This window comes from Cervus canadensis, chromosome 28 (genome assembly GCF_019320065.1).
Source record: "Cervus canadensis isolate Bull #8, Minnesota chromosome 28, ASM1932006v1, whole genome shotgun sequence".
Classification (NCBI taxonomy): Eukaryota; Metazoa; Chordata; class Mammalia; order Artiodactyla; family Cervidae; genus Cervus; species Cervus canadensis.
The window spans coordinates 21,818,714-21,960,997 of record NC_057413.1 but is presented as its reverse complement, the minus strand read 5'-3'; the positions used below and the strand labels follow the sequence as shown (position 1 = coordinate 21,960,997).

The window sequence follows — 142,284 nt, the reverse complement described above, 5'->3', positions numbered from 1 at the left end:
CGCAAATCAAAGTTTTCTCCCCACTAGTCCCCAAATGCGAAAACCCGTAAGCCAATCTGGAAGAATGAATAATAATGTCAAATAGAAACAAAAGGAAAACTGAAGATACAGCATGCTTACAGGCGTGGACGTGTATATATGGTTGGAATTGAAAGGAGAAAGGCAGAGAATTTAGCTTAACAAGATATAACCAGCATTTCTCATCCTTTCACCTTGCTAAGAGAACCTAAATTTTATTCGTAGAGTAAGAATTTGCATAAACCATGAATCATCTGAAATAATTATGTTTTTTTTCCATTTCCTTTTGCCAGGAATTGTTTTCATGATAGATCCATGACCCTCTGGTGGATAAGATGCACTGGGCAATCAGCCTGAATTTTTTGGAATTTTTTTCTTCAGGATAAAAAGAGAAACATGAGAGATGAACCACACATCTTAGTTTAGCATTGATATTTTATTTTCAAGAAAAGTTTTCTGTAACAGTCTGGAAGCTTGAGAAAAACAGATAAAAATTACTTTTTTTTTTTTTTTTTGGTAAATGATGATTATTCCTTTATGAGAAATGTAAAAAAAGGCTTTCTGGAAATATTAGTTTTCTATTGCTGAATAGCACTTCAAAATTCACAGCATTTAAAAAACTGATGCTTATTATCTCAGATTCTGTGGGTCAGAAACTCCAGTGTGGCTTGGCTGGGTAATTCTGGCCCCAGGAGTCTCCTGAAGTTGAACTCCAGGTATGAACAGTGCATGCAGGGCTCTGGAGCATGGACTGTGTCTGGGGGACCTGCTTCCAAGATGGCTGATTCACACGTGGGTAGAAAGCCTCAATTCCCCCTCATATATCTTGGTGACTGAGTCAAGTAGGAGAAGACTACACAAGGGTGTGATTACCAGGAGGTAAGGATCCTGGGGGGGAAGGACCGTCTTGAAGGTTAGCTAAGACTGTGTTATCCTTAATTGTGTATCAGTACTTATCACAATACCTGATGTAAGTAAATTTGTGAACTATTTTTTAAAAAGTAAATGTGTGGATGGATAGAGAGATAGATGCTTGTGTATCTGAAAGAATAAACAGGAGGACATTTTCAGTGGCTACTTAAGAGATTTAGAAGTGAGAAATCATGAAATTTGGCTTCAATCCTCTTACCTCCATTAGAAGAAATGGAAACTGTATAAAAATGTATAAATTGTCAAAACTAACATAAAAAAGTTATAGAAAATCTGATTTGATATACAGCCATTTAAAAAACTGAATTTAAACAAAATTTCCAATCAGAGACAAATTTACTGGAATGTTCTATGAAATCCTAAAGGAAACAATAACCTCTGTGTTATATAAAATATTTCCCCCCCAAAATGGGAAAACTATAAATTATTTTAGGTTAGCATAATATCTATATTAACACCCAGTGGAGAAAATATAAGAAGGGAAAATTATAGGACCATTTTACTACTAAGCACAGAAGCAAAAATGTATTAAAAAAAGAGCAAACAGTCTTCCACTTTCTGGTTCCATATATAAGGTGCTTGAAAGTCACCACTTCATTCTGTCAAGAAGGAAAATCTGAACAGAGTGAAAAATCAACATCTCTTCTAGAATTTATAAGAGAGGTGAGGACACAGGGCAACTGGCTGCCCCCAAGATTGGAGAGATATACAGGTGAATAAAGGGAGTCATGACTTACTGAGCAGTGACTAACAAGTGGAAACCACAGGAAGAACCAATGCCTGAACTGTAATTGATGATTTGTTGAGGACCCAAGTAGGCAACTCTGATCACTAAAAACTCCAGGGACACTGAGTCATGGCCTGGGCAGGGTGGGGGTGGGGTCTTGGAACAGTTTCTCACTTGAACCATCTAAAAAGCGGGGGGGGAGAGGGGGGGGTCGTAAATCCTTCATGCTTCCAGCAGAGGGGGAAGAAGAGGAGCCACATTGAAATATACCAGTGTGCTACTGTTCTTAACAAGGCCCGATTTCTAAAGAACCCATTTAACAAGACCTTAACCTACTAAGGTTTTGTCAGAGCCTAATTTACGTAGAAGGGAAATACTCAATTCCAACTGTCTCTAGACTTTTACATGAGAGAAGGAAAAACCCACTCCAGCATCCTGTAGCTATCCTGTCCCAACCAAGAGTGGGAGGAGACAACTGAGAAACAATTGTGACCTTCACCAGCCAGAGACAAAAGGTCAATAAAAGACTGAGACCTAATCACAGGTCTAGAGAAAGCTTCTCCCCCAACACCTCACCACCGCATTACTAAATTCCTATTATCCTTTTATAACAAGTACACCACGTTGGGCTATCCAGAAAAAATTACAAAGCATATCAGAAGGCAAATAGTAATTTGAAGAGACAGAGCAATAATAGAACCAGACATGGCAGGAATTTAAAACAACTATGATTAAAATGATAATGGATCTAATGAATAAAGTAGATAGTAAGCAAGAACAAATAGGCAATGTAAGCAGAAAGACGAAAATCCTAAAAAAAACCAAAACAAAAGAAATGCTCAAGATTAAAAAACATAGTAACAGAAAGGAAGAATGCCTTTGATGAGCTCATTAGTACAATAGACATAACTAAGGAAAGACTCTGAACTTGAAGTAGAAACCTCCAAAACTGAAAAACAAAACAAAGACTTGGGGCGGGGGGAGGCGAGGACAGAATATCCAAGGACTCTAGGACTTGTGCAAAAAAATATAACATGTGTAATGGGAATACCATAAGGAAAAGATAGAAAGAAATAGAATATTTGAAACAATGACTGAGAATTTCCCCCAAATTAATGCCAGACAGTAAACCACAGATCTGGGAAGTTCAGAGGGCACCAGAAAGAAATGAGAAAAGAAACAACAATAAAATCTACATATAAGCATATCATTCTCAAACTACAGAAGATCAAATATAAAGAAAATAATCCTGGAAGAGATTAGAGGGGAAAAAAAAAATCTAGACAATAGAGGAACCAAGTCTAGTGACTTACATGTGACTTCTATTAAGAAACTATGCAATGGAAGAAAAACAAACAAACAAAAAAAGAAACTATGCAAATAAGAATAGATTACAGTGAAATATTTAAAGAAGAAAGCTACAACCTAGAATTCTGTGCCCTGAAAATTTTGAAAAATGAAGGAGAAATAAAAACTTTCTCAAATAAAAATGGAGGGAATTTGTTCCCTGTAGATCTGTCTTGAAAGAAGTGTTAAAGTTCTTTAGAGACAAGAAAAATAATAGAAACTCAAATCTTCATAAGGAAAGGAAGAACATCAAAGAAGGAATAAAGGAAGGTAAATAAAAACTTTTATTTTTCTTAGTTTAATCGATCTCACAGGTAAGTTTGTTCAAAATTATAATAGCAACAATGTATTTGATTATGAGGTTTTGTCTATATTGTATACACACTTATGTATTTTTACATGTAACTGAAATAAATGATAGCAGTGATACAATGGCTAGGAGGGAGGAAATTTTGGATTTTTTCCTTATTACAAGGTAGTTACACTACCTGTGAAGAAGTATAATGTTATTGGAAGGTGAACTTGGATTCATTGTAAATGTATACTACAAACTCCAGAGCAACCTCTAAAAAAAGTTAAGGAATTAACTGATAAGCTAAGAAAGGAGAATTTTAAAAAAAAGCAAAATAACCATTTTTGTGATTCCTCAAAAATTTAAAATAAAAACTAAATGCTACATAATGCATCAATGTAACATCTGGGTATACATTATTAATGTTGTGATTTACAATAAGAAATATATATTTGGTCTCCATCCCTACTAACGGCAAAGAGTTCTTAAAATCGTTAGAATTTTCTAAGTGGTGAGAGGAGCAAAAGTGTTTCTGCTATCTTAATGAGCTAAGTTTTGGCCTGTGACTAGAATTGGGAGCTTGTTGTCAGAACAGAGAACAGTCGCTCTATTAAGGGTGCCTAACCAACTCTGCCTTCTATTTCCACAGACTATTCCTAACATTTACTACATTCCCAGACCTCCTGCACTGGACTGTGACTAGCTCTTCTCCACAGAAATCTTGAGTAAAGCCAATGATGCAGTGAGAAATGAAGAAATTTCTCTTATGGTCCTAGGGTGGACCCTTGAATAACGATGTACAACTACTACACCAATACTAAAACACATGCTACCTTCTCCTCTCCTTAAAAAAAAAAAAAAAAAATACTAAGAGATATTTTAATTATTTTCCAATGCAAAGTTGGAATGCATAGAACCTCCTTTAATTGAGATAAATAATTCTTCTAAATGCAGCTGTATTCCCTCTTTCTGGGTGCATTCAGAGGATGAACTTACTTCTGAATTGTCTCTCTGGCTTTGTACTGCTCACTGCCTGATAAAACATCCCAAGGAGGTTTCCAGGAAGCAGAGAAAATGGTGATGGTAGTTAACCAAAGGGAAGACCAATAAACACATACATGGAAAACTGCTATATTTAAAGGGCAGGACAATGGCCCCCAAATGAGAAAGAGCTAAAACATTTTTGTTTAACAATGCAAGGCCAAAGTCTGAATTAGACAGCAACAACAAAAATAGAACGGCCTGGAGATGCCGGGGATCGAACCCGGGGCCTCATACATGCGAAGCATGCGCTCTACCACTGAGCTACATCCCCTGATGAAAAGCTACTGCTGGGCAGGATTCCTGTGCTTTTAAAAGCTCAATGCGTTTTGTACAATTTGGGGTATCTTTTTATTTCCAAGCAGATAGTAGCCATCATTGAGGATGAATTACACTTACAGCCGCTTTCGGATTCTAGCCAAGTAATCCTCTTCGGAGATGCAGCGACAACATGCAACTCACATCGTTACTGAGAAGAGAGTCCAGTTTCATCCAGCAGCGTCAGCACAAGTGCTTTCTCTCGCGTTGGCCAAATTGAACCCCATGTGGAAATCACTGAGAGGTTTTTTCAGAACTCTGAAGAATGGTCTACAAGCCAAAGGCTCATAGAAAATGTAATCCCCCTACCCCGCCCTTTTTTTTTTTTTTTTAGAATGGTTGAATGGTCAAATGACTCTTTGGAGCTGCGTCTTTCTACTTGCTTTCGCTTGGAGGAAAAAAGACAAACGACAGCCAAACCACAAGCAAAAAATGTCCAGATTGTTGGAATTGTGAAAATCCTGCCCCAGTCTTTGTCGCCAGAGGCAACGGCTCTTTCCACAGACCTTCTAACCCCCCTGAAATCTGAGTGGTTATCTGTGAATTGTGGCTTCATGAAAAATCTTAGATTTAAGAAGCCCGAATTCCCTGTTTCCCTCTTTCCTTTATCCCCTGGCCAGCTTCTTGTTCCGCAGGCTACTCCGTGAAAGAATGAACATAGACAAGATTTTCTAAACCAGGATTCTGTTCAGTTCGGAGCGCTCATCTGCAACCTAAGAACCTAAGATGAATAGAAGAAAAAGATGTTTTTTCCCCTACTACTAAAAAAAGATGTTTTTCCCTACACTACTTTATCACCCTAAATCCCAGACTAAAAAAAATAACACATATATTTTTGAGTGAATGATTTGGGTAGAAGAAAATCCCTGTCATTCACACACACACACACACACACCCCCCCCATATATTAGTCTTTAGGCATAGGAAAGACAAAGGATGGTAGAGGGATATTAAATATTAGCACTTTATCAGAAAGAATTCAGGTAATCTTGCATAGTGGCAGTTTACCAGCATTTGCACATAGCCTCTCCCAGACTTTAGTCCTTAATAAATCCCCAAATAAAACTGAAACTTACAGTTCCCACATTGTGCATTTTTATTTCAGTCAACACCTGTCAATAGAAGGGGAAAAAAAAAACCACAATGTGAGAGTTTCGAGGTAAGTTTTATTGGGGGCAAAATGAAGACTATAGCCAGGGAGCGGTATCTCAGATAGCTCTGAGGAACTGCTCTGAACAGGTAGGGGGGAAGATCAGCATTATATATGATTTTAGTGAAAGGGGGTACATGCAATCAAGCACACTTTTTGGCAGAGGTTTGCTGCTAGTCAGGAGGAGCAGATGTCACCATTAATGATTTTAGTGCTTTTCTAGATATAAGAAAATGTAAGGACTTGGGGTCATAAGATCTCCTGAAAATATCTGTTTGAAGGCCTGTTCTGCCAGTTTTTCCTGGAGCACAGAGTCCCTCATTCCTGATCTCCAAGCTGAATTCCTTTCAGGGTGTGTTGAAGGTCAGCAGCTGCAGTGGCTAATGATTTAAATCCTTGGAGAGGCAGATGGCAAAGCGGCAATTTTTAGTTGGCATACTTCACAAATATGAGTGAAATTTTGTACATAGATTTTGAGTGTGAGTTACAGAACTGCTTTAATTTGTAAGAATTTTGTACATTTATATATTTTCTTCTGTTTATTCAAATACATTAGTTCTTATAACTCTGTTGTCCAATATGGTAGCCACTGGCACATGTGATTCTTGAGTACTTAAAATATGACCAGTCCAACTTATATGCTATAAGTTTAAGATACACACCAGATTTCAAAGACCTAGTATGGAAAAAAGAATGTAAAATACTTAGATAATATGTTTATGTGGATTATTTTTTTCTTTCATTCTTTTTTTTAATAGCTTTTTATTTTGTATTGGTATACAGCTGATCAACAATGTTGTGATAGTTTTAGGTTAACAGCAAGGGACTCAGCCATATATATATATACATCCTCCCACCCAGGTTGCCACATAACGTTGGGCATAGTTCCATGAGCTATACAGTACATCCTTGTTGGTTATATGTGAACTATTTATTGACATGATAAAGTCAGGTGTTGCCCTAACCATCCCAGAGTGAGCGATGAGAATGAAAACAGCCATGAAATCTGGTGAAATGGGTCAGGGGACCTGCAGCCTCTATTGGACTGAGGTGCAGCGTCCACTCTGAGTCCAGCTTTTATTCCTAATTGCAGACTACAAGACTTTTTTTGATCTTAACTTCCCCAAGACACTACGCTGACATAGTCCAGATCTCCTCATTTTTTACCCCAGGCTATTCCCTTCTGGGCTAGTCTCAGGAACAATCAGCAAGTGCGTAGGCAGCGTTCATGCCTGCCGCCAACCCAGTGTTCCAAGGTCCATGCTTTCACGAGCCCGGTCATCCTCCCTTCTGGGTCTGGCCGTGGGGTTTGTAACAAGATTATTCTTAAGAAAAACATGAAAGATAATCATTAACACAGTTTCTTAATATATGCTGTTTTTCTAGATGCTATATCTGTGGAATTTCTCAAGGCTATGAAAGTACATTATTAAGAATTCCCACTACAGTTAAGAACTGTAAAACCAGCTGCCTTGGCCAGGCCTGCTTGCTTGAGTTGTCTCAGGCAGCAGGAGTTCTAGATAAGGAACACGGTGCTGCCACAGAAAACTAACAGGGAGAATTCAGAAAGGGCCACAGGCTGGAGGAGATGACCAACCTTCCAGAGTCCTCCTCACTGGGATCTGTCTTGGTCGAGTAATGTGCATGCCACCAGGTAGGACCCTGAGATTATGGGCCAAGCAGGATGACTGTCTAGAGACAACACAGAAACTAACCCCATTACCATAAAACCTGAGACTACAGCCATATGGTAGATCAGTTCTCCTGGGTTTCCTTACCTTGCTACTCTCTACTTAGGCCCCTCTTCTGCAATAAAATCTCTTTGTCAGCACAATGTGCCTCCTCTGACATTTCCAAGTGTGAAGGAGAGCTCACTCTTGGACCCTGGAAGCAGGTCTCCCTTCCTGTAACAGCAGTATTTTAGATATATTGAATTAAATTAAATGCATTATGAATTTTGCTTGTTTCTTTTTACTTTTTTCAATGTAACTTCTAGAAAATTTAAAAATTATATATGTGGTTGGCATGCATTATTCACATTATATTAGGCAGCGCTTCCCAACTTACCACACTTTTGCTGATATCAGAAATATACAAGACCCCACTTGGCATTGTTTTCTTCTGTCACAATGTAGAGTAATGATTTACCAAGGACATTGGACATGGCCTTAGTTGTACTTTACACCAAGACACAGAGACAAATTAAAACCAGCCCCATTTCCCCATCCCATTTCTCTACTTCATTGAGACTGGTAACTTTTTTGTTTCCTATTTTACATTCTAGAGATCTGATGAATCTTTTGGACCAACTAAGAGACAAGCTCTTTCAGACAAATGGAGTCCTTCCAAGTTCAAAATCTACTTCATGGGATTTCTGTGAATAAGAACAAAACTCTCATACAGTCAGAGGCCAGCAAAAAGGAGAAAGCAATCACCTGGCCTGGATTTCTAAGCATTTCCTGGGATTTCTAAGGAAGTTCAAGGAACATAATACTATCTGGGGTCCATGATCACTCTGGTTTAAGACACACTTTCCCGAAATACCGTTAATGAGTTTCCAATCTTCAAATCACAATAAGCCCTTTTACATTTTCACTCTACACATTCTCTCTTCCATGATAAGAAAAACCTCCTTAATCACAGATTTCTGCAAAGTTGCCATCTTAGGGGTTTCACTGTGGCTACCAAATACCTTCACAAGACTGAATCTTAAATTTGCAGGCACCTTCTTGTTCAGTCGCTCAGTTGTGTCTGATTCTTTGCAACCCCGTGGACTGCAGCACGTCAGGCTTCCCTGTCCTCCACTATCTCCAGGAGTTTATTCACACTCATGTCCATTGAGCTTGTGATGCCATCCAACTATCTCATCCTCAGCTGCCCTTTCTCCTGCCCTCAATCTTACCCAGCATCAGGGTCTTTTCCAGTGAGTCGGTTCTTCGCATCAGGTGGCCAAAGTATTGGAGCTTCAGCTTCAGCATCAGTCCTTCCAATGAATATTCAGGACTGATCTCCTTTAGGATGGACTGGTTGGATCTTCTTGCAGTCCAAGAGATTCTCAAGAGTCTTCTCCAGCACAACAGTTCAAAAGCATCAACTTTTCCACGCTCAGCCTTCTCTATGGTCCAGTTCGGCACATCCCTACATGACTACTGGAAAAGCCATAGCTTTGACTGTACTATCTGTCGACACCTTAGTCATGTTCAAACCCAAGCTCCTCCTCTTTTCAGGCTCGATCTAACACCCACAAAGCAAAAACACAACAGACTACCCACAAGCAGAAAGGAATTCATTCTTCTCCATACCCATTCCACCATGGAGGAATCCTGTTTCTGGCTTATTTAAGCGAATATCTCAAAACCTTGTTTATTCGATCGCATACTCTCTAAGGGTTGATCACTTAGTCTTCAGGCAGCACCATGGCCCAGAGCAGAGAGTGTAAACATCTTTTGGACATAAGAAGGGAAAAAAAAAAAAAAAAATTTCTAGTATCGCCCGAACAGGGACTTGAACCCTGGACCCTCAGATTAAAAGTCTGATGCTCTGCCGACTGAGCTATCCGGGCTCACAAAGGCGGGGATTTTCTGACGGCCTAGTAAGGGTGAATTCATTAGATTATTTTCAATTATGATCCGTGTTAAAAATCAGTCTTGCACACGTACCTCATATACTCAAGCCAAGAGCAGCCGGCAGAAGCCACTTTCGCACTCACTAACCTGCTGCCACCACAACAGACAACAGGTTTGAAACAATTTGACTTCCCTCTGAAGAGCTCGCCTATGATGGAAAGGGCCCCAAGATGCTCTCAAAAGCCAACAGTTTGGGTACAAACGAGTGCGATCTTCTTACGGGACAGAAGTTTTCTGTTTACTACCCTAAAATACACGGGACTTCAACACTTTCTTGTAGGTATAGGATGCAAAGAAGAGAGGTGGAGCTTGGACAGGTCCTCCCCAACCATCTACCCAAATCCTACTCATATTTAAAGATCCACGTATACGCCCTCTTCTCCCTACTTAGCTGATTCCAACTCGCCTCCTTCCTTGTCCCGTTCAAGCGTCGCCTTTCCGCTCTTGTCCACTATACTGCTTCCCGGTGAGATCTTCCCAATAACTCGGTTCACTCCACCCAGGCTCCGGGTTTTTGACAACGCAGGTCAGGGTTTCCCAAACCTGCCAGAGTTTGAGTTTGCAGAGTTTCCTAATATTACTTTTCTAATATTTCCTAATACTCCTATAAATCACTGTCTGCTTTCGGACTTCATTCAAAATTCACATCCGGGTTACTTGTCACACAATATGGACGGAAAGTGTTTTTGCGCCTCAGTGCCTGAGGTGACAGATGCTATCTAGGCTACAAAACTCTAATTCCTTTCACACATGACGTTAAATGAGACTCCTTTCACATATGGAGTCCCAGCCCACACATTTCCCCTGCTCTCTCCTCATTTTGGAGAGAATTCTGTCTGAAAGAGGTTGGGTACTCTTTTTCCTCCTCCCTCCCCCTTTTGTCTTTCAAAACAGAGCCTCAGTAAGAAAAGCAGTTGCCAAGGGCCCGATCGCGTTGCTGCCTGAGGTTTGCTGGTCACGCACTGTCGCTCTGCATTTCTTGGCAGGTTGTGTGTGAATTCTTTCCGCTCTGTCATCTCTTTCCTTCCGGAAGGGCCTAAATCCCCCTCTATCCGCCGCATTTCGCAATACTTTTCTTCTTTGTCTTCTTCCGCGGTATTTTTGCGGTCTTTTAGGCCGTTTTGGAGGCAGAGGAGGTTGAAGTTAGGGGAAAGGAGGAATTTGAAAACTCGAGAAAAATGCCCCATTCCTGAGACGTTCCCTGGTGATGGAATGGAAATGCCTTCCTGAGAGCTGGTGATGGAGCAAACTTTGGAGCAAGCCGAAGACACCTGAAGCAGAAATAACAAACTGCAGGGTCCAAATTCAGTCTAAAGTCTAGAATGCATACCAATGATTCCTTATTCTCCAATACCAATGGGTCTTTTTCAGTCCTTGTGCTAGTCTCACCTCAGGGCCTTCTCTTCCACAACCAAATGAAAATCCAGGTCTCTGCTCAGATAACTAACTAAAGGAACAGGGATATTTCCATCACCACCACCCCATCCCACTCCCCTTTATTCTATCCTCTTTCTTTCTTCTTGTTTTCCTTTTGCCGATTCTCGGTCTTGGAAGATGGTAGGCTGGAGGGAGTAAATATGAGAAAGGTTGACAAAAATACAGATGGAGGTGCCAGGGATTGAACCAGGGACCTCGTACATGCGAAGCACGCGCTCTACCACTGAGCTACACCCCCCTGTATTCATGCGCTTCCGGCTGTTTCATAAAATATTCTTTTTTTTTTTTTTTTAAGCTATGAGTTGCCTAGTGAAAGTCTACCAAGTTAAATGTTACTATTTCTGAAGTTTTTAAATATACAGTCTAGTGGCTTCTTCCTGGCCTGCAGTTATTTAATGAACCAGGAACAGCTGAAAGAATAAAGCCTTCTGAGAGATACTTGGAAAAAAAAAAAAGTCTGTTCTTTTCCCTTCATGCTCCTCAGTAATACTGTCAGTGGAATTTAGTGCTCAAGCTGGATGATGTGACTGACTCTTCCAAGTTTGTTTTTTGGAGTTCAGGAAATCCTGAATGAGCCAGATCTTTCTTTTTTTGTTTCCTTCAGTCAAATGTTCCTTGAGAAGACAGACATACCAGTGAGGATAACCCTTAGAGTGGAAAGGGGTCAGGAGCAAATGGATGTAAAGTTAACTTTGATGTGAGGAAGAAAAACTGAGTAAGGGAATATGGAGAGGAAAGTGGGAAAAGTTTGTGCGAATATAGTTTAAGACAGTAAAAGAAAAGGGCAAGAGTAAAGGTGCTAAAAACTAAACCCAGTGCTTCATTTCATGAATTCTACTCTCACATAATCTAAGAAATTCAGAAAAAGACTCGTCCTCACTGATTTCCGTTATTTGCTACTGGTTCTCCACAAAGAAGTCTAGAAATGAAAAGTAAGGATTTATCTATTTTAGAGGATCTTGTAACTGCTGTCACTCCCAAGTGCATGATCAGAAGAGTTGAATCATTTTAGTAGTGTGAAGATCTAATGGGGTGCTGTCCAACTTGCTGGGTGAATAGAATGGGAAGAGACAGAGAATGCAAGAGACAGAAGTTTACTCACCTTAGGTTTTCAACTGGTTTTCTTAAACATAAAGGCAGGTTGACAAGAGAAAAGCAGTGCTTACCAATGTGTGCAACAGGCATTACTCAGGAGAAACATGAACAAAAAGTAACTCAAAGTGCAAGTTTAGCACCTCAGCTAATGAGGTATGTATATCTTGTTATATTTAAATTCTTTTAATCTGGTTGCTTTTTAACTGTACAGTTTGACATTATTAATTTTAAAAGCTATTAAAATTGTATTACTTATACTTAAAACTAACTTATTGAATTCTAAACTAGATATACTTCTTTTTCTCCTACCCAAAATGAGAAAGGAGCTCAAAACAACAGCAGAAGGACTCCCAGAGGTCAACACCAAAGGGAGTCCTGCAACTCCCCTGCAGCCCTTCACAAGGTGATGACAACCACAGGAGCCAACTATTCATTATTGGAGGTGCCGGGGATTGAACCCGGGGCCTCGTGCATGCTAAGCACGCGCTCTACCACTGAGCTACACCCCCTTATGAAGGAAGAAAACTTAATGGCATATCTATCTGCCTAGTGTTTCCAGACCTTGAAATTGTTACCACAAAGATTGTTTATGTACAGTTCCATTACTTCCTGAAACTCCTTTATTTCATTCTCTTTCTCAGCTACCCGAAGAGAAGGGCAACTTCATGTTAGGCAGAAAGGCATTATTCCTGGTATCTATTCACATTTGTCAACCTACAAAAGGTGAAAAGAAGAAAGAAAAGAAGAGCCTAGAATCAACGATACTTAAGGAACAACTAGGAGAACTAGGATATTAGAATATCCTAATTTCTTCATACAGATCCCCACTAGAAGGAACCAAAGCCACTGTAAAAATTTGCTGTCACCTAGAATATCAATGTGTCAGAATGTAAGAAAGTGCTCAATGATTATAGCAAGCTCAAAAGATTACAGTACCTTCTAGGCAATCTTGGAAACACTGAGCTTTAAAATGAATAATAAACAATACAGGAATACAAATTAATAGATAAAATAAGGCTACTGGGTCAGAGAGTTGACTGAAATACAAGGTCTGAATGAGGAGATGGCCAGCGTCAAAGGATCCCCAACTTTTGCTCTGAGGATGGTAATAAAGGCTCTGTTGTCCGTTTCAGACCTTGGAAACTTCAGTTTGAATTAAGAGGTTAGTGGCTCAATAGATTACTCAGACACTTGTTGAAATAAAGTTCTAAAATCTAAAAATTAAAGTTCTAAAATTTTGGCTGGAGTAAGATTTCATAAATTCATTGTAAGTTTATTCATAGAAAAATCTAGAGCCATTTTGTGATCGTCAATCCACTACAACATTTCTTTATGCACCCGAAGTAAACTCTCCCTTGGGGAATCGACTAAAAAGTTTAGAGTGCCGAAACCCGGGATTGAACCAGGGACCTTTAGATCTTCAGTCTAACGCTCTCCCAACTGAGCTATTTCGGCTACCTGAAAGCTTATTCTCCTGGCATTTCTTTTTTTTTCAACTTCAGTTTTTGGAAGGTTTCAGATTCTTTTAGTGTGGCTACCTAGTTGTCCAATGTATTTGCCTATTTGGAAAGACATGGAATCGATTGCCTTCCATGTATGCCAATTGGAGCCAATTCCTGGCAGCATGGGATAACACATAAAAGTAGGAAAATCTAAAGAGAGGTGACAATGAGGGATTCGATGGAAAGACTCCTCTGTGTCATGTCAGTTGACCCAGACGCAGCTCAGAAACTAAAGGAAACTAAGAAAAATGTTATTGGTAACTCTTAATTCTCTCTTTTTTTCATTCTTTCATCTCTCACAATCTCCAAAAATGGTGAGAAATAAAAGCCAATGATGCTGTGAATTTGCTAAAAGAATACCGCATACATAAACATTATCAGACTAAACACTCCAGCCAATATTCCCAACTGACAGGAAAGCAACTGTCACAAAGTTAGAAAATTTGAAATGACAAATCTCATCACAAAAGAATTTCTTCACAAAATTCTCTTCAAAAATAAAATTGAAACTATGAACAAATCGGTTTTTGATTGGCTCCTTTGTGATTCAGGCAAGGAAATCATTTAGCATTGTGAGGTAATGAATAATACACAGCATTATTTCATTTTCAAGTAGAAACAGAATATATGAAGCAAGGCTTATGAGTCATTTGCATGAGAAAGTAGCTCATATTCCCACGGCTCCTACACTTGGTACAATCCTCTATTCTTCAACCCACATCCAGAACTTCACAGGGAACTCCTGATAACTAAAGAAGAAAAAGAAAAACAAAAACCAGATCTGGTTCTAGATGATTCTGCTCATATACTGGGACCACACAAGTGTGAGCGGCTTCCATAGAACCTGTAGGCCAGTAGTGAAGGTAAACCCTCTCAGTAGGCATTACTTCAAGCAGGGCATGTGACTGTTCATTTCACTTGGAAGGACAGATGTAGGGTAGATATCTACACTAGGTAATGAGAGGTGGCTAACAGTTTGACAGGTGATTAGGGGCTTGGAGAGAAAATTATTGAGAGAAAACTGAAAAAGTGGTGACAGAGAGGTCTGGTAAATAGGCAGGTAGACAGAATCCCCCAAATGTGCAAAGTCTAAGGATATTTGTTTTCAAGTAAATGCTCTACAGAGAGCAACCTCTTTGGAGGCAGTTGAACACAATGACTCATTCTGTTGATATCTGGAAGCTTCGCCTTGGCTACCACTGTACTTGCCTAATGAGCTAATGAACAAAGTAACCATGATGACAAGAACAGAGGTCATATATAGGTTCAGCAACACAGACTACTTTGGAGGGGGGGTGTTCTACATGTGTATTTTAATTTTTTATTAATATTTATTTTAATTTTAAATTTTTAATTGGAGGATAGTTGCTTTACAATATTGTGTTAGTTTCTGCCATACATCAACATGAATCAGCCACAGGTATACACACATCCCCTCCTTCTTGAACCTCCCTCCCACTCCCCACCCCATCCCACCCCTCTAGGTTGTCACAAAGCATCAGTTTGAGCTCCCTGCATCCTACAGCAAACTCCCAATATGTAGTGGGAATTCCTAATAATGTCCTTTCACAGCCTTGAGAAATTCCACAGAAATAGCACCTGGAAAACAGCATATATTAAGAAACTGTGTTAATGATTATCTTCCATGTTTTTCTTAAGAATAATCTCCTTGTTACAAACTCCAAGGCCAGACCCAGAAGGAAGTATGATTGGGCTCATGAAAGAATGGACCTTGGAACACTGGACTGGCATCAGGCATGAATGCTGCCTATGCGCTTGCTGATTATTCCCAAGATTAGCCCCAGAGAGAATGGCCTGGGGTGAAAACAAGATTTGGACTATGTCAGCGTAGTGTCTTGGGAAAGATAAGATCAAAAAAGTCTTGTAGTCTGCAATTAGGAATAAAAGCTGGACTCAAAGTGGACTCTGCACCTCAGTCCAACAGAGGTTGCAGGTCCCCTGACCCGTTGCACCAGATTTCATGTTCCGTCTTCATTCTCAATGCTCTCTCCCAGACCATTTGGGCAACACCACTATCCATTTTACATACAGTAAAGTATACATTTCAATGCTACCCTCTTAATTTTCTCCTTTCCCAACTGTGTCCACAAGTCCCTATTGATGCCTTGCAAATAGATTCATCAGTACCATCCTTCTATATTCCACATATATGAGTTAATATATGATATTTGTTTTTCTCTTTCCAATTTACTTCACTCTGTTTGATGGACTGTAGGTTCATCCATCTCATGAGAACTGGGTCAAATGAGTTCCTTTTTATGGCTGAGTAATATTCCATTTTTTATTTTTTATTATTTTTTAAATTTTTTATTCCATTTTTTATATGTACTAAATCTTCTTCAGCCATTCATTTGTCAATGGCTATCTAGGTTTCTTTTATGTCTCAGCTATTGTAAATAGTGCTGCAATGAACATTGGGGTATGTGTGTCTTTTTCAATTTTGGTTTCCTCAGGGTTTATGCCCAGTAGTGGGATTGTTAGGTCATATGGAGGTTTTATTCCTGGTTTTTTAAGGAATCTCCATACTGTTTTCCATAGTGGCTGTATCAATTTACATTCCCACCAACAGTGCAAGGGGGGTCCCTTTTCTCCACACCCTCTCCAGCATTTATTGTTTGTACATTTTTTTGATGATAGCCATTCTGACTGGTATGAGGTGATGCCTCATTGTAGTTTTGACTTGCATTTCTCTAATAATGAATGAAGCAACACAGACTTCTGTGCACCAAAATAATGTAGTTTAAATTACTAGTAAGTGACTAAACTACCAACATCACAAACTTTAAACCCTCACTTGGGGGCTATTATTCCACTGGGGAACCAACTACATAACCTGGTGTCAGGTTCCTTACATTTGACCACTTCTGTATTAGGGGCACAATGTCTATCTAATCTCACTGGAATAGACATTTATTCTATACATAGATGTCCCTTCATGTCCCACAATGCTTCTGCCAAAACCACCAACCACGAATTACTGAATGTCTTATTCAACAGCACCTACAGCATTGTTTCTGAGACAAGAAGCCAGTTTATAGGGGGGAAAAATCGGCAATGGGCTAATATTCTGGAATTCACTGGCCTCACCATAAGGCCGCTAACCCTGAAGCAGTGAGCCTGATTGGATGGTGAAATGACCTTTTGAATACTTAGTTATGGTATGAGCTAAGAGACAATACTTAAAAAAAAAAAAAAAAAAAAGACAATACTTTTGGTGAGATAAGAATCAGTGGGAGAAGGGGATGTATTGAGTTATATCAAGGAAAGCTTGATACCATAAAGTCCTTAACTTCCCCAATGTGGCGTCAGCTAACTTGTGTAAATTACTGAGGGGGAAATGCCTGATCCTCTTTCAAAACTCCTGGAGGGATGTGTGAGGCTCTTTTGGGTAGACTGCAACAGTTGAAGATTCACAAGCCACCTGCTACCCTTCAGTACTTTTTTCACTAGTAGTGGTCCTCAATAAATAGAAACATCCAAGTGGAGGTGCTGGGGATTGAACCCAGGGCCTCGTGCATGCTAAGCACGCGCTCTACCACTGAGCTACACCCCCGATGTTACCAGACTATTTCATTCATGTTAGACATTACTGAAGATTTGGTGAGTGATGCAACATCACTAATTGTCCTGTGAATTAATTTATAAGAGCTCTAGGCAGCCCACTCCGCCCAAAGTAAAAACCTTAACATCAGTTTACTTGATCAGAAAGAATAATTATCCATTGCCTACTACTTCTGGTGACTGTACAATATAATAATGGTTGGTGGTAGAAGAATAGAGAAGCACAGAGAAGGGATCATCACTGGACAGGTTTGAGTCTTCTTGGTCCACAACTCTTTCATTAACCCGAACAGTTGAAAGAATAGAATGTCTTCTAAAAGATAATTGACTGAGAACGTCTTACTTTTGCTTTTCCTTTTCTTTCTGTTCGTTCCCCTTCGTGCTCCTCAGTGATGCTGCCAGTGTCAGTGGCTCCTCAAGCCTGATAATGTGAGTCTGTTGTGCCTGTTGCCTCAGGTTCGAGAGATCCTGCGTGAGCCAGATCTTCCTTTTTATTTTCCTTCAATCAAATGTTTCTTGGGAAGACCGACTTCAACAGTGATGATGACGCCCTTGGAGTGAAATGTGATGAATTTAACTCTGCTATTGAGCAGAAAAAGTAAGGGAAAGTGAGAAATTTTTGTGCAGCATGGTTTAGGGGAGTGAAATAGGGTAGTAATGGAGGTGCTAGAAATGAAACATTTCATCAAAGATGCTGGCTGGGAAATGTTGGATGAACATGTGGCAAAAATTAAGTTAAATGAAATAATTTAGCATCCTTATTAAGGAAATTGTTGATGTTAGAGAATACATGAGTAATTTGCATAAGAAAAGTGCATAGGCGTGCTAGGGGGTGTAGCTCAGTGGTAGAGCGCGTGCTTAGCATGCACGAGGCCCCGGGTTCAATCCCCGGCACCTCCACATGGGAGACTCCTTATTGGAGACCTCAGTAAGCCATCTAGGAGAGTTTTTGGCTTGTTTATTATTGTTGTCATTTTTGTCTTTGCTGCCTTTGGTCTTTTGAATGAGTCAATCAAAGTTTCCGGCCTTGTTCTTGTGCCGCAGTTTTCTTTGTCACTTTGGAATGCAATGATATAATTTGTGCGGGTGTACTCAAACCATTTGTCCATGATTTTATTAGCCTTCTTCTCTTTAGCCATTTTGAGCAATCACAGCTGTGTTTTGGGGTACACACAGTGTATAGAATGCCTGCCCCCACCTCTACTATTCTTAGGTAACAGTATTGCATGAGGACTTCGGAAATGGCCAAAGTGAAGCCAGATACTTCTGATCCTCATGTATCTTTGATGGAAATATCGTTTGTGCTTAAAACAAAGATCTAGAGGAGGACAGACTGTAATCGTTTGAATAGACTTTCTCTGTTCAAACTTGGCTCTTCAGAACTCCCACTGGGAGAAGTGTAGTATATAAGCAGCAGAGAACACTGAAAATGTCCCAAAAGATCTCTAGAAGAAAACTGGGTTTCAGGAGACTTCTGCGTAAGAGTAAGAAGCAAGAGTGGAAGAGCTAAAGAATCTTCGCTCACTTAAACGCTCGGCCCTCAGGTCAAAAGTCTGAGGCGCTATCCAAGGTGCTGACACCTGTATTCTTGGACATGTATTTAAAAGGGTTCGTTTGCTGTCCGGCTTACATTTCTTTCTCATTTGCCCCTCACATTCCAAATCTAGTGTGCTAAAAATCTGTTGCTGCTTCAGATACATAAGCCCAAAGCCACCGGCGGACCCTGCTTCTACGCTCAACATTGCTCTCACTGCAGTCACGCAGGAATCCAGACGTGGCTTTCCAGTTGCTCTTTATAAAGCTATCAATTCCTGCAGCGCGTGCGTGCATGCTCAGTCGCTCAGTCGTGTCCGACTCCTTTGCGACCCCATAAACTGTATCTCCCCAGGCTCCTCTGTCCATGGGATTTCCCAGGCAAGAATACTGGAGTGGGTTGCCAAAACTCCAGGGAATTTCCGGCAGTACTGCACCGCAAACAAAAATTCAGCTACACAAGGGCCCTCCAAAGTACTCAACCGGCTTATCCAGCGAGGAAAAGAGAGACTAGTATCTCAAACTACGATAACTGGAAGAAAACAAACCGGATTCTCGGAGGACAAACGTTTTCACCTTACTTCGCTTAGTATAAGGAAGACTCCTCTTGCGGCGAATCTGTCGGCTTGCAGAAGAGACAAAGACTTCGGATACATCCACATTTTCCCTTATCCGAATATCAGTGGTGTATAAAGCTAATTCCCAAACTTTCTTCTTGTGTCCTGGTTTTCGTGCTCCGACTTGGTTGCTTCTTCCTTCCCCGCAGCTGTCTTCCCCTCCCCACTCTCCCGCCAGGATGCTCTCGCCTCCCCAGCCCCTCTCTCCTCTCCGCCCCCCCTCAGCCCTCCAGTTCTCTGACATTAGTCTAGGAACAGCTGAACCTTGCTGGTTTTCATTTAGAGAAGTTTTAAAATTACATGATTTCCTGCCCTCTTCCACTTATGACAGGGTTTCCTTAAAACAAACTAAACAAAAACACAAAAAAAATATACGTGTTTGGGTTGACAATGATGCACATTTGAATAAAGGCAGGAAACATCAACTTAATTGTGCCCCAGGGACAGATAGATTTTGAGGACCTACCTCAGGTGTGGGGAGGTCTTATAAAGAACTTTTCTTTTTGGCTTCCTTCATGTTCACCTTCTTGTGGAAAAACATTGTGTCTGAAACAGGCACAATATTGACAGGAGCATCTTTTCTAATCCTCTTTCCTGTCTTCTGTCCTTAGGGGTCTCAGAGCTAGATTTGCAGTGTCCTGGACAGAATGCTGCTTCTGCATTTCCAGACAAAGATGCTAGGTGCAGTGATTTAGTTATGACTGACTTGGCTCTTCATTTCATATCCATATGAGTTACACTTCACTCTTAACCTCCCCACGTGGACCTAAATTTCCTGAGTAGTTCTCATGGCACTGGCCTTTGTATTCCCCTCCACTATCTTTTATATTTTTCTAAGAGCGTGGCAGACAGAAAAGAAATTGAAGACTCAACAGAATATTTCATCCTGATGTACGCTTGGTGGTAGACAGGAACTGCCACTCAGAAAGTCAGCTAGCAGCTGTCCTTGGAGGGTCTCCTACTTATGAAAGATCTCTTTTGTATTCAGACACTTCAATTCAGAAAGCAAAGTCTCTTCTCTTGAGGGTTTCAGAAAGAGCAGGGTAGCTTAAATCTTGAAAAAGCCCCCAGTTAGTCACTCAGTCATGTCCAACTCTTTGCAACCCTATGCACTGTAGCCCACCAGGCTCTGTCCATGGAATTCTCCAGGCAAGAATACTGGAGTGGGTAGCCATCCCCTTCTCCAAGGACTCTCCTCCCAGGGCTCTTCCCTGACCCAGGGGTAGTGGCAACATGTCATATGAAATATCCTAGACACCTTCTACAAGGGATGTAGCTCAGTGATAGAGCACAGCGTTTAGCGTGGACAATGCCCTGGGTCAACCCCAGCACCTCCAGGGCTTTAATCTCAGCCCTGAACTAAGGCTTATGACTTATTTGCCAACTGATTTAGCAGGGTAGGCCAAAGATTTCACTTTATATAACTGATGAATTTTCAAAAATGGCAATGATTGATTCCACCGATACCTCTTTGTTTGCTGACCTATGACTTTCAAAAGTTTACAAGTATCTGAATAAAGGCAGGAAATGCCTACTATTTATTTGTAGGTCACTTGTTGTGACCTACATTTTCCACAAGTTTTAAAACTTGTTCAAATAAACCTTTATTTATTAGCTGCAACCAGTTCTAAAATATTGTAGCAGACTTCACTCCATGTTGTAATGAATTGTTTGTTCAACTTCTCACAAAATAGTCTCACCTGAAGTTTTTTCCAGGAAGACTACTCACACAGACTATTTCTTGTCACTTCAAACTGGCACTGACTCCTTGAATAAACAACTGAATAATATTGGTAACTCCTGCTGACTCATCAGGAGTCAAAGGAAACAATGCCAAATCTTTTGTCTTATTTTAAAAATCAACTATTGATGTTACCTCACATCATTGAGGTAACCTCACATCATTGAGATAACATTGATGTTATCTCTATTGATGTAGAGAACAAACTAGTGGTTACCAGGGGGAGGGAAGGGCAATAGTAAGGTTGGGGAGTGGGAGGTACAAATTTGAGTGTAAGACAGGTTCCAGGGGAACAAAGTTCATGGCTCAGGAAGTAAGGAACTTGACCGCAATGTAGGAGACCATGCTTCGATTTCTGGGTTAAGAAGATCCCTTGGAGGAAAATGTGGTAATTCCCTTCATTATTTTTTGTCTGGAGAATTCCATAAACAGAGGAGCCTGGTGAGCTACAGTCTACGGGATCGCAAAGAGTTGGACACGACTGAGTGACTAACACTTTCACTTTGTAATAACTTTAAATGCAAAGTAACCTTTTAAATTGTGTAAAATTTTTTAAATGAAAAATTTAACTATTGATTTTTTTGTGAACAAAGTCTGTTGTAATGAGATATGCCATTTTAAATTTTCTAATTTTTGTGACAGTTGTTTTCTTGTCAGTTGAGAATTATTGTGATGAGTGTGTAGTCTGGTATTGTGAATGAGTTCTGTTTTGAGAGTGAGTTGGTAAGTCCAATTTGTTTGTAAGTCCAACAAACTTAGCCTAGGTACTCAATTAATCCAATCGCTATATAGTACCATACTGTTATAGGCTTACAATATTTTTCACACAAAGAACACATAAAAACAAAAAATTAAAACATTTTAAATCTTACAGTACAGTATTGTAGTACAGTACAACAGCGGGCATACAGGGGGTGGCATCAAGTGAACAGGCAAGAAGAGTTATTGCCTGGAGGAGGGAGAAGAAGTGGGATACGGTAGAGTGGAAGGATCATCAGCAATAGGAGGTGGAGGGTAAGCCGCAATAGCACTCATGTCTGACATTGATGGAACGCATATTGGCATCTTTGAAAGTTTGCATATAGGGGACTTACTGTACATATATATTTTTCCAAACTTATAGAGTTATTAGATTCCATTTCTGAGCATTTTTGGAGACTTTCAAAGAAGGAGGATCAAGAAGAGAAAAATAAGAGACCCCCCACCCTCCAAAAAAAATACTGCCTTTATGTTCTTTTAGTTTCTGAACTGGGTCGGGGTCAACTGACAGGATGTGGAGAAGCCGAAAGACTTTCCAGTGAATTGCTGTTACCTCTCTTCTGCCTCCCTGCTCCACCTACCATCCCATATCAGAGGGAACTTGATCCAAGCAGCACATGTGGAAGAAAGATTCCAGTTCTTTCTGGGCCGGCAAGTATATTGGACAACTAGACCATCAGGCTTAAGGAATTTGAAATCTGAAAAAGAAGCTGAAAACAATCTAATTATTAAAAAACAGAAGTCAAAGACTATTATCTTATGTGGCCGAAATAGCTCAGTTGGGAGAGCGTTAGACTGAAGATCTAAAGGTCCCTGGTTCAATCCCGGGTTTCGGCAAGCTGTGCTTTTTAGTTAATACAGTGTATTCTGTTAGCATGTTAAATATGTGCCACGTTTCAGTCATGGAGAAGCTCATAACTGAAGCCCACTTTTAGATTTTCAACTTTTTTTTTTTACCAAGGTAATAAAGGTATCTTATGACCTCTTTAAGTTTACATAGTACTCCAACATATTGATACCCTGTGAGCAGTAAGCACTACTGATTTAAAAAAAAGTAATAAAATATTATGCAATAATGACACTGAAAAACTTGGGCAATGGTCACTGAATCACTGTGATGTATAGTGTGAACAGCAGCAGTGGGAAGAGCAAAGGGTGCCACTTCTCATCTCTGTTGCAGCCACTCTCTGTTGTAGCTCGAAAGCAGCCATAGAAGATGTGTAAATGAAGTGCCTGTGTTTGAATAAAACTTTATATATGGACACTGACATTTGAACTTCATATAAACTTCATGTGTCAACTAATACTAGTTTTCTCTTTATTTATTCAAACTTTTAATGTTCCCAAACCATTCTTAGCTCTCTGGGAATAGTTAACCAACCACTAAGGAGGTGATCTCACTGTAAATACTCACAACTTTAAGAGCAGGCAAGGTTTCAGTAGGATTTTGCCAGTTAGAAATAAGTGGAGAATAAATTCAAACAGAAGGACCTCAGCCCCTAGGGATTTGAACTTTGTTTCCCCAGTTTAAAAATTCTGGAAGCTTACCTAGTGAGCTATCGTAATCTATACGTTTAGCTGCTGGACATACATTTAACTAATTCGTTTGATAGATATTATCTTAGTTGCAAAGCTTCTTTGCATTCTTTTATGGCAGGAAAAATCCCATTTGAAAGAGATACTATAATAAATACCCAGCTCTCAGGAATGCTTTGTTTTTCTTTCTCACTGTCTTCCATTCCTTTAGGCATCTCAAAACCAGAGCTGTCATGTCCCCTACAAAATGTCACACCAGGGTTTGCAGACCATATTGCTGGACTTGAGGTATTTTATTTCATGGTGAGTATTGTGAGTTCATTGCTTTCTTGCTTCCCCATTTCCCCAGAGAATTGGAAACTGCTCAACATTAATTATGTAGGACTACTTCTTTCCCTATAAGTGATAATGACATTTGCAAAGAGGAATAAATCCAAACTAATCTCCAGTTGCCTTTTGACTTCAGGATTCCCATCTCAGAAGAAAAGATGTGGAGCAGGTGCTCTAAAGGAAATCTACCTGGCTTTGAAACTTGCCCTGCTACTTGTTGGCTGTGAACTGTTGGTAGTTAGTTACTTCACCTCTTGGGGAGTCTATTTATCAAGGAGGTGATATAATCATGTAATGTAACCTATTGTTATTACCATAATATTATCCACTTCTTGTCCCCAGCTACATTTTAAAAGCACCATTTTTTTTATTTTGAAAGCTTGGGAAAAAAAAACCCCAAAACAACAAATATATCATATTGACCATGGTCAGAACTCAACCTAGAGTTCTGTGAGCAGGATTTCAACTTGCTCTTGGGAAACCTACCAAGTTTCAATGTCTCAAAAGTCAAACCTTCCTACACCTGGTGGTAAGTAAATGATGCTCATTATCTAGCACTCACTGGGAAATGGCATCTTGATTCAGTTCAAGTAAACTTGTTCCTAGATTTGAGAAAAGTTTGAAAGCAATTTATTAAATGGCATAAAACAAAAAAAAAGTGGAAATACCCACCCCTTAGGTTTGGGGATCCTTTTATGCTGGCCACCTCTTCACTCACATGCAGTAATTCCAGTCAATCATCTTGTCCAGGAATGAGTCGTTCAAATTTCTGATTTATCCATGATTTGTAAAACAAATCTTACTGACATTTCCCAGTTTACAGATTTTTTCCCTAGGTACTTTGTTACTAAAAGTGAAAGTTGCTCAGTCTGTCTGACTCTTTGCGATTCCATGGACTGTAGCCTGCCAGGCTCCTCTGTTCATGGAATTCTCCAGGCAATTCTACTGGGGACATTGTTCCCTTCCCCAGAGGATCTTCCCAACCCAGGGATCAAACCCAGGTTTCCCCCCATTGCAGGGAGATTCCTAACCATCTGAGCCACCAAGGAAGTAAATATATAGTCTACAAAACAATACTTAGTGTCTTCTTTAATGTTGTAAGGAAACTTACTTAATTCAACTACATCCCTAGAGTAGAACAGAAGAAATCACTGCAAGTCAGTAGATGTTACTCTGATATCTAGCTCTTCATACTCTTGTAGAGCCAAGAGCTCCATGTGAGGAGGGCAAAAACATGGACAGGATTCTCCAGAACAGAGCTAGGTTGTCCTGGGCTAGGGTTCTTGAAAACCAATGCAGATAGCTATTGCCATTAAATTATTTTCCACAAAACGGTTGTAATTGTGGGGGGTGTAGCTCAGTGGTAGAGCGCGTGCTTAGCATGCACGAGGCCCCGGGTTCAATCCCCGGCACCTCCAACTGGAACTTCTTGTGTGGGATTTCTCTGGCGCTAGCCAAAATGGCCCTGTCACTCATAGCTCAGGTGTTTCTGTTCAAATGTATCTGTCCACTTTTTATTTTTTAATTGGAGAATGTTGCTTTACAAAGTTGTGTGGGTTTCTGCTATACAACGAGGGGAATCAGTCGTAATTATATATATTTCCCCTCCCTCTTGATCCTCCCTCTCCCCCTCCCCCTACTCTCCCCAGGTAATCACAGCACCAGGCTGGGCTCCCTGTGTTATATAGCAATGCCCCATTATCCATTTTACACATGATAGTACGTATTGGTCAATGCTACTTTCTCAGTTCATCCCATCCTCTCCTTGTCCCACTGTGTCCACAAGTCCTCTCTCTACATCTGCTTCTCCATTCCTTCCCTGCAAATAGATTAATCAGTACCATTTTTCTAGATTCCATAATATGTTAATATTTGACATCTGTTTTTCTGTTTCAGATTTGTCTACCTTTTAAAACCACCCACTGTAGTCACTGAGAAATCACTCCTACGTTGACTAAGGTCTTTACACAAAAATTAACTACTGGGGAAAATTAGAGTTCAGAGAACAGGAAAATCACTTAGACTATGTCCCCACCTCATCTTTCATCAAACTAGCTTCAGGAATCAGTTCAATGGAGTTTTCCCTGGATTTGGAGAAAGTTTAAAATTAAGAGGTTGGAAAATCTGAAGTGAACTTGCCCTAGTACTTTGGAGAACACACTTCCTCCTCTGGCATGAAGAACACAGGATTCTCCAGCGGTGAGATGAAGGACAGATTGGCTGCATAATTTCCTGGACACAAGGCCCTCTGAAATGCACTGATCATAGACATATAAGGCTGGCCATGATGACAGGTTTGGAGCGAATGCCCCAGTCAAAGGGGCAAGCTCTTGTGTACTTGCCCTCTTCTAAGAGACTCGGAATGGATGTTCACCAGGGTCAAGTTTGAGCTGAGAAGGCAGGAGATGCTCACTCACCATGCAGACTTGCTAAACTGTCCTGTCCTGTTTGGATCCCAAAAGGAAAGATGTAAAAAGAGTACAGGAAAACTTCTTTCTCCTGCTTGTTTTGGATTCTTATGCTGGGTATGCTTGAGAGAGCATTACCTTTTGAAAATGTTGCTAATGGAGATACATAGCTAGAGTCCTAAGCACTTATGGAAACATCAAAGAACGCAGATTTAAGACACTAGTGTCCAGAGATTTAGGACAGTTGCTTCAAACTTGTGGGACAATTCTACCTTTTCCTACAAGTAGTTTAACTTTGTGGTCCTATTAATGATTTTGATAAATCAACATGGATTTGATCATACAATCCAGTTTATGAAGTAAAATAGCTTTTGTGTCTCACTTAAATCGGGGTTGGGGGGGTAAGTGTTGTAGAGGGAGACTTGAGTGCAAAGTAAGAGATTTGAGAGAAAGAGAAAGGTTATTCTCGGTCACAAAAGAGGTGAGTGGTTTGATTTGTGTTAAAATTAATGTTTTTTTTTGTTTGTTTGTTTTTGTTTTTGTTTTTTTTTTCAAACAATTGACTACTTCCAAGAAACCACACTGTCACATAAAGTGATTGGCCACTGTAAAAGTTTTATTTCAGGAGTCTGGGAACCTTGCATCTCTCCTGCCTAAAAATTTGGACATTGACCAGACGCATGAAATTGCCAATTGTTTTCTGAATTAACTTAGGGGGCACAATCAACCAAGGTAAATATTTTCGTGCAAGAAGCACCCTATCAAGCTATCCCATGCCATTGTGAAGTCACCTTCACCAGGAAAGACACTCCTTCCACTTTCTCAAAGAGACTTGAGACCCAGTCTGTCTGCCTATCCCTTGTATCTGGTGATTCAGCCAAACATGTTCTAGGATCGTGTCCTTGAAACCAGTATAATTGAATTGTATTAAAGACTATTCCTTCCAGCAGAGGCATAGTTGCTGCTTACAGATCCTTCTGAAGCGTCCTCACTCTGATATGCAAACCTTACTAATAAAACTTTCTCTGGCACTGTATTTTCCCCTGATCTTGTCACCACTCCGCCATTGTCATTTCCTTCCCTTTGACTGAAGAATTTAGCCTCTGGCTCAGGGTGCTCCACTTCAAAAGCCCTCATTATTATCAATGACTTCAGCATTTTAACTGTTGCTCTGTTTTGAATACATGCGCACATAATCATGAGAGTGCCATAAAAATTCACTGGTTTCCCAGATTTTAAGTAAGTGCCATTTTATAAAAATCCCCTGGATCACTAATGTTATTATGACAAATATTACATATCTACTCCTATTGACCTTTTACTGTTCATACTGTTCATGGGCTTCTCAAGGCAAGAATACTGAAGTGGTCTGCCATTTCCTTCTCCAGTGAACCACATTTTGTCAGAACTCTCCACCATTACCTATCCCCGTCTTGGGTGGCCCTACAGGGCATGGCTCATAGTTTCATTGAGTTAGAGGAGACTGTGGTCCATGTGATCAGATTGGTTAGTTTGCTGTGATGGTGTTTTTCAGCCTGTCTGCCCTCTGATGGATAAGAGGCTTATGGAAGCTTCCTGATGCGAGGAGGCGGACTGAGGGGGAAACTGGGTCTGATGGGCGGGGCCAAGCTCAGTAAACCTTCAATTCAATTTCCTGTTGATGGGTGGGGCTGTGTTCTCTCCGTTATTTGTGTGTGTGTGTGAGTTAGTCGTTCAGTCTTGCCCGACTCTCTGCGACCCTACGGACTGTGGCCCGCCAGGATTCTTTGTCTATGGGATTCTCCAGGCAAGATTACTGGAGTGGATTGCCATTCCCTTCTCCTGAGGAACTTCCTAACCCAGGGATCCAACCCTGGTCTCCTTCATCGCAGGCAGGTTCTTCAGCGTTTGAGCTACAGGGAAGTCCTAAAAAGATTGGCAGCGGTGGGATTCGAACCCACGCCCCCGAAGAGACTGGAGCCTTAATCCAGCGCCTTAGACCGCTCGGCCACGCTACCACTTCATACCCTATTTTTTTTATCTGGAGTCAAACTATGGTGGAGGTAATGAAGATAATGGCGATCTCCTTCAAAAGGTCCCATTCACGCACTGTTACACCCAGTGCCCCCAACCCTGCAGCAGACCTAACAGAAGCAGAAGATATTAAGAAGAGGTGGCAAGAATACACAGAAGAACTATACAAAAAAGATCTTCATGACCCAGATAATCACGATGGTGTGATCACTCACCTAGAGCCAGACATCCTGGAATGTGAAGTCAAGTGGGCCTTAGAAAGCATCACTAGGAACAAAGCTAGTGGAGGTGATGGAATTCCAGTTCAGTTATTTCATCTCCTAAAAGATGATGCTGTGAAAGTGCTGCACTCAATATGCCAGCAAATTTGGAAAACTCAGCAGTGGCCACAGGACTGGAAAAGATCAGTTTTCATTCCAATCCCAAAGAAAGGCAAGGCCAAAGAATGCTCAAACTACCGCACAATTGCACTCATCTCACACACTAGCAAAAGGAAAGGAAAGTTAGTCACAGAGTTGTGTCTGACTCTTTGTGATCCTATGGACTGTAGCCTGGCAAGTCCTCTGTCCATGGAATTCTCCAGGCAAGAATACTGGAGTGGGTTGCTATTAGCTTCTTCAGGGGATCTTCCTGACCCAGGGATCAAACATGGGTCTCCTGCATTGGAGGCAGAGTCTTTACCAACTAAGCTACATACTAGCAAAGTAATTCTCAAAATTTTCCAAGCCAGGCTTCAAGAGTAGGTGGGCCATGAACTTCCAGATGTTTAAGCTGGATTTAGAAAAGGCAGAGGAACCAGAGATCAAATTGCTAACATCCGTTGGATCATCAAAAAAGCAAGAGAGTTCCAGAAAAACATCTACTTCTGCTTTATTGACTATGCCAAAGCCTTTGACTGTGTGGATCACAATAAACTGTGGAAAATTCTGAAAGAGGTGCGAATACCAGACCACTTGACCTGCCTCCTGAGAAAACTGTATGCAGGTCAGGAAGCAACAGTTAGAACTGGACCTGGGACAACAGACTGGTTCCAAATCAGGAAAGAAGTATATCAAGGCTGTATATTGTCACCCTGCTTATTTAACTTATATGCAGAGCACATCATAAGAAACCCCAGCCTGGAGGAAGCACACACTGGAATCAAGATTGCCGGGAGAAATATCAATAACCTCAGATATGCAGATGACACCACCCTTATGGCAGAAAGTGAAGAACTAAAGAGCCTCTTGTTAAAAGTGAAAGAGAAGAATGAAAAAGTTGGCTTAAAACTCAACATTCAGAAGACTAAGATCATGGCATCTGGTCCCAACACTTCATGGCAAACAGATGGGGAAACAATGGAAACAGTGACAGACTTTATTTTGGGGGGCTCCAAAATCACTGCAGATGGTGACTGCAGCCATGAAATTAAAAGACGCTTACTCCTTGGAAGAAAAGTGATGACCAATCTAGACAATATATTAAAAAGCATTATTTTGCCAACAAAGGTCCGTCCAGTCAAAGCTATGGTTTTTCCAGTAGCCATGGATAGAGTGAGAGTTGGACTATAAAGAAAAGTGAACACCCGAAGAATTGATCATTTTGAACTGTGGCTTGGAGAAGACTCTTGAGAGTCCTTTGGACTGCAAGGAGATCCAACCAGTCCATCCTAAAGGAAATCAGTCCTGAATATTCATTGGAAGGACTGATGCTGAAGCTGAAACTCCAATATTTTGGCCACCTGATGTGAAGAGCAGACTCATTTGAAAAGACCCTGATGCTGGAAAAGATTGAAGGAGAGAGGAGAAAGGGAAGACAGAGGATGGATGGCATCACTGACTCGATGGACATGGGTTTGGGTGGACTCCGGGAGTTGGTGATGGACAGGGAGGCCGGAGTGCTGCAGTCCATGGACTCACAAAGAGTTGGACACAACTGAGTGACTAAACTGAACTGATTGACTTTTAATTGAATCTTCCTTCCAAACTCTTTTTGTTTTGAATTTATTTCATTTTACAATGTTAATGCTATTTATGTTTTAAGCATGTTGGTAGTTTAGTCACTTTGCAGTGGCTTCAATCTGATCTGTTTTGGTGTATGGAAGTCCATGTTACTGAGCTATACATGACTTCCATTCTGTCACTGTGGCCATTCTTTTCATAATTCCACTGAAAAAGACAGTGATGATGGCTAAGGAGAAGCTAAGCTTCCAGACATCAACAGAATTGGTTATCTTGTCTAACTGTCTATTAAGATCCCCTTCTTAGGAGGTTTCTATTGGAGAGCATTTACATGGAAAATAATTATTCTTAGACTCTGCACATTTAGTAAAATCTATCCATCTGTCTGAGGAGCCTGGAGGGCTATAGTTCATGGGGTTGCAAAGAACTGGAACATGACTGAGCGATTGAGCACATCCATATGTCTCTTTCCCAAACCTCTCTGTCCTCACTTTTCAGCAATTTTCCTTCCAAGCACCAGTCAGCCAGTCAAACTATTAGTCACCTGTCATGAATTAGTGTGGATCCCTATGCTACAGCTATCCTTCCAAATAAAATAAACAGTTGCATGTCCTGCATGAAGTCAGGCCCACTGGGAGGACTGACTTCACCATTGGCCTCCAAAATTCAGAGGCCCACTAGGCTTACCTTTCTCACAAGTTTTAAAACCTTTTTCTGCTCCCTTCATAATTTCACCACTACCAGTTATAACATATCACAGTAGATTGTAATGAATTGTTTGTTCAAATTCTCACAAAATAGTCTCACCTGGAGTTTTTCCACATAGAGTTTTCCCACATAGATTATGTCTTCAGTCACTTAAAAATGACACTGTCTCCTTGAATAAACAGCTGAATAATGTCAGTAACATCTGTAGACTGACTCATCAAGAGACAATGAAAATGGCACATCATTTGCCTTCTTTTTAAAATGAACTCTTGATTTTGCTTCCACTGCCCTCAATTCTCAATCAACTATTTTTACCCAAAGATTAGTGGTCTTAAGTTTGTTTTCTCTAGGCATATTTCTTTTAGATAGTATAAGTAAACACTTTAATTTCTTTGCCATGGTAAATGGGCTTCCTTGCAAGATTTACAAAGGAGCCAATCAGAGACTGACTTGATTGCAACCTCATCTTCATTAAAAAAACATTCTTGTGTGTGTGAAGAAATACTGTTGCAATGAGATGTGTCATTTCAAGTTTTCTAATTTTTGTGACAGTTGCTGTCCTGTCAGTTGGAGTTTCGTGACTAGTGTTTAGTAGTCTGGTAATGCTCTTGTATACTGTATTCTTTTAGCAAATTTATAGCATCACTGGATAACGTTTCTCATCATTTTTGGAGATTATGTAAGAGTATGGATCAAAAAGAAGGGAAAAATAAGGGATTCTCCAAAATATTGCCTATAGGTTCCATTACTTCTGAACAGTGTCTACAGAATGCAGAGGAACAGAGAGGCTTTCCACTGAATCCCTCCCTAATACCTCCTTTAAAATTTCCATTTGTACTTATCTGTCCCTGCTGCCAGGAATCGTATCCAACTGGCATACATGGAAAACAGTATATCCCAAGTCTTTCTGGGTGGGCAAATATATTGGCCAACCATGCTTTAGGAACTTGAACCCTTCTAAAAACCAAAGTTGACAATCTAAACATTGAAAAAGAAAGGTCAGAGACCCTTTCTTTTTCAGGTGGCTGAAATAGCTCAGCTGGGAGAGAGTTAGACTGAAGATCTTAAAGGTCCCTGGTTCAACCCCAGGTTTTGGCAAGCTCGGTATTTTAGTGAATACCGAGGATGATTTGTCTTCCTGTGAAAAAGGAGTAGATGCTCACTGGGATGATGCTCATGATACCCTAATTCCTTCAGTATGTTAAAGTCCAGAACACGATGCAGTATCATGGTTCCCAGTGTCATGTGAAGCCTGGCATGCTGCAATACATGGGGTCATGAGAGAGTCGGATATGACAGACTGAACAAGTATCATGGTTCAGCCAAAGAAGCTCACTGTTGAGGTCAGCTTTTATTATTTTTAAATGATGTGTAACCACTGCTAATTTTTTGTAAATAATAAAATATTAAGTGTGTGACACTGAAAAACTTGAGGAATCATCACTGAGTGACTGCAACGTGTAGTGGGCACAGCAGCAGTGGGAAGGGAAAAGGTGCCATGTACCATCTCTATTACAACTACTCTACAGTTTATCCTAAAAACAGCCATAGATGATGTGTAAATGAATGAGGTTGTTGTGTTTGAATAAAACTTTATATATGAACACCTAAATTTGAATTTCATATAAGGTTCATGTTTCACAAAATACCATTGTATTTTTTGACCTTTTAAAATAAAAAATGTTGCTCTTTCAGCAGCACACATACTAAAACTGGAAAGATATAGAGAAAGTGAGCATGGCCCATCGCACAAGGATGACATACAAATTAGGGAAATGTTCCAAAATTGTTCTTAGCTCACAGGCAATACTTTACCAACCACTAGGGTAAAAGGAAGGGTAAAGGATCCTACTGCAAATACTCAGAACTTTAAAAGCAGACAAGATTTCAGTTGCTTTCTACCAGTTAAAAATAACTGGAGTCATATCCTGACACCACCAATAACTGGAGAATAAGCGCAAACACTCCAATACTGAACCCCTAAGGATTTGAACACTGTTTCCTTAACTAAAACTTTAAAAGCTTAACTAATTAACCACCCAAACATAGACCTAGCTACTGGATATATAATCAATTAATTCATTTGGTAGATTTTGTCCTAGTTGCAAATCTCTTCTGCATTCTCTTCATTGCTGAGAAAACTCCATTTGGAAAAAAAACAAATACAAAACAAAAACAAAAACAACCCAAAGCTCTATAATAGCTAGCTCTCAGGAATATTTTGTTTTTTTCCTCCTTTCTTTCTGTCTTCTGTGTCTTTAAGAACCAGAGCTGTAGCATCTGCTTGGAAAAGTCACTGCAAGGTTTGCAGACATAGTGCCGGGCTGGAGGTGTATCCTTTCATCATAATTATTGTGAATCTATCCTTTGTGTCTAATTTCCCCACATGCAGTTAAATTCTCAAGGACATGCACTACTCTTTCTCACATGCTTCTGCATTATGTTTTTTCATTTTATTTGCAGTCTGTGTAGGCAGAGGGGAATAAAATGGAAGGAGGGAGCATTTGAAGACTCAAGGGTATGTTCCATAACAGGCTTCTCTGTGTTGGTGGATGCAAGTGCTACTCATGCATCCCTTGGCATGCAGCCCTTAGAGCCCATCAGCTTTGGGAAGACTGGGTGTAACTATGTCCTTTCATTTGGGTTGCAGTGCGCCTTCTCATGATGTACCTGTAAGATCAGACTTAGAGTAGGAGATTTGGAAATAAAGGAGCTGCACAGACTAAACTCTATTCTGCCAACTATTAGGTCCTCTAAGTCATCCAGAAAAGGAAGGAAGGTAATTAGTCATGAAATTTTTCTTGGAAGCCACATGTCTGGGTGGATGTAATTGAGTTGTGGAGAGATCACAGAGCATGGAAGATGTCTGAGGTTTCAGGCTCCCCCCTGCCCCAAGTCTGAGGGCTTCCCCAGTGGCTCAGTACTACTGCTAATACAGGAGATACAGGAGATGTGGGTTTGATCCCTGGATCGGGAAGATCCCCTGGAGTAGGAAATGACAACCCACTCTAGTATTCTTGTCTGGAAAATCTCATCAACAGAGGAGACTGGTGGGCTACAGTCTATGGTGTTGCAAAGAGTCAGTCATAACTGAGCACGAAGACCATGCCTCTCTCTTTTTTTCTCTCTTTTTTCTTACTTTTGATCTTGCATTTCTTTACTCATCTTTTCCTGCTCACATTCGAGACTATCTAATTTAGTTAGTTGCTTTAAGCACTCAAGCATTTCTACTCCAAGGGCTTTGGAATTCATGACCAAACCTGATTGTGTCAGAACAAGGAAAGCTGGGTGGAATGAGACAACAAAGAAAGATACTGTTCATCCAGGGCAGTAATCATAACAAACCCACATTCACAAACCAGTTATTGACTCATTTGCAAAAACAATTGAAAGATGAGTGGAAAGAAAAAAAAAATGAGACCAAGCACAATTTTCTATCCCAATTTTCTCAACTGTCTTTCTCAAGAAACAGGTTGCAGACTGAGGAGCAGAAAGCCTGCCCACTAATTTTCTTCCACTCTCTCCTTAGCTTCCAAGCTCTACTGAGGGCAACTCAGTATAGTCACCAGACATTAAAGTCTATAGATCTGAGTTTTACCTGCATGAGTAGACACTGCACAATAAATCCACTTCTTACAAGGATGCTGTTGCTATCCAAACCTCAATTTATTAAAACGAGTATTCAAATAAGTGAATGTAGAGTTTTCCAATGTGACTGAAATACATAGATTCTGAGATCCAACTGAGTACTCGGGTCTGTTGCTAGAGTTTGGCGATGATCAAATTTAGTCAGTAACTCTTTCCTAATTCATGTGTAGAAGCCTTCTGACCACAGACACTATCCTCCGTCTTTGAAGTGACTTGTCTAGAGGACTGAAATAGAGAGGATGGGAATTCCACGCTCTCAAATCTTTGTCAGCATATATACATATATTAAGGAAACCTTGCCTGGTACACCTCAAAAAATCACACAGAAAACACTAGAGAAGTCAGCAGCTAAAGGCAAAAGGCTTTGCAGAGCGGGAGAATGGCTATCATCAACTGCATAGACAAAAGTGATCCCATCTCAGAGACTTCAGCTGTTTAATTTTATTCTTTGTAATTTCTGTGTCATCTTTCCCGTTACTTCATTCTTGGAAGGAAAGGAATTGGATGGATTTGTTCTCACTGCCAACCCTACTCTGCCGTCTCATATTTGCTCTTAAAATTTTCCCTCCCTCAAAGGATAACGAAGAATAGGTGCAGATATGAAGTTTTGTTCTGATACTATTTGGAACAAAACTCACAAGATGAAGCCTGTAGCAAGAACTGAGAACAAACTCAGAATGTGATAGAGCATGTTCTACAGCCGGAACTTCTGATTCAGCCTATGTGGACTCCACTCCAGGACGCCCAGTGGAGTTGGCTCATTCATTCATGTCAAGGCAAGAAACTGTTGCAAACTACACGTTCTGTTACAAAATTCTAAGACAACAAATCAGTTAACTTTAAAAAAAAAAAAAAAAAGACAATTCTTTGGCCAGATAAAGAAGATGCCAACAGAATGAATTATAATACCAGACTGACAAGGAGATCAAACCAGTCAATCCTAAAGAAAATCAGTCCTGAATATTCATTGGAGGGACTGATGCTGAAGTTAAAGCTCCAATACTTTGGCCACCTGATGTGAAGAACTGACTCACTGGAAAAGACCCTGATACTGGGAAAGATTGAAGGCAGGAGGAGAAGGGGACGACAGAGGATGAGATGGTTGGATGGCCTCACTGACTCGTTGGACATGAGTTTGAGCAAGCTGGGGGAGTTGGTGATGGACAGGGAAGCCTGGCCTGCTACAGTCCGTGGGGCCGCAAAGAGTCAGACACGATTGAGCGCTGAACTGAACTGTGTAAGTTATCATCATTCTCCCCCCACCCTCCACCCCCCACCCCCCACCGTTCAAAATTTTGTAATTCTCTCTCTCTTTTAACTGTCTCATTGCTATTGTTTCTAAGCCAAGCCTGGTTATTGTAAATGTGATATACTGTGGTAAATTCCCCAGCCTCTGTTGCCTACCTTTCTTCAAGACTCCAGGAGTCTTCTGCCCTACCTCCCCCTTTCCTAACCTACCTCTTCCAGATGAAACTTGTCACCAGATTGCCTTACTTGCACTCACTCTACCTTCTAGATCAGTGGCGGTTCTTTAACCTAGCTGGCCATCAATATAATCTGAAGAAGATTTTAAATTACAAAGATTCATGCCTTATTTTTACTTCACTCAGGAGTTGCATGGTGGGTCCAAGAATCTTTACTTTCATCAAGTTCTCAAGTCATTTTCCAGGTCTTGGTACTACTGACGTTGGTCTATAGCATTTCTGTAATTTTCCTCTCAACCTTGGAAGGTTGCTTATGGTTGACTTTGCTATTATTATAACATTAATGTTAATATATTTAAATTTTATCTATTAATAATATACTAAGCATATATCAAGTAATATTGATATATTTTCATATATGTTTTCCAGAGAAAGTTAGGGACCTTGAACAGGTAAGAAAGGTCGGAATGAAACTTCAAAGTAAAACAGAAGATAAAATGACTTAGGATTACGTTAAAAATTAAAAAAAAAAATCTTAAACTCGTATCTCCCCCTCTCCCTTCTTCCCCTCCGTCTTCTTAAAAACAGACGAATATATCGTACTCACCTCAGACCCTGTTCTGAAATACATTAATACGTAAGCATTCTCTGACAGAAGAAAACCAAATAGGGGTTACAGCGTGGGCTCCGTGGCTTAGTTGGTTAAAGCGCCTGTCTAGTAAACAGGAGATCCTGGGTTCGAATCCCAGCGGGGCCTTCCTGATTGTAACCTGGACCTTTCTCCAGGTATACCTTTTGCTCTTAAAATTCGGTTTTGGCAGGTTTTTCCCCCATACCTTCAATCTCATTCCACCCTCCAACTTTGGACATAATAGGTAGTTTCCAAAGGTTTTGGAAACAAAATGGAACTGATTTTGGTACATCAGTACATGGTACATCCGCACGATCCCGGACTATATTAAGAAAGCAAAGCGCAGGACGATGATTTTAGTACACTTCCTATTTTCTTGATGTTTCCTTTTGCATATACAAACCACATCTTGCCTCGGGATTTTTCTTGCAATGTTATCTCAGGCATTCCAAGCCTAATTTCATGTAAAAAGTTAGGGCCGGGTACATATGTATGGGACAAGAGCAAAATGAAAATGTAAGTTCCCTTACTCAGAAAACAGGGGAAAGGTATCAGCTAAGATAGTAAAACATAAATTTAGCTTTATTTTTTCTTCACTCTCTCGACCTTTTATGGTATTTTAAAATTTGCTACTTGACGTCGCTATAATTAAGCACAATTAGCATCATAAATTATAAGCATGAACTTTACTACCCATCTTGCACACCAAAACCCACAGAACATTGCAATCGTTGTGCACCTGGCCACTCTCACTGCGGGTATTTCCCTTGCTCAAGCTCATCGGACGTCAAGTACGAGATCGGGAGGTGTTAGAATGGCTTCATCCTCTTGGATATAAACTAAAACACTCAGGCTGCCGAAACCCGGGATCGAACCAGGGACCTTTAGATCTTCAGTCTAACGCTCTCCCAACTGAGCTATTTCGGCTCCTCGAAGATAAGTTTTCCAAACATCTATTTTTTCAAAATTGAGACTGTTTTTCTACCCATTTTTAGAAGGTTTCAGGTTTCGCAAGTGTTGTTAATGGTCCACAATATTTACCCACCCAAAAAGTTTGGACGGTCTTATGTGTATGGCACTTGCATTCAATTCCTGGCGATGTGGGATGGTAGGAGAAGGTGAGAGACAGGAAAGTCATAGGGATTCGTTGGAAATTTTTCTGCTCCTCTGACACGGCTCAGAATATTACAGGAAAATATATTTTTAAAAATTTCTTAGAGTTCCTTATTTTTTTCTTCTTTTTGTTCATTCTTGCATAATCTTCAAAGATGCTGAGAAAGGGATTAATTTTTGTTGATGTGGGATCAGTTTTCTGTTTACTGGTGATGATTTCTAGTGAGCCGGTTGCTGTCTTTTACACTGTCCCATCTACTCTGCCATAGTCTTTTGGCCTAGGTCTGACCCGGCTGAGAAGAAACTAAGAGCAGGAATAGTAACAGTTTGGATTCAGAATTTACTATTCTTGGGCAAAAACCATTCATCAAAAAACAAAAAACTGATTTAAAAATTGTAGAAGGCGCCGAGTTAGCAGAATAGATTTTCTAACAAAATAGCCTTGCCAAAGAATGCAGAAAATGGGTTTATTTCCTAATATATGGAAATAAGAAGAAACTGCAACAGGGGGATGTAGCTCAGTGGTAGAGCGCATGCTTTGCATGTATGAGGTCCCGGGTTCAATCCCCGGCATCTCCACTTTTTACCCCCCTGCTCTTTAATGTACATTATATATGTTCCTTCAGTCCTGCGGACTCTGCTCTCTTACTTTTCCACCTTTCCTTACTTTTCCCCACCTCCCTCACATGGAAAGTAAATATTGTTGCTAGAAAAGCAGAAGGAAGAAACAAGAGAAGAAAACAACAAAAAGAATAGTTTTATTCCACATGCAGGAATGCCACCAATTTAACCAGCTTTTTCACCTGGACTGTCTTAACAATGTCACCCCACTCCAGTACTCTTGCCTGGAAAATCCCATGGACCGAGGAGCCTGGTAGGCTGCAGTCCATGGGGTCGCGAAGAGCCGGACATGACTGAGCGATTTCACTTTCACTTTTCACTTTTATGCATTGGAGAAGGAAATGGCAACCCACTCCAGTACTCTTGCCTGGAGAATCCCAGGGATGGGGTCGCACAGAGTCGGACACGACTGAAGTGACTTAGCAGCAGTAGCAGTATCTTAACAATACCACTTAAGAGAAGGAAGATCCAAAGTAAGAAGGGGGAAGCAGAGCAGAAAGAAACCCATGTGCAATTTAGTTAGCCTGAATAATCCTAAGGATAGTAGTCATGAAAAAAATGACGGTGCTGTGAGCAGGATTCCAACCATTCCTGGAAAAATCACTTTGTGCTGCAAACCAAATGCTTTAGATAGACAATTATTCCTGAACTTTTATCATATACCTGGAAGAGAACACATGAATTCCAACAAGGGCTCCTCTCCTGTTTCTCCAGTAAGAGCCTGGAAAAAGACAAAGAAAGCTCCACCATTGACCCACTTTGATTTTGGAAACAAGGAAAAAAGTGATGTTCCTCCTCTGCCGTTAGAGAACACCTGATTTTAAAATAAATTCAAGTAACGGAGAGGTCTTGGCTTCTACAAAGTCAACCATCTCTCTGTTTCCTTCCCATCCTTCCCACTGAATTCTCCAAGAGTTGAGAAACAGATGCTCAGTAGCAGGTGTGTGTTGTGGGGGCAGAAGACATTCCCTTTCAATAAACCAGAGCCCACGAACAGTATTTCTGCTCAAAGTTGTCCTCTGGGGACTGGTGGAATTGATGCTGTTTTCTTTCACAGATGGCTTAAGAGATATGCAGTTTCTGCAGAGATAATCACTTTACCTGGAAGCTGATGGTAGAAAATGGGACTTTTATTGGTCTTCTTCTAAGGAAATTTTAGGGCAGCAATAAACAGTTTAAACAAAAAAAAAAAAGAATGAGATCAACCTAGATGCAATCTCATGTATTAATAATAACCTCCTTATCTATTAGAACTTTTTTCAGCCATGTCATGATGGTTCAAACCTGTAGCCCCTGCAGTGGAAGCAGTCTTAACTGCTGAACTGCTAGGGAAATTCCATTACCTCCATGTCTTTTTTTTTTTTTTTACCTCCATGTCTTAATGTGTAGCTTTAAGTTCTCACTCTACCTGCTTTGGGGGGCCATCTACTCCTAGCCACATAGATGTCCAAACCTGAGGTTCAGAGATGTCCACAGAATTCCAGCTTCAGGTTATATATATAATATGTGGAGGTTGACATCCTCAAGAAGCTATCTTGTCGGCATTTACAATATGTTATATACAAACCCCAACTCAACTTTATTTCCCCTTTATTGTCCCACCTTATGTTCCTTATGCAAAAATAAATCAACAAACCAATAATAACCACAAACAGAATTCCCACCACTTTCTCTATTTTTACTAGCTTTGTGAAACATCCGTATCTGCATACACCAATCTACTTGCAAGTCTTCCTAAGTGTTGGACTTCAAAAAGAGCCCTAATTCTGTATTAGTCTATCAGCATCCACCAAGTTTCTCCCTTGCCTCTCATCATTCAATTCACTGTTTTATTTATCTAGCTGGTCCTTGAAAGAACCTCGAAAGTTGCCTTCTTATCTCAGTTAGGACAGAGCAAAACATCACTGAATTGTATACATTTATGCTTTCTCATTCTATTGCAGCCCTGGGTTTGCCCCCTCAATACCCTGCTTCTCAGAATCCAGTCAAAGACAACAGCAGGATGTGAGAAGTGGAGCAACACCCTAACATGCTCTGAAGACATTCCTGGAAGAAAGCCAAGTTCCATCTGGCTTTTGTATAAAAGTTGGAAACAGTGTAAGGAAAAAAGAAAAATGACTCCTCAGTAAGAATCAGGAATCATCAGTTATAGAAGATTTACTGAAGTATAGGGTCTATGTAGTGTGTAGCTTACTAATAGAACATAAGGTAAACATTTAGGGGAGTCCAGGGAATCTTGGACTCCATTATTGCTTTTCCCTTTCCTCATCAATACTGTATTTCAAGAATACGTCCACCTTTCCCCATTTATTTTTTTTTCCACCTTTCCCCATTTAAAAAATTTCTTTTTATCATTTTCCCCCCTTGCTCACATCCAAAGTAAATCCATTACCCAAAAGATTGCCTTTAAGCTGATTTCTTTGAATTCTATGACTCTGACATCTATCAACCTAACTGCATCAGCACAAGTAAGGTAAGAGGAAATAAGAGAGTGAGCCCATGCCCTCTTTTGTTATATATCACAGTTTACCAAGGAACGGAAAGAAAAAGAAAGATACAAAGGAAAGAGAAAGAGGCTCATAGTCAATTTTTGCTAAGTTTCCTTTGTATTCTCAGCTGTGTCTCTGTCAACTGAAAGACTGAAGGCTGAGAAAAAGAAAACCTACCCACTGATTTTTCTCCCCTCCCACTTCTCTCTCACATGGATTGTTGCTCGTAGTTGAAATTACCAAAGGCGGCAGGATATCAACCCCCAACTTTCTCACAGTGAGAGAAAAAGGCAACAATATCTGTCAAGGAACGTCGTGTTTTCAGACTTTAAGTAGAGAAAATTATTAGTAATGACAGTAGAGATTTGGTCAACATAGCTCAGTTTGGAAGAGCTTTACAGGTTTGGACTAAAATCGGGAATCTTTTCCCATGATTTGAAAAGCCCATAGTTTGTGTCAAAACAAATTCTCCTTCCTGTAACATGTCTCCCTGATACAAATGCTTCTGAATTCACTTGCTCAAGAAAAGGGCTTAGAAGGCTAAAACAAGAAAAATCAGAATTGAGTGCTTCCATCGTCCCTGCCTTCACCAATAAATACTTTGTCCAGTATTTTCAAGCGATTAAATGAAAAGCTTCTTGTGTTACTTCCGTCAAAATCATACGAAACATCACGATAAAGATGTACAGTATAAGGCTTGGGGCTTGTTATGGAAGCGATTACTCTGCTCTTTCCTGCACATCACTTCTATCTGCTTTGCTTTCCAATTCGAGGAGCGCCTCGAATTGTCGTGTTCTGAAGATTTCTAGGGTTCTTTTTAAGAAGTATCTATATCTGTCGTAGGTTTTCGCATTATGATAATAAGTTCTCTCAGGGAAACCAGTTTGACAGTTTGCTAGGTTCTCCAATCTTGTTTCACCACCCTGCGTTTGCCCTTTCTTCCCCCAGACTAGAAAAATGTCAGTGCTTTTTGCTGTTGTTATTGTTTTTGACCGCCCTAGGATATTTTAACTCCCCCACCAGGGCTAAACCCCACGCCTTCGGCAGCGAAAGCACGGAGTCCTAACTACTGGACCTCCGGGGAATTCCCTTGTCAGTTTTGTTGTTGTTGTTGTTGTTGTTTTTAATTGATAGAACCTTAAAGCTTCCCCCCGCCCAAGTCCTTTGAGAACAGCGCTCAAGAGGTGCGGGACCCCTGGCTTAGAATCAGACCTGAAGACAATCTCAGAACACGCGGTAGTGCGTGAGGGAACAACGCCAGTCCGCTGGGAAAAGGACGTTGGCCGAGCATCCCACCCTACCTGGTGTGGGATTCAGTTCTGCCGCCTCTGTAAAGCACTTCATCTGAGCCGGTACTGCTGAAGATTTGTGTTGGAAATTTGTGACTTTCTGGTGAAAGAAAGCAGTTGTCACTGGTTTCCTCTCAGTGAACCTTGGAGCAGGCTAACAGGAGTGGGGAAGTCCTAGAATCTAGAAACTCCCGTCAATCGGACTATAACTTTACTGAAGCCGCTAGGTAATATCCAGTTTAATAAGTTCACAAGCGGTGGAATTAAATTCAATGGATTTTTTCCACCAGAAAATAAATCCAATCGCAAAAGAAAAGTAATATTTTATAAATGATCCCCAAAGAGCTCCTTTGTAGTAGGGGGTGTAGCTCAGTGGTAGAGCGCGTGCTTCGCATGTACGAGGCCCCGGGTTCAAACCCCGGCTCCTCCATCTGTGTTTTTCCCTCATCTACCCCTTTCATTTTTGTTACACATGTTGTCACATTTCCTTTGCCCCTATTTTTTTTTTAATGTAGTCCAATGGATTCTCTTTAATATTACACCATTTCTACTCCAAGGACGTTGGTGCCATCCAATGAGGGCTTTCACAGAAGGAAAAAAGAAGGAAGAGAAGAAAAATAGGAACCACACTCGTCGGCATTTCCTCTGACAGAAGCACCAAGTCTGCAGTCGTATTAACTGACCCATTCATTTTGGGACCCATTTGAAAGGATCCCTAAGTAGCAGGATGGGGAAAGGAAGGAAATAAGAACAAATAAGCAGTTCCTCGAAGTTTCCTTAGTTTTTTTGAGCACTGGCTGGTCTAAGAGGGGAGGAACAGAAAAGCTTCCCTCTGGTTTCCTTATGCCTTTCTCTCCCCAGCTCCCACCGCCACGCCCACACCTGCCACTCCTGCCTGGGCTGCAGAGAATCTGAGATAGGGTGCAAGGCAACAGACGCCTAGTATTTCTCGGTGAGTGGGTGGAAGTTGGCTCAAGGTGAGGTGGCATTTAGCAAAACCTTTGCCACACAAACGTTTAAAACATGATTTGAAAGAACTAGCTCACGCTCATTTTATTCCATATTAAATCGACTTCCACAGGAAATTTACACAAAATGTGTACTAGAAGACACTCACTAACTCCCCACCACCCCCTCAACCAAAACGCCTAACTAAAGTAGAATCTCAGAAACCCTGTGAACAGCAGCCTTAGATTCCTTACCTTCTCCATTTCCTCACTGAACTTCACTTTTCTGTTCTTGTTATTAAATGAATTAACAACACCTCATGTAACACCATACTGACGTCCCAGAAGATGTGGCCAAAGGTGTCTGGGTGAAAAAAGAATAGATATATAAGTTGCTTGTAGTTAAAAAAACAAGCAAACAGAAACCACTTATTTAGAAATCAGCACAAACTCCTGAATATCGTTGCTCTCTGCTTTGTTTTCTGTGCAAGTTGAGTGTCAGGTGAATGTACAGAAATTGTTCCATTTTTCTTTACCAAAGACTTTGCAAGATAACTTTTGTATTAGAAGAGGATGTTCTAAAACATGAAGTCAAAATTTTTAAAATAGTGTCTAATTTCCCTCATTTGGAGAAACTAAAAGCTGACTCCTAGTTCATTCAAGATCACAGGAAAGCAGAGGTCCGTCAGAAGCTCAGCTTCCTCTGGATTCAAACCCTGGACAGATGCTCAAACCAGCCAAGCCACAAAGCCCCTTCCCACCAGGGCCATCTCTGGGCTGTCTCCACTCAAGTATGTTGCAATGCTGCTGTCTAAACTATTTCAGGGCAAAGATTCAACGAAAGAGTTTTCTTTCTCTTTTTTTCTCTTCTTTTTTTTTCATTCTCTAGACTCCTGACATGAGCGAGTAGACAAAGGGTGAAAAATAGCTTATGCCACCTTTTTCCATTTTGCCAACCATGGATTCTCAGGGTATTTTTTCCTTTTGCTCTTCATTATCCCCACTCTATTTGGCACACAGCCCTTCTACTCCCTTAGTGAATCTCTCAGGCAACTGTCAAAAGCCGTGAGACATCAGAAGTTCCCATAAAGAACACTCTGGCCCCTGTAACCCCTGAGAGAATCCATCTTTTGGATACATGTTTCTAGGAGAAGGGAGTATCTGAACCCTAGTATCTGAAGCCTCAGCCATGACATGCATGCCCATGTTAACTCAAGTGCCCTCAGGCTGGAACTCTGAAGGTGTTGCTCCTTCTTTTGGTAACCTCCTCCGGATGGCAGATTTCCCACATCATCACATCAAGGTGCCTGCACCTCCAATGCTTCTGGCTATGAACCCCAAGTGGAAATGCTAGAAGAAAGGTACAAAAGAGCAGAACCTAAAAAGTTTCCTTGGGAGTTTAGATCCAGATGGAAAGAGAAAATGGTTTCCAAATGAAAAACATTAAGTATATGTTGCTGCCGACAGTCCCTCTAACAAAGTCTGGAGCCCAGCAAGATTGGGTCAGTGGCTTTGTCTTGGGGACTTTGCAGTTCTGTTTCTGAGATCCACAAATATGCGTAAGAGGGTATTAATATTTAGGAGGCTGAGCAAGAATGGCTAAGATAATTAACTTCTATAACAACTTTCCCACCCCCACCCAATGCTCTTGGAGAAATATTTGAACCTCAGTCATCACAGAGGTATACCGAAGAGATGCTTTCCTCCTGTTGCCAAAATCTGTGGTGACCAAATATGAGCTTTAGGGGTAATTCTAGATCATTGTGTCTTCTCTTTCGCTTTTTCTCACAAGGCAAAACCTGTATTTTTCTGAATACTGGAATGAATTATATATCAACTCTTTCATTCCTCCCTTGCTCCTCCCCTTCAGAAAAAAAAAAAAAAAAAGCCTGATTGAAGCTCAGTTGGCTCTGGAAAGTCCCTAATACAAGCCCTTTTTAAAAAGTTGTTTCTTGTCTGCTTTGGGTCTTAATTGCAGCATGCACATGGGACCTAGTTCCCTGACCAGGGATGGAACCTGCCCACCGCCCCCCCGCCCCCTGCACTGGGAGTGCAGAGTCCTAGCCACTGGATCACCAGGGAAGTCCCCAAAGTGAAATGACTTGTAAAACTAACTTGGTGAATAATATAGGCAGCCTTAAGAGACCCACTAACACAGAGATAAACGGGTTTAGACTAGAATGCAATGGTTCCCGAACCTGGGGAACTGTGGGGTGACTTCATAAATATATGTATTCCCATCTCTACCTTATGGCCCCTGAACTCAAAGAATCATGGGATGGGGGTGGAGGTGTGGAATCTGTGTAGTGGAAATGCCTCCCCAGATAATTTTGTTGCTCATCTAGGTTTGAGAACTGTTAACCCAGACAGTTAACAGTTTGAACTTCTGAACCGTGGTGTTAGAGAAGACTCTTGAGAGTTCCTTGGACGGCAAGGAGATCAAACCAGTCAATCCCAAAGGAAATCAACCCTGAGTATTCACTGGAAGGACTGATGCTGAAGCTGAAGCTCCAATACTTTGGCCATCTGATGCGAAGAACTGACTCATTTGAAAAGACCCTGATGCTGGGAAAGATTGAAGGCAGGAGAAGGGGACGACAGAGGATGAGATGGTATGAGGGCATCACCGACTCCCTGGACATGAGTTGGAGCAAGCTCGGGGAGTTGGTGATGGACAGGGAAGCCTGGCATGCTGCAGTCCCTGGGGTCACAAAGAGTCGGACATGACTGAAGAACTTTCTTTTCTTAATAATAATAAAAATATGAAGTGAAGAGGAATGGACCGTGCATAGGGAGCTTAGCGCTCCGCCTTCAAGGAGACTGATTCTGAGCAAGCCGTTCTTGTACTTCAACTTCACTTGGTTCCTGGCTTTTATTGCACTGAAGTAACCTGATTGGGAGATCCAAGGAATGTCAAGCCCCATGATTAAATGTTACATAAGTTAAAAAGGTGTTCACACAAATTGCCCCCTGGGAGAAGAACCTCAGCAGAGTGGGAAGCACACAGAACTTATGGAGGTGCTGGGGATTGAACCCAGGGCCTCGTGCATGCTAAGCACGCGCTCTACCACTGAGCTACACCCCCTGGCATGATGGTGCTAGCATACTGTCCCTTGTTCTTTTTTTTAAAAAAGCATTGTAGGAAGGTGTTGGCAAGATAAATTCCTCCATTATTTTCAGTTCTTCCATTTCTGAAACCTCTGGGCTGACTCTTGTCTCACGGCTAGGCCAGGAAAAAGAGAAATTGATTCTGGACAGAAAAACCTTTAGATCTTTCCACAATCCTCTTCCCCATCAAGGGCAGTTTTCCCAACTGCCTCTTGTGCCAGTTCCAGTCCATCACGAGGAAGAGTCCCAGAACTAAATCTTCTGTTATGTCGTCGGATCTTCCCTTCTTTAGAAAGTCTGCCCCTGCTCACGGCTGCCAAAACGAAGCAAAAGGTAGTACTTGGAATAAAAAGACGCGTTCCTGGAGTACAGCTGAGGGGGCGTAGGTCCAGGTGTGAATTTAAGACAAGAGGTGAATTAATTCACAGTACTTGACCGAAACAAAGAGTGTCTCAGGCAGTCTTGTAGTCTTGCAAACTCCTGCATTCAGCACCTGGACTTCGAATATGACAGCTGCTTTGTTACCATGACGCTACAATTTTGATTTTGTAGACTGTACAAGAGAGGCCACAGACAGAGGAAAGAGGAGAAATGTGAGCGCTCCTGTTGTAGCATCTCTCAGATCAAATTATTTGCACATAGAGGAGAGCGCAAGGGAAGCTGAGTGGAACCTGTGAAGCAGACTCGCTTTTCCTAAAACGTTCCAAAGCTTGACAAATCAGCAAATTTTATCAGTCCCCAAGGCACAGAAGGTCAACACTTCCCACCTTTAGGCAAACATAGGTGCCACTGTTAATCTACAACTTTTGGACAAAAATCCCACACCTTCTGGCAGGGGAGGGAAGGGGAAGAGAAGATAGGTGCCCGGGTGGGTTATATTATTACCATCCTGGAAAGACGAACAGTTGGGAAGTGGAATCAGCAGAGGGAAGGTTGGAGAAGGGAGAGTGACTTGGTTCTTGGAGGGGAAAAGGATGAAGCTGATGCGGGGCAGAAAAGAGAAAGAGAGACAAGCAGAGGAAGAAGACAGAAGAGGATCGTTTGGAGATGGGTCTCAATGGAGAGGCGCAGAGGTGGAAAAGTGCCCAAGCGAAGCCTTGCTGCTGCACTTTCTGCAGGCCCTCGGGAAGAGAAGGCTCCTTCCCAAGGCAAGTGGTTTGAAAGACTGTGTCACAAAAAGATACGTCCCGTTTTGCCCAAGATTTTATGACTCCGAGCGTGCTTTGCTCCACTTTCTGTCGCGGCAAACACAGGTTGAACATTTTCGAGGGCGCACCTGTAGTTGCGTGTATCTGGAGCAGTAGCCCCGGCATCCGAGGTTTCGGAAAGGCGACGTCGTTCGTATCCCCAGATGGCAGCAGCTTCGAATTTAGAAACGGATTCCAGCTGCGGTTCTGTGCTTGGGCATTTCAACTGGCATCAACAGATTTTAGCATGTTTGGTTTTAAAATACAAAGGAAAGAATGGGGAGGGAGGTGAGGTTAAGCAGTAGCTAAACGTTTTTGGCTTAAATAGTAAGAAATTCCCACTGAAACCATCGTATTCCCGGGTTGCTCAGTTGGACCCGCATCAAGACCTTAGTCAGAGGACGCAGGATTCAAGACCCCTTTCTGGTGTAGATTCTTTCACTTTCCCCATTTCATACATACACAAAAAAGCTACTGAACCCTGCTTTCGTCTGAAGCCCGTTACTAGTCACATGCTTATTCTTTTGTTTTAGCCTCTGTTGAATATTACTTCAAAATCTTCATAGTAATCAGACAGTGACATAAGGTTCTAGTCATCACCCTCTTGTTGAATGTGGGTGCTAACCAGTGCAAGAGCCCTGTTAGAAATTTGCTCTCTGCAGCAAAACCTTTGCTCTAAATCCTTTTAAACACTCTCTTCTTTTGTAAGTCTAAAAGAGAGATATTTTTATTTTATAAAAAGTTTAAATTTGAACTTAGATATAAAGAAAAATAGAGAGGACATTACAGAAAGTTTCCCTATACTCTGCACTCAGTTCCTTAGTAGGATGATACAGTTGCCAAATTAATGAACTAAAGTTGATAAATTTTAGAAAATAGAATCCATAATCTATTCAGATTGCCTTAGTTTTGCCTAATACACCTTTTCTTTTCCAGGATATTGAACCAGCAATGCTAGAGAGGATCTAGTCTAATGATTTTTAAATTGGTGAAATTTATCTCTGGGGACTTCTCTTGGCAACTTTGAGGTTTCTTAAAACCATCCAAAAATGACACTAATTTTTTTTTTTAAAGAATATCTAGGGAAAGCTGATTTTTAATGTTGAGCAGGTGCCTTCCTCCTGCATCACAGGCAGATTCTTTACCACATGAGCCACCACCCTTCCACATACAAGGTCATGTGTAAAGTCCCCTGTATCTTCTGTGTGTTTTCTCTGCTCTGTAACCAAATCCTTCTTGCTGCACCTTTTCATTCATTTTCTCATGAGTTCCCTGCTCATATAACAAGAAAACCAATGATCCAATGCATTGCCTTTGCAGCTGTTCCAATTCTAGAGGCTTTAGTCCCACATAAGGTGGCTATTTTGGCAAAAGGACAATAGAATGGAAGAGGAAAAAGGGAGGGAAAATCTATCTTAAATCTCCACCAAGAAAAAGAGGCCCAGGGTAGTCCCTGGTGGTTCAGTGGTTAGGACTGCACTGGTTTCACTGCTGAGGATGTAGGTTCAATCCCTGGGTGGAGAATTATGACCCTGCAATAAGAAAAAGAGACCTACCCCAACTTTAAGAGGAAATTCACCTTCATTTCTACCACTTCTAGAGAAGGATTCTGAGCAAGAAAATTCAGGGTCATTATTGCAAATAGATGGGGAAACAGTGTCAGACTTTATTTTTGGGGGGCTCCAAAATCACTGCACATGGTGATTGCAGCCATGAAATTAAAAGATGCTTACTCCTTGGAAGGAAAGTTATGACCAACCTAGATAGCATATTAAAAAGCAGAGACATTACTTTGCCAGCAAAGGTCCGTCTAGTCAAGGCTGTGGTTTTTCCAGTGGTCATGTATGGATGTGAGAGTTGGACTGTGAAGAAAGCTGAGTGCTGAAGAATTGATGCTTTTGAACTGTGGTGTTGGAGAAGACTCTTGAGAGTCCCTTGGACTGCAAGGAGATCCAACCAGTCCATCCTAAAGGAGATCAGTCCAGGGTGTTCATTGGAAGGACTGATGCTGAAGCTGAAACTCTAATACTTTGGCCACCTCATGAGAAGTGTTGATTCATTGGAAAAGACCCTGATGCTGGGAAGGATTGGGGGCAGGAGGAGAAGGGGACGACGGAGGATGAGATGGCCAGATGGCATCACCGACTCGATGGACATGAGTCTGAGTAAACTCCGGGAGTTGGTGATGGACAGGGAGGCCTGGCGTGCTGTGATTCATGGGATCGCAAAGAGTCGGACACGAAGGAGCAACTGAACTGAACTGAACTGATGGTATCAATAACTATACATGCGTTAGTACTTCACTACTAGGTATTATTTGGTGATTAGACACCAATGACAAAATGCAAGCTATCAGTAATTAATGGGTATACTAATTTGGCTTTTTTAAGACGCTTGTCCCATTTCAGGTTTTCTTTTCGAGGTCAGCCTTTACAGGTCAAATGAAAACAGATTCTGTTTCTTGTCTGACAAGAAACAAGCGACCACGAAGGGACTCGAACCCTCAATCTTCTGATCCGGAATCAGACGCCTTATCCATTAGGCCACGCGGCCGACTGATAAAGTCATGTTTTCAAATTTGAAAGCTGAAACATGGCACGTTTCTATTTTCAAAGTTCTAATTTCAATTAGAGGATGATTTCATTGATAACATTTCCACCCCAAAGGGCATAAAACTGCATCAAATCCCTGACAACAATACTTAAAATTAATAAATGGTAAGGCGATCAGAAGTGATGCAAACTTTTGAAGACTGTCTTGCCTAAGTCACTGAAAATGATGATGCAATTTTGATGGAAAAATATGAGGCAAGAACTGAAGTCTGCAAGGAAGGAGTGATGACCGCACAAGGAGAAGGAGCTTCAGAATTTGGTATGTTCTGTTCTATTGCAAAGACACAAAGGCACATCCTCCAAGGATAAAAACCTGTAAGCTCAAACAGAAGAGTAGGAGCTAGGGCCTGGACTGAATGAGTCTGAAGAAACACCTTCTGCTGTTTCCTATGAAATTGCTTTAGTTAAATCCTTTACCTTCTAGAAATGGGTTCAATGAGAAGCATTAGATTGGATAATGGTCCCTTGTTGTTTTCCTGTGTGGAAAGACTGTTGGTTCTAGTAGAAGCTGAAGAGTGGGAATCCATACCACGTTGGGCCTGGCCAGCAAGAGCTGTTACACTTGGTTCTCAGCCTCCCATCAACTAATTTCAAGACCCCCTTGCCAAAGGAATGCTTGGGGGCAGTTTCAACCACCAGCAGAAAGGGACCTGTTACAGAACATTTTCTTGCATCTTCAAATTCCTCCTCCTTCAACTCTCTTTCTGCCTACAAAGGCTGCAAGAAAGATGTGCAAGACAATGAAGAGGGATACAAACAGAAATAGTGTGAGTGCTGTCTGGAGGAATTTAGGTGAGGGACTTGGCAAGAAATGAAACCCTCTGTGTCTAGCAATATGGTCTGAAACCCAGCAATGCTTTGTCTAGGAGACACAGCATCTCTGGTTCTGAAAACCCAGAGAAGGAAGACAAAGAAGAGAAGAGGAAGGAAAATGTTCCTGATGATTGCAACATCTCTCTCAAAGAGAATCTTTTTAGCATTGAGGAAAATTCAAGAAATCTGACTTGGGAACTAAAACCTGAAAGATAAAATAAATTGGCTAAATGTGCAAAGATAAATTACTCAGGGAAAGGATAATAATAGGAGCCTGGATAGCTCAGTTGGTAGAGCATCAGACTTTTAATCTGAGGGTCCAGGGTTCAAGTCCCTGTTCAGGCGTGCAACCCTCTATTTTATCTTTACTCACACAGGAATGAGTTCAGGAAAAAGATACCCTGCTTTGTATGAGTATGCATGCATCCTCAGTTGTGTCCAACTCTTTGCAATCCTATTGAAACTTTGCTCGTTGCTTTACAAGAATGAAACGATTGTGTGATGAATTTACCAACCCTAAGGGAAAGTCTTGGGAAATTGTTCAGACTATAGACTGCAGACCCAAAGGTTTGGGTTTTATGTAGTGTTCAGAAGAGAGTCTCTTTCTTCAATTGACCGGGGGTGGGGGGGTGGAAATCAACCAAGACTTCTGAACTCTAATAACAAAGATAAAGTCTTGAAACAAGAAACACAAGACACTTCAGCCAGCCATATGGGAAATAGATTCAAATGACAGCAGCTACATCAGAAATGATAGAGGTTAGAAAGAATGGCACATTTTCCAAGTGCTTAAAGAAAGGAATTGTCAGTCCAGAATACTATATCCAGAGAAAATATCCTTCAGAAATGAAGAGGACTACAAGATAGTCTCAGATAAAGGAAAACTAAGGTAATTTGCTGCCAATGAACTACCTTGAAAGAATGGCTACAGTAAGTTCTCCAAATAGAAAAGAAATAAGAGAAAAAATATTGGATATCAGGAAAGAAACAAACAAAAAACATGGTGAGTACAATGAACTTTCCTTGTCTTGAGTTTTCTTAATTATGTTTGAAACAAAGGTATAACAGTTTTGAAGCAAAAGTATAACTCTGTTGTGGTTCTAATTATATGTGAAAGAAATGTTTAAGACAATTATTTTACAAATGAGGAAAAGTAAAGTGACAAAAAGGAAGGTGAGGTTGCTGCATTTCACTTGAACTGGTAAAATGGTGACACCAGTACACTCTGATAAGTTAAATATCTATAATGGAATTCTTAGAGTAACTACTTTTAAAAACATCTATATAAAGAATACAATAAAAAATAGTATAGATAAATTAATATGAAATTCTAAAATATGTATAAGTGGTCCATAAAAAGGCAAGAAAAAGAGAACAAAAAATAAAAATAACAGAACAAACAAAACAAAAAATTAAAATCCCAGACTTAAGCCCTACATACCAATAATTACATTAAATGTAAATAGTCTAAGGGCACCAATTAAATCCACAGGGTAGATTAGAAAATATGATCAAACTATAAGCTGTCTATTTATAAAAATATTCACCTCAAACATAACCTGTAAATATATAAGTAGTTTGAAATTAAGAGGATTTTAAAAAAATGTCATGCAAATGTTAATCAAAAAAAAGCAGTAGCTATATCAATATCAGATATAGTAAACTTTATAACAAAGAGAAGACAAAGAAGGACATCACATGATAAAAGTGCCCATTCACCAAGAAGGGCATAGCAATTCAAAATATGTATGCACCAAACCACAGAGCTGAAAAATATGCGGAGAAGGAAAAACAAAAACCTGATAGAGCTGAAGGGGAAAATAGGCAAATTTACCAATAAAGTTAGAGACTTCAGTGTCTCTCTCAGAATAATTGATGGAACAACTAAACAGAAAACGACCAAGGAGATAGAAAAACTTAAAAATGCCCTCAGCCACCAGAATCCAATCAACATAGACTAGTTCATCCAATACCAGCAGAGTACAGACACTTTTCAAATCCATCAAATATCCAACATAGAACATATCCTGGGACATAAAACCAACCTTAACAAATTTAATAAACTTGAAGGATACAGTGTGGAATCGAACCAAAAGTCACAGAAAGATGAGGCAGATTTTCAAAGAGTTGAAAGCTAAACAACACAATTCTAAATAACCCACAGAAAAAAGCAGAATCTCAATGGATACAAGAAAAGAAGAAAAAAGTGCCATGTTAGTCATCTAAGTTTTCATTGAGAGAGCCAAAGGGAAAAAGAGCGAAAAAACCTAAGGCAAACAGAAGGAAAAAAATAATAAAAAGCAATAGCCTGTTGACATAGGGGAGCCAGCACCATGGTCAGGAAATCTGGTATTGGTTTGTCTCCCAAGGTCTTGTAGCTCTGGTTCTGAGATCCACAGGGTCCAAGCTGAAGACAAGAACAGACAGCAGGATGATCCAGCGATTTTTTTGCCCCTCAGTATATATGAAATCCGGAATCCTTTACTGAACGAAAGAGCACCAGGGAGGAGATTTGGCCACTGGGCCCGACGTGCAAAATGAACTCGCCATTTGACAAATTATTTCTTTTTTTTTCCATTTATTTTTATTAGTTGGAGGCTAATTACTTTACAATATTGTAGTGGGTTTTGTCATACATTGACATGAATCAGCCATGGATTTACATGTATTCCCCATCCCGATCCCCCCTCCCACCTCCCAATCCACCTGATCCCTCTAGGTCTTCCCAGTGCACCAGGCCTGAGCACTTGTCTCATGCATCCAGCCTGGGCTGGTGATCTGTTTCACCCTAGATAATATACATGTTTCGATGCTGTTCTCTTGAAACATCCCACCCTCACCTTCTCCCACAGAATCCAAAAGTCTGCTCTGTACATCTGTGTCTCTTTTCCTGTTTTGCATATTGGGTTATCATTACCATCTTTCTAAATTCCATATATATTCGTTAGTATACTGTATTGGTCTTTATCTTTCTGGCTTACTTCACTTTGTATAATGGGCTCCAGTTTCATTCATCTCATTAGAACTGATTCAAATGAATTCTTTTTAACAGCTGAGTAATATTCCATGGTGTATATGTACCACAGCTTCCTTATCCATTCGTCTGCTGATGGGCATCTAGGTTGCTTCCATGTCCTGGCTATTATAAACAGTGCTGCGATGAACATTGGGGTGCACGTGTCTCTTTCAGATCTGGTTTCCTCAGTGTGTATGCCCAGAAGTGGGATTGCTGGGTCATATGGCAGTTCTATTTCCAGTTTTTTAAGAAATCTCCACACTGTTTTCCATAGCGGCTGTACTAGTTTGCATTCCCACCAACAGTGTGAGAGGGTTCCCTTTTCTCCACACCCTCTCCAGCATTTATTGCTTGTAGACTTTTGGATAGCAGCCATCCTGACTGGCGTGTAATGGTACCTCATTGTGGTTTTGATTTGCATTTCTCTGATAATGAGTGATGTTGAGCATCTTTTCATGTGTTTGTTAGCCATCTGTATGTCTTCTTTGGAGAAATGTCTGTTTAGTTCTTTGGCCCATTTTTTGATTGGGTCATTTATTTTTCTGGAACTGAGCTGCAGGAGTTGCTTGTATGACAAATTATTTCTTGAGATCCCATTTTCCTCGTGGAAAGGGCAGAGCTTCCCACTTTCAGCCAAAATTTGGTGCGACAGCCAACTCAGGTGCTAGCTTTGGAGGAAATTTTAAATTATCCTTGATGGGCGAAGCAAGAAATCAACCTTGTTTATCAGCTCCCACCCCCCCACCCCCCCACCCCCTGTTGATTCTGAAAGTCAGCCAGGTTTGGCAGTTCTCAGCCTTTGAGGGAGCGAGCTGAGCTGCTTGGGAAAGTTAATGCCAGGAGGGCGATTAGTGTGGATCAAGGCGAAAGAACTTGAGAGCAGAATGCAGGGAACGATAAGGAAAGGCAGGCTGAGACATGGTGGAGTCCGGGGCTGCCGCCGCCACAGGAAGGTGGAGGAGCAAAAAATTGGACGAACGCTTAGGCTGACAAAAGTCTGTCTGGGAGGAGAGGCGCTGAGCTGCCCGTCTCTGCTGCGCTTCCCCTGGGTACTTGGAAAGCTCACAGGTCCATTCTCGATAACACTGATTTAAAGAGCTGTAACACTGATTTATTTAAGATCTATAACACGGTCTGTCCTCCGAGAGCCGTGACCCACCAAGGGGCTTTAATGTCCGTCACTCCAAATTTTTGTTGTGACGAGACAAAGAACCGAGGAACATACACTCGCGTGACAACATTGTTAGGATACAAAACAGAGGAACTATATATGAAATGAATTTTGCATAAAACTGATATTTTTTATGTTAGGTTCAAGTTATAATTTCCTTGTTTTTTCTGAAATGCCCAGATTCTGATAGTGCATCTTCCGTGTGATCCATTTACACCATGACAGATGATGTCCACTGGCTCTGGTGATTTCTCTGAGATTATCAGGCTATAACGTTCATTTTGTTTCCCTCTGTCTTTAAACAAGGCTGTGGAAAATGGAATGAGGAACATGTGAAAACCCTCACAGTTAATGGAGAAACTCCACATCTTCTTGGTTTCTCTTTGCTTTGGAAAATGAACATTCACTGTGTTGATGATAGATACTGGGTTTTGGGAGTGGGAGTTTTCATCACTCAAGCCCAAGTGTGATGTTTCCAGTACACTCCACGCTCATATCACAGACAAAGTCTTCTTACTCACATTTTTGTATTTTTTTATCAAAATATTTGCAAGAATCCTATTGGTGCTAATCTGTTTTCACCTGTGTTGAATTTCTAAGACACAGCTCAACAAAATGATACAGTTTTTCAAGAAATTAAAGTTTCAGAACCAAGAGCTTTAATTTATCTTATACCATTGTATATGTTTGCACCCTAGTGTATTTAAAATATACAAAGAATATCATCCACAAGTAGATGTATATATTTTAACCCATTAAAAATAATCTCGATTTTATTGACATGAATAGGAATGACTGAACTGAACTGAACATGAACTCATTTTATTGACATGAATATCAATTTTATTGACATGAATATGAATGAACTCAGCTGAACTGAACTGAACTGAACATGAATCACTTCAGTTCCGGCGTTCATTCGTGTCGACTAAAAAAAAAAGAAAAAAAAAAAAGAGAGAGAGCCTGCGGGCACTTTTCCGCCGGAAGATCCCCTTCGTTTTGCTCGACTGTCGCGGCTTTCGGAGCACTTCGTTGCTCTTTCCCCGCGTCGAGTTTCTATTTTCGGTGGATCCGGGTGGTATTGGTGGTTTCCTACCGCGGGGCAGCCGGGCCCACACCGTCCCGATACCCACGCGCCAGTGGTAGGAGAAGCGGTCAAAATAGAAACAGAATCTGCTTGCGTCTTTAGATTTCAGCACCAAAGGTATAGGTAGAAGTGAGTGTTTTTTTCCTGTGTTGAGCTTGGAATGCAAGATATGAAAGGTAAGCCAGTAACCAAGTATCTTTAACATAAGATGGTTTTCAGAAGCTCACTTAACTTCCCTCTAAATAGTTTGGTGTGTCAGTTGTCAGCACTTTAATCTCAGGGCCAAGAGGTTCAGACTCTGTTCCGGTTAGAATCCCGTTCTTTGTCCCACTTGGTTTTTGTCTTCCTTCTGCTATTGCAGTCGTCTCGGTGACGTCGATGTTCACAGCAGGAGATGAGGGATTTCACCGAAACCCATTGGGTTATGTTTTTACTTTCTATGTGTACAGGACTATAAGGAGGAAAAGGTTCAGTTCAGTTCAGTTCAGTCGCTCAGTCGTGTCCGACTCTTGCGACCCCATGAATCGCAGCACGCCAGGCCTCCCTGTCCATCACCAACTCCCGGAGTTTACTCATGTCCATCAAGTCGGTGAAGCCATCCAGCCATCTCATCCTCTGTCGTCCCCTTCTGCTCCTGCCCCCAATCCCTCCCAGCATCAGGGTCTTTTCCAATGAGTCAACACTTCACATGAGGTGGCCAAAGTATTAGAGTTTCAGCTTCAGCATCAGTCCTTCCAATGAACACCCAGGACTGATCTCCTTTAGGATGGACTGGTTGGATCTCCTTGCAGTCCAAGGGACTCTCAAGAGTCTTCTCCAACACCACAGTTCAAAAGCATCAATTCTTCGGCGCTCAGCTTTCTTCACAGTCCAACTCTCACATCCATACATGACCACTGGAAAAACCATAGCCTTGACTAGACGGATCTTTGTTGGCAAAGTAATGTCTCTGCTTTTTAATATGCTATCTAGGTTGGTCATAACTTTCCTTCCAAGGAGTAAGCATCTTTTAATTTCATGGCTGCAATCACCATGTGCAGTGATTTTGGAGCCACAAAAACTAATGTCAGCCACTGTTTCCCGATCTAGTTCCCATGAAGTGATGGGACCAGAAGCCATGGTCTTGGTTTTCTGAATGTTGAGCTTTAAGCCAACTTTTTCACTCTCCTCTTTCACTTTCATCAAGAGGCTTTTTAGTTCCTCTTCACTTTCTGCCATAAGGGTGGTGTCATCTGCATATCTGAGGTTATTGATATTTCTCCGGCAATCTTGATTCCAGTTTGTGTTTCTTCCAGCCCAGTGTTTTTCATGATGTACTCTGCATATAAGTTAAATAAGCAGGATGACAATATACAGCCTTGACATACTCCTTTTCTTATTTGGAATCAGTCTGCTGTTCCATGTCCAGTTCTAACTGTTGCTTCCTGACCTGCATTTAGGTTTCTCAAGAGGCAGCTCAGGTGGTCTGGTATTCCCATCTCTTTCAGAATTTTCCACAGTTTATTGTGATCCACACAGTCAAAGGCTTTGGCATAGTCAATAAAGCAGAAATATATGTTTTTCTGGAACTCTCTTGCTTTTTCGATGATCCAGCGGGTGTTGACAATTTGATCTCTGGTTCCTCTGCCTTTTCTAAAACCAGCTTGAACATCTGGAAGTTCATAGTTCACGTATTGCTGAAGCCTGGTTTGGAGAATTTTGAGCATTACTTTACTAGCGTGTGAGATGAGTGCAATTGTGTGGTAGTTTGAGCATTCTTTGGGATTGCCTTTGTACACACTTTCTATGTGTACAGGACTATAAGGGGGAAAAGCTTAGGAGAGCTAAATCTGTATTCCTTGAAGAACAGTTTGATCGCATTCCAGAGAAAAACAGAACCAATACCTGGAGGTGCCGGGGATTGAACCCAGGGCCTCATACATGCAAAGCATGCGCTCTACCACTGAGCTACACCCCCTTGCTGGCTACCTTCTTGCTAATACTTTTCTGGAAATTAATCTTATTTCCTAAGGCTCTGGGTTCCTGAGCATCTTGACAGTAGTGTTTAATGCCAAGTTTTAGGCCAGAGACCCTCAGAAACCAAAGAAGTATACTGATGCTCTAGCGTATAGAGGTTGTGCCAGGGATTGAGCCCGGGGCAAGGCAAAAGATTGGAACTTATCAGATAACCACAAGAAGTTTCCACTGTGGCCTTAAAACATGGTTGGGGTCTCCTATTACGCTTGACAAGAAATTAAATCAAGTTACAGTATCTGGCTCTTAGATTTCCTCCAAATATGTCTTAGTGGCTCAGTGGTAAAGAATCGGCCGGCCAATGTAGGAAGTGCAAGAGACGTGGGTTTGATCCTGGGTCAGGAAGATCCCCTGCAGTAGGAAATGGCAAACTACTCCTGTACTCTCGCCTGAAAAATTCCATGGACTAAGGAGCCTGGCAGGCCACAGTCCACGGGGCACCAAGAGTCAGACATGACTGAGTACACATGCACAAAAATGTCTTAAACTGAGACATCCAAGGCCATTGAAATTCAGCTTCTTTCTAGCCTAAAACGCTCCATGGTATTTGCTGTTTGTTTGTTCCATTGGAATATTAAGGACTAGATTTGATGGAGGAAAACCACAACCAATAAAACACCTTAGAGTGAAACATTCAGCCTTGCAGTGTAAGGGGCTTTTTTTCCCCCCCTCTTCTAACCTATGCACCTGGGTAATTCAGCGGACCCACCAATAATCCAAAATCTCTTCTTCATAAGGCATGAATGAAACAACAGCTTTAGCAATGGAGAAGAGTGTTAGACTATGAGAGTGAGACCAAAGACAAACAGCCACAAGATATTAGGCTCAGTCATTCAGTTATTTAGGAAGGCAGGAAAAGCTATGTCATTACAAATGGAAAAAACTGCAGGAAATGTTTTAAAAATTCTTTTGGAAATGGGAGAAAGATTGGAAATGGAGAAGATGAGCAAGCTTTGCTCTTGTTAAACTCAAGATCTATGTGGTGCACACTTGTGAGAATATTACATGGCAAACTCAGTTACTCGCAGCCTTGGATTTGTGAGTAATCAGTAGACACAAGGATGTGGATGGTGGGTAAAGACAGAAAAGTGTGCTCATTAGTGATATTCGTAGGAAAATAAGTTTGTTCCTGGACATTTCTTGAATACTGGGATTTACTATGATTAAAACCATGTTCTTTGAACTACACAAGATGACCACAAGAAAACACATTTTCTGACAGTAGATTTCTAGTGGTTAACACCTTCTCCTTCTGGTTTGCCCATTAATGAACTTTTGCCAATATTCACAAAATAATTTTGAATTCCTCTTGAAATTGGAAGAATATAATTTGCCTGACAGACTTGTACCTTCAGTAGTTTTTAGCTCGTGAACTGCTAAGGAGAATTATTGTGACTGGTGCTATAAAATATGATGCTTTCCAATATTAAGAAGGTTTGCAGAAACACTTCTGGGTCATAACGTGTTGCACCTGGAGAAAACTGCCTGTCTATTGGAGTCTCAGGGATTCATAATAATAAGGTATACTTTTTTTTCTTTTTGCCCATGAACAAGCTGGGAATTTTAAAAATTAAATATTTAGAGCTATAAACATGTTGAATAACTATTTTGTACACCTGAAACTAATATGATATTGTAAATCATCTATATTTCAATTTAAAAAAATCTAGACTATGGATTCATTTAATACAGAATTCTTATGAGGAATTAAACTTGTAAACTGAGAGCCAGAACACACTCATGCCACATATACTCAATTCAGAAAAGCTGAAAGTCAATGACATACAGGTTTAATACTGCACTGTCCAAAATGGTAGCCACTAGCCACCTTGAGTATTAAACACTTGAAAAGATGAGATGTGCTTTAAGTGTAAAATATATACCAGATCTCAAAGACTTAATATGATATTTAAAATTTAACTGATATCACTAATAATTTTTATTGACTACTTATCTAAGTGATGTTTGATATACCAAGTCATTTATATAGTCTTCTTAAATTAAGACCATCTATTTTTATTTTTAATGTGACTACTACAAAATTAAAAGTTATAAAAGTGACTCATTTATGGCTTTATTATATTGCTATTGGACAGCCATAGCTACAAGAAGATATTATATGTTTAGGTGCTATTCTGGGAGAACACCAGAGCCATATGTGTGGACATGACATGAAGCATTTACTTGCATGATTTCCTTTGATAGTTATAGTATCCTTTTTGACATAGACATTATTAGCCTTATTTTTAAGATATTGAATATAAAACTAATTATATTTTGTGAATTACCCAAGACCTCTCACTTCAATAGAATATAAAGGGATCATTACTGAATTAGGCAATAAAATACTAAATGATGCTGTTTGTCCAATCAAATGTTTCTTAATGAGATAAAATGCAAGCTTCTGAACTGAGGAGGGATAGGTAGCTAATGGATAGTTTCTAACACCAAGTTCCTGTATAGTGAATGTCCCTATATTGCCCCCTATTGCTTCTAAGTTTGTACCAATTTTCCATTTGCAACTTGATGCAGTTCTGATCTTGAAATATTGTTGATTATTTTCTTCTGACATAATGGCCAAGAATTGTTAGTAGAAAACAGACACTGTGAAACTGAAACAGAAGTTCAAAAAGAAGAAAATAATTCAAAATGACACAAGGGATAACAGAGTTTCAAAGGAAAAAAGTTGAAATAAAAAGGAAAAAAATGTATTTGTATCTGAGTCTTGATGACTTTACTGTCCATTTGCTTCCATTTTTCAGTATTCTTGGTCCCTTTGTGAAAGTTCAACAGAATAATTCTTAAAGAAGTGCTTATTTTCATTCTTTCCTGGATAATAAAATAGAAATAAGATGTGCAAATTCTAGATAGAGGCACAAGATTGAAAGAATGTCTTGTCAAAAAGAAAACTTGGGATGGTCTTGTAATTGTTTAAAAGTTTGAGAATGTTCACCAAAGCTCCTATTCCAATAGTTTAAAAAGGGGGTGGACTCAAGATGAAAAATCATATTTTCTGATTGGAAATTTTTTCTTGTGCATACCACTTCCACATATATACACTTATACAGTGTAGTAGTTCTTTTTCTACAGCTTCCCCCACCACCACCACCAATTTTTGTGATTAAAAAGATCACACACACGTTGAGTGTGTGCACAAGTGTGTGCACAACTCGACAGCACAAGTTCCTGAAAGCGCCGCATGACGAAAGAAGGAGAAACACTCAAGAAAGTTACAGTGGGGATCAGGGGACCAACACCACCACGAGGTGAAGGTGCCCAGACTGATCTCAAGCCTGCTTTATTATACTTTTTGAGACTTGCTTGTACGTGTTTACATGAGCATAGAAGGCCAGGTGGCCTTCAATGATAATCCTATGCAGTTAACAATTAACATTTTTGTATCCCTGTTTTTCTGCCTCAAGGACAAGGACCCAGTTAATCTTTATGTGCCCCCCAGGCGCCAAAGATAGGAACAGTCTGTTGACAGCTTTCCATCCCCAGGCATACATCCTGCTTTCAAGATGTTTTTTGTTCCTTCTTGGATTCCTTCAGGAGTCACATACTGAGTCATGTCCTCTCAGCAAGATTGTTTAATTCTTTTGCCAGGGCTTTTAGTAGGCCCATCTCCTACACACACATGAAAGCAGAAATGAATTGTAAGTGCAAGAGGTTGTAGCATATCGTAATTTCTTAGCTCCTAGGAAAACAATTCCCTGGGTTTTAAAACTTTAAATAAAAGACCCCAGTGGAGTAGCAACCAAAAGACAGCAAGACACACACATTCTTTGATTGCGTTAGTGAAAATGCCGTAAACATTGTTGTCAGATGTAGACTCTAGGGGTTGCAATACAACTCTTATCTGACGAGTTGCTAACTACAGGAAAGTAAAACCGAACTGCCGAAACCCGGGATCGAACCAGGGACCTTTAGATCTTCAGTCTAACGCTCTCCCAACTGAGCTATTTCGGCCACTTGTGAGCAATATACTTACTTGTTTCCTCAAAATAGCGGAATTTTCATTCGTGAGGGCTAAACTTATCTCGTTCAATATTGCGCATTCATTCTCCCCCATATATCCTGGCTCCCCTGAAATCCATGTCTAAAAATAGGATCCAATTCTAGGAGACAGTGGATGGGTTGATAGAAAAGAAGGGAAGTAAAAGGAGAGAAAGAGATGAAAAACAAAAAGCTGCATATATTTCTGCTTGGTCTCTTTCGGCTACTCCACTAACTAAAAGACTGCTCAGAAAACTGAGGGAATTCAGAATGAAATTATCGACTCATCTTTCAATTCTTTTTCTGTCTTGCTCTTCAATGACAAGGCTGAAAGGATCATTGGGCACGTTAATGTGGAGACCGGCTCCTTGCTTCGGCTGGAAGAAATTCCGAAGGAGCCAATTCTTCTCTTTTATCCACTCTCTTTTCCTGGCTTTCCTTATGCTGACACGTGGCCGGTTAGTGCCGGGACCAGAGAATAGAAACCGGAACCACTTAAAGGCAATCCGTCGGATAATGTGTTTATTTCCATGTGAGCAAGCAAAACGTGTTTTTAAAACGAGAAAAGTAGATGCATGTGTATGGTTTCCAATCCTCTCATAAAGAAAGGATACACCACTACTGAACGACACCTCTCACAACAGAAAGATCCCGAGGATCCTTTTTGAAATAGTAATCATATTTCTGAGGAAGTCTTCAAAGATTGGATAGTTGGCCGGATACAAAAGCCATTGTTTCAAACCCCACTATTTGTTAAACCTTTAAATTATATCCTCTTAAACTGCGACCCGGAGAAGGCAATGGCACCCCACTCCAGTACTCTTGCCTGGAAAATCCCATGGACAGAGGAGCCTGGTAGGCTGCGGTCCATGGGGTCACTAAGAGTCGGACACGACTAGGCGACTTCACTTTCACTTTTCACTTTCCTGCATTGGAGAAAGAAATGGCAACCCACTCCAGTGTTCTTGCCTGGAGAATCCCAGGGACGGGGGAGCCTGGTGGGCTGACGTCTGTGGGGTCGCACAGAGTCTGACACGACTGAAGTGACTTAGCAGCAGCAGCAGCAGCAAGCTGCGACCCTGGGAGAAATGGAAGGGTAGCAAACCAAATAACACCGTTTCTGCTCTTAAGACATTTCATCCCATCAGTTCTTTCCAAGGTTCCCTCCCCAGCAGGAACCCCAACTGCCTGGAGGCATTTTTTCTGCAACCACCAGGAAAGATTTCCCAGTGGAACTTTTTCCCTGACTTCAACTTCTCTCCTTTTCTCTTTCCTATTCTTATAAAATTTTTCAGTTCTTCTCCTCCTTAAGAAAAGATGAACTACAGTCTGAGAGAAGGTATTTCAATGCTTATGTTTAAGGAAAGACCATTATCTGTGAAGAACTTTTACAAAACACTAAGAAAAAGATTAAAATCTCATTAAGAACAAATTAACAGGCAGGTCACAAAAAGAGAATACCCAAAATAACCAATAAGCAATTTAGAAGGTGCCCAACATAATATGCTTTGAGGGAAATGTAAATTTAAAAACTGAATGAAATAATACTTCTCTTCACCCGAATCAATTACCTTAAGAGAAAGGATAACATCAAGAGCTGCTGAGCATGTGGAGCAACTGAATAGTCACTCTCATACTGCTGATGAGACTGTAAACTGGTGCACACACATTAGGAAACTATTTGGAAATATAGACTAAAATTAAATATACATATAAGCTATGCCCCCCCCCAATAAAAAAACTCCTCAGCTGCATTTACACCCAAGAGAATAGCATGAGTATTTTCCTTGAAAGACATATACAGGAATGCTAGTGACCACATTAGACATTTCAGATCAAAACTAGGAGCAGTCTAAATATACATCAACAGTAAAATGGATTAAAAAGTTTTGATGCATAGTATTCATACAATGGATTACTACGAACAGCGAAAAAAGAACTACCTATACTAGCAACAATATGGATGTATCCAACTTAAAAAAAATGAATGAAAAATCCATATTCAAATCAGTACATATTGTATGATTCTACTTATATTATTTCAAAACACACTATGGTGATAGAAGTTAGAACTATGGTGATAGAAGTTAGAGAGTGGTATTGATTGGGATGAGTCACAAGGAAGCTACTGTGGGTTGAAATATCATCTATCTTTGCCAAAGCTATTGGTTACATGGCATGTAACCCATCAAGCTGAATAATTAAATTTCATCCATTTTTGTTTATATTAATTAAGCCTCAATTTAAATAACAAAAAAAAGAAAAGAAGAAAAAAAAAGATCTCCTTGGATACCTCTTTGCCTCCATTACATCTTATCTCTTTATTAGTATTTGAATTTCAGATTGTGGTCTGCAGGCTGGTATCTGGCTAAGAATTGTTTCTTACCCATCTGAGGGCATGAGGAACTTTTTATATAAAATGGACAGTACCGGGACATAGGACTCCTTTTGTTGAATACAGTAGAAACAATTTCAGGGGCTTTCAGAATTTCAGAAATAATAATCTCTGGAATAAGAAAATAACAGTACCTGAGAGGCACCTGCCAAGTGAATTTTAATAAAAATTAATAAAATGTGTAGGGCTTCCCAGGTAGCTCAAATGATAAAGAATCTGCCTGCAATAAAATGTGTATATCTGGACAAGTTCTCAAATTTCAGTCTCCAATTCAGAAAGAGTTGAGCTTTTTGCCTTTAGCTAAAATTTGGTGGGAGTGTAAATTCAGATACAAGTCTTTAGACAGCTTCCTCTAAAAAATATTTTAGATTCTCTTACAGATTCTTTCTCCCTCAGCATTCCTCTACCAATCCAGAGTTTTACCCCCATGGCCAGCTGTGCACCTCGCCCCCAATCAGACCAAGTCTCAGCTTATGCAGGGGAAAGGCTGAGCTGGAAACTTAAGTAAAGAAATTAGAATGCAGTGTGAAAATTTACACGAGTGTCTCAACACAGAGATTAAAATGCGTGGAAATGCAACTATAAGTGTGCAAAACTGTGCAAATTCCATCGAGGAGCACATAGGATGAAGGAGAGGAGCCCAGCTGACCTGAAAAGGAAGAGGCGGAGTGGGGTGAAGTGCAGGAAGAAAAGGAGAAAAGGGACAGAAAGGAAGTGGGCAGAAGAAAAGCATCCTCAAAATTATTAGGATTTGAGGGAGGTTGGTGGTCCAGGCTCCATATCTTTCCGTCTTTTCGTCCAGGTATGAGAGGAGAGATTGTTCTCTCAAAGGATGTAGGCTTGTTGCAGAAGAGGATCTGGCTCCTCTAGTCCAAGACTATCTTGGCTTTGGGAGCGCCTTGCAGCTCTTTGCATCATCGGATGGACAAGTGGAGTGCCTTGGGGACGTACTTGAGGTGAGTTTTCTTTTAATGTTCCAGAACCGCTGGGATGGGTAGCTTGGAAGCTGAACAGATGCCTCGGTTTTCGCGCTTGGACGCTGTGGGAGAGTCGACCTGTGGCAGCTGCAGCTTTGAGATCCAAGGAAGCGTCTTACTTCTTAAGGTTTTGTTTGAAACGTGAAATATGAGAAAGTTTCTGTTGCTCACTCCACACAGTTCTGAATCTTTCTCCTGAAGAAACTCTTCCTAACATTTGCAACAGGCTCCTTTACTCCTTACATGATGCCAGGAGGAGTCTCAAAGGAGTCTGAAGAGCAGAACAGGAACTGAAGACCTTGGTTGCAGAAAGCCAGTCACAGAACAAAGAGTGATACCTACAGTGGAAACCACTCTCCCCTCACTCCTAGTACAGGCACAAAGGCAATATAGAGGACTCCTTCACAAGCCAAGGGGATGACCTCAAAATTGGCTGTACAGATGACTTGTGACAACTGATGGACAGTTACAGCTTCCTCTGGAGATTAAGAAAAGGAGAGGGTGCATTATGGAAGACTTCCAGGTTTCCTGGCTTCTGTAGATGGAAAAAGAGACTGCTTTCTGAACATTTAGCAGATTTCTTGCCTGGTTTTCCCTTGTGTGGCTGAAATTTTTTTTTTTAAGTGCATCCTCCTGTGGATCTATTTAGGCATTGTGAGGCCAGAATCTGAAACTGTACAAACAGCTCTAACCTGGAGATATGCGTTGTTCAGTAGTTTGGAAGGAGGGTGTCCCTGGAGAGTACGTAGATTGAGGTTGAAACGGATGTATTGGGATTGGGAGTACAAGAGTTCATTATCTATCTGTAGAAAACAAAGAAATGAGTTTTCCCCTGGATTGATTTTGGACCCTGGAGTTCAGAATGTTTGCCATTTCAGACTGCAAACTTTCCTAAAATACCCGTGTGTGCTAAGTCTCTTCAGACTCTTTGTAACCCCATGGATTGTAGCCCGCCAGGCTCCTCTGTCCATGGGCTTCTCCAGGCAAGAATACTGGAATTGGGTAGCCATGCCCTCCTCCAGAGGATCGGATCAAACCCATGTCTCTTATGACTCCTGCATTGGCAAGTGTTCTTTACCACTAGTGCCACCTGGGAAGCCCCTTAGAATACCCAGAAAAATACTATTTCCCTTTATAGATTTCTGCTGAGGTGACTGCCATCTTTTCCTCATTTATCATTTGTTTGTAGCTAAACAACTTTTATGTAAGCTCCAGAGTTTGAGGGTCTCTGATGGAAAAAGTGACCACCAGTGCATCAAGTTGTCAACTACTGGCAGTGAAGTCTAGTGAAATATTTTAGTGAAATCTTCTTCAGCCTCCTGCAACCTGGGTTAGGAAGGAGCTAGAATAAAAGAACCACAAAAGAACTTCAGTGATTAACTTTCTGACAAGGACTCAGGTGGCCTGTCCATTAGGTCAACACAGACCACCATTTGCTGATACTTTCAGATTCCATACAAGTGGGAATTGGATGGTTGGGAAAACTGCTACTTGCTTTTTATAACTTTTTGGTGGTGGTGACTGCTGAGAATGCTTAGAGAGATTCGGTCAATAACAGAGCTAACAATGGGTAACCTTAGTGAATGGGCACGATTCCTTCCTGTGTAAGGTTAAGAAAGAATTGCCATAGCCAAGAAGACTGAGTTTGACAAAGATATTTCAGGCAGCAAGAGGTCTTAGGGTATGTGGGCAAGAAGAATATGTGAAAATGTGGGTACTGGGGATGGAAACCAGTGTCTTATGCATGCTAAGCATGCATTCTATCACTGAGCCATACCCCCAGGTCCTCATTGAGTTCTCAGAAGACTTTTCATACCTTCTAGTGACCAGCATTGCATCTGAAGACCAAGTTATCAAAACAAAACAACCTTAAGTTCAATTCTGCTATTTCTAAACTCCTTAGCTTTATCCTCTCTCAGGCATGGTTGTTCCAGGAGAAAGAAACCTTAATGATAGAAAGAAAGGCACTGTTCCTGATTTGCAGTCAGCGTGTGAGGAACTTGCCTCCAAGTTGGATTCCCATCAGATTAGATTGCCTGAATTGCACTTCCATTCCATCACTTGGGTGAGTCCTCGGATACAGCGTTCTCCTGCAATCTTTTTGAATATTATTCTCTGTATTCTTTTGACTCTTGGATACATTGCACAGTCCAAAAAATAAAATAAAATTTACTTAAGTGCATGTTAAAATACTCCAAAATTGAATATGAATAGAAAAAATCTAACTCTATTTCAAAAGGATAATATAACCTTATCCAAGAGAAAAATAGAGAACCCATCCAAGTCAATGTTTTACACAGTACTTTATCCCAATTATAAAGACAAGAAAAAAAGCAAACAAATTGTAACCCCTATGTAGAAGGGTTATTGTTTGTAGTGTTAAGGGTATGTCAATTCTGATATTTTGTGTGAATTTTACTTTTATTTGGTATGTGTGAATTTACCTTTGTGTGATTGGGGAAATGAATACATATATTGTTGAAGTTCAGGGGTTTCACTATGGGGTGAAGAGGTAAGTAACAAGTAACTGTTGGCACTGGATAGGAAATGTATATGTGTGTGTGCATGCATGTATGTATGTGTATCTGTCATTTTCCCTCTAGATCTAATAGGGCTAGGAAAGCTAATACCTCAGTATCAATAAGTAATGCTAGCCCAATATCTTGATTTTTGAATATTGATCCCCACTAAAAGGAAACGGAGCTACTAGTAGGATTCACAGACTCTAGGGCTGGACCAGAGATAGTGTAAGATGTACCTGAGATGCCTTTCCATACTATAATAAAAGTGCTCAAAAATCATGAGGATAATTCAAAAGGATCCAGAAACCAACCTGAAGGGCCTCTCACTGGTCAGATCAGGGGCACTTTGAGATGAATAATGACAATAAATGATTACAACCCTTGGATACTTAAATGAATGAATATGGAAGAAGAAAATTTTTTCCTTACAGTGGTATGCCAACTAATAAATGCAAGGGAAATAATGAAGTTTTAAAATCACCATTTAGCCACCATCAGAATAATAGATTCTGGCAAATACATAAATCAGTGCTAAAAGCATAGGAGAAATTTTGATAAGGATCAGAATATTTATATAGTCTCAGGGTATCCCTTCCTGATTACTTGTTAATTATAAGAGGGAAAATAAGTTTACAGGGAAAGAAACCTATTAGACACAGCTTTAACCAACTGATCAAAACTGACATCACTAATGATATTAGACAAGACTTCTTATTAGCATTAAATGTCCTGAATTTAATCACTGTGCTGTGGCAAGGAAGTGTGCTTGCTTTTAAGATATATAGGAAATACTCAGAGATCAAACCCAGGTCTCCTGCATTGCGGCAGATTCTTTACTGTCTGAGACACCAGGAAGCCCCCAATATCATTAAGATATATAGGGGAAAGAGGTAAATTGGGAGGTTGGGATTGACATATACACATTACTATATATCAAATAGATAACTAACAAGGACTGTTAGCATAAGAAACTCAATAGCATGAGAAACTCAATACTCTGTATTGACCTACATGGGGAAAGAATCTAAAACAGAGTGGATATATGTATAGCTGATTTACTTTGCTGTACAACAGAAACTAAGACATTATAAATCAACTATACTCCAAAAAAATCTTTTTAAAATAACCATGTTAAAAAAAGAACTATATACTGATGTATAAAATAAAAAGGTTATGATGGAAGTATTTAAGAAGATTGTGGATAAAAAGATATAACACCTGAAAATTGCTCTCAGTTTAGAAAAATATACTTTGTCTGAGTAATTGTATATTCCACAGTTGTTGGTTACTGAGGGAGAGGCAACCCAGTGTTCTGAAATGACCCCAAGATTTGGACAGTATGTGCTTCCCTAGTGGTTCCCATTATATTGAAAACATTGCTAAGCAGAGACAAAGATGAAAATTTCCCAATTTACATTTGAATTTAAGAAATGTTTTGCCCTATTTTCCCTGTTAATATGATGGCACACTTCTTTTGAGTTTGGGGGATCTTTGCAGAGTAGACTGAATAATGGCTCCCAAAGATAGCAGGTCCCAAGCCCCAGAATCTGTGGATGTTACCTTATATAGAAAAAGGTCTTTGCAGCTTTAATTATATTAACGATCTTAAACTGGGGAGATTACTTTGGATTATACGGCTAGGCCCAAAGTAATCACAAGTGTTTTTAAAAGAGAAGGGCAGAGGGATTTCACATATAGAGAGGAGAAGGCAGTGTGACCACGGTGGCAGAGATTGGAGCAAGGCCGCCACAGGCTAAGGAATGCCACCAGCCACCAGAAGTTGAAAGAGGCAAGATTGGGCACACACACCCCAGAGCCCCTGGAGGGAGCACCACTGGCCAATACCCTGATGTCTGTCTAGTGATACTAATTTTGGATTTCTTGCCTCCAGAAGGGTAAAGAACAAATTTCTGTCGTTTTAAGCCACCAGGTTTATGCTAACTTGTTATGGCCTCTGTCGGATACTAATAGACTTGTGCTCTGCCAGCTACCTTGAGAGGTTTTGAGGGTCATGAAGTCTAAAGAGTGCACCACCGAAACGAATGTCCTAGGTTCTTGTGAGCAGGCAACGAATAAAGGAATAAAGAAAAAACACAGTTTAAGCCACAGTTGGAGGTGCCGGGGATTGAACCCGGGGCCTCGTACATGCGAAGCACGTGCTCTACCACTGAGCTACACCCCCTCACTGAATCACCAGCTGTGAGGTTTCTTCAGGAAATAGCTCACCACATTCTGTGGGCCTCTCCCCAACTGGTGTTTGTTGTTTTAGCAGTATTATGTGTTGCAGCAGGATTTATGACTTTTTTAAGACAAAGGAGACGTCAGGGAGTTGTGAAGGATACTGATTCTTTCTTTAGCAAATAAAACTTGAAGTGGAACAAAAAATACTGAAAATGTGTCAGAAAATTGATCGAGTTTTCCGTAGACAAAACACTTCTTGCTATTTGATGTTTGCTTTACAGGAATGTTAAGGACAAGATTTTAATGGGAAAACCCCAGGTGAAAATAAAAATCACCATCAATTCGTTCAGCGATTCATTCCCAACACTCTATTCATTTTTATTACATCCTGAAGGCAACTAAGAAGGTTCATAGAATGGTCTAGGAGAATGGTGCTCAAGGTATGAATTAAGCGGGCAGATTCAGGGATGGAAAGAAGTGTGGAATTTTAAAAGCAAGTTAGTAGGTAGTTAGATACAGGTTGGAGAGACCTATTGGATTTACAGAGCAAGAAACAAAGTGGGAGGCACATAAAAGAGAGCCCCATCATTCAAGAAATAGGAAGAAAAGCAAAAAAGAAGTTAATTGTTCTTTTGCACCCTTGGCAATGAAAGTAAGGAGCCCTAAAAACTGGACCAAGCTGTGCACCCTGCGTTAACCACATGTTGCTTTCATTGTATTGGCATATAATCTTTTGAAATTTCTACCCTATATTTGCTATGGTTTTCTCATACTAAGTTTCTGACTTTTCCACTCAATCCTCTTCTCTCTTAAATTACAGAGGTAAATTTCCTTGGAGAAGTCTATGATTGGAAAGGGGGAAAAATTCCATCTGGACCTGAGCCCTAATGTAATACATAAAACCAATGGTGAAAATTCATGATATTCTTTTACATGTTTAGTCTGTATTCACCTTTTGCAACTTGATGAATTCCTGTACTTCAGTTCAGTTCAGTTGCTCAGTCGTGTCTGACTCTTTGTGACCCCATGGACTGCAGCACGCCAGGCTTCCCTGTCCATCACCAACTCCTGGAGCTTGCTCAAACTCATAACCATCGAGTTGGTGATGCCATTCAACCATCTCATCCTCTGTCATCCCCTTCTCTTCCTGCCTTCAATCTTTTCCAGCATCAGTGCCTTTCCCAAAGAGTCAGTTCTTTGCATCAGGTAGTCAAGTATTGGAGTTTCAGCTTCACCATCAGTCCTTCCAATGAATATTCAGGACTAATTTCCTTTAGGATTGGCTGGCTGAATCTCCTTGCAGTCCAAGGGACTCTCAAGAGTCTTCTCCAACACCACAGTTCAAAAGCATCAATTCTTCAGCACTCAGTTTTCTTTATAGTTCAACTCTCACATCCATCCATGACTACTAGAAAAACCATAGCTTTGACTAGATGGACCTTTGTTGGCAAAATAATGTCTCTGCTTTTTAACAAGCTGTTTAGGTTGATCATAACTTTTCTTCCAAGGAGCAAGTGTCTTTTAATTTCATGGCTGCGGTCACCATCTGCAGTAATTTTGGAGCCTAAGAAAATAAAGTCTGTCATTGTTTCCACTGTTTTCCCATCCATTTGCCATTAAGTGATGGGACCAGATGCCATGATCTTAGTTTTCTGAATGTTGAGTTTTAAGCCAACTTTTTCACTCTCCTCTTTCACTATCATCAAGAGGCTCTTTAGTTCTTCGATTTCTTTCATAAGGGTGGCATCATCTGCATATCTTAGGTTACTGACGTTTCTCCCGGCAATCTTGATTCCAGCTTGTGTTTCATCCAGTCCAGCATTTCTCATAATGTACTCTGCATATAAGTTAAATAAGCAGGGTGACGATATACAACCTTGACGTACTCCTTTTCCTATTTGGAACCAATCTGTTGTTCCATGTCCAGTTCCAACTGTTGCTTCTTGACCTGCATCAGATTTCTCAGGAGGCAGGAAAGGTGGTCTGGTATTCCCATTTCTTGAAGAATTCTCCAGTTTGTTGTGATCCACACAGTCTTATGGTTGGAGCATGTGAATGCATTTCTCTTAACACAGTAGATACAAGTGGCAAAAAGACATCATAAAATTGTACTTTGAAAACAAAAAGAGAAAAAATATGTCAACAGAATAGAAAATGACCTATTACTCCTATTAAAGAAAGTCTGGCTCCTGAGCGCTAGCTCTTACTCTTTCTTTGAAGAGGTAAATCCTAAAATGAAGACATTTAACTTGGGAAAGATCTTATCCTACTTAAAATGTTGATGAAATCAAAACTACAATGAGATATCAGCTCACACCAACCAGAATGGCTATCCTAAAAGAATCCAGAAGCAATATATACTGGAGAGAGTATGGAAAGAAGGGAACCCTCCTACACTGTTGATGGGAATGTAAACTGGTAGAGCAGCCATTATGGAGCAAAATATGGAGATTCCCTAAAAAACTAAAAATAGAGCTATTGTATGACCCTGCAACCTCACTCTTGGGTCTATATCCAGATAAAAACATGATCTAAAAGAATACACGCACCTCAGTGTTCATTGCAGCACTGCTTACAGTAACAGAAGCAACCTAAATGTCCATCAATAGAGGAATGGATAAAAAAGATGTGGTACATATATACAATGGACTATTATTCAGCCATTAAAAATGAAATAATACCACTTGCAGCAACATGGATGGACCTAGAGATTGCCAAACTGAGTGAAGTAAGTCAGACAGAGAAGGAGAAATATCGTATGACGTCCCCTATATGTGGAATCTAAAAAACAAAGGATCCAAATGAACTTACAAAACAGAAAGAGACTCACAGACTTAGAAAACAAATTATGGTTGCTGGGGGGAAGGATGAGGGGAAGGGATACTTAGGGACTTTTGATGGCCATGTATACACTGCTATATTTAAAATGTATAAGCAACAAGGACCAGTTGGATAGTATATGGAACTCTGCTCAATGTTATGTGCAGCCTGGACAGGAGGGGACTTTAGGGGAGAACGGATACATGTATATGTATGACTGAATTCCTTCACTGTCCACCTGAAACTATCACAACATTGTTAATAGGCTATTCCCCAATACAAAATAAAAAGTTTTCTTATAAAGTTGCTGAGCAGAAACAAAGGCATGAGCTTCCTAGTTCATATTGGAAGTTAGCACCATCTTGACTGCAAAACTAGCAAAACATTTTATTTAAAAGAAACTTGACATCTAATTCAATTATGTATACTGATTTAAAAATACTAGTAAATATCATATTACCACGAGAGGGGAGACAGTGTCAATTATAAGAATACAAAACTGGTTCAACAATAGAAATACATTTTTGCAATTGTTTTTACTACATTAGAATAGGAAGTAGGAAATTATTAATAAAATAAGCCATATATTTATAATATATAATCATTTTAACCCACATTGGAGCACTCAAACCAGTGACTCTCAAACTTTAACGTGCAGAGGAAACACTTAGGGATCCTGTCGAAATGTTGGTTCTAGTTCAGTAAGTCTGAGGGGGAACTAACATCCTGCATTCTAACAAGGTACCACCAACTGCTTTGGTCCAAGGACCCAGGGTCTGGAAAATTTCTTTCCGATAGAGGGCGCAACAGTCTCAGATAAAATTACTTCTGTAACAACTAAATTTGCTGCTGCTGCTGCTGCCAAGTCACTTCAGTCGTGTCCGACCCTGTGCGACCCCACAGACGTCAGCCCACCAGGCTCCCCCGTCCCTGGGATTCTCAAGGCAAGAACACTGGAGTGGGTTGCCATTTCCTTCTCCAATGTGTGAAAGTGAAAAGTGAAAGTGAAGTCGCTCAGTCATGTCCGACTCGTAGCGACCCGATGGACAGCAGCCTACCAGGCTCCTCTGTCCATGGGATTTTCCAGGCAAGAGTACTGGAGTGGGGTGCCATTGCCTTTCTAACTAAATTATCTAGTTAAGTCCTATTCTCCAGTAAGAGTGAAAACAGACCAAAACTGGAAATTAATCTCTGACATTTGAGATCTTCAGCCCAAGGTACTTCCCAATGGAGCTATCGATGCCTAACTCTGACTTCTTCACATCCACCAGGGAAAATAAATTTCTCGATTTCCAAGTTTGGAACGCTGTCTTCTTGCTCAATCTGCAGTCTAATCATGGCCAACACGGTTCAGAGAACCAAACACGCTAAAAAAAATTGACTTGAGATCGTGTGTTTTTCTTTTGTTAAATTCTGCCATCCTTGTCTCTTCTTTCCTGCTTTTTTTTTCTTTCCTGCTTTTTAAATATTAATAATACCGCAAAGTGAAACCAAAGGCAAAAAGGCTCGTCAATTTGGTGACGGGCTTTCTGTTCGGAATCTCGAGCTGCTGAATGAGCCCAGGCTTTGTCTTTTCGTGTCATCTTTTCCTCCTTACGCAGCCACCCTGAGTGTTGCCAAACCGGAGGAGCGGGAAAAGAGCAGCACTAATACTAATAGCAAATAGTTGTGAAATAGGCTTACTTTCTTTTTGAGCAAGGAAAAGAGTAAAAAGTGAAAGAAACAAAGGCCTTTCAAAAGTGGAGGTGCCGGGGATTGAACCCGGGGCCTCGTGCATGCTAAGCACGCGCTCTACCACTGAGCTACACCCCCTAGCCGACAGTAAACCCTCGGGAATATATTCAAGACAGAAGACAGTTTTGGGTCAGTTTTACAAGAATTAACATTAAGCTAAAGTCTAGTGTGTCAAATTTCACTTATTTCCAAAAACCTTAAATCTAGAATCTAAATATAGGCCCTATATCATGCTTTGCTAAAAGAAGAGTAAATTGCATTCTAGACGGAGAGCCCCCGTTGGTGGTCCTGGGACCTTTTTGCTTCTGCCTGTCTGGAATCACTTCCCTGCCGCAGTTAGAAGAGCCTGATGAAATATTTTCTCTCCTTACTTCATTTTCTCTTTCCTAGATGCTTTAAAGGACTGCCAGAAAGTCACAGAGTATAATGCGGTGGAAAGCAACCAAATTAGCTCCAGAAGAGAGAAGATGGAAGGACAAATGGAGAGCCGTTTGTTTCGGCCGCCGAGAGAGGGGGCTCCTTGGCTACGATCGCACCCCCTTTTGGGTAGAATAGAAGGCCATTTAAGAAGGTTAATGTGATGCGCATTAACCCTCGGTTAGAAACCCTTCGCACTGCTGCTGGACTAGTTCACTCACCGCATCCTTCTCAGAGGCTCTGAGCCTCTCGCGTCCAGCCCCATAAACCAACAGAGCCTCAGGTAACATTGGGAAAGTTTCTTAAATGGGCAAAAAACACAATAAGGTACTGCGGTAAATAACAATACCAAATAATGCAATAACAATAGCAAATAATGAACTCAGTTCAAGATGTTAGAAATGAACAAAATAAGCCAAAAAGAAGGAAGGGTTGATAAAGACGAAAAGAAAATGAGTTGTGTTTTTTATTTTGTTTTTTTTTTTAAGTAGAACTAGTTAAAAAAAAAAAAAACTGGATATTTGAAAAGTCGACAAAGCTCTAACCATCATAATCAAGAAAAGGAAAAAAAAAAGTGCAGACACACAAAACTAGAACTGATGGGAGGAAATATCTATCAAATAACTATCAAACAGGAAAACTTTTAAAAAATCATAAAGACACAACTGAGCAAATGACTTGAAAACTTTAGATGAAGTGGATTTTATAAATGCACTATATCCAAATTACTTCTTGTAGAGACAGAAAGTCTAAACATGTCATTACTATAGAAAAACAGTTGAACAGGCAACTCCCCAAAAAGGGAACCAAGCACAAATACTTTCACAAAGAAATTTTACCAATTTCAGAAAATAATGATGCTACTTAAAATTTTCAAAGCATGGAGAAAGAAGGAGCTCTTCCAGTTCATTTTATAACATGAGTACAATGCTCATCACAAACTTTTTCAGTTTGCACAGAAAATGAAAAATATAGTCTAATTTCATATAATACAGAATGTCCAAGTGGGGTTTATTCCAGAAATGCAAAGATCACTCATTATCAAGGAAGACATTAACAAAGATTCTCTCCTTTACCAATCTCTACTCAGGATTCCCTGAACTCTTTTCCTCATAGAACTTGACTTTTGGATTTCTGTTTTCTTCTCTGTGTTGTTCACTTTTAGCAAGAATCCTGTTAGGTTGGTTTGGCTAGAATCCTCTGTTTGTATATCTGGTTACCCTTGATATCTAATTGTGTTCCTCATCCTCTACCATCCCCTAGGTAATGTCTGATCACCTTGGACTGCTTTCAGCAGGAATCCTGTTTGGTTGGTTTAGCCAGAATTCTGCCTTACCTCAGATGTTTCCTCTTAAGTAATTTTCTATCCACTGACCCTCACCCACCCTCCCCTGCTTCTTAGCTATAAATTCCCACTTGCCTATGCTGTATTTGAAATTGATTCTATTTCTGTACTGAGGCCTTTTCCCCTATCACAATATTCCTGAATGAAATCATTTTTACCTCTTATCTACTGTCCAGCTCTGGTTTATCTTTGACAACAGTAATATAATCCATCAAATTAATAAACATAAGGAGAAAAACCATACATGATCATCTCCATAGTTGCACAATAGGCATTGACAAAAGTCAACATATATTCAACACTGTAGAGGATTGAATAATGTCCAGCAAAAATTCATGTCCACTTGGAACCTGAAAATGTGACCTTATTTAGAAATAGTGTCTTTAAAGATATAATTGGTTTAAAAGACATCATATTGGATTAGGATGAGTTCCTAAATCCAATGACTGATGTCCTTACAAGAGGAGAATGTGCAGAGACAGAGATACAGAGGGATGAAGGTCATATGATGATGGAGGCAGAGATTAGCGTGATGCAGCTACAATCCAAGGATTGCCAGGAGCCACCAGAAACTAAGATGAGGCATTATTTGAAAGGAGATACAGATGTAAGGTAAATCTGGTTAATTAAAAACTCAGAAATAAATTAAAAAAAAAAAAACACAACTCAGAAGCATGGCAGCAGGAAGAACTCCATGTGCTCATCAGAGAAATTGTGGAAATTTTATAAATTATCCGGAAATGGTTCTAAGGGCATATGTCATGTTAAGAAAGGTTAATTCAAGAAAACATACTAAAGTTCAGTAATAACAATGAGAATCTGTGTCATCTGAATCACAACCTACTCCCTCCCTCTCTCTTCCCAGGCCAAGCTGACAGAAATTCTACTCCAAACTATACAGCCAAGGAAACAAAGTTCCCACTCCCCCAACCCATTTCCATTTGGAAAGCTCTAGTATCTTTCCTCCATTTCTTTCTTTCTTTTTTTTTTTCTTTCCTCCATTTCTAATCACACCCTCAGCTCCTTCTTGCAGACACTAAGTCCTGGAAAAGTGCAGCCAAGAGGTGAGGGCTCTCATCTTTCCACTCATGGAAAACAGATTCTATTTTATCATGTCCTGAAAATACTGGGGCCCCTTCATGCCCATCATGAGACAGAGGTTCCAGGCCAGGAGAGAGATGCCAAGAAGACCTAAGGTGTTGCCTCGTGCCCAGCACCCAGCTACTATAACAGGAGTGTTACTCAGAAAGAAGTATGCTACTGTCTGCCCCCAGCTGAAAGGCTGAAGGGAATCCTTCAAGTTGAAGCAAGAAGCTGATGAACAGCAATACAAAACTGAAGAAAAATATACAACTTCTTGGTAAAGGAAAACAGACAGATAAATATAGAATCTTGTAAAATTGTAATGTAGGTGTGTAAATCATCTTTAAATCTGGTATAGAATTTAAAAAGCATAAAACTTAATTATAACTCTAAGTTAATGATCACACCGTATAAAAGATATTTTATGTCATCAATAACAAAGTAGGAGAGAGCAAAGATTATTATAACTTTTAGAAGTTTTATGTAATTGCATTGGTAACCACAAAGAAAACAGCTATAAAATATACACAAAGGGAAACGAGAAGGAAATCAAAGCATGTCCATCTCAATCAGTTGCAGCATCTATAACAGAATCCTCATGTATTCTAAAATAAGCCCCTCTCATTCTAATAAACATTAAATCTATTGAAAATCAGGAATGAGAATAGAAGTCAAAATAATTTGGTTGAGGAGAGAGAGAAATTATTGATGCCATGTGCTGTTTTTGGTACGAGGTAGCTGTTTTCAACCAAAAAAAAAAAAAAGAGAGAGAGAGACAGAAAATATTCATAGGTGGTAAGAGTTCTGTTGCCTTTTTATTTTCTGGTTAAAAACTGAAAGGAGATTCTGGTTTAAATCCCAAGAGGTCCTCTTGAGGCTTTTGCCCGGAAGCGTGATTTAAAGTGGGGAACTGCTTTTAATATACTCTCACTTCACTGTCCCAGAGACCAAGCAGTCATGTTTACTTAGAACCGATGGTTCTTCTCACGTGGGCACAGTTGCTTGTCTCAGCAGTTTTTGTAAGCTTTGAAAAGACATGGATCATGTGAGCAAGAACCTACCAATGTGGAAATTCTAAAACAGAATCCAAAAAAGATGCAGGCCCGAGGAGGCAGTTGTCTAGGCTGACTGCTAAACATTTCAGAGGCAAGAGGTCTGGTGAGGTGAGATATGTGTGTATTCAAAAGCTGATGAAGCATACTGAGACCACCAGAGTTATCTATTGATATAACTCTATTAATGAGTCTCCTCTGAGCCCTCTGTCAGGTAGAGAAAGGGGGCCTATATCCCTACTTCCATAGCTGACTAATGTTCCTCCTAGACAACTCTGATTTGTTGATGGTCTATATCTTCAAAAATTCAAGGTATACTGTGCTGGAGACACAGTAACTTCTTAACACTCTGTAAAGGAAGCTACCCCTTTGCCAACATCTACTCAGATGACTGCATTAATAGTTCTAATGTGAGGATCTTTGGTAAAGATTTAGGAGGTAACATCTACACTGAGAGTACATATAATCTCGGCTTTTTGTGAGTTTGGAATGCTACAATATAGAAACATGGAGATTTTTATTCGTCTTGGCAACCTCAATTAAAAATTGGAAAATATTGAGAGTTCCCTGGCTGCCTAGTGGTTAGGATTCTAGACTTTCACTGCCATGGCCTGGATTCAATCCCTGGTCAAGGAACTGAAAGAAGGCATGGCTCTCTCCTCAAGAAAGGAAAATGCTAAAGATTTCTTAGAGGAAAATTAGTTCAGTTATGAATACTGACTGGAGAAGGAAATGTCAACCCACTCCAGTACTCTTGGCTGGAAAATCCCATAGCAGGAGGAGTGTGGTAGGCTACAGTCCATGGGGTCGCAAAGAGTCGGACACGACTGAGCGACTTCACTTCACTTCACTTCATGAATACTGAATCCTACTCTAAAGGCAGAATTTTGAAGCTAAAGAAAAATGCCAAGAAACATGATTTTAAGAATCTAGAAGGACATATTCAAAAACAACAATCTACCATTACAGGGAAATTTTGGCCATCTCAGAACTCTCATACATAGCAACGGATTTTGGTGTCCCCAAGATGACCATTTGGTGGCACCTAAGTCATTCTCCAGAACTCTGATGCTTTCATCACGTACAGGAAAGCATTTACAACGGCAAGGACGAATTCCTCCAAACTCTCAAAGTTATTATTAGGAATACCTACCAATAAACTCTTTGGGTAGCTGAATCTTTTCTATCTGTATTTATCATACCTCCCCTTCCAAAAAAAAGAAAAAAAAAAACACTGAAGTTATGGCAAGGCTTCAGTCCTTTATCTCAAAAACTGTTTGGATATTTACAAATAAATTTCATTCAGTTGTCCACATTTAAAAAAAATTAAATATGTTTCACATTTTACTTCATCAGGTAAAAAGGGCAGAACTTATTTAACACAATAAGAACTCTATCTAGATATGAAGCTTATATTATAATTTAAAAGTTACTCAGGAACAATGAGTTAAAGAAACGCATACAAAATATAAAAACGGAAAAAGGGAGCGGGGAAAGAAGGGGAGGCTGTAATGGGGAAAGAGTGGTAGGGGAAAATAAAGGAAAGCTTTCCTTCCTCTCAACAAACCTATTCCTTGACCCAGAAACCGCCCAGAAAACGAAGGGATCTAAAGAAAATTTCCTGTGGACTTCACATTCGCTCGTATTTTTTCTGCTTTCTGTGTTTCTTGCTCTTAGATGATACTGCGAAATGTAACTATTGTAATTGGACTTGTTAATTTGGTACCTCGCTTGTTTTTCGGTTTCCGCAGTCCTAAGCGGCTTTACTCCCTCAGCCTCTTTAATCATGTCTTTTGCCAGCTGACTCAGCTACCCACTGTGATGTTAAGGCCCTAGGGCAAAAATGGGTCCATATTAAAAACAAATTAGTTCTTGTTTTTTGTGGGACTTAAAAGACCTGAAAGAGAACGAAAGAACCAGAAAAGAGGGCAGGCGGTGGATGTTCTTAGCAAACGAGGATGCGTCTAGCGCTGTTACAGCCCAAAACTAATTCCACACCTCTCGAGAAAACTGGAGGTGCCGGGGATTGAACCCGGGGCCTCGTGCATGCTAAGCACGCGCTCTACCACTGAGCTACACCCCCTCCCTCATAGCTCCTCTCAGAATTATTCCTATGACCTGTCAATACATCTTCCGCAAAAGAAATTTTACCTCATGAAATTCAATCTTTGAACTTTCTCTACTGAATACTGTCTTGTAACTAGGCTATAAGAACGAAAACTAAATACTATACCTAAAGTCCCGTCTGGTCCTGAGCTCTCTCACTACGGGTCACCCTCTGGGACACCAGCTCGACGGCCACCTGCCTGTGGCGAAGGGGGAGCTCCTGACTGCCCGCCCCCAGGGAGAGGTCTGGGATAAGACTTCTGCTTAAATAGGTTGACAGAAAATCGAAAGTATAATGCCGGAGGATAAAAAGAAACCCTAAACGGCGCCGTGGGGATTTAGGTCCAGGTAGGCGAGAAGACTGGGAGGCAAGTGTGACAGGCCCGCGTCGGTCGCTTCCCTCATTCGAGTAAGCTCCCTCGTCAAGACTGAGTCGGGGACACGCATGGTGGGTGCGTCTCCCGGGCTCTGAACCTCAGGTCTCGAGAACTACCGAGACGTGCGCGAGGAAGAGGAGAGAAAGAAACAGAGCAGCCTTAGAGCGCCCCCTTTCGAAACTGAACTCTACCCAGAAGAAAGGCGTTTTAAGGCGCAGGCTTGATCCGCAAAATGATTCAACTGTATAAACCCTCCAGGTGCCCGCAGTAGGTAGACCCCTTGCCCTCTGAGGGGCAACCCTCAGGCGCTTCCCGCCGTTCTCTGATTTTGGGTACCAGGGTCAACCCAGAAATGAGTATTGGGAGCAAATACTAAATCATTTTCCATCTAAGCTTTCTTCTGATTCTCACTCCTGTGGACTCTTGGAGACCTGACATCACCACCTCCCTTTCGGCTCCTCCCCAACTCCGGATCTGGCCGTCCTGGCGGATCCGACCCGGCCGAGCCCCAGAGGACTTGCGGGGGTCATCGGATTTTGGTGTTCAGTCGCTCAGTCGTGTCCGACTCTTTGCGACCCAGTGGACTGCAGCACACCAGGCTTCCCTGTCCTTCACCATCTCCCGGAGCTTGCTCAAACGCCTGTCCATCGAGTCTGTGATACCATCCAGCCATCTCGTCTTCCCCTTCTCCTCCTGCCTTTGTGTATACAATGCCTGGGCCACAGGCGACTCTCAGAGAGGCTAAAGGGACATATGAATGCTTTTTAGACAACACTGGGTGGGGGGGTGGGGGGTGGCGAGCGGAGGAGGTGATTGTCGGGCGGATCCATAAAGATGGAAAATCACCTGGAGGAACTGAATAAAGCTGTGGATTTCTGGGCCCCACTCTTTAGATGCTGAGTGCTCTCAGAATCTTGGGTTCTTATGTTATTCAACTGAAAAAGGGAACCTCCTACACTGTTGGTGGGAATGTAACTTGGTGCAGCCACTATGGAAAACAGTATGTTGGTTTCTCAAAAACCTAAAACAGAGTTGTCATTGGATCCAGCAATTCCACTTCTGAGCATATACCCAGACAAAACTATGTTTCAAAAAGATACATGCACCCCTAGGTTCATTGCATCCCTATTTACAATAGCCAAGACATGGAAGCATTCTAAATGTCCATGGACAGATGAATGGGTAAAGAAGATATGGTGCATATATACAATGGAATCTCTCTCAGCCATAAAAGAGAAATAAAGAAAGCCATTTGCAGCAGCATGGATGGACCTAGAGGTTATCATGTTAATTGAAGTAAGTAAGAGAGTGAAGGACAAATATCATACGATATCACCTATGATATATGGAAACTAAAATATGACACACAAACGTATCCATGAAACAGAAACAGACTCGCAGAAATAGAGAAGAGACTTATGGGGGAGCGGGGAGGGATTGGGAGTTTGAGATCTGCACATGCAGATTTGAAGAAGAAAATGGCAACCCACTCCAGTATTCTTGCCTGGAAAATTCCATGGACAGATGAGCCTGACTATAGTCCATGGGGTCTCAAGAATCGGACATGACTTAGCAACTAAACCACCACCACCAGGTGCAGACTATTCTATATAGAATGGGTAAACATCAAGGTCCTACTGTACAGCCCAGGAAACTATATTCAATGTTCTGTAGTAAACCATAATGGAGAAGAATATAAAAAAAGAATGTGTATATATATGTATAAATGAATCATTTTGCTGTACAGGAGAAATTAGCATTGTAAATCAACTGTATACTTCAATAAACTTTTAAAAATTATAAATGTCCCTCAATTGAATCTGATAAACAAACTTAAACTAGTTTGGGAACAACTGGACCTGAAACTCTAGGAACAGAAACTGACATGAACTGGGATCCTGGAAAAGTTAATACAGGAGGAGGAGAAAAGAAGAAGGGAAAAGAGGGTACCCACTAGCAGGAGACAGAAAGGTGGGAGGAAGACTGCTGAGGAGTGGGTCTTTCAAAGCTATGGTAAACAAAACAGTATGATAAGGTATTGGCATAAAAAAAGACACACAGGAATCTCCCTGGTGGTCCTCCAGGGAGGACTCCAAGCTTCCTGGGAGGAGAGGGTAGAAGGGAGGGGGAAGGGAGGCATAGCTGGTCAGGGAACTAAAGATTCCTGCTGCAGTGCACCAAAAAGATATAATTCAGTTGCTTTTAATGTTAAGGGCTTCCCTAGCTCAAGGGTAAGGATCTGCCTGCAGTGCGAGAGACCCAGGTTTGATCCCTGGGGGAAGCTCCCTGTAGAAGGGAATGGAGACCCATTCCAGTATTCTTGCCTGGAGAATTCCATGGAGAGAGGAGCCTGGTGGGCTACAGTCCATGGGGTCTCGAAGAGTTGAACAGGACTGAGTGAGTGACACTATGATAAAAAATCTAAATTTTAAAAATGAATTAAAGACTTGAACAATGAAGAGAAGGAAGGAATAAAAAGTACCCAAAAAAAGGAACAAAATTGAGTTCGGGAGATCAAATTTTGCTTGCAAATGGAATGGATGCCAAGATGAAAATCCAAGAGATCCACTAAGGAGTTTAGACTTCAAAAGTTTGTTTTCTCCTCTGGAATATAGTCACCTGTTTCCAAAGAGTGCAACTTGTGCAAAACTCATTTCCAGCTAGCATCAATAGTTTGCCTTTAAATTTCTAAATTTGTTTGTTAGAGAGTATTGAGATTCCTTCAGTCTGTATTTTCACTCTTGGCCAAACGATTATTAATGGAATCACAAACTCTAAATTGCTCTTTTCTTAAAATCATGTCTCAAAATGGTTTTGTTTCTGCAGTATCATCCATAACAGAACTGAAAATGGCATGTCTGTAGCTTGTTGAGCTTTATATCTGCCTCCATTTCTTTTTTACCTCTCTGAAATGTAAATACTAAGGTTTTAAACTCTAAAGTTCTTTTTATGCAATGCAAATACTGTGATTTCTAAATATAATGAGGGGAAGAAAAATCTGTTAAGCAGTCATAGTAGTGGAGGCAAAGGAGAGGGACAGAGTTGATTTAGACAGAATGTGTGAAGGTGAAATCTGGAGCAAGTAAGCCTGACCATTACCTAGATCTCTGAAAAAAAAAAAGATGCATTCCTTCTTCCGCTTCAGTTCAGCTCAATTCATTCAGTAGAAAGGCCCCCCGCCCACCCCTGTCTACATAACTTTTGTACTTTACGTGAGAAGGGTCTCCCACAGTTGGCCGCGTGGCCTAATGGATAAGGCGTCTGATTCCGGATCAGAAGATTGAGGGTTCGAGTCCCTTCGTGGTCGCTTTTTTCCATTTGCCGGTCTGATTCCCTGCCAGGTTGGAGAGGCTTAAAATCTGATTTGCTTCCTCTCACCTCTTGATGCCGTTGCCCGGTTGTGAGTTCAATCAATTAATCGATCAATTCATTCTTATTTAACAATTATATACTGGAGGCCTGATGTTTGACGAGTGCTTTACGCATGAACGAGGAGGGAATAGCATGTGTCCTCAAGGAGCTTACTTTCTACTGAACCCGACAAATGAAATAAACAGAAACAAAATAACTGAAACTTTTTTCACGTCCTATGAGAGAAATAATTTAGAGGCTGAAATAAAAAATTAGGGATGGGGGCTTCTTTAGACAGAATTTTGTTATTCCTGGCTTAAGGAATAATAGTGCTAACTCGCTGAGAATATGAAGGCACTTGGTTTTTACAAAGTTGAAATACTGAACTTTTGAGGGGGGAGGGATCAATTTAAAAATCAACTAAATGGGGAAATGGTGAGTTAAATTTCTGGAAACAAATATCTGACTAGGATTTCTATCATTGTAGCTCTGAATGGTTTGAAATAGATGTTCTCCAGATTTTCTTTAGCTACCATAAACATAATTGCCTCTACCTCCTCCCTTTAGAAAAGCATAAAGGCAGAAGCCGCCAAAGGCTTTTATTCCAATTGAACTGTCCTCTGGAGCAACTTCTATGTAGTCATGAGACCTTTAGTTTTTAGCAAGAGCGTAAATGCCACAAATGGAACTTAACAGCAGGGAGGGTCTTCAAATAATTTAAAAACAGAACTATGGTATGATCCAGCAAACTCCACTTCTGGGTATATATTCAAAAGATTTGAAAGTAGAGTATCAAAACAGATATGTGCACCCATGTTCATAGCAGCATTATTCACAATAGCCAAGAGGTAGAATGAACCTAAATATCCTTAGAAGGATAAATGGATGAATAAAATGTAGTACATACCATGGAATATTACTGTCTTAAATAAACAAAAGAAATAGACCTTGAGGACATTATTCAAAGTGAAATAAGCCAGTCGCGAAAAGACAAATATTGTATGATCCCACTGACACAAGTGTTCAGTTCAGTTCAATTCAGTCGCTCAGGTGTGTCTGACTCTTTGCGACCCCATGGACTGCAGCACACCAGGCTTCCCTGTCCATCACCAACTCCCGGAGTTGACTCGAACTCACGTTCATCAAGTTGGTGATGCCATCCAACCATCTCATCCTCTGTCATCCCCTTCTCTTCCCACCTTCAATCTTTCCCAGCATCAGGGTCTTTTCAAATGAGTCAGTTTTTCGCATCAGGTGGTCAAAGTACTGGAGTTTCAGCTTCAGCATCAGTCCTTCCAATGAATATTCAGGACTGATTTCCTTTAGGATAGACTGGTTGGATCTCCTTGCTCCAAGTCTCCAAGGGACTCCTAAGAGTCTTCTCCAACACCACAGTTCAAAAGCATCAATTCTTTAGTGCTCAGCTTTCTTTATAGTCCAACTCTCACATCCATACATGACTACTGGGAAAACCTAAGCTTTGACCAGATGGACCTTTGTTGGCAAAGTAATGTCTCTGCTTTTTAATAAGCTGTCTAGGTTGGTCATAATTTTTCTTCCAAGGAACCAGTGTCTTTTAATTTCATGGCTGCAGTCACCGTCTACAGTGATTTTGGAGCCCCCTAAAATAAAAGTTTGCCACTGTTTCCGCTGTTTCTCCATTCTATTTGCCATGAAGTGGTGGGACCGGATGCCATGATCTTAGTTTTCTGAATGGTGAGTTTTAAGCCAACTTTTTCACTCTCCTCTTTCACTTTAACCAAGAGGCTCTTTAGTTTGCCAAAGATACATAGTCCAGATCTATGTGTTTGAAGGAAGCAGCAGGTCTAAGACATTCCTATCTTTGTACAGATGCACATTGTACATTAAAGAGGGCCCTGTCAGACAGGAACTATGTTATGTTCAAATTTTCTTGCAGCCTGAAAAACTTAAATCCTATTCCATCATAGAGTATATGAAATAATCAAATTCATAGAAACAAGTAGAATGGTGATTACCATTTTATGGGAGTGAGGTAAAAATGACAGCTGTTTAATGGGTACAGAATTTCAATTTTGCAAGATAAGGGTTCTAGAGATCTGTTCCACAGCAATATGAATATTCCTAAAACTACTGAACAGTACACTTACAATGGTTAAGACTTTTTTTTTGCAATAAATAAATAAATATTCTTTAAAAAACCAGTTGGCTATAAATGTATGGGTTGATTTCTGGATTCTCAATTGCATTATATGTCCATCTTTATGCCACTACCATATTATGTTGGTTACTATCGCTTTATACTGAGTTTTTAATTGAGGAAATCTGAGTTCTCCACCTTTGTTCTTCTTTTTTAAGATTTTTGTTTGTTTGTTCATATTGCAATTTGGTATGAATTTGAAGAATGGCTTTTTCTTTTCTGTAAAAAAAGTTGTTGGAATTTTGATAGAAATGAAATTGAATCTGTAGATCACTTTGGATAGTATTAACATCTTAACAGTTTTAAGTCTTCCTATTTAGGAACTTGGAACTTCTTTCCACTTATTTGAGGCTTCTTTAATTTCTGTCAGCAATGTTTTGTAGATTTTGGTGTACAAGTCTTTCATTTCATTGGTTAAATCCATTCGTGGGTATTTTATTCCTTATGTGCTACTATAATTGAAGTTGCTTTCATAATTTTCTTTTCGGTTTGTTCATTGCTGATATAGAAACACAACTGACTTTGTATGCTGATCTTATACTCTGCAACTTTGCTGAATTCATCTATCAGTTGTAGAAGTTTTCTTGTGATCCTGTCATGATATTGCCATCTGTAAATAGAGACAGTATTACTTCTATCTTTTCCATTTGAATGGCTTTGATTATTTTTCTTGTCTAATTCCTTGAGAATGATGTTAGCTGTAGTTTTTTCCATAAACATTCTTTATCATCCTGAAGAAGGGCATGATATATTAAGTGGTGAAATACAGTTTGCTTCTCACCTCACATTCCATGAAATGGAGATATCTGTAATAAAAATGTATGAAGTTGGGTTAAAATAGGAATACTGTCATTTCAAGTGCTACCTTTTTATGTCATTTATAAGAAATTGAAGGATACTAGAGCTGATGAGTTAACTGACTTCTCTAGTAAATTTCATAGAGAAGTCAGACTTGTACTATGACATTCCTAGGAACCTCTGACAGTAAACCACAGTTCATCTCATTTACAGTCAGACCTCCATACCTGCAGGTTCTGCAGCCACAGATTATACAACTCATCAAAAATATTCAGAAAAAATATTCCAGGAAATTCCAAACAGGAAAACTTGAATTTACCATGCACCACCAACTATTTACATAGCATTTATGCTGTACTAGGTATTTAATCAAGAGATGATTTAAAAGTATACAAGAGAATATGTGTAGGCTATAAGCAAATAACTATGCCACTTTATATGAGACTCAAGTATCCATGGACTTTGGCATCTGCTGGTGGTCCTGGAACATCATGGATACAAAGAGACTGTATATCCACTCATCAATAGGCCTGTGTTGTAGTGGTTATAGTTTGGTCACCTTTGGACCTACTTTCTGTATTGGGTATTCCACATTTTTTTAAAGTATCTTTTTTTTTTTAATTTCAGCTGGAGTTATCTATAATTTAGTTGAACTTTTAACTTCACTTTAAAAATCTTAGACTTGGTTTTATGCTAGTCAATATTGGTTAGGTCAATCATATGAAATCAGTTACTAGGATGAAGTTTATCATTCTAAGGATAGCTTAGTCAAACCTTCACTTATTGATACTTTAACTTTTAATTTCTTGTCAAATTATGGAATGCTTCACAAATTTGCATGTCATCCTTGAGCAAGAGCCATGCTAATCATTTCCAACTTTAGTATGTGTGCTGCCAAGGCGAGCACTATTCTGCATTATTTATTCACAGTTTGAGTGAACTCTGGGAGTTGGTGATGGACAGGGAGGCCTGGCGTGCTGCGATTCATGGGGTCGCAAAGAGTTAGACACGACTGAGCGACTGAACTGAACTGAACTAAAAGCCGAACAAGTCAGGCACTCATTCCCGATTACCTTGCAAACAATTTTTAGCTAGTACACAATCATGTGTTTTATAAACTTCTTGGATATAACGAGCATCTTTTTCTGAAACAGAAAGCAGGAATCATGAGTAATACAAACAAGTATTTTTATAAGGGAAGTCTCCGAGTAAATGAATACTTCCAATATTTCACCTAAGTTTTCAAATATCTACAGGCTTTAATTTTCAAATAAACCAGCTTTCTTTCACCCGCCTAGTCTCTTACATTTTGACTATTTCAGGATAAAAATCAACGATCAACCAAGTAGAGTCATGAGTGGTCATAATGACAGAAATACATTGCCATGCATATATGAATCTTCATTATCATAGATCTTCATATAGATCATAGTTCATTAGTCTTGGGATCTGGGATATGTATATTCTTCTCCTGAGAGAGAAGGAAATCCTGGAATATGGTGTTCCTGAGGCAGAATCAGTCATTTGACTGGAATATAAACAACATAGGGTATAACTTTATTTCACTAGTTTAAAAAAAATTAAATTTTAATTTTAATTCTATCCTATTCCATTTTATTCTTATACTTCTACTGCCATGGCTCCAGAACTACATTCCTTGGTACATAAAAAGCACTCATGATATACTCGTTGGAAGAATGATGATTAAAAATACCCTAAATGTCTAGGGGAAAAAAAGTGGATAAATGAAATAGGATATATCTATCCTGTGGACTGATTTGCCACATTTAATTTCTAAGGAAAAAGATAGTGTTTACACGGAAAGAGCCCAAGATACATTACGTTAAAAAAAAAAAGTCAGAGAATGGTATACTTTGTATGACTGCATTTCTGTAAAAACAAAATATTTATATATTATATATACATGAATTCAGAGAAAATAGGAGTGTACAAAATATAATAAAATACTGCTGGCGGTTAGATTTGGAGGAGGAAGCTATAACTTTCATACTTTATTCAGGAGGTAAAACGGCACTCAATTTTGACTAGGAAACAAAACAATAATTATTAGATGCCAGCGAGGGTGTGATTTACAAGGAAATGTTTGAGAACTAGTTCATGACTTCTGAACATGGAGAGACCATGTTCAATACAAAATAAATAGATCTATATTAAAATCCATAAATTTATATACATTTATATAAGATTTACAGATCCATAAAATCCATAAATCTATATATCCTTCAATTTCTTATAAATAATATAGATCTATGGATCTATCTATAAAAATCCAATCGATCTATATTAAACATCTATATAAAATATCTTTGCAGACAGCAGTGTGCAGTGGTAAAGAGTCGTCCCGCCACCGTAGGAAACTCAAGTGACGCGGATTCCACCCCTGGGCGGGGAAGATCCCCTGGAATAGCAACCAGGGCAGGGCCTCTGTCTGGGAAGAAGCGGAAGAGCAGCCAAGAGAAGCAGGCGGGGCACCGGGCCACGCCCACTTACTCCTGCAGCACCAAGGGAAAGGGAACTATCTGAGTCCCAAAACTCGCTATTTTAACATTTCCTCGCGCTGTTTCAGATAAACCAACCTCTGGTACTCTCCCGTCGTTATCAATCGTTCGCCCCAAATCTCGTGACTTCCGAAAATATCGCGATGTTTCAGCTGTTACTATTTACCTTAGCAGTCCCTGTGAGAAATTTTTTAAAGTCCGTTTTTAACACTATGTGTTGGTAAATTGCATATGCATATTGCTCTTCCTAAGCTATTTTGTTTTAGAAATTAGGGGGTGGGGAAAAAGTATGTGTCAGAAGTGGGATTCGAACCCACGCCTCCATACGGAGACCAGAATCCCCACGGCGGGGAAGCTTCGCTTGAGTCTGGCGCCTTAGACCACTCGGCCATCCTGACACCTCGGGAAAGGCAGAAAGATTTTCCACTAAAATAGATACATAGATCAGCGTCTCTATGACGTATAGTCTAAGAAGAAGTTAACTTCCGGGTCGAGAATAAAAGGCCACCCGTGGCTTGAAAAGGAAAAAGGTTTATGTTTCTGGAGGGAAGGAAAGAAGAACCGAACGACGTTTAGCCCAAGTCGCTTGGTGGGTTTTCCAACCTCTCATCTTTACCGAAACCTTGAGCGCGGTTTTTGCCCCAGGCTTGTTTATTTTTGAAGACAGTGAGGAACAACAAAAATCCTACAAAAGCCCCAGATTGTATGGCATAGACCATTTTATTGTCTCTTGTTTGATTCCTTTTCGTCCCCAGATCTGCCTTGCCATTGGAGAAGTGTTTGTTTTGGGCTCCGAAAGTGACGGCCGAGGAACAGCCTTGGAAAGTTCTCGTAGGGCGACAACTCCCGCCGATGCAAGATTTGATGAGACCAGTTTCTACGCAAGAGCTTGACCTGTTTCAGGTCCAGAGAAACTCAGTGACACTCTTGCTTCCCAACCTTCCTGGTCACTCTCAGATATTTCTGACTGAAATTTTCCATGGCGTCCGTTGCCAGGTAGTAGATAAAATGGCGATTTTTAAGAGGGATGGCTGAGTGAAAATAAGGGGAACGTGCCACACTTCCTGACTCAGACTTTTCCAGCTCTTTCTCAGCTTTGTGCAAAGTAATATGAGCTTTGAGTCTGGAAGGGCACATATTTTAATGAAACCTTGAAGGGTAAACAGTAAGAAATTATTCTTCCAACTAGGCTGAAAGCTAAATATTTTCAGATGGCCATAGTTATTACCTTAAATTCTACAAGTGGAATCACTAGATCTTTATCCAGTTTAGTATAGTTGATTTACAATGTTTTGTTAATTTCAGGGGTACAACTTAGTGATTCAGTTACATATATACATATATAATACATATAGCCATTCTTAAAGTTTATCCAGTTTTAAAAGCTTTTAATACACGCTGCCCACCTACCTCCCCCAAATTTTGAAGCAATTTAGAGTCATGTCAGACTCTTTGCGACCCCATGGACTGTAGCCCGCCAGGCTCCTCTGTCCATGGTTTTTCAGGCAAGAATACTGAAGTGGGCTGCAATTTCCTTCTCCAGAGGATCTTCTCGACCTAGGGATCGAACCCGAAGCTCCCACATTGCAGAAGATAACCCAAAGATGACCAACAGAATACCATGATTAAACGGTTAACAACAAAACATTTTGCTGGGTGACACAGTTTTATTAGTGAGGTTCAATATTCATGTTTCAAGGATTTTTATATTCTTCTGTAAATTGCTTACCCAACCTTTGAGGTGTTCATCCATCCTTGATTTGTGAAACTTATTTTACAAAAAATAAACCCTTCTGATAGTCTTTATTTACTAAGAAACCAAGAAGAAATTCCTTTTACTAACAACAATCCTATTAAGTCCCTTAAACACTACTTTCCATGTATAGAAACTATAGATATAAAACTCTAGTTTTATAGTGAGCTATAAATTTTACAAGGTTCTCATGTCAATCTTTCAAAACCAAACTGTGGCCCAAATTTAATGTCCTTATAATGTTACCGTGCTAACATTTACTTTTAATCCTGGTCATTTATTAGTTCCATCATTTTCTTCCTTTATGGAATATTAAACTCCTGCTATTTTGATTTTATGCTTTAAATGATTTGAAGTACTTTCTGGAATAGGTAAGGTATAATTAAATATGTAAACAATTTTACAACTTATTAACAATATTTATTGTGCAACATGGAGAAGGCAATGGCAATCCATGGGGTCACTAAGAGTCAGACACAACTGAGCGACTTCACTTGCACTTTTCACTTTCATCCATTGGAGAAGGAAATGGCAACCCATTCCAGTGTTCTTGCCTGGAGAATCCCAGGGATGGGGGAGCCTGGTGGGCTGCCATCTATGGGGTCGCACAGAGTCGGACAGGACTGAAGTGACTTAGCAGCAGCAGCAGCATTGTGCAACAGTTCCCAGAGGCCAGTGTACATTTTTTGAAAACACCTGCATGAAGGATTTTGAAGGGCCTCAAAATTTAAAAGGGTGGGGCTTCCCTAGTGGTCTAGTAAAGACTGTGCTTCTACTGCTTAGTTCCTGACAGGGGAACTAAGATCCCACATGCCTTGGGGCTCAACAACAAAAAATTTTTAACGAGTGGAGGGGACTAAAAAAAGATGACTGTGTTTGTTTATACCAATTTTAAAAACAGGATTTAATTTCCAACCTCGAAATTAATCTCTTAACTGTTTTATGTGGAAATGTACTTGAGGCAATACTGTCATATTTAAATACTGTTTGCACAATGTGAAATCTAAGCTATTAATGCTTTATTAATATTCTAGTAAAGTCAGTTTCCCTAGAATAATCTACACTGGTTTGACTGAACTTTCTCATTATTCTTTGCAAAGACTTCAAAAAGAAATTACTGGGTTAAAGGAGGTGAAAGGGTGTAGTGATTTAATTGCATAATCAAGTCAAAATTTATTGCAGGGCCATGTTAGTTTGTACTAACCTGTCAACCTCAAGAAAAAGTGCACTAAGGAAGAAATGCAGATCTAGACTTTTAGTTTCTCCTGACCACCATGGTCAGCACTGAGGTCTCCTGAAAGCACACAGTGTTTCACTTATCCACAAATGGGTCTTTTGTCTAATCCCACTTATTTCATGTTATTTTTTTCTCTTAATTGACTTTATTAATTTTTCCAAGGACAGAGTCAGGTTCTCTTGTATTCTCAACAGTCAAGTTCATCTGGGGCACCTAACACTGTTTAACTTTTTTTTTGAATCAGTGAATTGTCGTTATGCGTTTGTGAAGAAGCAACCCACCAATCACTGGTACACTAAGAATCTTTCTAGTTTTATTTTGCTGGGAGATATGTGATTTCCATCCATACTTTGGTTAGGATCACTGATGAAGATGTTAACAAATGGATCTATTTACTATATGCTAGCTCTTGCTCTTACTTAGTGCTTTTAAGTGTTGCCATTACGGCAACTGTCATCTTGTCAACTGCATATCCTAGATGGCAGTTCCCTTTCATTCTCTGAAACTTTCCCTTCTAGGCCTTGTCTGCTCTTGGGGAAGATGCTCTTCTGTACCCACCAGATCAGTATCAGAAAAAACAAGAGCAGCTGAAGACAAACACAATTTTCCTGAGGCAACAAATAAACAAAACAATGAGTGTTTGAAGTATGAAAATGTAATTAACAACTTCAAATGTTCTGAGGAAAGGACCAGAGAGGACCCAAAAGAACTGGACCCCATGTTTGCCTAAAGGGGTCCATATTGTGACCTGATGAATCCAAATGCTTACCTTTCTGCAGATCATTTGCAGAGTTCATTTAACTTCATTCAAAATGACAGGTTAAAAAAATTTGTTTTTAATACCTCTAAACCCACCACCCATAAGAATCATAAGATAAACAGTATAAAACACGTCAGTTCACACCCTCTTTCTCCACCCTATCCCTCCCACTGGTGTGGCCCACTGGTAACCACAAACCTTTCGTCCATATCATAAAAAGGGTAAAGTATACAGTTTTTTTTAGACTTTTTCCCATTCAGCATTGTTAGGAAGATTCAGTCTTGTAGTATATCCCAGTTCAAATTGGAAGTAGCTTTGCTGAATCCAAAGAGGTTGCTTACCGCTGCTCCAGCTGCTGCTGTTAAAAATTCATTTAGATGCTGCTCCTATTAGCACTGAGTCTACTGGAAATAAAGCGGACCCTGTGTGAGACCTTTTGTTAGCCTGGAGACAGCTCCATCAGTCCAGCAGGGAGTCTTTCCTAGGGGCACATTTTCTTGGGACTGGTACCAAGCAAGGTGCCCTCTTTATGGGTTCTTATTCTTCCTCCTTGTCCCAAAGGACTATACTAAGTGAAACTGAAATGCGATTCTGACTGGGTCTCTTCACCCAGTTTTTCAGTTGTGAATTCTTGAATCTAGAGTAGACAGACTTACTGTTAAAGGCAGGTATCCCAGGTCAACAGACTGGCACTCCAAGGCCTCAGCCTCTACCTTTCCATGCAGAAAAGCATAATCCATAGATATTGTGAGGCAGGATATCATGTATGTAGACATGTATTTCACCTCAGTCTAAATCCTGGCCCTGTTGCCTCCTAGCTGTGCACCTTGGATAAACACCACCCCCTCTATGCTTCAATTTTCTTGTGTAAAATAAAGGCAACAGTACCCACTTTATCTTGTAGGGTTGTTAGCATTAAATAAGCCGTTGTACACAAAGCACTTCATACTATGTGCTAAGCACTGCTCTCTGTGTAGTAGTATCTTATATATATAATAATATATATTAGCACATGTATTTATATCTATTGAGACTATTCAGCAAAAGCTAACCTAGCCTCATGGAAGCCCCTCTCTTCAGCTCCTGGTTATTTCTCTTAAAACCTTTTGAATAAATAAATGAATCAAGACATATCACCAATGCATGATCTTTAGCCATGAACCACAATGTTGGGTACAAGACTAAGACCACAAAATCTTGTCGTCTTGAGGTCATGTCCAAAAGCAGGAAAGATTGAAAACCTCCTGGGAAAGAGCTGTCCTCTCAGCTTATTTTTCCTCCTTAGAATGTGGTGACCTCCATGAACCTAAGGGCTTATGCTGCTGCTTCTGAGGTAGGAAGCAAGCTCTGGGTGCTCTGATCTATACCAAGCATTGCTGCATACCCCACTGTCAGTTATAATAAGGACTTGAGAGAACAGTTTCCCAGATAAGTGACAGGATTAGCCAATACAAAGCTGTAGGCTGTGGAAGTCCAACACTACTTTCCAAGCACCAGTAGAAAGTAGTGACATGGTACTGTTTTATCATCTAGTTGAAAGTAAAATATTGACCAGAATAAGATTCTCGACCCACAGAGGAAATCAATACCATTAACCATGCCTCTCCTCCTCTAATATCTATGAACCCAATCCTATCAACACCCAGAAAACAACAACAGTGTAAACAACATCCATACTCACTTTATTTTTAAACAGAGGAGCAGGTACCCAAAGAAAGAGAAGACTAAGAACCATCATGGGGGCTTGCACTAAGTGATCTGCCTTGGCCTTCTGACCTCGGAATGCCTCGTGATCCAATGGCCAGGGGGATGGAATAGCCCCTTGATGGTACACACACTGGAAAGGTAAACTCCCCCTTCCCTTGAAATAGAAGGGAGAAATGTAGACAAGTCAATGAATCCCCTGGAATATTGCCCCAGAATCCTTTCAGGGATGGGGTATGACTGACCATCAGTCCACAAATGGAAGTGGAGGGGAGGTAGGAACAATGAGTGGTGCTGAGCAGTAAATAATCCTGGATTATGTGCATCCAGGACCAGGATACACTTTTCATTAGAATGAAGGGAGCTGACAAAGTCCTCAAAAAGATAGAGGCAAAGAGCACATTGATTAGAACATTATCTCATAACAGAGGTGGGGCTATTTCCCACCATTACTGTAAAATAACTTTAACTAATCAAAACACAAACAGGCCTCTTTAATGGAGTTAATAAAACTACAGCAGATTGAGAATCAGGGGTAGAGGTACTAATCCCAGAAGGAAAAACTGGGACAAAGGGATCCATGCTGACAGGACTTTATAGTCCAGCTGTGGGTTCTCAGAAAGAAGCCCTGGTTCAGAAATGACAGCAAATACCCATCATCAGTATATGGGGCTGAGCCCAGGTGTAAATATCTTGAATGGCTCTCCTAACCCAAGATTATCCATATTCTTTATCCCCTCCAGTAATGTGTAAGACCAAGAAGTATGGAACACTGGAGGTGGATATCTGGTTTTTATTTCTGGGCAATCTCGATAACTTATGACATCTCACAATTTTCATGGGAAAGGAGGGGATGGCAGAGAACACAGACATCCTGTCTTGCACTGCAGGGCATGAAAAGTGGTAAGAACATCCAGCTGCGATGGGCAGGAAGTGGCAAGGCAACAAGATGCCTCATGCCTGGGGAGGGAGTACGGCCAGCACCCCTTCTGGCCCAAGTTCACCTCCTCAAGGGGAGGTCTCCATGGAATGACCATGATTCCCAACATGGCCAGAAAACCCATCGATGCCACTCATGGGGCAGATGATCAGAGGAGCTGCGCTCTTCCCTCCAGAGTAACTCAGACTGAAGTAGGGCCGGACAGGCCCACAGAAGGTAGCATGAGAGAAAGTAAAGGTGTGACACCTCTCTGTCACGTTGTAGAAGGAGACCTCGCCAGCATCATAGTCCAAGAAAATCCCCACCCGTTGGAGAGGGGTCCGCAGGGGGAGGGCAGTCATTGGGGAGGTGAGAGCCCAGTATTCTTTCCCATACCACAAGGACACTGCCCAGAATCCATTCTGGGGGGCCGAGGTTACCCCGCCTTTTCTGCACACCGAGTCTTCACAGACACCTATGGTCCACTTGGCTTTATCGCCCACCTCTACCTCCCAATAGTGTCTCCCAGCGATGAAGCAGGGAGAGCCTAAGACACAGGGAAACAGATTGAACCGCTCAGGGTTGTCGGGCAGGTCCTGCTGGAGGTAACTGTACCGCACTTGCCGCAGGTTATCAGAGAGGATGAGGCTGGGGTAGGCTGTGTCTGGGTCCAGAGTCACATCCACTGCAGAGAAACACAGGGGCAGAGGAGGATTAGCCGAGCACCAGGACAGCCCACTCTGAACACCCAGCTTTTCTCCTAGCCCTGAGAAGAGTAAGAGCTCTCCAGCAAAGACACATTCAATTTTATACATTCAAGTCCACCCTGAAGCTGACATTCCCAAAATTACTGTGTGGATTAGCTAGTTATCTCATTTAGCTAAGATATATTGGAAGTACTGAAATTTTTACTTCCACTTGCTTTTCCACATTTTAAACCACAATATCCATTATAAGCTAAATTTAAGGTTTTCTTATGTGTATGTCCAACCCCTCAATCCGAAAGCCTCAGAGGCCAGAAGTTTCACAGAATATAGTACTTAGATAGGCAGGGTGTGGTGTAGCACTCTACAACCAATATTAACATGCTGTGAAACATACGGATATCCACATTATGTCAGATAAAGACACTAAATAGTGCCACATGCATCTTACAATCAAGTGGTGGTTTCCAGTTTTAAAATCACTGACATATTCTCTCACTTGTTCTTCATATCTTATTCAGAAGGAAGATTCCCTAACATTATCTCTCTGAACCACAGTTCAGGTAGGCTGACTGGCTCCCACAAAAGGCTCATGACAACTGGTGGAGGTGACCAAGAACCTCAGAGGCATGGTTCTTGGTTCAACAATCTGTTCACAACAGTTGCCCATTTATTCCCTCATGTCATGGGTAGATCTCATATCTCCAACCAGACATTTAACTCCAAGGGTAGGGCAGTGCCTTATGCTCTTTGGTTCCCTCTACTGTACCCTGTGCAATATTAGGAAATGCAAGACATAAGCAACATATTCAATCTTGAAAGAATTGAACATGGATCACAACCAGGGGACATTAATGAAAGAAGACCCACTGTTTATAGAGTCTCTCTGTTCATGATGAAGAAGGAAATGGCAACTTGTTCCAATGTTCTTGCCTGGAGAATCCCATGGATGGAAGAGCCCAGCGAGCCCCAGTCCATGGAGTCGCACAAGAGTCGGACACGGCTGAGCAACTAACACACATGTTGTTTGTCCATGAAGAAGATCCCATGAAACAGAAGGTGGTCATGTGAATACAAACCTCAGATGAGTTTTGAGATCATAGATTTACCCAGTCTGTGAACCTCAGGTGAAGGTGATTGTCAAGGGGAGGGAGAGTTTCAACTCTAGATCTGAGACACAGAGAAGGTATGATGCAAGATTTTTCCTAGACTTTCCCTAGCTCTCAGAACAAGAGGCAAGCTCAATCTTTTCGGAAGGATGCTTTTTGTAAACCACACACTGCCCAAGGCTGGGCAGGCACAGCAGTGGACCAGTGTACTAGCAGTGGTAGTGAGCTAATTTTTTGAAACCATAGTTTCAACTCTATAATCCTTCCTAGCACCTGAATTCAATTTCCTCCTATTTCAAAGGTCCATGGTTTCAGATCTGAGGCATTTTAGGAAGCAAATATTATAAACACATAGAAATAACAATTTTTTTGTGATTATTATCATTTAAAAAAAAAATAAATGTAACCTAAAGGATTCAAATCAAGGCACTTTCCAAAACCATTCACAATAGTAGTTAGGTTGATAGGGATTTTTACTCCTTTTTCCAAATGGTTTTGTCTCCTATCACCCACCTGAGTATAACTGGGCCTCTCTCAATTCTGAAAAAAACAAAAGAGAAAAGAAGTTATGGAAGTTATCTGAGTATTTCTAGGAAGTACCCAGCAGAAGGAGCTTTAGGAGTCATCATAAAGCCATGGTTTCCATTAGAACCCCTGCTGTCGGTCCTGCATTAATTTCTTCATATAGCGTAAGACTCCATCTTCCAGCCAAGAGCTCAAAGGGAAGAGGGGTTGGGAACTTTGAGCACAAAGATAACACAAGCTCAACACTGGAAGCATATGGGGTCAAACTGAGGCAAGATTAAGGATTCCACTCCTCAGTGGGTCAGCTGGCTCTGCAGGGAGAGACATGGTTCTAAGTCCACATCATACCTAACTCTTGGTTTTCATAAGCTACCTGTTCTAGGGGATGTGTGGTTCAAGTGACACCCACTACCAACCTGGGGCAAACTACACCATTTGCAGCAAAATGCATTTACAGTTGACAAAGCATTTTCACAGGTATGTTCTCAATGGGCTGCTTAAGTGCAGGAGAAGAGCAGGAAAAATAAAGGAGAGTGAGATCAAGGAATGCCGTGTCTGAGCTAACCACTTCTGGTATTAAGTGGAGTTTCTCCCTGTTCTGTTTGTGGGCATTCCCTAAATCTATGTTGCCAGATGTGAAAAATGCATGTTATCTGAAAAGATGCCATGCAAATAAAGTTTTAGCACATATAGGAAATTATAAAAAGTATGGGGATTTGTAATTTATAATAAATATGAAAAGTGATTACATACATATAAGGGTTTCGATTCTATCAGGCTGCCTAGGAATTTCAGCGTTTTGTACACAGCCATATGTGCTATGGCTTCCCTGGTGGTTCAGTGGTAAAGAATCCACCTGCAGTGCAGGAGCTGCAGGTTCAATCCCTGGGTGGGGAAGATCCCCGGAGGAGGGCATAGTAACCCACTCTTGTCCTGAGAACCCCAGGGACAGAGGAGCCTGGTGGGCAACAGTCCATCAGATCACAAAGAGTCGGATATGACTGAAGCGACTTAGCACGCACACATATGTGTTATATGCTTATAAGTTACCACGAGCAGAAGATGTTGTATTTGAAGAGTGCCCCTTAAATACCTAGAACACTTTATTGAATAAATATACATGAAGGCTCCATTCTAGAACACTTCAGAAATTGTAAGTAAACCTCATCCTTACAGCCTTGTGAGGTAAGAGCTATTATCTACCTCATTTGTAAAATGAGGAAGATACAGTGTAGAATGCTTATCAGGTGGCAGAGGTAGGCCCAGGACCCAGGCAGCCAGACTCCTGAATCCCTGTTCCTACCTAGGTTCTTGCCCTCGAGGTGTTGCCTCAACCAGCGATGTTCAATTCTTCCTCCTCCCGGTCAGTACCAGTGCCCACATGTAGCAGAAACTCAATAAATTATAACTACAAATGGAATATAGCTAGAATAGTTTCTCTTGATTCTCCTTCTCAATTAAAAATAATTTTTAAATAATCAAATTAATTCTGCATTAATTGTTGGATTGTATATTTTCCTCCTCCATTAATGTAGATTGAGAAATGAGTGTATTTAGTTAAAAGACTTCAAATTGAAACAAGAGGCTATTAATTGAAAAAACTAACAAAGCCAAAAGAAAGATGTGAAATAATAGGGGAAGCCGGCCACTGAACATCACTCATTTCCCATTTTCCTACACTTTGGTGCAGATGTTTATCTTTCCAGGAAACTGCAACATCAAAAGCCCATTAAGTAGATAAATTTACCTTGGATTTTCTCCATATCTGACTGCATTTTTTCTATGGGGAGAAAAGAAGATAATCAGTTTGCATTCCATTATCTAGCTGGAAAACACTTCCTCTCAAGCAATACAGTTATTCAGAGCATAAACCCTCAGAGATCCCTCTTCTCACATTACCTGTGAACTGCTTCAGACTCTCAGTCAAGAACAGACACTTCTGAGCAAAAATGTGGATCTTCTCTTGCAGATCTGGAGGTGTGATCCAGGGTTCAGGAATCCTGATTCTTTCAGCCCTAAGTTTAAAAAAATCCATGAGTGAATCCCCCACCCCCACCCCCAACTTCTTTCAGGGTCTAGGACAAAGCCTGGGCTAAACTGGCCAGTCAGTGGATTGGTGGACAGTCTTTAATAGCAGCCAGTAGAGCCCTTTTCCTATTCTCTTCCTAGACTGTGATCCTCTGGACCAGAGTAGGGGAGTCATCTTACCTTCATATTCTCCCACAGCATTAGCTTCTGGCTTTTCAAATGGCATATGCCCTCCGAAAGATTCGCTGAATTAAACTGAATATAAGCCTGACCTTTCCAGAAAGCACTAGATTCCATGATCAAGTCCTTGACATTCATGGCGGGCAATGACCCATAACGCTCAGGTTCCCAAATATGGCAAGAATGACATCTTCAGACAGACGGGTACTCTCTGGACAATATCCAGTTACCCACAAACCCCCTCAAAGGGTCTGTGGCAAACACTGACTGCTAATCACACACCCAATATTCCTTCTCTCACCTTCCAAATTTTACTGCGTTCATGCCTGCCTAGTCTGAATGTGACCGTGTGACTAAGCTCTGGCCAATGAGAGCTAAGAAGTATCTTGCACTAATTTGAGAAGTCTGCTTAAAAAGGAATGCAATGTGACTGGTTAGCATTCTAGGAAGTTTCTTGGGCTGAAAGAATGAGGAGTGTAGCTTATGTATGGCAGAAGAGTAAATGGAAAGAAACCTGAGAGTCTGATGATAATCACTGGAGCCACCAAACCAGCCCTGGGCTAGCTATCTGCACATTTCTTTAATGATGGCAAAATGTTTTAGTTATGTTTAAGCCTTAAGTCAAAAAATTTTCAGAGTCAAACCCAAACCTTAATGTTCACAAATGCTAGAACCTAAAAGGATCTATCTCTCTGTTAGTTCAGAACTAGACTGGCATCAAAAAGTAAAAGCAGCAAGTGAGGGCAGTATTTGTTAGGGCCACTTGGCAGGGACTACTACAAGTTCCAGCTCAATACCATCCCATCTCAGCAGTCCTCAAAAAGCTCAGCTCTATCAATAATTCTGTTCACATGGCCCTTCTAGCCCATCTCCTCAAATGCTCTCACACAATCAAGCTGCACTTCCTCTGAAGGGTTTTCACCCTTCAGGGTTTTACTTAGCTTCAAAGTTCAGTTTTCCTCAAAGTCAGGCTTTACCCCAGTAGGCATTCCTACAACAAACATGATATTCCCCAAGGTCTATCCCATCTGTCCTTGCCATCCAACACTGAAAACACAATTTAATCATGGCTTCTTGCCCATTCTGGGCTTTTCCCGCTTGGTCATGTTCCAACTTCCAGGTAGCTCTTCCTCACTGTCCGTCTGATGATACAGTAGAGAAATAATGAAAACAAGAGCCAGAATCCAGGTAACTCATGACTCATTATATAACTCTGAGCTGGTCACACTTTTCTTAGCCTATATTTTCCCCATTACAGAAAAAAGAGAGCCAGAAACAAAGACAGAGATGACAAAAGAGAAAGGATTCTGAAATAAAAACTATCAAATACCCTTGCACTTTGCCCGAGGCCCTGTGAGTCTCCACCCTCTCCATAGAAGTGTCCTCATAAACTACCAGCACCCTCCCCAGTGGGCCCCCCACTTCACTCCTCACCCTCATTATTTGTCAATAACTCCTTAGTTTTACTGAGAAGAGCTGCAGTCCATCTAGTTCTTTGCACAGTAGTGACTCAGTTCGGGGACAGACAGGATATATGTCAAATTTGTTAAGACGTCCTCAGGCTCTGGGCTCCTTCAAGAGTTTCTAAGTATGAGGGAAAGTCTACTCAGGCTTGATTTTGCACTGGGGAAATAGAAAACTGTACCTGCTCAATGTGTCCCCGATGTCCTATAAGAGAAAGGAAAATGAAAACCATGAGAAATCATTTATAATGTCAGTTTTCTCTCATAGATGTTTGTTAGAAACTGAACTACAGGCTGGCCCTCCTAGGAGAAGCCAAGGAGACAAGGAGCACACTCTGTGTAAAACCTGGGCAGAGGAAACTGGGATACACACTATTTGCTATTCTAGCATCTTCCTGCATTCCCTTCCTGCACACTGGTCAAAGATCTCAAGATTTCAAATTTACTAACTCAAGCATCTCACTCTTGGACCACAACTGCCTACCTGCCTGCCCAGCTTGCTTTCTTTGACCTATTATTGTGTGTGTGTGCTAAGTTGCTTCAGTTGTGTCTGACTCTTTGCAACCCTATGGACTGTAGCCTGCCAGGGACCCTGTCCATGGAATTCTCCATGCAAGAATACTGGAGTGGGTTGCCATTTCCTCCTCCAGGGGATCTTCCCAACCCAGGGATTTAACCCATGTCTCTTGCACAGGCAGGCAGATTCTTTACCGCTGAGCTACCAGGGAAGACCCCAATACTGCCTTAATACAGGCTAATTATTTTAAAAATATCTGTCCACTTGGGTTTCCCAGGTATTGCCCCATGATTAAATTCAAGCTTACATTGTGTATCCTTCTAAAAATAATTGATATTCACTTTCCCTTTATTGGTGGTATGTTATAGCTACTATTTTTCCTTTTATAATTAAAAAGTATCTCAAAGTGACACTTTAGAAATTAATATTCCAGCCCTTATCGAACTCCCCCTCAGATTTAGCATCTGTAGATAATTACTGTCTAAATTACTTTTCACTATGATAGCTGCCAAATGATCATTTTCTTGCCTCAAAATTGCTTGTACATTACTTAGTCAACAGTCTACTGGAAGGAAGAATTTTCCCTTATTTATTATTAGTATGGATCCATCAATTCCTACTTTATTCAATGGGTTATAACTCATCACTATTCTTAATTATTTCGGTGCTCAAAAAATCTGAGACTTGGTCAGAGAATCTGTCACTTTTTTCCTATCTCTTCTCATCCCATTCTCCCCATTATTATCTGGTTTATCATTCCAGTGTTTCCCTTGCAAATACCTGCAGATACATGTATTTTCTAATTATCTCTTCTTTCTTACACAAAAAGCATAATCTGTTTTGCACTTTGATTTTTTTCACTTCCCAATACATTATAGAAACTCCTCTATATCAGTTATATCATAGGTACCTTCCTTTTCCTTTTTTTATAGTTGCATAACATTCCTCTGTGTGTGTGTGTTCATATGTTAAAATACAGTTAGACAACAGTGGCCATCTTGCCCTGTTCCTGACCTTAGTGGGAATGCCCTCATTCTCCACATTAAGATTCAGTTTACTTTTCAAATGACTTCTACCATGACCACTCTCCCCCATGGAGTCCACAACTTGCCCTCTTCTTTCTCTGCTTTTCTGTATCATCCAGTTTTGAATTCATGGTCCATGTGTTCAGAAATATTCTCACAAATACCTTAAAAAAATAAGCAAACCCATGGTTGCCACTGGGTAGAAAAGGATGAGGAGTGACTGTTTAATGGGCACGAGGTCTCCTTCTGAGACGATCAATGTGTTCTGGAACTATACAGCTGTGATGGTTGCATAACATTAAGTTTACTAAATGTACCAAGTTGCACACTTTGAAATAGTTAAAACGGTTAATTTAAGTTATGTATATTTTATCATAATAAAAAAGTCAGAACAGGGGGAGTTCCCTGACCAGTTCAGTGGTTAGGATTTTGTGCTTTCACTGCCATGGGCCCAGGTTCAATCCCTGGTCAAGGAACTTAGATCCTACAAGTAGTGTGGCAAGGCCAAAAACAAAACAAAAAAACCCTCACATCTTGCAAAGCCCTAATCCTGGATGAACCCAACTACCAGCTTTCCCTAGGTCTGGAACCAGAACAGTCACAATCAGAAAAAGCAAAGCCAGGACGGGAAAAAGTCACACAACTGGACAAATTCTGATATAAACTGACATTCACTGACCAAATAACTCGACTACGTCTTGCAAACCAATTTGCTTTCCCATACTCTGAAACAATAATTTCAGAACTTTCCCACAATCCTCAAACTCGTTATTTTCTCCAACCCCTGCTCAATGGCAGCAGATGGTGCCGCTTTCCAACTTCAAAAGAGGACAGAAGCCAAGACGTTTTTGCTACCAAACCTCACAACCTGCTGCATCTACCTGTCCCCACCCTCCTTTCTTCTTATACAACAGAGGATATTTCAAAGCTAAGTCCCACCTACATGCTTCAGTTACCCTTCCTTCTGCCTTTTCAGAAACAGCACATCAGAGATGAGTTCATCCTTAGAGCTTAAGTAAATTTTCTTCACCTGAATCTTTACAACAGACACTCTTCTCCACATTTTTTTAAAAGATATGTTTAACTGGTTTCTTTAAGCATCCTCTCCCCATAAAGCTCCACAATTCTACCTCATCTCCAAGTATTTTCTTTGTATCTCTTTCACAGCCTTATTTATTGAAATAGTCATTTACTCTCGCAGCTTCCATTCACCCTGTCACTACAACTTCTCCTCACGTGGCTCCTGCCCAGATTGCCCACTCGGGCAGCTGTACACCAAGTTTATCAAGGATGCTCATGTTTCTAAACCAAATGGACCTCAGCCTTCATATTATTTCCCCTCAACTGCATTAGACTCTGTTGTCCACTCCCTCCTTCCAGAAACATTCTTCCTCCCTGATCACATATTGCCTCTCTGGTAAACTGTTCCCCCTGCAAGCTCTTCCTTCTCTCTCTGGCAATTAAATATTGGTGTTCATTAAGGCTCAAGATTAAGCCTTCTCTTTTTAATCTGAAGTAGGAGTTGATGAACTTTTTCTAAGAAAAAGGCCATACAGTCTCTGGCACAACAGATAATACAAAATAAATAAATGGGCGTGGCTATGTTCCAATAAAAATGCATGGACAATGAAGCTTGAATTTTATGCAATTTCACATATCACAAAATAACAAACATTCTTCTGATTTTTCTTCCCCAACTACTCAAAACTAAAAAGCACAATGAGCTCGCAGGACACACAAACACAGGTGGTGGGCCATAGTTTCTTGACCCTAAACCCATCAGCCCTTTTTTAATGGCAACACTGATGATACTTGTTTGTTCACTTCTTTATCATATGATCTTGACATCAGAATTTAAATTTCAGGAGAGCTTATTTATCCACTTAATTCCAGTGCTTGACGCAGAACAGAAAATTCATATGCACTGAACGAACAAACAACAGACAAATAATCAGATCATTTCCTGTGGTCTTGCTGGGCTGGGTCTACTGCAGCTTTATCACCTGTACAACCAAGATTAAACCCCAAGACTGCTTGGGCTGACCACTTCCTGTGGTACTTGTTATTTTGTGGTTGTCCTGGTGTGCACATAGATGTTACAATTATAGGATACTGGGGTGAGGAGAATCTTTAAATGACATGTGGGCCAAATTCCTCATTACATGAGTAACTGAGGCCCAGAGAGGTCAAGAGCCTCGCCTGTGATCAGACCACTTATCAGTGGAGGACAGGCTTGAGAAGGACAGGTCTTCCTTTTGAGCTTTCCACGACATAGTGCAACTGACTGACCCAAGTTGTGCCAACCAGGGCCTCTATTGTACATTTCCCTTCCAACATGCCCTTGCTACAATCAGAGTTTCAACAAGGGAGTAGGGGGCCCTGGACACTGCTTGGCAGAGCAGGAGCTGTCTTGGCAGGGGGCTTTCAGCCTTACCTGCAGGAGCTCCCTGGTGGGTTGCTGCTGTTTCTCTTCCAGCTGGGCGATCAGGTTGCTGAGGTGGGAGATGTTGCAAGAGAACTGAGTGATGGCACCATTGATACTGTTGTAGATGGCCAAGTCTAGTTCCTCGAGACGGGCCAAAAGGCGATACTCATGCTCCTTCAAGGAGTGATACAGCTGCTCAAACTCCCAAACAATCTTCTCCCTCTCCATCTGGGTCAGGCTCTGTGTAGACCACAGGGAAGAGCAGTGAAGAGAGGAAAGGCTGCTTCTAGAGCCCTTCACATTTCTCCCCTGTCTATCTACCCCAAGACCTCATTATTTCATCCCTGTATACTAAAACAAGCATCTTGTTCACTCACTTATTTTTTTCCAGTCTTTATTGACTGGATATACAATGGCAGAGAACTGAATTACCCCAGTGATAATCAAGAGTCTTAAAAAAAAAAAGCCAAAGTCTCTGCTCTCAAGGAACTCAGTCAAGTGAGAGTCAGGTTCATGTGATACATGTCATCATGGCTAGATAAGCAAAAGTAGGGTGACTGCATTCAATAGAAGTTGATACAGTTCCCAGAAGCAGTGTTCACAAAGAGTCTTGTAGGATGAACAGAAGTTCACTTTATGGTCAAAGAACAGGAGAGCTTTCCAGGCAGAAGAAATGTCATGGACCAAGGAGTGGGAAGGCAAATCATGGGGTCTGGCTGGAGCACACGAGTGCTTGTGAAGACGGCAGATAAAGAGACGAGAAGCCTGGCAGGACTTTACTGCAAGTGGGAGCCATGAAAGACTGTCAGAGAAGTCACACGATCAGATGGGTGCCCTGTGCAAGATGGTTTGGAACATACAAGCAAAACTTCTACAACAATCCTCACATAATAACCTTGATTAGTTTCCTTAAACCTTTCACATGTAATCCATTCCCTCTATCTGGCCTCCTGTCTCACTGGCTTTGAGCATAATTCTCTACTGGCACAGTTTGTTTGCCAAAGGTTATTTCTCCTTCCTTCTCCACCACTTGTCCCACTGAGGGACTCCATAAAAGCTTGTTTCTAAATAAAAGGTCAGCAAACTCCCGTGTTTTACTCCCTTGGAGTAACATGTTATTGGGAAACAGATCCACTCATTTAAATGTTGTCTTTAGCTGCTTTTCAACTACACAAGGGAGCTGACTGGTTGTGATAGAGATATGAGCCACAAAGCCAAAAATATTTACTCTCTAGTCCTTTACAGAAAGGTAAGGGACTATTTTTTCCAGAACCACCACCCTCTCCCCCAAATATCCCTACCACAAAGGCCTTGGGAAACTAGGAGAAGGGAACAAAGAGAAAAGTTCAGAATAGAATCATTGCCAAGAAAAAGAACATTCCAGCAAGAAGCAACAGTTGAGTTTATAGAAAGCCACTGTCAGCATCTGTCTGCAGAATGATACAAAAGGCTGCTAACCAATGCCCAAGAATTTCACCTGGATCAACCCTGATCTGCACAAAGCTCACAGATTAAACTTTTGCTAGGTCAGATCTCCAAGGGTTTTAAAGTCGACTATTGCATCCTTTTCCCTCCAAATGTGGGAATCCCTTGGTTCTCCAGGTGAATTCCCAACTGCCCTGTAAGGTTGTTCCACCCGTACCTAGAAGTTCTGGGTGATCTGACTGCACGAGGTTAAGGGAAGTTTACAAGTCTTACAATATAAGAGTGACCAGCAGAACTGATATTATCTGTGAATTCCCAGGAACCTCACCAAGAGTTCAGCTCGCGCCTGCTCTCCCTGTGCCCGTCGCCTCTTCTTTAAGTCTTTCACTCTTTTTAAGTGGTCCAGCTGGTTCTGGATTTGCTCCTGAAAAAGCAAAAACAGGTGTATAGTTCAAGATAAGGCAGGCCTCAGCAGTGTGACTCTTCTGCTTATCACCTGTGCAACCCACATTCGTGATGCCAAGTTCTTGGTGAGAGCCTGTCCTTGGATCACACTGCCATCACCGTGGCACACCTCTCCTTTGGTAGTTTGTATCTTAAATGGTGGGTCACCTACCTGCCTTTGGAAGGATACTGCATGGCTTAGTGGAAAGGTGAATGGACTAGAAGGCTTTAGTTGTCGAGCTTTCAGGTACGTGTATGGAGAAAAGGACTTAACTTTTATTTCCCCCTGGTATGATATGAGCCAACACCACCTTCTCAACCTACTAGAGTGTTATCACCAGTGTGAGTAAAATGATATTTTTGAAAGCACCATAAATGTTCAGTGAATAATTTTGCATGAAAGTACTCACATTTACACATGTACATAATTGTGTGCATGTTCTTGCAGTCCTCAAACACAGATTATGTGCACGCCTTGAATGTTGCCTTACAACTGTTTTATATTTAATACTTTATTTCCACGTTATTGTTGAGCTGTGCCAATCTGTTGGTTCACAAGGGGATCCACACAGCATTTTATTTCACTCAGTCTTCATAAGTCTTATCTCCTATGAGTCTCACAGTGGTTAAATGACTTAGGCAGTAAGGAACTTGTTCTTTTCCGGGAGGTTCTAGAAGAGGACGGAGCACAGGGAAGTGTTGGGGGAAAGGAGAGGTGATGGGCACCTATTTGATGTGAATACAGCCTGGCAACGTCCGAGTGTGTTTTGTCTGAGATCATCTAGGAGCCAAAAGGAAGGCGAGCGTCTCTGAAGCTTGTCGCTGCGTATGTGGTTTTACAAATATCTTATATACGGTCAAGAGGGGTCCCCATGGGCCGTCATGTATGATGTGCCCGTGAGAGGGTAAACACAGAGGCACATAAGGCAATGAGGGTGGGGAGACTTCTGGCTTCCTCACCAGCTACAGGTTTTCCTCCCAAATCTGAGTGCCGAGGCTCTGGAGCGGACAGAGGAAATGACGGCTGTGAACCACACGTCCGGCTCAGCCATTTTCTAGGCGGAAAAAAGGAAGCCCCTTTGGCTCTCTCCTCCCTTTGTCCGACTGGCGCTCCGGCCCCTCCCCGGCCCGCGCGCCCGGCCCTCACCTTGAAGCCCTCCACCGCCTCCTCGAGCGGCAGCACGCTGTGGCCGCGGTGCTCGCGGGAGCGGTCGCACACCACGCAGATGGGCATCTGGTCCTCCTCGCAGTACAGCTTCAGGGGCTCGCGGTGTTTCTCGCACACGCCCATCTCGCCTCCGGGCCCCGACGGCCGCTCGGTGCGCAACTGCTTCACCAGCTGGGTCACGTTGGCCAGGTGCCGGTTGGGCCGCATGTGCCGCTGCGGGAAGGTCTCCCGGCACTGCGGACACGACACATTGGTCTCCGCCGCGCCCCAGCAGCGGGCGAGGCAGGCGCAACAGATGTTGTGGCCGCAGTCGAGCATCATGGGCTCCACAAAGTACTGCAGGCACACGGGGCAAGTGGTCTCCTGCTGTAAGCACTCGGCCACGCTCCCGGAGGCCATGGCGCGGGCCCGCGGGGGCGAACGGGCATGGGCCCCGGTGCCCAGCCCAGCGCGGAGCCCAACTCGACTGCGCTCCCTCCCGTCCGCTGTTTCTGGGCGGTGCGGAAAGGCCAGCCGGGCTGACTGAGGGCGACGCCTCCCGGGCCGATCCCAGACGCGCCCGCGCGCTGGAACCGCGGGGTGGCCGGGCCGCTCCCTGAGCCGCTGCGCCTGGCGGAGGGAGTATGGGGATACCGCGGGCCCACCGAGCCCAGCGGCTATGCGAACGGACAGCAGGATCGCCGCCGATCGGACTCCCGGAGCCGGGCGCTCAGAACACGCAGGACAACGTGGCCGCGTCCGAGCGGATCCCGGCGGCCGCGCAGACCCCACCCCTGCGCGAGCGGAAGGGGCGGCTCGGGGGCGGGGCTTGGGCCGGACCTTAGGCGTGAGGCTGGAAATCCCGGCCTCAGGCCTGGAATGTTTCTTTCGTTGGGAACCCAGGGAGGCCTCGCCGCCTGGGCGGGGGCGGAACGCGCGGGCGGAAGCTCCTTGGGTACGGGTCCTAGAGGCAGGCAATCTCCGCGGGTGCGGCTGGGCCAGGGTAACCCCTGCCTGCACGCTCCGGGCCACCCCACCGGGCCTTGGGCCTGGATCCCGGGTCTTTTGTTGGGTTTCTTTTCTGCTGCCCAGGCCTCTGCCGCGGCGAGAGAAAGCTAGCTTTGTGTTGGTGTGGGAAGAAGAGACATCTGGCTTCCCCGGTAGGCCGGAGGGCTGAGGGTAGCCGACTGAGCCCCACCCAGTCTGCGAGGAACTTTATCAAACAACCCCATTGACAGGCGCTCGCAGTTCTGTTTCGTAAAAGAAAGGCTTAATTATTAGATGAAAACATTTTTGTGACAGAAACAGGCAAGCCCAGTTCTGCTACTTCCTACTGTGCCTAAGCAAAGTGATCTACCATTCTGAGCTTCAGTTTCCTCTCTGGTGAAATGGGAGTGATTATACCCCAGCGCAGAGGGAGACTTCCGTACAACTTTTGCTTTTTCAACCCTAAGGAGGTTTACCATTAAAATAATAAAATACCCACTGCCTCGATCTGTACTGAATAGAACTTAAACATGCTTGCTCATTAATAAAATACCTACTGCATAGAGCTGTATTGAGTAGAATCTAAACAGGCTTGCTCCTTCCAAAAGTATAGGGGGAATGATAATCCTGTGGGTAACACAGGCAGTTTTCATTATCCAACAAACTTACAAAATTTTTACGTTGTTCGCCCATCCCTACTTTGGTGTTTCCTGTTTTCCTTTGCTATTTTCTCGATATTGTCCTTCATCCTCTAAATTTTATTGAATTTGGACAGCCTTGCCTGTGTTTATTTTAATTTCCATTATTGTATTTTGAACTAAGTGATTTCAACAATGTCAGTTTACAAATCTTTTTTACATGAGTTAGTAACTGGTTGAATGTGACCTATTCCACCAGTTTCCCTGTTTATACTTCTTTTTCTCTAACCTATTTACACAATGCTTCAAAGAAACTGAGATCAGATACCTCAGTAACTCTGTGAGGACAAAGACATCTCTCCAGACCTCCTGGATTGCTGTTATGCCCTGTATATAATTATAATGAGAGGATTTCAATATTTATTGGATTATTAGACTAAAAATTAACTTAATGATTCCAGGGTCACATTCTATGCATACTTCTTATCGTTATCACAGTTGTTCAGTTGCTAAGTCATGGACTTAGTTCAATGCCATGGACTTCAGCACACCTGGTTTCCCTTTCCTTCAGTATCTCCTGGAGTTTGCTCAAATTCATGTCCATTGAGTCGGTGATGCCATTCAATCATCTCATCCTCTGTTGCCCCCTTCTCTTGCCCTCAATCTTGCCCAGCATCAGGTCTCTTCCAGTGAGTCAGCTCTTCGAATCAAATGGCCGAAGTATTGGAGCTTCAGCTTCATCATCAGTCTTTCCAATGAGTATTCAGGATTGATTTCCTTTAGGACTGACTGGTTTGATCTCCTTGCTGTCCAAGGGACTCTCAAGAGTCTTCCCCAGCACCACAGTTCAAAAGCATCAGTTCTTCCTGTAGTTCAGTTCAGTTCAGTTCAGTTGCTCAGTTGTGTGTGACTCTTTGCGACCCCATGGACTGCAGCACACCAGGGCTCCCTGTTCATCACCAACTCCCGGAGTTTACTCAAACTCATGTCCATTGAGTCGGTAAGAGCATTAATAAGTAAACTATTGAGATGGTATTGGCAAACTGTAAGAGAATCTGATTTGGAATGTTTAGGAGTGAATACGTGGAAGAAAATTTGGACGGACAGTACTGATAATTTTGGTTAGATAAAGTCATGAAAACAAAACAATGGTGATAAAATTGCTTGTGGAGGACAGACTCTGTGTCTGGGAGGAGGGAGGAGGTTCCATTGATGCTTTGCGAACACAGGAGTGACAAATTGATTGTGCAGGTCATAGTAAGGCAATACCAACTAGGCGGGCCCATCTAGAGACTAATGCAATAGTGACACAAGAGGACATTAGTAGAATAAGAGCTGATAGGAACAGAGGAATGGGCAGGTGGGCTAGAAAAGAATCAGGATACGCAGTGCCATTCTCCTGTTATTTCTAAGGAAAATGAAGGTGAAACAGGCAAGGAGGAGAGAGGCATCTTAAGACAGAGCAATAAAGAGGTGTGTAGTAGTGAAGTATGCAGGAAACTGAAAGAGAGGAGAGTAAGACATTTGATAAAGGAGAGGGATTTGGGGGTAGAGGATGAATTGGAAGATTGGGATTGACATATATACATCATTGATTCTGTGTGGAAAATAGATAATTAGTGAGAACCTACTGTATAGCACAGGGAACTCTGCTCAATACTCTGTGGTGACCTAAATGGGAAGGAAATCAAAAAAAGAGAGGATATATGTACATGTACAGCTGATTCACTTTGCTGTACAGTAGAAACTAACACATTCCATGGATGGAGGAGCCTGGTAGGCTGCAGTCCATGGGGTTGCTAAGAGTCGGACATGACTGAGCGACTTCACTTTCACTTTTCACTTTCATGCATTGGAGAAGGCAATGGCAACCCACTCCAGTGTTCTTGCCTGGAGAATCCCAGGGATGGCGGAGCCTGGTGGGCTGCCATCTATGGGGTCACACAGAGTCGAACACGACTGAAGTGACTTAGCAGCAGCAGCAGAAACTAACACGACATTGTAAAGCAACTATACTCCAATAAAACTTAGAAAAAAAGAAAAAGGGATTTGCTTGCACTTTGGAAAGAGATATAAGTTCTCCTTTTCAACAGGTGTGGCTTTGTGGTTTTCTGACCATCTCGCAGCAACCCCACCAAAAGAGAACCCACAGGGCAACTCTCAGAGTGGACGACTATGGATCTAAAGGAAGACTGAGAAGAGGAGGGGGGGAAAATTCAGGAAATTTTTAAAGAATAATTGATTTGTACCAGTTCTTCCTCTTATTCTTCCAGGTTGATGGGAAAGGAGAGATGAGTTTTTCATTTAATAAGTACCTATTAAGAAGTTATTATATATTGCACTCTGTTCATAAAAGCACAAAATATTTCTAGATCCTGAAAGGTGATGCTAGTATCATGATCTTCATTTTATTGCTGGGGAAATTGTTAACTAAATTGTCTAAGGTCACAGAGTCAGTGAATGATAAAGCCAGGACTGGAATCTGGGTAGACCAGCTCCAGAGAGTAAGTTCTAACCGTTACAATATGTGTCCTCTCTAGCTGTCCCAGGTATCTGCTAGGCAATTAAAAAAATAAAAAATCAAATACCAGTATTGCTGTCATTTAGTTCTTTTAACAACATTCCCTAGTGTTAAGTTATGGCTTTTAACAACCAGTGTGAAGGGTCCTAGATTAAAGAGCAATCTAAGACAAGATATAGGATAGGAGAATTCAAAGCATACCCAGGTAATGCTGATACTGAAAAATGTGATTCCTTTATTATTATTATTTTTTTTTTTTGCCATGCCCTGATGTGCAGCTTGTCGGATCTTGTTTCCCAGACCTGGCATTGAAAACATCAAGTCCTAATCACTGGACCACCAGGGAATTCTCTAAATATGATTTCTTTTTAAGTTGGCAATTAGCTTCCCCAAACGTAACTGTCTTCCATTTCCTGAGGATAAAATCTTTGGAGACATTGGGGAAGAAAGCTAATCTTTCTTTTCAAAGAGCAGGACTTTAGGGGATTTCATTGAACGACTGGGAAATACCCTCTGCTTCCTGCCCTTATTAAGCCCACAGGCCACTGTGGCTAGGTGGGGGCAGGGATGGTTAGCTACCTCCAAGAGGGTCACCATCAGTTTCTTTCCTCTCCATATGCATATGCATAGTGACATTGTATCATTGAGAGGTACAGTTCTATTCTTCTCTTGAATCTGGACTTGCCTAGAATGCTCTGACCGACCCACAGAGTATGGCAGAATGACTCTACATGATGCTGGGCCTGGCCTACAGAGGACTGACATCCTCTGTCTTGGACCCTTAAGGGTCTTCAGCTACCATGGAAGATGTTTGTATTAGTGTGCTCTGGCTTCTGTAACAAAACATCAGCCTGTGTGGTTCAAACAACAGAAATTAATTTTTTCAGTATATTTTCTGGAGAGTGGAAGTCCAAGGTCAAGGTGTGAGCAAGGGCAATTTCTCCTAAGGTCCCTCTCCTTGGCTTGCAAGCAGTCACCTTCTTCTGGTTCTCACACAGCCTTTCCTCTGTGCTCACTTTTCTAATGGTGTGTTTTTTTTTATTTTTTGATTGGGTTAAGTGGCTTTATTAGAGAAAGCTAGGATTACAAAGGACTTGAGAGTTGGCCTTGGGGCCTTTCTTCTTGCCAAAGGTGGGCACAATATTGACAAAGCTCTGGTTATACTGCATATACCTCTTGGCCCAGCCCATCTTCTTTTGCTACTGTTTGGCTGCTTTGGGATTCTGACCCAGCATCAGCCAGGGACCATGGACTTCACCTCTAAGCATGTGGCTGGCTACTTGTTGAGTGCTCAGAGCCTCCACCCCACACTGGCCCAGGGTAGTCTCATCCTCTCGGGGGGGCATCCCTGCCAGGGGGCACGACTTGAGTGATGCCCTTGAGGGAGGCTACACGAACTTAGATGGGTGACTGTCTCCTGGCCTGCCAATGCACAAGATGCAAATTCTTGCCTGGAAGATCCCATGGACAGAGGAGGCTGGCGGGCTGGTCTATGTGGTCACAAAGAGTCAGATGTGACTTAGAGACTAAACAACCACAACTCCTGGCCTGTCACCTCCAGTGTGTGTAGCTATTGGCTGAGGACAAAGAACTGAGAGTTGGTGACTGAACCGTGACTACTGCTGCTACCATGAAGATGGAGCCAAGAGAGAGCTTTATGAACAAAAGTTTTTAGGTTTGATGGATTCCACTTTATCAACTTTTTTTTTTTCCTTTTTGGTTACTACTTCCTGTTTTTGGTTACTGCTTTCTGAAACTCACATCCATATCCAGTCTTCATGCTCAAGGTCTGTAAAACCCACTCATCTTGCCCCTTTCTGATCTATACTAACTCACCAGTTTTCTCCCCAGGTCTACACGGGCTCCATCCCTACTTCCCCGTTGAATTCCCGGAAGTTCGGTTGGTTTGCCAGGAACCTTCTCGGGAATAGAGCCGGCGCTCTGTGTCCTTTCTGGGAATGAGGAAAGGGAGTTCGCGCTTGTCCAGTCGGGGATCGGTTCCGGGTCATTAGGATCTTTGAGCTTCAACATCCTGGGGTTACAGGGGAGGGCAGAGGGAAGGAGAGGGAAGAAACGTCAAACCATACCTGGGATTGAGAGGTTCAGTCAAAGTTGCTGACTCTACTGAGAAAGAAGGTTTAGTTAATTTATAAGGATTCCCATTCTTCCGGATAAACCTTAAACTACTAAAAAATTTAACAGCTCGTGAGGAATGCGTGTCCAGAGAATCTGAAGGTTTTATTTGTTTACCCAGAAATATCAACCTGTCAGGATGGCCGAGTGGTCTAAGGCGCCAGACTCAAGCGCGAACAAGCTTCCTCTGATAGAGGTTTCTGGTCCCCGAATGGGGGCGTGGGTTCGAATCCCACTTCTGACAGAACTTTTTTCTCTCCTGATCACGAACACTTTCTCAGCCATTGCATTCTCTTCTTTCTACTTTCCCCCCTTTCAGCCCTAACGACGGACGCCTAATGAGGTCCGACCCCTTTCTTTTCCGTTGCTACTTATCATGGATCCTGTTTTCCTCTGTGCTCTGATTTGTCATCAAAGGCGCTTTTCACCGAATGCTCATTAACCTAGGGGCGTCCTGGGAGGAAAAAGAACCTGATGGGAACGAAAGACATGTACACAGACTCGGTGATTACAAACTGTCCTGAGCTCGCCGGCTATTGAGATCGTACTCTCACGCCCTTTCTCACTGGCCGAACGAACCTATCAAAAATTAAAAGTGCAAAAACTGAAAGTAGCTTGGTTCACTCTGTTAAGGGATTGGAATGTGAAAAAGAAAGAAGGTTCCACCGAGATTTGAACTCGGATCGCTGGATTCAGAGTCCAGAGTGCTAACCATTACACCATGGAACCGCTCTTACTGTTGACTTGATACACTGTCCATCTGATATCTCTTTCTTTGTGCTCTTTTTTTTTTTTTTCCCCCAATTGAGGTATAGTTGATTTATAATGTTGGTTTCAGGTACACAGCAGAGTGATCCAAAATTTTTATACACTGCACTTCATTTAAAATTATTCTATCTTTGTGCTTTTTATTTACTTATTTTTTTTTTAACCAACAAAGATGTATAAAAAACAATTTAAAATGAAACGTGCCGCTTTAACCGAAAGCTCTGCTCTTCTTCCTAATTGATTTTTTCTTCTTTTTTAATTTACGGGGGCTTTTTTGTTTTTTTTAAAGAGGGATGGAAAATCTCTGCACTTTTAAGGTGAAGGACGATAGAGAAGCCAAACTCAAGGGTGGGAGGTTGTGGGAGGTTGCTGGTTGTTTCCCCTGAGCCTTCTTCCCATATTTCTTTCCCTTGATGTCTGGGGAAGGGCAGGATCTTGATCTGAGAAAATGGTTACCTCTGGCGGTTTTGATTTTGCCGTTATTTCCAACACATGCAAAAGCAAACTCGATTTCCATCTTGCCTTCAAAAGGGAAAAAAGAAAAATTAACGTATATGTGTTTTTTCCCCACAGCTTCACTTTTCGTTCTAGGATACCTGCAGATGCCTCCAGAGCAACCTCAGTTTCTTGGTGCTTCCTGCTTAGGTGTAATTATGGGTTTGCCATTTTAAAATTTGTCCTTTCGCTTCGAGATTCCTTAAGTACAGAACAGGTTCTCATTTCTCTTTGACACCGGATGGTTCTGGTACATAGTATTAATAGAAACTTAATCTATGGCTTGTTGCATGCTGCTGCTGCTGTTGCTAAGTCACTTCAGTCATGTCCGACTCTGTGTGACCCTATAGATGGCAGCCCACCAGGTTCCTCTGTCCCTGGGATTCTCTAGGCAAGAATACTGGAGTGGGTTGCCATTTCCTTCTCCAATGCATGCATGCGTGCTAAGCGCTTCAGTCGTGTCCAATTCTGTGTGACCCTATGGACAGCAGCCCACCAGGCTCCTCCATCCACAGGATTCTCTAGGCAAGAATACTGGAATGGGTTGCCATTTCTTTCTCCGCTTGCTGCATGAACACATAGATTAAAGGATCAATCAATGAATGCATGCATGAATTAAAGAAGGAGTGAATAAATGACCCAGAGTCGGACTTTTTTGGAGGGTTTTCTTTTCCCTTCTCTCCATATGCTAAATCTGACAAGTCTAAAGGACATGATTGTGGCTTTTTGCCAAGTGGAGGGTTCCTTTCCAGGTTCTAGCTCCCAGGTACAACATTCCAGTAGCCATAGGGCCCCACAAACGTTTCCTGGAGTGTGGATGGCCAAGAGAGGACGTCATACTGCTGGGCATAGTCATTTATTTCTCTAAATTTTCATTTTATTGAGATAACATGATTATTTATCTAGTAATTATTAAGAACAACATATAATAAAGAGATCATATATGTAGCATCCCTGGAAAAAATACTCAGTATAAATTACTACTTTAGTCAGTCTAAATATTAATTACTGACCCTACATTCTTCATGGACCTCTGGTAATCTACCAAGGATGAATTGCTTACGAATTCCTGAATCATTTTTCTGCCATTCATCCTTTTGCTGGCTTTACAACTGAGCAAGGTGCCTGTCACAAAACAGGTGCTCAGTAAATATGGATTGAAGTGAATATATCTTTGGAGAGGTAGAGAGGGCAACAGTGAAATTCAAAGACTTTGCCCAGGTCACTATACAGTTCTCCTAAGTTCTTCCCTCCATGCATATCAACTCTCTATTCTATTATATCCATTGGTTTTAAAATTAAACCAGAACCTCAAAAGCCACTCTTCAGCAATAGCCTTTAAATTGTTTTCTGAGACTAGACAAGGCAAAAAGGGGGCATAAATCAATGTTTTTTCAACCTTAGCACATTTTTTATCTCAGGGAAGGATAGTGGTTGTGGAGCTGAAAGATAGGAAATCTGGCCACGCTGCTGCTGCTAAGTCGCTTCAGTCGTGTCCAACTCTGTGCGACCCCAGAGATGGCAGCTCACCAGGCTCCCCCATCCCTGGGATTCTCCAGGCAAGAACACTGGAGTGGGTTGCCATTTCTTTCTCCAATACATGAAAGTGAAAAGTGAAAGTGAAGTCGCTCATTCGTGTCCGACTCTTAGCGACCCCATGGACTGCCTACCAGGCTACCAGGCCAGCCTACCAGGCTCCTCCATCCATGGGATTTTCCAGGCAAGAGTACTGGAGAGGGGTGCCATCGCCTTCTCCAATCTGGCCATGGGTTGGTTTACTTATTCTTGAGTTTGGAGTTCAGAAGATTGCTCCTTTCCCTTGGAATTATCCATGGTTGGTTCACAAGGTGAATGTGAACCTTATATCGCAAGGTGAGTGTCAACAAAGACCACTGAGAGGAATGTCTAGGGGAAGAAATGACTGGGTCCAACAATCCAGAAGCAAACTGTTCCCTCATAATCTGAGCAGGAACGGTTTACACTTACCTGGTAGCAGAGCTGAATCCAAAAAGAACAAGTCAGTGTGGCTAAATCAGTGGTCAAGAACCAAGTTCAGCTGGAGTGTCCTGTAGAAATGGGGCTTTAGAACACATGACCCTACCTCAAACTGAAGATCTCAAGGTCTTCCTGGCACCTGAGCTCTATATACCTTACTCACTTCACAAATTAGGAAGATATTCTTTCATGTATTTATTTATTCATTACTACTTACCAGAAATATCTGTTTTGTTTTCATGATGTGGAGAAGTGAGAGAAATACGGTTCTGTACCTGACAAAGTTTATGATGCATAGGGAAAAGCAGACAATTACACAAAATTTTCCACTTCCAAAAGTTATGGTAAATGCTAAAATAAGTGATGGATAGAGTGATAACAGAGCATGGCCAATGCAAAACAACAGGAATACGCCATTAAGGTCAGGTAGCAATGAGGAAAACCTGCCAGAGGAAGGAATGGCTGAGCTGAGGCCTGCTACAAGCTCCCCAGTTTGTTCCATTTCTCCTATGCCATATTTATCAGATTGGGCTTTTAAAAAATTTTAATTTACAGATTTGTGAATTCACCTATTGGACTTATAAAATAAATATCCACTCAGTCTAACAACTCAAACAAGTGTCTAAAGTACAATTTATAACCTCCCTGTCCTCTAACACTGTTACCACTGGAAACAATTTCAGCTATGTCCTTCTATACATTGTCCTGACGTAATGTTCTTTATTTTGGTAACTATATATTACAATGTCATTCATAGTTCCTTTGTTGCATTCTTTACCAGTGGAAACTGTGCCTTCTTGTGGCCATTGTGCCTCTACTGCTTGTCTTCTCTCGTAGGCACAAGGGCAGGGACTTCCTTCCTTGTTCCCATCCAGGTGCTCAGGGCCTAATTGTAATTCCGGAGAGAGATCAAGGGAGGCGTCCAGGAGACAGCAACTACCTTGCTGAAGGGTAAGAAACTTTGAGGACAGAGAGAATTGCTTGGAGCAGAGACGGAGGGGCCCAACAGAAGACGCAGGGACACGTGCGGAGTGGGGAAAGCGCCTCTATTTGGTGTGAGGTGAAGGGCAGCTGAGCGTAAGAAGAGCCGCCACACCTCAGATCAACATAAATAGGATTTAAAATGTGAAATGAAAAAAATAAATAAATAAAATGTGAAATGAGAAGGCAGCAGGGATACTGAGAACTGTGGCCGGGCAGGACCTGTCTCCAATTGCAGATTGGGAGACTGACCGCCGTTCACCAGTCCACCATTTATGGAATAATGCATCCATAATAAGTACTACTGCATTTACAGGGCCTAAGTAAGTACTTAGGAGGTGGTACACAGTAGGAGCTGATTTTTTTTTTTTCTTTTTTACATAAAAGAATGAATTAAAGAAAGTCTGTCATGTGTTCTATACTGCTGGGTGGTGAAAATACGAGGGAGTAAATACCATGCACAGTAAACGCTCAGTAACTTTTTGTTCATTGGAATAATCAATTGAAGGCTTATCATGAGGTGGACGCTGTTTCGGGGCAGTGCCTATAGGTGTCTTCTCTGGTCTCTGGGAAAACAGATGTAGTAGGAGGAGAGGAACCTAACTGAATTTGGAGCCTGTGACAACTGTTGTGTGCATTGGACTTGGAATGCCTAGACAAGCTTGAGGTACAAAAGGACCCTGGCAGCGATGGGATTCGAACCCACGCCCCCGAAGAGACTGGAGCCTTAATCCAGCGCCTTAGACCGCTCGGCCACGCTACCTCCCGCAAATTCTGCTTTTACGTGCATATCATCTGACCCAAACTGTGACCCATTTCGGGTCCTTTTCCTCCCTCCCCCCCACCACGCCCCCGCCACTCTGCACTGTCCCCTGGGCCCTTCTTCCAGCGTTCCCCTCCCCACTCCCACCTCAGCCCGAGAACCCCCTGGCCCCTGACACTTACTTTCTCATGGCTCCCAGGTTCATCTTGAATGGTGACGCCGCAGGTGGCGCGGGAAGAGGCACCTGCCCCATCTGTCACCAATATAGGAAAAAGGAGTCACGCAGACCGAGAGTTCCAGTGGATGCTGTGGGCTCCAGATCCACTTGGAATCCGGAGTAAGCCCCCGGACTGCAGGAGTGAGCAAGTCCGGGAGTTTGGTTTGAGCCTGGAGAAAGGCTGACCAAAAAACGAGGCAAGAATCTCGAGGGTCCCGCCTCTCCCGCCCTCCTTCATCATCTCAAGAGACCTCCTCCACGGAACCTCATGAGGGAGGCAGAGAGTGCAGTCCTTGCTATTGAAGTCCTGTTTGCTTTTCAGAAGGTAGCGCATCTCCACAGGTCCTGGTTACAGCAAACAGAACTTCTGCGAAGTCCAGATTCAGTTGCCCTCACCGCCCCTAAGTCTTCGCAGGACAATTTGCAGGGCCAACGAGCTGGACTTGCAGTCGGACCCTTATCTTGTTCTGCATGGCTTTGCCTTCCAAACTGCATATTTTAGACGCGAATTAAACCATAGTTTCATCTTCTTTTGAGGCATTGTGAATCCGAGAATTTTTTTCTTGCTTGGTAGACCTTTTATTGGAGGGGGCGGTACAGTTGCCTCCTTAGCGCAGTAGGCAGCGCGTCAGTCTCATAATCTGAAGGTCCTGAGTTCGAACCTCAGAGGGGGCAACATACACTTTTGGTTTTTTTGTTTGTTTGTTTGTTTTCTTCTCCTTCCTCAGGTCTTTAAAAAAAAAAAAAAAAAAAAACGAGGAAATTTGCTTTCATGAAACCGAATGGGTAGTTGTTCTTTTACAGAACCGTGTAATATTCAGACACAAAATAGTAATTTTCAGTAAAATTACTTCAAAATTCTTGTTCCAGTTGTAGACCTTGACTGATAACATAGGGGCTGAGGGATACCACACTGTGTACAACAGAAGATGCTCCTCATCTCATGGAGTTTACTTGCTGTGTTTGAGTGAGACATGACAGACAAGACAAATCTGGATTTTTAACAGCAACCTCAGGAGATCTGATCTGAATGCAATCAGCTGAACAAGTTTTTGGAATCCTTCAGCACGTATCCAGTTACCTCATGTTGACAGTTGTGGAAAAGGTCACTTTCTTCCAACATTCTGTTCACTCAGAGCTTGCCTGCTGCTGATCAGAACCGGTGGCAGAACCTTCAGGTATCCACAAGGCAGATCAAAAGCAGAGCAAACACTCCATGCTTTCCAGAGAATTCACGAAAGATTCAAAGTGCCCTTTCCTATTCTCTTTTATTTCTGCCTCTCCCAGTAAAGTGCTTATTAGGGCAATGAGTTACAGAGAGAAATGATTTTGACACTTCTTCCTCTCTAGGTCCCAAGGAAGAGTCTGGGCCCAAGTGTTCCCAGTAGTGCCATTCCCCAGCACTGCCACACAGTCAGTCAGCAGGCCAAGTCTATCATCTCTGGTCCCACGCTGCCACGTTCTTTATGTGAAATCAGCATGCTCTATTTGAAATTATCTCTGACCATGTTGTTCCTCCCTGCTTAAAATCCCCAATGACTTTATATTGCTGCAAGAATGAAGTCTATATGATGCATTCCTAGCCATAACCTCTAAGCCTGTCAGTCTGTTTTGTCTCTGTCCTTCTGTTCAACTTGCCCCACTTCTATCAATACCGTCCCAAGAAGAGATCTGCACATAAGTACAACAGGCCTTCATTAAGTTCTCAAAGTGTTCTGTTCTTTGTACTTCCTGGAATGTGGGAGCCACATTTTTGTCTAGTTTATTATTATAAACTTTACAGTACAAAGCCTTTGACTCTCAGTTTAAACATTGTGTTCTGGGAAAATTCTTCTCTGACCGCCTGGAAGAGGTCACCTCCGCTTATAATCCACTGTCTTGGAGATCTGGGGACAGGGGGCACTTTATTGTGCAGACTTTTAATTTTCTACCTCTATCCTTTATCCTAACTTAAGTCTAGTAATGTTTTTCTTTTTATCTTATAACAGTGAAGTTGTGTAAACCACCTCAAATCTATTTTGAATAGTGGCATGAATAAATACATAATTGGAAATGTACCTCCTATTGTTATGTTAAATGCAACTGTTGAGGAAGAAATTTCTGTTGCAGGATTTGAGGGAGGAAAGTGGATGAGAGATTAAGTAATTTGTCTAAGGTAGCATGACCAAACGATTAAATATGATATTCTAATTCATCTAGTTTACAATAAAAGTAGTAATGATGATAACACTTACCTTTCGCCGAACCATTAGCAAATGCCAGACACTATTCCAAGAGTTTACTTGTATTGCTTCATTTAATTTGGAAGCTCAGGTCATGAGATTATATGTTTGTTTCTCTACACATCTCAGTAATCTGTACTTTTTCTTAAGCACATTTATCACAGTGACCAAACATTTATTATGTAATTCGTCATTTAAAAGGCTGACTCCCTTCTAAAGAGTGAACTCCACTAGGGCAGAGGTTGTGGCTTTCCACTCTATAAGCCGAGGGCAAAGCTGAGCTGCTTGCTCAAAATACGTTCTTAAAGCCTACTTATTGAGGCCTTTTTTTTGTGCTAGGCATTCGTAAAGGCTAGGGGAAGACTAGGAGCTCAAATTTTGAAGCTGAAGCACAAGATGGTCCAGGTGACATCTCCAGTTATACACAACATTAAGAAGTTGGTTACTATCACTAAGGTATGAGAATTATTTTTTTCTCATGACCTGGGGGCAGAAGTATTGTGAGCCCTATTCAAGGTTGCAAAGATAGATTTAGGAATAAAGTAAAGGAATATGAACAAAATTGAACTTTGTACTTTAAATTCCATGTACTTTACTTTTTTTCACGTTAGGATACTTAAGAAACAAGCTCTTGCTAAGGGAGCCCGGATAGCTCAGTCGGTAGAGCATCAGACTTTTAATCTGAGGGTCCAGGGTTCAAGTCCCTGTTCGGGCGCATTCTTAGGCTTTTGGTATCCAGCTCTGACTCCACCTCCGCGTGTATTTCCGCGGAGGAAAAGTGTATCTGACTCTTGAGCAAACGCTGAGCTGAATATATGGGATCTCTACATCAAAACGGTCGCAGCTAACGTTTAAGAAGAATCTTAGGAGACTTGGCCTTGTACCAAAACAAAAGAATTTCCTAAAAGTGAAGTAAAATTTGGTTGATAATGGGTGGCTGAGAAGGCATTTCGGACTGCGAAACTCCGTAAGGATAAAAAGAATATCTGTCTGATAATGTGGCCCTATTTAGAAAAGTACTAGGATCGGAATTCTATTGTTTTGAGGGGCTTGGCTTTACTATTTCGGTGGTGAGTGCACTGGACCATCGTTGCCTGATACCATAGTCATTAATATTTTTTAGATCCATTACTCTGATTACAGGTGCATAGAGCAATCTTCCAATATTGGCTGCTTTCCACTATAGAGTTTATTTTACATGAGAAAGAATATGCTGATCAAACATCAATATGGCTATAATATGTTCATACTCTGGCTTGGAATTTCTCTAATATTTGGCTATTGTAATCAGTCCTGCAAGTCTGAAGAAATCTGAGTGAATTAAAAAATAGCTTCTAATTCTATAAAGGAGAGGAACAGATTCAGAATAGTGGTGGCTTCAGTAAGAATCAAGATTCTCTAAGGACCTGCCTAACAGCCAGACAATCCAGTCCTTTGGTCTCTCTGCAATCCTTAACTGCATTGCTTAACCTGTAGTAGATGTAGGCTCCTGGAATCAGAGACTGAAGCTCAAGAAGACATGGTTAAAATGTTCCCCAGTATACACACCTCTTTCATTCTGCACCAGAATGAACTGTTAAGAGAATTGCACTGAAATATAGACTGTCTGAGGTCCAGATAGTTAGCAGGAGAAGCCTAAGTGTTGTGCTCTCTTTTTCCAGCACAGACTAAGCCAGAGAAGTATAACTGTAGGATGAATTTCAGTAGGTAGGACTCCTTGTGGGGATTATTGCAAAAATCCAAATTTGAGGTGTTGATTGCCTGGAGTAATATAGCAGTAAGGAATGTTGGAAATGCTCTCAGGGTCTCAGGAATAAGACACACGATAGAAAATGGCTCGGCAAGGCAGTTTACTAGCAAACACACTGAGTGGGAAGTCCACTTGGTTTTTACCCTAAAGACGAAGTTTCCCTCCTTTTGCTCCTCATAGGTTGAGGACCAGAGTTAAAATCCTTCCTGGAGGTCACCTAAGTTTTTATTGGACGATTGGTCTCCAGGAGGGCCACGAGTAGCCCTTGTTAAGTTCCTGATTGGAGGATTTATATTAACTACTTTCCCCATTCTTTTAGTGCTCTGCGCATGTCCAGGATAAAGCTGGCAAAATTAGCTTGCCAAAATGTTCTTATGAGGAAGGAGAATCAAGAAGTGAAAAGAACAGAGGATTGGCAACGAATTACCATTTTAGGAATCTTATTCACAAGCTGGCTATATACCTTTCTGTTCAATTATTCTAAGAATGAATCACTTCCTTATTTTTTATAACTTCTCCTTTGATAGAAAAAAAACCTTTCTTACAGGGAATATGGCAAACACACACACACAAAACAAAAACAGTAACATTTAATATGCTAATTAATTCACTCACTGGCTTATTTGACAAGTGTTTATTGCAGAAGGGAAAGGCTACCCACTCCAGTGTTCTGGCCTAGAGAATTCCATGAACTGTATAGTCCATGGGGTTGCAAAGAGTTGAACACAACTGAGCGATTTTCACTTTTATTGTTTGTCAGATACTGTGCTAGGCACTGGGAATACAAGAGTGGATGAAACACACTTTCCTATAAGTACACCAGCCACTGAATTTAAGGTACTCCCCCCACTCCCCAATCCAGTATGACCTCATGTTAGTTTAATTAATTACATATGCATGCATGTGTGCTAAGTCGCTTCGGTCATGTCCAACTCTGTGCGACCCTATGGATTGTAGCCCGCCAGGCTTCTCTGTATTCTCTCCAGGCAAGATTACTGGAGTGGGTTGCTCTGCCCTCCTCCGGGGAATCTCCCCGACCCAGGGATCCAACCCTCCTTTCTTAGGTCTCTGGCGTTGGCAGGCGGGTTCTCTACCACTAGCTGATTACATCAGGCAAGCCCAATATAACCGCAAAGACTCTAATTTCAATAAGGTCCTTTTCTGAGGTTTTGGGTGGGGATGTTTTTGTGGACCACTATACCGTGGACTTCCCTGGTGGCTCAGTGGTAATGAATCCACCTGCCAATGTAGGAGAGGCAGGTTGGATTCCTGGGTCAGGGAGATCTCCTGGAGAAGGAAATGGTAACCCAGTCCAGTATTCGTGCCTGGGAAATTCCATGGACAGAGCCTGGCAGGGTACAGGCCATGAGGTCACCAAACAGTCAGACATGATTTATCTACTAAAGAACAACAATTTAGTGTAGTACAGGTGGGAAACCAGTTAGAACCAGATTAGATAGGGAGGCCAGGGCAAGGAGACGGCATGTATATTTGAAGACGAAACAAAAAACCTACTAGGAAAATTGAATATCAGATTTTAATATATCTGTACATTATTTTTTTTCAATATATTTGAGTGCACCAATAAGATACTGCTCCAAGAAGGAATAGTAATCAGAGGAATTTGGATAAGAGGTTGTCCATTTAATTCTAGCAAACAGAATCCAACATATTAAAAAAATCACACATCATGACCAAGTGGGCTTTATCCCAGGAATGCAAGGATTCTTTAATATCCGCAAATCAATCAATGTAATACACCACATTAACAAATTGAAAGATAAAAACCATATGATTATCTCAATAGATGCAGAGAAAGCCTTTGACAAAATTCAACATCCATTTATGATTAAAACTCTCCAGAAAGCAGGAATAGAAGGAACATACCTCAACATAATAAAAGCTATATATGACAAACCCACAGCAAGCATTACCCTCAATGGTGAAAAATTGAAAGCATTTCTGCTAAAATCAGGAACAAGACAAGGGTGCCCACTCTCACCATTACTATTCAACATAGCTTTGGAAGTTTTGGCCATAGCAATCAGAGCAGAAAAAGAAGTAAAAGGAATTCAGATAGGAAAAGAAGAAGTGAAACTCTCGCTGTTTGCAGATGACATGATCCTCTACATAGAAAACCCTAAAGACTCTACCAGAAAGTTACTAGAACTAATCAACGAATATAGTAAAGTTGCAGGATATAAAATTAACACAGAAATACCTTGCATTCCTATACACTAACAATGAGAAAATAGAAAGAGAAATTAAGGAAACAATACCATTCACCATTGCAACAAAAAGAATAAAATACTTAGGAGTATATCTATCCAAAGAAACAAAAGACCTATACATAGAAAACTATAAAACACTGATGAAAGAAATCAAAGAGGACACAAACAGATGGAGAAATATACCATGTTCATGGATTGGAAGAATCAATATTGTCAAAAATGACTATACTACCCAAAGCAATCTATAGATTCAATGCAATCCTATCAAGCTACCAACAGTATTTTTCACAGAACTAGAACAAATAATTTCACAATTTGTATGGAAATACAAAAACCCTCAAATAGCCAAAGTAATCTTGAGAAAGAAGAATGGAACTGGAGGAATCAACCTGCCTGACTTCAGACTCTACTACAAAGCCACAGTCATCAAGACAGTATGGTACTGGCACAAAGACAGAAATATAGATCAATGGAACAGAATAGAAAGCCCAGAGATAAATCCACCAACCTATGGACACCTTATCTTCGACAAAGGAGGCAAGAATATACAATGGAAAAAAGACAACCTCTTTAACAAGTGGTGCTGGGAAAACTGCGTCAACCACTTGTAAAAGAATGAAACTTAAAACACAAAAATAAACTCAAAATGGATTAAAGATCTAAATGTAAGACCAAGAAACTATATAAAACTCCTAGAGGGAACATAGGCAAAACACACTCTTCGACATAAACTACAGCAGGATCCTCTATGACCCACCTCCCAGATATGGAAATAAAGAGCAAAATAAACAAATGGGACCTAATGAAACTTAAAAGCTTTTGCACAACAAAGGAAACTATAAGCAAGGTGAAAAGACAGCCCTCAGATTGGGAGAAAATAATAGCAAATGAAGAAACAGACAAAGGATTAATCTCAAAAATATACAAGCAACTCCTGAGCTCAATTCCAGAAAAATAAATGACCCAATCAAAAAATGGGCCAAAGAACTAAACAGACATTTCTCCAAAGAAGACATACAGATGGCTAACAAACACATGAAAAGATGCTCAACATCACTCATTATCAGAGAAATGCAAATCAAAACCACAATGAGGTACCATTACACGCCAGTCAGGATGGCTGCTATCCAAAAGTCTACAAGCAATAAATGCTGGAGAGGGTGTGGAGAAAAGGGAACCCTCTTACACTGTTGGTGGGAATGCAAACTAGTACAGCCACTATGGAGAACAGTGTGGAGATTTCTTAAAAAACTGGAAATAGAACTGCCATATGACCCAGCAATCCCACTTCTGGGCATACACACTGAGGAAACCAGATCTGAAAGAGACACGTGCACCCCAATGTTCATCGCAGCACTGTTTATAATAGCCAGGACATGGAAGCAACCTAGATGTCCATCAGCAGATGAATTGATAAGGAAGCTGTGGTACATATACACCATGGGATATTACTCAGTCATTAAAAAGAATTCATTTGAATCAGTTCTAATGAGATGGATGAAACTGGAGCCCGTTATACAAAGTGAAGTAAGCCAGAAAGATAAAGACCAATACAGTATACTAACGCATATATATATAATTTAGAAAGATGGTAATGATAATCCTATATGCAAAACAGAAAAAGAGACACAGATGTACAGAACAGAATTTTGGACTCTGTGGGGGCGAGGGTCGGATGTTTCCAGAGAACAGCATCGAAACATGTATATTATCTAGGGTGAAACAGATCACCAGTCAAGGTTGGATACATGAGACAAGTGCTCGGGCCTGGTGCACTGGGAAGACCAGGAGGGATCGGGTAGAGAGGGAGGTGGGAGGGGGGATCGGGATGGGGAATACCCATAAATCCATGGCTGATTCATGTCAATGTATGGCAAAAACCGCTACAATATTGTACAAAATTGTAAAGTAATTAGCCTCCAACTAATAAAAACAAATAGAAAAAAAAAAGAGAGAGAGATTGTCCATTGGAAAGAAATGAAGAAAACAAGTCACTACACATAAAGAGGCGTATGTCTGCATATTTTTGTACCTACCAGTTGGGAGGAAGATAAAGTTTAATCTTAACCTCTTCGAGGGCACTTTCAGCTCAATGGCCAGGAGGCAGACTTTGACGACACTGTAACTTTTTTACGCCTGAGGGCAAAAGCTAACTGCCCCCTCTGAGGTTCGAACTCAGGACCTTCAGATTATGAGACTGACGCGCTGCCTACTGCGCTAAGGAGGCAGATGACTACACCTGCTCGTTAAATATCTTTAACACTGGATTTTACTTTGCTTAAACTTCGATCTTGCTCTACATTTCCCTCACTTTAAAATTTGGAAAGGAAAAGCTGTCTTGCGCAAGTGCAACAGCTTCTACAACCTGCATCAGACGAGGATTGTCGCTGTTGATCCCGCTCGTTCTGAATTGATGACCTCCACTTCTCACAACCTGAGGAAAATTTCCTTAACGTCTTGCCTATAAACCTGCACTAAAGCTACACTGGCGTCCATCCCTGTGGTCTCTAGGGAAGAGGAAAACTGCCCGCTTCCTCTCTCATGATCCCTCTTCCCTTCAATACTTGATTCTTCTGAATCAGTATTTTGAACACTTTTCAGTGTTTACTGTCTTAAATAACAAAACACTTCCTTTGACTCGGCGTCTCAGTCTCGAGACGTCGCTCTATTTCGTTTGCTCCTTCGCAGGCAAATTTCCCAGAAAGAGGTTTGTCCTCATTTTTAAACACCACCCCCCGTCCCATCAGTTTTTTTTAACGGACTACAATCTTCCCCGACGACGGCTTCGTCCGGAGGAAGTCCAGATGGGGTTCCCGGACTATGCGGCACTTGATGGTTCAGAGTAAGGTGTCCTTGCTGCAAACTCGTGGGAATCTGCTGGTGTAAGAGTTGTAGTTACAGAAACAAGAATAGGTGAAAAGCCTGGTTTACCTACTGTCTTGGAGAAGGAAATGGCAACCCACTCGAGTATTCTTGCCTGAGGACAGAGGAGCCTGACGGGTTACAGTCCACGTGGTCGCACAGAGATGGACACGACTGACGACTAACACTTCCACTTGATTTGCAGGGAAAGTCTCGGGAAAGCCCCACCTCCCGGGAACCCTCTTCCCCAGTTGAGAAAAGTCAGTGTTTTCGGGGTTCAGAGATGGGCTACGGACGGTTGGGGAAAGTACAATCCTATGACAACTTTATCGCCCCGGGGTTCCCCACCCCGGAAGACTGAAAGGAACATTGATTTACCGTCAAACGGATGCGGCACATCTTTTTCAGCTTCTGCAGTTGCAGTCGCTGTTTCCCCCTGGACGCTGATAAGGGCAATCGTAATTTCTGGTTCGCAACAATGGGCGGTCCAGTGTTGCATCCCTGAGTGCTGTGGCTTAAATATGTGAAATAAGTTGTCCGTAGTCGTGGGCGTCAACAGTTTGGCTGTGCCTGTAGAATAACTGTTGTGCTTTTTGTCCAAATAGTGTTGGCTTTATGTTTAACATTGTGGATATTATGACCATATTTTCTAAGAGTCTAGATAATGAAAGTGGGAACAAACGAACTTCCGTGGGAATTCCAGCATGACCCAGATCACTGAAAAAGTCTAAATGACGGATTGAAGAACACATATAACTGGTTTAGGGAGGTAAATTACCGAAGCAACTGCACAGTATGTAGAAAAGGATTTGGATTTGGGCATGGTGAAAAAGGAGATGTGAAAGTACATGGGGATACTGAATCTCCCAAATCTGGGTTTAGACGGGCGGGAACTTTCCAATCAGGTTTTCTTAGTCTCCAAATGACACCAGTGCTCATTCAAAAATAGAATTGGGTATAACACTTGAAAAGTCCTGATTCAGAGGTTGCAACCGGGAGGCAAACAAAAAGGTAAATTTCAATACCATGTATTGGTCTCTTGCAAGGTGGAGCTGATTCTGTCTGATGACCTTGCTGTCTACAATATAACAACATCAAGTGATGTGTCAAAATTCTGCAACCAAAAAATGTTTCCCTAGCTCCTATGACTTTCGCTTGAAACATAGTGTCGAAAATCGCCTTCTGGATTTGTGTGTAGATTTAATTAAACCGCTACATACTTAAATGATTGTTGATAACTTGTTTAACTACAAACTAGGCCTTGTTCATCTATCTGCACAATTTGCAGAGGTGCAAATGTGAATTTTGGCAAATTCTATTTAACCTTACCAAAGAATATGAAAAGGTCTTATCAGCTAAATGTCCTGCACTCCGTGTACAAATAGCATTGCTTTAAAAGAGTGTGGCTTGCTTACTCATGATGTTGAGGCTTTCATGGTTTATTGAAGTTTATAGTCTTATTTTCTTCAAAATGTGCAGAAGCACTTACTGAGATTTTTAACCTCATACAAGTGTAATGAGATAAACTCTTTGGGCCTCCAAGGTGGATGTCATTGTTGCTGGCCATAGAAAATACATTGAGTATTGGCATGTTGTAAAATCTTTATTTTCAAATAATGGGATAAGAAGAATGTACTTCTCTAATTTGGAAATGCTTTGAGGATGGGAATGGAAAAAAGTACTATAGTAAAACAGAGATGTATATGCTCTTTCTCCAGTATTGTTTGATGTTATGTTGATCATGACACAAACTCATACACTGAAATAATGATTCATTTTGTCGGAAATATGACTACTTAAGAATGAAATAATAATAATAATAACCAGAAAGGGGCAGCCAAACAGCAAGAAAAACAGAATTTTCTTATTTGATAAAAGTACAATATAACTTATTTGGAATCTAAGTTTTATTTCACACATTTTAATTGCTGCTATGATTATTTATCAAGATTAAGAGAACTGGAGAAGTAGCAGGTTTGGGGATGGGTAGGAAATCAAGAAAGGAAAGGCTATCCACTCAAGTATTCTGGCCTGGAGAACTCCATAGACTGTATAGTCCCTGGGGTCACAGGAGTCGGACTCTACTGAACGACTTTCACAAAGGAAATCAAGAGACCTTTGAACATACCGAGTTTGTGATGCCTTTTGAACATTTAGTGGAAATATCAGTCATGTAAATGGACCTGCTTAATGGAGAGGCAGGGTTGAAAATTAAAGTTTGGGAATCATCAGGGTGTAGGTGGTGTTTAAAGTCAGGTGATCAGGTGAGCTCATGAAGGGAGAAGATAAATGAGGACTCAGGTAGGGACCTTAGAGAACTCCACAATTTAGAGACTGGGAATAGGAGGAAATAGAGAAGGAACTTTGAGGTAAGTCTGTGGCATTGAAGATGAGGCTCACAGTGTGTCCTCATTATCTACTAATATGTAACAAAGAATTCCAAAACACAGTGGCTTGTGGTATGCAGAATAATGGCCATTCTAAAGGCGTTCTCTAATCCCTGGAACCTGTGAATGTTACCTTCTATGGTAAGAGGTACTTTTCAGATGTGATTAAAGACCATGAGATAGGGAGATGATCCTAATCACGAGTCCTTAAAAGTGGGGTGGGGGAGCAGAAGAGTAGGTAAAGAGATATGATTTTGAGAAGGACTCAACCCATCATTCATGCCTTTGAAGAGCCAAGGAATGTAGCAGCCTTTAGAATCTGGAAGTGTCCATCAGCTTACAGCCAGCAGACAACAGACTTCAGTCCTACCACTGCAAAGAAACAAACTCTGTGAAGCAGGAAACAGATTCTCCCCTTGAGCCTCCAGAAGGGAATGCAGGCTGCAAATACCCTGCCCTCAGCATGGTGAGACCAGATGCATCACTTCTTCTTTTTAAATTGTTTTATTTTATTATTGGACACACAGCATGTGGCATCTTAGTTCCCCAACCAGATATTGAATCCATGCTCCCTCCATTGGGAGCTCAGAGTCTTAACCACTGGATCACCAGTGAAGTCCCCAAATGTATCACTTCTGACCTGCAAAATTCTAAGATAATAAATTTGTGTTGTTTCAAGCCACTGTGTTTGCTGTGATAGCAGTAGAAAACCACTTTATTATCTCTCTTGATTCTGTTGGTTGACTGAGCTCATCTGGGCAACTCTGCTCCATGTGATGCAGCAGGATCTTTGATCCTCTGAAGACTTGGTTGGGCTGAGTTGTTCAAGATGGACAGCTCATGTGATGGGTGTTGGCAGTTGGTGTTTGTGATCTTCTAGGAGTTACGTTGAGACTGTTGCCCAGAGTGCCTGACTGTGGCTTTTCCATGTGGCTGGGTTCTGAAAGGGAGCTTCTCAGGTTGAGCATTTCAAGAAACCTCGTCAGAAGCTGCTGGGGTTCTTATGACTCAGATGGGCCTGGAATGGGCAAAATGTCATTTCAGTGAAATTCTACTAGGTCAGCCAAGAGTCACTGTGAAAATGTGCTACACAAAGGTGTGATTACTGAGAGACCTGCTACGTTGGGGTCAGTTTTGCGAGACTAACTACCACACAAGCTAACTCTTTTTTCATCTGCAACATCATTGTAATCTTATTCTCTGGCCTGTGCATTGTTGATGCTCTGCTCAGGTCTACTTGAACTTGGAACTAGGGATTTTGACACCTTTTCAGCTTTGTACCTGTCCGACTCTTGGCGAGCCCATGGACTATACAGTCCATGGAATTTTCCAGGCCAGAATACTGACCTGTATAGTCCATGGGGTTGCAAAGAGTCAGACATGACAGAGCAATTTTCATCATTTCATCATCAGCTTTGTACCTGTTGATGCTTCATGGAAAGAATCTTTCCATGCCCTATGGATCTGACATAATTCCAACATGTGTGATATTCTACCACATCACCAAGCAGTTCTTTACACCAGCTGGGTGTCCTACAATTCAACTCAGTTCTAACACTATCTACCCAGAGATAGCGTCAGATTTTACCAATTAGGGGCTGGGTTCCACAAGACTGCCCTCCACTTCAGATGCCAATCACGAGTCCAGGTTGTCAGCTGTGCATATGATCAACTGATTATAGATGGGAGTTTTAAAAAATTCCTCTCTTTGAGTTTGATTAATTTGCTAGATAAAAGAACTCAGAGAAACATTTTATGTATGAGTTTCATTCAGTTGCTCAGTTGTGTCTGACTCTTTGCAACCCCATGGACCACAGAATGCCAGTCGTCCCTGTCCATCACCAACTACTGGAGTTTACTCAAACTCACGTCCATCGAGTCGGTGATGCCATCCAACCATCTCATCCTCTGTCGTCTGCTTCTCCTCCCACCTTCAATCTTTCCCAGCATCAGGGTCTTTTCAAATGAGTCTTCACATCAGGCAGCCAAAGTATTGGAGTTTCAGCTTCAGCATCAGTCCTTCCAATGAATATTCAGGACTGATTTCCTTTAAGATGGACTGGCTGGATCTCCCTGCAGTCCAAGGGACTCTCAAGAGTCTTCTCCAACACCACAGTTCAAAAGCATCAATTCTTCAGTGCTCAGCTTTCTTTATAGTCCAACTCTCACATCCATACATGACTGCTGGGAAAACCATAGCTTTGACCAGACAGACCTTTGTTGGTAAAGTAATGTCTCTGCTTTTTAATATGCTATCTAGGGTAGTCTAACTTTTCTTTAATTTCATGGCTGCAGTCACCATCTGCAGTGATTATGGAGCCCCCCAAAATAAAGTCTGTCACTGTTTCCACTGTTTCCTCATCTGTCTGCCAAGAAATGATGGGACCAGATGCCATGATCTTAGTTTTCTGAATGTTGAGCTTGTATGAGTTTACTGGCTTATTATGAGGCTATCACTCTGGAACAATTAGACAGGAGAGTTGCAAAGGGCAAGGTATGGGTAAAGGGAACATGGAACTTCCATGTCTTCTCTGAGCTGGTCACAGTCCTCACATTTCCAAGTGTTCACCAGCCCCAAACTCTTCAAACCCTGTCTTTTTTTTTTTTCTTTTTCTTTTTTTATGGATGCTTCACTATATAGACACTCTTATTAAATCATAGGCCATCAGCAATTTAACTGACTCAATGGACATGATTTTGAGCAAGCTCCAGGAGCTGCTGATGGACAGGGAAGCCTGGCATGCTGCAGTCCATGTGCAAAGAGTCAGACACGACTAAGTGACTGAATTGAACTAAACTAGCCCCTCTCCCCTCCCTGGAGGTGAAGGTGGGACTCAGAGTTTCAACCCTTTAATCAGAAGATTAGTTTCCTTGGCAATCTGACCCCTCCAAGTGAGTTGTCCCAAAATCCCCTCACTAACATAACAACAGGCAGCTTTATGGCTCTCATCAATTAGGAAAGTCCTAGGGTTTCAGGAACTGCGTGTCCTGTGAGGAAGACCCAAAAATATTTATTATAATTCTTGACCACACCTTCCTTACCTGCCTAATCATAGCTCATCTTTAAGACACATTTCAGCTATCATCTCCTCCAGTAAACCCTCCCCATCTTTAGGTTAGGTGCCTGGATTGATGATGTGCTCTACACAAAACCCTGCCCTTCCACATCTGTGGAAGAATACAATTTTTAATCCTTGCTGATTTACTTGTTTTTTTTTTTTTTTTTTTTAAATCAGGCCATAAGCTCCTCAGACGAGTGCATTTTGTGCTCTCTGATTCCCCAGATGGACAGCACAAAGAGGGGTCTCAGTAAATGTTGGCTGACAGAGCAGTAATTGAACAGTTCTCAACATTTATTATTATCTCTGTAAAGAATCTGCCTGCAATGCAGGAGACCTGGGTTCGATCCCTGGGTCAGGAAGACCCCCTGGGGAAGGAAATGGCAACCAACTCCAGTATTCTTGCCTGGAGAATTCCATGGACAGAGGAGCCTGCCGGGCTACAGTCCATGCGGTCGCAGAGTCGGACAGGACTAAGCAACTAACACACATACTGCAATTTTTTATTACCTACCACAAAGCAGCAAACAAATGCATCCAACATGGTACTGTACATATGTCAAGGTTTCAACCAGGCAAAAAATTATGCATGCAGGAGGGCGGGAACTAAAAAGGGTGCGGGATGGCAGGTGGTGGGGTGGATGCCTATGATCGTTTAGGAAGGCACAACTGTGGGTATCTTTTATTTTTCTCTATAATGTTCTAATATAAAGCTATCACTGCTAAATAAGAGTGTAGAACCATCAGGTTCCAAAACGGCAACAACTTTGTCATTTGCCGCACGGGCCGCTCATTGGCCACACCTGGGAGTTTCTTAGAAAGGAAGAATCTCAGAGCTCACCCCCAGATCCGCAGCATTAGAACCTGCATTTTGGCGAGATCCCCCTATGATTTTGTACGCGCATTGAAATTTGCGAAGAACGCTCAACGCTCATCCTCTGATAAATTTACGGCGGTTTATGCAAAGATTCCCAGGGCAACACGATAAAAGAAGCGTATTCACATCTCTGCCCTTGCTTTCTGCGTCTCTTGAGACCCTTCCAGCAATCTTGAGGGGGTAGTGGGCTGGGAACAGGGGAGTCGCCGCGCGGGTCCCGCCGCGCATCACTGCAGGGCCGCCGGCCGCAGCCTCCAGGCCCGCGGCGCCTCGTCTCCCCGCGCCGGGCTCGGTGGCGCGCGCCTGTAATCCCAGCTTCTTGGGAGGCTGAGGTCGGCGGATCGTGGGTGCCCGGGGGTTCGGGACTCCGGCGCTGTGTAGAGCGGGCGTCCGCACTGGGCCCGGCACCAACATGGGGCTTCCGGGGGAGCCCGGGGGTACCAGGTTGTCTAAGGAGGGGGGGACCCGGCCCAGGCCGGACACGGAGCAGGTCAAACTCCCCGTGCTGGGCGGCGGTGGGACCGCGCCTGCGAGCAGTGCCTGCAGTTCTGCCCGGACATCCGACGAGACCCGGTCTCTTTTGTTCACCTTCCCTTTACAGGATTCTCTCTTAAAAAAAAAAAAAAAAAAAAAAAATCATTTTTCCCCAGCATTATTCTCGCACACAGCCAACCACCTGACTTCAGGGCGGTGCGCATACTGCTGTTAAAAGATAAACTGAGGCATCTTAAATTTTTAAAAAGACTTTATTTGAGCAAACATCGATGCCAGTGGAGCAGCATCCAATCTAGCGGATAGGAAGGAGCTCCGAGGAGCTGTATAAAATGGAAGGCTCTAGTAGACAGAAGTGAGCAGGAACAAGGAAGTTCTATTAGGGAAAAAAGATGATTAGTTATTGCTAAATTTCTTTCCTTTAGGGGATGGCAGGAGCTAGATTATCTAACTAATACTGATCAGGTAATTCCTGATTGACTGGTTTTACATTATATTTCCAGGTGGGCAAAAACGCTAATTATGTCTGGGCTTGGTGACAATGAGGCTTAGCATAAATGACTCCTTTTTGGGCCCGACTTGACTTTTTATTTTTAAAACACTACCTGTTTGCTTTATCTTTAAATGTTGCACACAGGGGTAGGGTGGTACAGTCAGGCAAACTGGGAGAAACTCTTCTTAATGACTTATTATCCTGGGGATTTCTCCACTCTGCAATTGGCCTTCCCCAAAACAGTAAGGCTATATTGCATTTTGTAAATAGTGCTTCATTATATTGCATTACCTGACAAGTGTATAATCCAAGACAGATGTGCAACAGGTCTGAACTTCAAGTTATTTTCAGGAACTTCTCACTCAAAAACCTGTACACAAAAGTTCTTCCTTGACTGGACAGAAGACCTGAAGAGACATTTCACCAAAGTAGATATATAAATAGCAAATACACACAAGAAAAAATTTTCAACATCATTAGCCACTAGGGAAATGCAAATTACAAGCACAATGAGATGTCACTAGATACCTATCAGAAGAGCTACAATAAAACTAGTAACAACGCCAAAGGTTGATGAGGCTATATATGTTGCTGATAGGAATGTAATATGGTGCAACCACTTTGGGAAACACTTTGTCAGTTTCTGTAAAAACTAAATATGCAAGTACCATGCTACCCAGCAGTTGCACTCCTGAACATATATCCCAGAGAAATGATGACTGATGTTTACATAAAAACTATCCTCAAGTGTTTATAGTATATTTACTCATACTAGTAGAAACCTGGAAACAACCCAAATGTCCTTCAATGGAGAATGTTCAAACTGTGGTGAATAATATACAGAATATTATTCAGTAATAAGAAGGAATGAACTGTGAAAGATTCAACAACTTAGATGAATCTCCAGAATATTACAGTGAGTGCAAAAAGCCAGCCCCAATAGATTATATTGTATATATGGTTCTATTTATATAACATTCTCAAAATTGCAAAGTTGTAGAAATGGAAAGTAGATTAGTGGTTGCCAGATGTTAGGGTGGGGGGAGTAAGAGGTCAGCGGCTATAAAAGGGCAACCTGAGGACCCTGATGGTGATGGAAATGTTGTGTACCTTGACTTTATCAATATCAATACCCTGCTCCTGATATTGCATTATAATTTTGCAATGTGTCACCATTGGGGGCAACTCAGTAAAGCATACATGAGATCTTTCTTCATTATTTCTTATAACTGAATGTGAACTTACAATTATCTAAAAGTTAAAAATGAATTTTAAAAAGACAGAGGTCAGAACACTGAGAAGTAGCCATTTCTAAAAAGAGTCCTTAGACGTGGGGGAGAGGGAAGATGGAAACAGAGCCGCCAGAGAGCACAGAGAAGAAAAGGTCCAAGGAAGACTGTGTCATGAAAGAAGTGTTGTCAATAGTTTGCATTCTGCACAAAATTAAGTTTAGGGGGGAAAAAAAAGCCAAAGCATTAGAAACTTGAGTGGCTGATGGTAATATTTTCTCAGGATTGGAAGGCAGATGTAAGCTGATGAGCAATTAAGGCAAAGAAGCGGAGACAAATACTGTTCCTGACACAAGTTTGGTGGTGAGTGGAAGGAAAGCCTCTGGGGAAGAAGCCTGAGGGCAAAACAGGAGGGCTTGTGTTTGCTTCTTCTTGTCTAAAGATGAGGATAGGCATCTTGTAGTCTGAAGAGAGGCAGGTAAGAGGGAGAGAGATCAGACACAAGGGTAGAATGGAATTTAGGAGAAGGTTGTCAAAAGCTCAGATGGAGTGTTAATTAACCTTGGAAATGAGGGAAAACTTTCCCTGAGTAGGAAGAGGTTGGCATATGTGAAGAACCAGAAAATTAGGAGATAGGGAAAAAGGAAACCACTGGAGTATCATGACTCTTCTTTCTTTCAAGGCTCTGGCTCAGTTTACCAGGCACCCTGCCCCACACCCTCTTTCAGCCAGGAGCCACCTCTTCAATTCAACTCAGATGACTTCATTTTCTAGGGAACTTTCTTCAGTTCTCCTGCCTTGCCTCTCTCTTTCTCTTCAGAATTGCAAAGGAGTCCACTTATTCAATAAATTTTTATTGAAGGAAAATGACGTCGAGAAAAAAATGTAATTGATATTCCTCATATTAAACTGCTCTTTTTCATATCTACCTGGGAGACTGGTGTCCTTTGCATTAGAGCCTGGCAGAGAATAAGATTAGGGGGAAAGGGGGAATCATTAAGTAGAAATGAACGGGAGAAAGTGGAGTCCCCTCTATTTTGGCTTACGGTTGCTGGACTAATTCCATGGGAATGAAGAAGGTGTAGTTTTGAAGAAAGAGGAACATAGCATAAATAGAACAGAATCCGAACCAAGAAAGAAGATACACACTAAATATTACAAAAAAGAAGGGAAAATGATTTTCCTTTAGCACATTTGGATCTACTTCCATTTAGTGAAATGTAGAAGTCCTTCCCTAGGTTTCTCCTACTGGAAGAATCGTCTTATTGCACAACACCCTTGTGTCTTCCTTTATGAATTTGAGAAAAAAAAAGTCGCCTGTTTCTTTGGTTCTGTGTGTATTTTGTTTACATTTGTACATTCAGTATTTTAATAAACATTAAAATGAGTTGCTTGTTTGCCGAAACCCGGGATCGAACCAGGGACCTTTAGATCTTCAGTCTAACGCTCTCCCAACTGAGCTATTTCGGCTCCGCCCACACGACCTTAAAATAACCTGTAATGACTTTATTCTCTGTCCTTTTAGTCACTACTTATTAAGAATTTGTTTGATAAACATCACGATAAGTACTTTGAGGAAGTCAAAGATAAATTTAAAAAGGACTTTCATCTTCTAATGGCTCACCAATTTATAAGGATAAAGATAAGACAATTACAAATTAATGTTTTAAGAACTGCTGTAATTATTTCGTTAAATCTTCAATTTATTCCCGAGTAAATCCACAGGTCTGGAGCAGGGACAGAGACTCTATGAATCTACATGCCCCGATTTCTTCTTCTTCGGCGTTGCCACATCTTCCTCTCTTCCATATTTTATTGGCTGGTGCGGACAGGAGGTCCTTGTAAAAGCGAAAGTGATCCTGTTGCAGTGCCACTTCGTACCTACGAAGCATTAGCCTCGTAGGTTTTTCTTAACAGCCTTCTGGTACCTTCCCTGGTGGTCTAGTGGTTAGGATTCGGCGCTCTCACCGCCGCGGCCCGGGTTCGATTCCCGGTCAGGGAACAGGTAGCTTTTTCCCTTTTTTAAACTACCAGTGTTCCCGCATAGGGGAAACTTTAGAAGTGTATACAAGCTAACTTTTAATTTTCATATGAAACATTTTCGGTTTAGAAGCCCTGCAATGGTTTTAATATTCCAAGCTCAAAATGACAAATGATGTAAATTTCAGTGGTTTACAAAAAAAATGGTAAATGAGTTAGTTACTTCTCATTGATCAAAAAGCTGTCCACTATTCCTAAATGCTTCAAAATTTTAATTTATTCGATTGGATGATCCAGTGAGAGGGAAATTTTGGAGGCAATTGATTAGCTTTAGGAGTTGATCGAGATTAGCATAACATAAAGAAAAAACTAGTTACGAATGAAGATGAAAGAAATCGAGAAGCTATTTTCTGGACGTTTGTCTTCGCTGGTTGTGGGCGAGTTTCTGAATCTGGGAGAGCAGCTGGAATTTTGAAAAGCACTCTCTATGGTGGATTTTCTAGTTTCACTGCTTTGGGAGAAGGGAGATCGCCGGAGAAATACTGGAAGGGTAACTGAATTTTGGGCCTAGGCGAGCTCCGGACTGCCTGATCTCCCCAGCGCCTCCACCTCTCTTTAGCTACGAATTTAGTTTATCTGGGGTTTGCTAAGAAAGAAAATAGGGGAAGGCTAGATCATTAAAGGAAAACTGTCAAAAACTAAGAAACAGGCAAACAAAGTATTGAACATGTCGGAATGCGCAACTGAGAAATTTACTGAAAACTACTTGAGGAAAGGCGGATCCTGTTATTCTCCTGACTTTTGACAGTTTCATGCCTTTGCAATAACTGCCTTCTGTCTGAGAGTACTGGGGCACGAATCTTTGTTACTTGGTTTGTCTAAATAACATTCACAGGTGTATTGCTTATTATTTCCTTCTCATTTCTTATAAAAGTTTAGTGCGCATTTGAACTCTTCACAAGTTTCCAAATAGAAATCGTGGTGTCCCTGATCTTACTCTACAAACAGATGGTATTTTTATGATCATGTTAAATGGAAACAGTAGTACTCTTTCTAACTAACTGCACATTTTCTGCTCTCCCCCAACCCCCAAATATAAATTCCCAAATTTCAAAACCTCTTTGAGCTGGGACACTCCTTTGTTATTTTGCCAATACTTTTATGTTAATACATTTTAACACCTATGTAATATCAATTTATGTAAGAAATTTTATTTTTCTATAGGCATAAAAGTAGTATTTTGTCGAATTTCTCTGCATACGGAAGCTGTTCTGTATTTTTTTGCTTAATGTTTCACAGGGAATCAACCTATAGGCCTGAGGGCCTTGAACAACATCTTTTAATGATGTCATATTTTGTCTCCTCTCTATATAGCAAGAATCTTTTCCTTCATTTCTTTTTAATATCTGTTTTTTTTTAGAGAGGAATCTGTGTAGAACCCTTAAGTGTGTTTAATGCTTTTCTAAATATTAAAACTTTTCAACATAAACTTAACTAGATTAGAGACAAAGGACTCTTCTTTGAAAGCTACCTGAATTTTCTTCTCCTGCATGGAGATCATTTCTTCGTCACCTCTTTCTCTCTGCTTGCATTTCTCACTCTTTCATCAATCTCCATCTTCCCTCCAGGAGAGGGCCTGTTGGAGGAAAGGGGTTGCAGGTTCAATCTTGACCCTGGCCCCCTTCACCCAAACTTTCCCTGTTACACTTCTCACCAGGCCTGTCTCACTCCAACATGCATTCCTCAGTGCATTCATAAATTCTTCCAACCAGGCCTTTCCAGATCTATGCTAAGTTAGCTCTTCCAACTAAATGTGAATGCAGCCCTCCTGCATTTACAGCCCTGAGTTATAATTACTTGATGAATGTTTGCCTTCCCTGGTAGTTCTGAGGGTGAGGATAGCACTGGTCAAATGTTTCTACTGAATACTCAGTGTACAGCTTAGCGCCCAGGGGCCCAGGAACAATACTTGTTGAATGAATTAGTGGGCTCCTGATGCCCAATCTTTGATATAGTCAGTTTATCTCAATTTATTTCTTCAGTTTTCTTTTTTCCCCTTGATAGCTTACCATGTAGGAATGCAAACCCCAGAAAGAGAAAACTGGTCTCTGAATTGATGCCTTTGATGGATCAAGATGACGCTGATGAAGTATTAAACTAGTTAGTAC

At 41.3% G+C, this 142,284-nt stretch overlaps 1 protein-coding gene, 1 long non-coding RNA gene, 34 other non-coding genes and 1 pseudogene across 37 annotated transcripts; 15 read left to right on the top strand and 22 right to left on the bottom strand.

The window, feature by feature from the left end:
- Positions 1-4,557: 4,557 nt before the first annotated feature.
- TRNAA-CGC lies at positions 4,558-4,629 on the bottom strand. The gene has a single exon. It is a non-coding gene; the product is annotated as a tRNA-Ala (tRNA).
- Positions 4,630-9,312: 4,683 nt separating this feature from the next.
- Positions 9,313-9,385, bottom strand: TRNAK-UUU. Its single transcript has one exon. It is a non-coding gene; the product is annotated as a tRNA-Lys (tRNA).
- A 1,667-nt stretch (positions 9,386-11,052) lies between these two features.
- On the bottom strand, positions 11,053-11,124 carry TRNAA-CGC. The gene has a single exon. It is a non-coding gene; the product is annotated as a tRNA-Ala (tRNA).
- A 1,294-nt stretch (positions 11,125-12,418) lies between these two features.
- Positions 12,419-12,490, bottom strand: TRNAA-AGC. The gene has a single exon. It is a non-coding gene; the product is annotated as a tRNA-Ala (tRNA).
- Positions 12,491-13,363: 873 nt separating this feature from the next.
- On the bottom strand, positions 13,364-13,436 carry TRNAF-GAA. Its single transcript has one exon. It is a non-coding gene; the product is annotated as a tRNA-Phe (tRNA).
- A 3,549-nt stretch (positions 13,437-16,985) lies between these two features.
- Positions 16,986-17,057, bottom strand: TRNAA-AGC. The gene has a single exon. It is a non-coding gene; the product is annotated as a tRNA-Ala (tRNA).
- An 836-nt stretch (positions 17,058-17,893) lies between these two features.
- On the top strand, positions 17,894-17,965 carry TRNAA-AGC. The gene has a single exon. It is a non-coding gene; the product is annotated as a tRNA-Ala (tRNA).
- Positions 17,966-22,479: 4,514 nt separating this feature from the next.
- On the top strand, positions 22,480-22,552 carry TRNAF-GAA. The gene has a single exon. It is a non-coding gene; the product is annotated as a tRNA-Phe (tRNA).
- Positions 22,553-24,927: 2,375 nt separating this feature from the next.
- Positions 24,928-24,999, top strand: TRNAA-AGC. Its single transcript has one exon. It is a non-coding gene; the product is annotated as a tRNA-Ala (tRNA).
- A 2,905-nt stretch (positions 25,000-27,904) lies between these two features.
- On the bottom strand, positions 27,905-27,986 carry TRNAL-AAG. The gene has a single exon. It is a non-coding gene; the product is annotated as a tRNA-Leu (tRNA).
- A 3,688-nt stretch (positions 27,987-31,674) lies between these two features.
- Positions 31,675-31,748, top strand: TRNAF-GAA. The gene has a single exon. It is a non-coding gene; the product is annotated as a tRNA-Phe (tRNA).
- Positions 31,749-32,333: 585 nt separating this feature from the next.
- On the top strand, positions 32,334-32,440 carry LOC122430196. The gene has a single exon (XR_006266275.1). It is a non-coding gene; the product is annotated as a U6 spliceosomal RNA (small nuclear RNA).
- A 3,965-nt stretch (positions 32,441-36,405) lies between these two features.
- Positions 36,406-36,479, top strand: TRNAT-AGU. The gene has a single exon. It is a non-coding gene; the product is annotated as a tRNA-Thr (tRNA).
- Positions 36,480-37,207: 728 nt separating this feature from the next.
- Positions 37,208-37,280, bottom strand: TRNAF-GAA. The gene has a single exon. It is a non-coding gene; the product is annotated as a tRNA-Phe (tRNA).
- A 693-nt stretch (positions 37,281-37,973) lies between these two features.
- TRNAA-UGC lies at positions 37,974-38,045 on the top strand. Its single transcript has one exon. It is a non-coding gene; the product is annotated as a tRNA-Ala (tRNA).
- Positions 38,046-42,223: 4,178 nt separating this feature from the next.
- On the top strand, positions 42,224-42,295 carry TRNAA-CGC. Its single transcript has one exon. It is a non-coding gene; the product is annotated as a tRNA-Ala (tRNA).
- Positions 42,296-45,825: 3,530 nt separating this feature from the next.
- Positions 45,826-45,897, bottom strand: TRNAA-AGC. Its single transcript has one exon. It is a non-coding gene; the product is annotated as a tRNA-Ala (tRNA).
- A 3,690-nt stretch (positions 45,898-49,587) lies between these two features.
- On the bottom strand, positions 49,588-49,660 carry TRNAR-CCG. The gene has a single exon. It is a non-coding gene; the product is annotated as a tRNA-Arg (tRNA).
- Positions 49,661-50,804: 1,144 nt separating this feature from the next.
- Positions 50,805-50,877, top strand: TRNAK-UUU. Its single transcript has one exon. It is a non-coding gene; the product is annotated as a tRNA-Lys (tRNA).
- A 6,814-nt stretch (positions 50,878-57,691) lies between these two features.
- On the bottom strand, positions 57,692-57,763 carry TRNAA-UGC. Its single transcript has one exon. It is a non-coding gene; the product is annotated as a tRNA-Ala (tRNA).
- Positions 57,764-61,715: 3,952 nt separating this feature from the next.
- On the bottom strand, positions 61,716-61,788 carry TRNAF-GAA. Its single transcript has one exon. It is a non-coding gene; the product is annotated as a tRNA-Phe (tRNA).
- An 8,031-nt stretch (positions 61,789-69,819) lies between these two features.
- Positions 69,820-69,891, bottom strand: TRNAA-CGC. Its single transcript has one exon. It is a non-coding gene; the product is annotated as a tRNA-Ala (tRNA).
- A 4,559-nt stretch (positions 69,892-74,450) lies between these two features.
- TRNAA-AGC lies at positions 74,451-74,522 on the bottom strand. The gene has a single exon. It is a non-coding gene; the product is annotated as a tRNA-Ala (tRNA).
- Positions 74,523-80,352: 5,830 nt separating this feature from the next.
- On the bottom strand, positions 80,353-80,424 carry TRNAA-AGC. Its single transcript has one exon. It is a non-coding gene; the product is annotated as a tRNA-Ala (tRNA).
- Positions 80,425-84,058: 3,634 nt separating this feature from the next.
- On the top strand, positions 84,059-84,131 carry TRNAR-CCG. Its single transcript has one exon. It is a non-coding gene; the product is annotated as a tRNA-Arg (tRNA).
- A 3,831-nt stretch (positions 84,132-87,962) lies between these two features.
- Positions 87,963-88,059, bottom strand: LOC122430200 (annotated as a pseudogene).
- A 1,904-nt stretch (positions 88,060-89,963) lies between these two features.
- On the bottom strand, positions 89,964-90,069 carry TRNAL-CAA. The gene is made up of 2 exons: positions 90,032-90,069; positions 89,964-90,009 (listed from the first exon to the last, which is right to left on the bottom strand). It is a non-coding gene; the product is annotated as a tRNA-Leu (tRNA).
- A 93-nt stretch (positions 90,070-90,162) lies between these two features.
- On the top strand, positions 90,163-94,545 carry LOC122429438. 2 transcript variants are annotated; one of them, XR_006265979.1, is made up of 3 exons: positions 90,163-90,260; positions 90,427-90,667; positions 93,180-94,545. It is a non-coding gene; the product is annotated as an uncharacterized LOC122429438 (long non-coding RNA). The 2 variants fall into 2 exon arrangements; XR_006265980.1 differs by lacking the exon at positions 93,180-94,545 and adding an exon at positions 91,215-91,639.
- Positions 94,546-95,082: 537 nt separating this feature from the next.
- Positions 95,083-109,836, bottom strand: TRIM27 (tripartite motif containing 27). Its single transcript, XM_043449697.1, has 8 exons — positions 109,037-109,836; positions 107,774-107,869; positions 106,030-106,260; positions 102,236-102,258; positions 100,282-100,397; positions 100,130-100,162; positions 98,371-98,397; positions 95,083-96,729 (listed from the first exon to the last, which is right to left on the bottom strand). The coding sequence occupies exons 1-8, from the start codon at positions 109,454-109,456 to the stop codon at positions 96,134-96,136; spliced, it is 1,542 nt and encodes a 513-aa protein (XP_043305632.1). The 5' UTR covers positions 109,457-109,836; the 3' UTR covers positions 95,083-96,133.
- Positions 109,837-115,448: 5,612 nt separating this feature from the next.
- Positions 115,449-115,559, top strand: TRNAL-CAA. Its single transcript has 2 exons — positions 115,449-115,486; positions 115,514-115,559. It is a non-coding gene; the product is annotated as a tRNA-Leu (tRNA).
- A 413-nt stretch (positions 115,560-115,972) lies between these two features.
- Positions 115,973-116,044, bottom strand: TRNAQ-CUG. The gene has a single exon. It is a non-coding gene; the product is annotated as a tRNA-Gln (tRNA).
- Positions 116,045-120,235: 4,191 nt separating this feature from the next.
- On the bottom strand, positions 120,236-120,317 carry TRNAL-AAG. Its single transcript has one exon. It is a non-coding gene; the product is annotated as a tRNA-Leu (tRNA).
- Positions 120,318-121,136: 819 nt separating this feature from the next.
- Positions 121,137-121,209, top strand: TRNAM-CAU. The gene has a single exon. It is a non-coding gene; the product is annotated as a tRNA-Met (tRNA).
- A 2,189-nt stretch (positions 121,210-123,398) lies between these two features.
- TRNAK-UUU lies at positions 123,399-123,471 on the top strand. Its single transcript has one exon. It is a non-coding gene; the product is annotated as a tRNA-Lys (tRNA).
- A 5,420-nt stretch (positions 123,472-128,891) lies between these two features.
- TRNAM-CAU lies at positions 128,892-128,964 on the bottom strand. The gene has a single exon. It is a non-coding gene; the product is annotated as a tRNA-Met (tRNA).
- A 10,569-nt stretch (positions 128,965-139,533) lies between these two features.
- TRNAF-GAA lies at positions 139,534-139,606 on the bottom strand. The gene has a single exon. It is a non-coding gene; the product is annotated as a tRNA-Phe (tRNA).
- A 460-nt stretch (positions 139,607-140,066) lies between these two features.
- Positions 140,067-140,138, top strand: TRNAE-CUC. Its single transcript has one exon. It is a non-coding gene; the product is annotated as a tRNA-Glu (tRNA).
- Positions 140,139-142,284: the final 2,146 nt, after the last annotated feature.

What these genes read in the sequence shown, in the direction of transcription:
- TRIM27 (XM_043449697.1), bottom strand. Translation starts at nt 109,456, where the DNA reads ATGGCCTCCGGGAGCGTGGCCGAGTGCTTACAGCAGGAGACCACTTGC. An exon ending in AGGCGCGAGCTGAACTCTTG is followed by an intron (nt 106,261 to 107,773) that starts GTGAGGTTCCTG and finishes TGGTCTACACAG; the next exon opens with AGCCTGACCCAGATGGAGAG. An exon ending in AGAGGCCCAGTTATACTCAG is followed by an intron (nt 96,730 to 98,370) that starts GTGGGTGATAGG and finishes GTTTCTCTGCAG; the next exon opens with TGGATGTGACTCTGGACCCA.